Here is a 144,179-nt window from a genome sequence, read left to right on the forward strand (position 1 = left end):
GGCGCCCCTACATAAAAGTTAAAAAAAAAAAGGATGTATAGAGTAAAAGAAAGCAAGGGCCAGCAGCATTCTTGTTAGGGAGGTACTGGGTTTGAAACAGAGTTCAAGTTCTTCTTTAAGAGACATTCAGATCTGGGGTGCCTGTCTGGCTCAGTCAGTGGAGTGTGCAAATCTTGATCTTGGGGTTGCAAGTTTAAGCTCCACATTTGGTGTGGAGATTACTTAACAAATGAAATCTTTAAAAAAAAAAAAAAAAAAAGATGTATCCAGATTTGACTTACTGAAAGAAAGAGTAGCATAGCCATTTTTTATAGGAAAATTTTGTTAAATAGAAAATTTTTACTTTTTATTTCCTCCCACCCAAAAAGTACCCATTAAGTCCCCAAAGAATTTTTCTCAAAGTGGGGTTTGCCAAGCACCTGCACCAGAGTCATCTGAGGAACTCATTAAAGATCTAGACTCTTGGGCCCCAGAACTACCAAATTAGAATCTCAGGGGTTGGAGCGCGGCAATCAGCAATTTCAATAAACACCCAGGCATGTATGTCCCTGCATTCTCAAGTCTGAGAAGTTCTCCACGCAGGGAAGTATAAAGGAAAAGTAGAAGGGAGAATTCTTCTACCTGAACAACTCTGGCAGCAAAATCAGTCAGAGCAGCCATAGGGGCAGACAAGGCAGAATACCAAGGCAGCATTCCCAGAGACAACACCCAGCCCCACTTTCCAGACTCTGTCAAGGGTACGCCCACACTGAAAGCAGTTTCGCTTTGTGTGTGTATGTTTTAATCTTTTACAAAATTTGCAAAATTAAGTGAAAAAGAGCACCTGGAATGTAATCTTTTTCTATCCCCGGGATGCTAGCCTCCCCAGTGGCAGCCAAGGGGCCCTAACCTTTTCTTGAAGAAAAAAAATTCTAGAGATGTGACTGTTTCCCAAAACATAACATTAAAAATCTTTCATCACAGTTTCACAGAAGCATGAGAAAGAGAGCAAAGTGGTAAGGCTTCACCGTGTTTGTGAGCTGATTGCAGAAGTAAAGCTTGTATTTCTTTCATGTTTACACACATGGAAAGAAGGAGTATTATATTCTTAGTGTTCTGTAAGTAAAATAGTAAGAGATGAACATATGGTAAAAATATGTCAGGACAGGTAGTAAAATTAAAAATTTTCAGATCCTTTGACTTAATAGTTACTCTTCCAGAAATTTATCTTAGCAGAGTTAATGGACAAGTGCAAAAAGATATAAGACGAAGATGTAGGGCGCCTGGGCGGCTCAGTGGGTTGGGACCTCTGCCTTAGGCTCAGGTCATGATCCCAGTGTCCTGGGATTGAGCACCGCATCAGGCTCTCTGCTCAGCAGGGAGCCTGCTTCCCACCCCTCCCCCACCCCGACTGCCTCTCTGCCTACTTGTGATCTCTGTCTGTCAAATAAATAAATAAAATCTAAAAAAAACACACACAAGCACACACAAAACAAGGATGTATATCAAAGTGGTTTACGATAAAGAGAGATTGGAAACTTCTGATATGAAACACACCAACCATGATGCCAACAATGCCTTCATCCTCTTAACAGAACCCATCCTGCTCACGGTCTTTTGCTCTGATCTAGACTATTCCTTGAGCAAAGGGTGGTCACTGAATGGATCAGGAGTGGGGTCCTGAATCATAGGCTGGCCAATAACGTAGCTTAGCCTGACCCAAAAGTCCTGGCCCAGAGGGGTTGATACTAATTAATAAGGCCAATTAGACTTTCTCCTTTTACAATTTAAGAGAAAAATACAGTACTAGCAATCGGAATCGACATACACATTTGTCCTTATAAATAAATTATAAAGTTATATATTAAAACATCAGGCAATAAAATGATTACTTGAAAATATGCTTACTGTAAGTATAGAAGTTATTTTCATAGAAAATATTAACAACTCTGTTGTTTCATCCATTAATGTCTCAACCATTTATTTACCAGTTAAATTAGTTACAGTAGGTGGTCAACATATTCTTTCAATTGACAGCATGGGAAATAAGTGTTGAAAATAAGTCTTATATTCACCAAGTTAAATATCTTGGATTTTAAAGCTTGCTAGAACTGGCCTCTGTGGGATATGAATATTGGCTCTGTTACCAAAATCAGAGACTGGATTTCTAATGAATAGGTTTTCTTTACACAGGTAATACAGATTTTAAAGAAACCACATGGGCTCATTAAACTTTAATATAAATGTGAAATTACTACCCTGAAGTTCCATTAGCCACTTTGTTGATTTTTAAATAAATCATCTTGTCAAATAAAGCTCTATATAATATTTTCCTCGTGTACTCTAACCACTTTCTCCTGCATGGACAAGCGACAGGCAATCAGTATGTTTTACACATTTAAAAATAGATAAACTAAACATGGCATTACCATGATTTTAGGCAAAGGGAAAACAACCTGCCAATAACTGTTACAAAATTATTCAGTTGCAAACCATCATCCATAACTTCTAAGGAACCTCTAAGGCTCTCCATGAAATACATGCCGCAGGGTGGCCCATAATAATTCCCACAATCCTCTAGGACCCTACCAACCCCACGGCCGCTCAGATGTTCTATTGAGACCTGCACCTAATCTAGAAGATCTTCTGGTGTCACCTCTCCACTTTTGTCTCTTTGATGCCAACCATAACACCTGCTCCATTGATTCTCCACATGTCAAAATGTCAGAAATACACAACTACTGTGAATCAACTGTATCCAATTTCTGCCCTTCAGGATATAACCTCTCCATTCTTTAATTCTTATCAAAGCACAGTTTTGAGGGATGCTATTCATCAAACATTTCCTGGAGGACTGGAAGGCTGTTTGCTCCACTAGGCATGTTATATTTTCCCCTCCCAGACTTTTTCCTGGGATTAAGCCAAACCATCAGTGTTCATATTTAAAACAAGGAGAGTTCCCTTCCTTACCCGAATTTGGGATTATGCTCTTCATCTGTGTAATGGATGTTAGAAGAAAAAGCCACCTGTCCTTCACTGGTTAAGGATGACGTGGCATTTCCTTCATGAGGACCCATGAGAGGTATTTCCGTTGGGCCTCAGCTGCTTTACTTCTGTCTTACAAATACTAAAAAGGTTGTTATAACCACATTCCCCACCCCACCCCACCCCCAACTAGTTACAAGCTCAGAATCAGATTTGTAGACCACATCCGGTCACAGTCGTGTGTTACCTCTATACCTGGTTTGATTATATTTCTCACCTTAAATTTCTCATTGTTCTCATTTCATCCATGAGGCAAGGGAGGAGGGAGGGAGAGGGAGAGAGAAATTGGGAGTAAGAGAAAAAGAAACTGGAAGTTCTGGTTAACTCATGCCACTTCTCAGTTCCTGTCGCATGCAAATATAAGGGTAATGTCTACTCTATAATTACTAAGATGACTTTCAAGGTATTTGTACAAAGAGAGCCTCAGAGCTAAGAGAGAAGGCAAAAAGTTACGATTTCCATTCATCTTGTCCACGTGATTTAATCAGATGATTTGGTTAAACAGATATCCATTCCATTTACTTCAAGTCACTTAGAGGTAGAGGATTTAAGGACACCCTCAACTGGAACCAGAAAATCCTCAAGCTCCCAGGTAGCTTCATACCACCACCAAAGTTCTTCAGAACTTTGACTTACACATGACATCATTTCATTTAGCTCTTTTCATATCTCTACCTTTACATTGTCAAAAAGGAGACTCTCATGGGCTCAGAACATCTTTCTAAGTCAGGCTACTCTGGTCAGGCCATGCCTGGGAGTGACATACCTGGGTCATGAAACCAACTTTAACCTAACTTGCTGGAACAGAGGTTCTGGGCATTAAAACATGACTGCCTAGAAGAGCCTTTGGGCAAGACAACTTCTTTAGAGGAAAGGCAAACAACATCTAATATAGCATGAAATAATTAGATAAGAAGTCTCTCTCCCCTCTTAACATCTACTAAAATTGGGGCCAGCCTTTAAAGCTAGCATTATTTCCCAGATCTTTAGTGAAGGTTTGTCTGTCTATCTCAGCCTTTCCTAATCCCACAGTCATTGATATTCACCATATTATGTATTAGAATGTAATTTTATGATCTTAGATCATCTTCTGTATTGAAAGATCTGACCGGGCAGGAACTGCATCTTATCATGCCCATGTCCCCCACAGGGTTTGGTATGGTTCCTTTACGTGGTAGTCTCCGTATTTGTTCTTGACAGCACAGAAGTTGATACGGTCAACCTTCCTATTAACCCACTACATGAGCCAATAATCCTATCAGCAAGATCCTGAAACACACCAAAACCCCCGGGTTTTTGTAATACTTTCCTACTGCAGGTACTTCTCAAATATTTAGGGAGACTCTCGGGATTATTTTTTTTGAGATTTTTAAATTTATTTATTTTTGAGAGAAAGAGAGAGAGAACACAATGGTGGGAAGGGCAGAGGGAGAAGCAGACTCCCTGCTGAGCAGAGACCCTGTTGCAAGACTCGATCCTAGGACCCTGGGATCATGACCTAAGCTAAAGACAGACGCTTAACCGACTGAGCCCCTCAGAATTATTTTTAAATTGAATAAAAATCAACTAATCACAAGGAGGAAAGAAGTAAGTTTCCTGCTTCTTTCCTAGGCCCTTAATCCTCCTCCCACTGCCCTTTACTCCCTTACAGTGTCCAGCAAAATCTCTGGTGACTGCAAAGTCTAGACATGCCCTTTGCCTGTGTGTATAAAGGATGCCCTTTGGAGCCAATCGATGTGGCCACAGCCTGTTAGTCCTGACTGGGGCACTTCTGACTCTCACCAGGATGGATTTCCTGTCTGGCTGACACCCTTGGTATACAGATTCTTATCATTAGGTCAACACAGACAGGCTCCCTACGGGAAGGCCTTTTTCCTGGTCTTGCATTTCCTACCCATTCTTGCTTTGTCAGTTTGATAAGTGAAATATTTTTTAATCCACTCTGACGAGGTGCTAGCTAGTCAGAGTTCTCTATGGGCTGTCGAAGAGGTGGATATGGCCAAAAGTTATACTTCCAAGAAAAGTCTAGATTCAGCTCAAGTATGGGATAAGGTTTAGGTCTACTGTAGGGATCGTGAACTTGATGAGAGGCTATAGCTTAGACCTGTGTTCTTGGGCTCCAGTGTTCGCTCTCTTTCTGTGTGTCATTGAGTTTGAATGCTTTCGGATAGAGCACGCGCTCTTCCGTGTACCATGGTCCCAGCACTCCCAAGCACTGGCCCTGGCACACGCTTTCACACTCAGCAATTACTACCATTCACAGTGCCGGCTACGCTGGCTCTTCCTTGGCTCGGAAGACCCAGCCTGACTCCAAGGGCCCGCACAGAGTAGGCTCTGTGACAAGCCAGAGGAGGTCTGGGCATCTGCACCAGCTTTCTGACTCCATTGTAAAGAGAGCCAATCCTGCAGAATAACGGTTGGTGGGACCAAGAAGACAAGCAAAAGAATAAGCTTCTCTTCTCTCTGCTATGGACCTCTAAACAACAAGTCCTCTTAAAACACAATCACAACACCAGTGCCATACCTTAACTACTTATAACAATTCCTTAATATCATCAAATATGTAGTGTTCGCCTTTCCCTGGTTGTCTGATAAAGTCTTGCTTGGTGGCTTGTTTTAAAAGTGGGTATGACTGAATCAAGATCCACATCCTACACTTGGGTGTTTCTTTAAGCCTATAGGTACTCCTTTTTCTTTGCCATCTATTGGTGGGAAAAAACCTGTCATTTGGCCTGTGCAGGGGCCTATATTCTGATTTTGTTCGCTGTGTCCCAATAATGTGAATTTTCCATGTCCTGTGGCCTCCATTTTCTTTGATAATGGTAGTAAAATCTAGAGACTTGATCAGATTATGTGTGATTTGTTGACAAGAAGAGTTTATTGGGGGCGCCTGGATGGCTCAGTGGGTTAAAGCCTCTGCCTTCGGCTCAGGTCATGATCCCAGGGTCCTGGGATCGAGCCCCGCATCAGGCTCGCTGCTCAGCAGGGAGCCTGCTTCCTCCTTTCTCTCTCTGCCTGCCTCTCTGCCTTGTGATCTCTGTCTGTCAAATAAATAAATAAAATCTTAAAAAAAAAAAAGAAGAGTTTATTGGCCATATTGTATACTTCCTATTTATATCATCTGAGACACACAATGTCTGCTTGACTCTTTTTTTTTTTTTTTTAAGATGAAGATCAATCATGGTTTTTAGCCGATCGGGTGTTGTCAGCCTGATCCATCTATTATAATGTTCCCCACCAATTTTCAACAAATGCTTTCAGAGGCCATTGATGAGCATTGCCTGGATTTATTATTTCGGTAGAGGTTGCAATATCATTTACTCCTTCCTCATTTATTTGCTAGAATGTGTGTTTGGAAGAACTCTCCCTCATGGTCTATTGGTTACCCTGAGGTATAGGGTTATTTTTTTGCTTTTTGTTTTTCAGGGCAGGCAGGCTGTTCACCTTTTATCTACCAGTTTTCAGGATAATAAGCATCCCCCAAAGATGACCAAGAAATATTTTAGCTTTTAATCTTTGCGTCCTTATGAACATGGATTTTAACATATTTACTGTACCTCAATCTATTACAGAGTGTTTTTGCTCAAAATGTTCCACTTTCAGCATAAGGAGCTGCTTTGGTTCTTAGAGGTGAATGACCCACATTTGTATAAGCATTTACTTTCCCATATATCTAAGAGCTACTTTCCAGAACTTATAAAATGACTTGTTATGAATTAATTAAATCCAGTATTTATAGACCAAAATGTGTGTGCTATTGAGTGTAAGAGGACTCTGCGTTCCTCTATGAAGTCCACCAGTGGTGATGATGGTTGGAGTCAGCTTCAGCTGGGAGAAGGAACTTCCCTTCGGTGTGTCATTGGTATTGTACTGCTCACTGCTCATGGTTTTCAGGTGCCGCTGTTGTTGTGTGGCTGCTGTGACTTTTACTCTACGAGACTGAGGATGGGAAATAGCATTTCCCAACATTCCTGCTACCCGACAAGCAGCCGTCCTGGAAAAATGATCTGTGCTTCTTTCCAAACTGCTCATTAAAGGGGGAATAAATGAATAAACAAGAACAGCCACAACAATGATGACAAAAGGCTAGAAAAGATAAGGACACAGGACAGAAAGATGAGACTGATGCGGGAGGGAAGCCCCAGGTGACAAGCGCGTTCCAGGTGAGATGAGTGCAGGAGAATGAGAAATGACAGAAAATGACACATTTCCTAATGGTTGAACAAACTGAGAGAACCCTAGTGTGTCGTGTAATGTTTGAAGATGAACGAGTGATAAATAGGTATACGGAAAACTCAGCAAAGTTGTTTTGGTTTGTGTGTTTAGGTGCTAACTCTAGAAAAAAGTCATTAGAGAAAGGAAATCACAATATATTACCTGGCTCTGCGGTGAATAAAATTGATGTAGTCATAGTCATGTAAATCCTCTATAAATAACCAAAATTGTGAAATTGTGCTGTGAGAGAGAGAGAGAGAGACAGAGTGTGTGTGTGTGTGTGTGTGTGTGTGTGTGTAAGGGAGTTGAACTTTTGTCTTCCATAAGAAGCAGTCCTTAGATTAAAATATAAAACTCAGAAACTTCAGAAGTAGTATGAATTACCTTATTTAGAATTATGGAGGTAAATGTGGGACGAAACAGCTAAAAAAGTTGAAGGTGGTTGTTCCTGGGAAGTGGGAATCTAAAGTGAGGGGGTGGGGTGAGGGACTTTTATTTTCATTTCGATTTGACGTTTCAAATTATGTAACTATGTACATTTGTAAATTAAGATATTTTTCATTAAAAACTTGGCACACTTCAGGGGTACCTGGGTGGCTCAGTCGGTTGAGCATCTGACTTCGGCTCACGTCATGATCTCGGGGTCCTGGGATCAAGCCTCACATTGGCCTCCCTGCTCAGCAGAGTCAGCTTCTCCCTCTGCCCCTCCCTGCCCCCCTCATGCTCTCTCTCTCAAATACAGAAATCAAATCTTTAAAAAAAACTTGTCACATTTCTATTTCAAATAAGTCTACTACCAGAAAATTAATCTCTGTCATGATTTGGAATCCTCCTCTCCCTAGGGTCATTCAAGAGTCCCAGATGGTCTGGTGTATTCTTAAACACATGGGCAGGTCATCTGGTCTCTAGTGCACATAGTTTCCCATGCAATGTCCAAGCCCATAATGTCTTCGGTTCTTGGTCCAAACTTGGGCAGAAGAGTCTTTTACTGCTGCCTTCAAATCTTAGCATCTCCCTACACTTGGCATCAGGAACGGTCTTGTCACCTCCGGGGGACCTGTGTGGAGTGGGACTCCATTGTCCCGGCTCGTAGAACCTGAAAACATAGACATGGGCACTGGCTCCTTCTCCACTTTCTTCTTTCCTTTCCTTCTCTTCTTAATGAACTTTGGGAAACTCAGAGCCTGTTCCTCTTAACTCTAAGGGTGGGAGTAGGAAGGGGAGTCGTGGGCGGGGAGAATATCTGCCTTAGTCCCTCCCCCATAATCTTTGATTACAACAATTAACAATTTTGTAATCCTATGTAAAGTTCTGTGTACAGATAGCTTCAGGGCTAGATCTCACCGCCTCTCACTTGGTCCCTCCTCCACTTGTGCTCCAACCAACAAACTTCAGCTGCTAAAACTGAGAGGAGCCTATTGCTAGCAATTTTTTTTTTTTTACCTCAAGGTGTAACATTTGTAATACTATACTTTGGTTGTACTTGTGTAATCTGTGTATTGTTTCAATTTTTTGTAATTTTGTTTCTCTCCCATTATAAGCATCCAGTTCCTCTACTCCTCAAGGGAGTGTGATAAATGGGTCCTTTGCCTCATCAAGAGCCAGTTCTAAGGTAGCAATTTTCAAAGGGGCATATGCACATGGTGATCACTGGGGTGTGGGAAGATGATACTGAGACTTTTATTCATATGTCTGCTTTCTATTTTTGTATGTTTTCTAATGTACATAAAGGAAACTTCTAACAAAATTTATATTTTGGGGGTGATTCTCAAATGTTCTTTCCTTAATGAATTGTTGTTGTTTTAAGATTTTATTTATTTACTTTGAGGGAAAGAGTACAGAGGGGGAGGGAGATACACATCCCCACTGAGCAGGGAGCCTAATGTAGGGCTTGATCCTAGGACTCTGGGATCATGACCTGAGTCAAAGGCAAACGCTTAACCAACTGAGCCACCCAGGCACTCCTTCATTGATGAATTGTGCTAGGATATTTGATTGATCTAGGATATTTGAGAGTTATGCTCTAGGCCAACACTGTCCAACAGAAATGTAATGTGAACCACAAATGTGAGCCCCATATGTAACTAAGTATTCCACAGCCACAATTTTTTACATAAAAATATATTTATATATTTATATTATATTGTACTTAAATTATTATTTTATATTTAAATATATATAAAATATATATTTATATAAAATATATCTTAAAATATATTTTGTTTAACACATTATGTCCAAAATATTCTCATTTCAACATGACATAAATATAAAAATTATTAATAAAAATTTTTACACTTCTTTTCTTACTAAGTCTTTGAAATCTAGCATGTAGTCCACACTGACAGCTCATCTGAATTTGAACTAGCCTAATGCTCAGTAGTACTTGTGGCTCTAGACCATGGAACTCAAGGGCATCTGACCGGACTCTAGGAACTGCTTTTTAAGGTGGGGACCTCGTGTGGTTAAGACAGGAGTGCGCCTACTTCCTATCCGCAGCACACCCAAGGCAGTAAGGAGAACACTAGTTCATGGAGTATCAGCTCTGCACTTCAAGCGTGTTTCCATCCATGTTTCCATGTCATGTTCTAGCACCATGTTTGAGACAGAGACTATCAAACCATATGAGGTGAAGAGACAGAGACTTGGATCATGGCACTACTTAGAATCCCAGTCTTCTTCATCCAAAGCCCTGAATTCTTCTAAATTCTTCTAAATGGCACTCTGTTGTTCCTCTACAAGCTACAGAACTGATTCCACTCGCCATTGTGTAATGCTGTTACCTACTGAGAATGCTCTCAGAGAGCGAGGAGTGAGCAAAATACCGTAGGACCCCAGGGCAGTCAGGATGCCCTCCCCCGCCCCCTTAAAGAACAAAAACTGAAAATTATACCTCAGGGCATTCTCCTGCCCTCTTAGACTCTCCAACTGCTCACTGTCAGATTTCCTAGCGGAGGACTTTCCTGGCTGGGGCTCCTCTATGTGAAGTCAATCTGCAGTAGATTAATTAAACACTGGATTGATTTTCTATTCTCTGGGGTATTTCTAAAAGGGTTCTATTCTTGAGCCCCCCTTCTCTGAATTAGTAGAACATTTCCCTTTTGGAGATGTGATACTTGAAACTATCTCACCGTCCTCCCACCCACCCCTCCCCCATCATCACCCCCTCCCCATCAGTTGGCATAAAATCTGACTTCTTGCCTTTCCCCAAAGACGGTGGTGGCAAGAATAGGGGGAGGGAGTCCTGCTGGTTTTCAGGTCATGTTGATTTAACACTTCATGATTTATGCATCCTGTCTTGTCTTGCTTGTAGCTTTTCATTTTTGCATGTTGCTAAATACCTTGCAGGGGTGTTGTTCCTCTTAATTAGTTACTGTTTGCAAAGCACGTTACAGATGATACAGATGAAAGTGCAGTGTCAGTGCTAAAGATGAACACTGGGTATCCTCAAGCTGTCCTTTGTCTGCACGGGAATTTTTGTTGTAAGACAAACCATGAAAGATCGGCATTGGAAAAAGGCTCGAGTGTTCTCTCCTGAACGGTAGGTTCTATTAAAATACACATATTTGGGAGTCAAGAGCCACAAGAAACACAGGGCTATTTGCATTCACACATTTTTCTGACCCCGATGTAACAGTGCTCTCCCCACTTAGTCAAAGTGTTATGATGGTGGGGAGTGAGTGAGAAAACAACCTTTCTTGTGAATTGTGCTGCCTTAGTGGTAGACCCTCCACCTTCCTGATATGTACCAAGCAATAAGTCATTTTTGGGTTCAGTGAGTGGGTGACTAAAACAATGTAGCTACATCTGAGTGTCTGAGTAGGAAAAAAGATTCATTTAAAATTACAGCATATTAAATTAAGTGTTGAGTAATGTTTCGCTAAGAAAAATTTTTAAATACCAGTTTCATTTGCTTTTGTGAACACAGTCACTAAAACTGACTTTATCAAATTTCTAAATGTGTAAAGAATCCTCCTTATGAAGGTATTGATTTCAATGACCCATCATTGAACACAAATAAAAAATGTTTTCTTTTAGAAGATTGAGCGGCTTTCCATTCTTTATTATTTCTTAATCCTCAGCCTTGAAGCTAGATTAAATTTTAGAATAAGAAAACTGCGTGAGGGGGGTGCCTGGGTGGTTCAGTGGGTTAAAGCCTCTGCCTTTGGCTCAGGTCATGATCCCAGTGTCCTGGGATGGAGTCCCACATTGGGCTCTCTGCTCAGCGGGAAGCCTGCTTCTCCCTCTCCCACTCCCCCTGCTTGTGTTCCCTCTCTCACTGTCTCTCTCTCTGTCAAATAAATAAATAAAATCTTAAAAAAAAAAAAGACAAAAACTGCTTGAAATAGAACAGAGAAAGTTGTAGGCTTCTATTTTAACAGCAATGGTTTATGAAAAAATGTGATTTGGAGGGTACCTGTCATTTTTTTTAATAAACAAAAAATCATATGTAAACTTCCAGCCAAAAACTTTAGATTCCCCTCACATCCACAAAATGGCTGTTACCTGCAAGTTATTTACAGTAATGTGAATAAATATTTTTGCTGATCCAGATTTCGTGCTAAGACTGGCAAATTATCCTTCAGTTCCATTGCTTTTCAATGTAAGAAAATCTTAGATTTATTTTTAATAACCAAAATTCCTAAATGTTCCAACAAGATCCTCAGTCAATGTAAATTTACATAATTCATCTTCTTCCACTCAACTTGTTTTTCTATAATTAGTGCAGCTGTCACCAGGGAGCCACATTCTTGTGGGCAGGTAGCTATGGGTACAGCAGGCAGGCTTCAGTCAAACATTTCCTTTTAAACCATCCATCAGTTTTTTCCTTCATTCCCCATAAACCGAGTTCTTTAAAAAAAGAACTCATTCCCCACCTAGCAGATTCCCCTTTTCAAATTTTGGCTATTATTCCATAATTTACAAATCATTCTCCAGGTTCACTTAGCCAGAAGATACAAAGGAGTGTGTGAAGAATTTCTTGATCAGGTCAACTTCTAGCCTGCATAGATGGTATTTCTCTTTATAGCTGCCATATTTTTATCAAGACAGATCCTCATTTCCACATGTAGTTATAATGCTGGAAAAGCACAGGCAAACCACAATATAAGTACAATGACAAAGCAAGATCTAGAATAGCACAATAAATATCCAGCTTTACATCTTTCTAGCACATATAGTCTTTAAACTGTTCTTCTTTTTAGTTTTGGATAGAATCTTCCTCAGGAGGGCTATACAGTTAGCCCATTCTGTTGTCTATTCTGTCATTGCTTCATCTGTAATATTTATTTTAAGGGCTGAGTAGCCAATGCTTCAGTCTTCTAAAGCTTCACTATAAAAAGAATCCCCTGGAGTGCCTGGGTGGCTCAGTCGGTTAAGTGTCAGACTCTGGATTTCAGCTTCAGTCATGATCTCAGGACTGTGACATCAAGCCCCACGTCGGGGTCCGTGCTGAGTGTGGAGCCTGCCTGGGATTCTCTCTCTCCCTCTCCCTCTGCCTCCACCCCACCCCACACTCACTCCCTCTTTGTCTCTTTCTCTGTCTTAAAAAAATAAAAGAAATAAAATAGAGTAGCCGTGATGTTATTTAAAAAAAGTTTTCCCTTAAAATAATAAATGAAGGAAGGAAAAGCTAGTATTGATAGCATTTAGTGAGCGCTAAGTATGTGCTAGGTGCGGAGGAGTAAACGAAGAAGTATATATGAGCCACAACACTTAGGTCATAATAAGATACTCATTAAATCTAGATCAAGGGTTTCTAACTTAGGGAGGCAGGTAGCAGATCACTTACATTAAGAAAAAAAAAACAAAAAAAAACCTGGGTGACTGGTGGCTCAGTCCATTAAGTATCTGTCTTTGGCTCAGGTCATGATCTCCGGTTCCTGGGATCCAGCCCAGGGTGGGCTCTCTGCTCAGCAGGGCGTTTGCTCCTCCCTCTTCCTCTACCCCTCCCCCTGATTGTATTCCCTCTCTGTCAAATAAATAAATTAAATCTTAAAAAAAAAAATCCCACCATTACAAGGCTGTTGACATATGGGAAGAGACAAATGAGAATTCTTGCTGAGCATACTTTATGTCTATGTCTTCTGAACTGCTTGGGCCACAGAAGATTTCCAGTTAGGGAGCTCTTCACAGGAAGGAGGCAGGAGGCCCTTGGCCCTAGGCCCCCAACATAGACCCAATCTGCAGCTTGGGAGAGCAAAAAGCTGAGTGTGTTTGAGTGTGAAAGAGATAACTTCAAGAAGGCCAAACCAGCAACTGGCCTGGACGGAGGTCAGATGGAGATAAGGAGAACAAAGGAAGAGACCAAAGTGCCAAGCCTATGGGCGGCCTTGAAGGGCAGCGTCCTGGGCACGGGGCATCGGCACAAGGTCTAGGGCTGTTCTCTGCATTAGGCTGCTCTCAGCTGAGCCACGTGAGCCTTCCTTGAAGAAGGAAGTCCAAGGGGGACGTAAGAGCTGCAGTCCCCAGGAACCAAGAGGGGACTGTGCCAGTGACCCTCTGACTGTCAATTCAGGACTTCCCACCTAATCTGTCTCCATGTGAAACATACACTGATGTCCCTCTGAGGGTCAGTTCCAGGCCTCTCGTCCGACATGACTCAGTCTGAAAGAAATTCTGCTGCAGCATGGTGGAAGCAGCTGGCAGGCCACCAACATCTACTTGCCTCTTCTTCCTCGGCGTGCAACTGGCTGGGATTCTTCAGCCTCCCTGGTTTTAGGAAAGACCAAAGGACTGAGTTCTAGCTGAAGTGATGCGAGCCGAAGTGAGTCAGGCTCCTTCAGGGCCTGGGCCATAACACCTCCTATGAATGTACCTGCCTGTTTTTCCCCTTCCTGTGGTTGGAAGATGGCAGACCCGCCATCAGCCTGGGCCCCTGAATGTCAATGGGAAACAGAACCCCGTCCTTCCAGCTGCAGACCCAGAGCGTCTGTCGTGGACTGTTAAGAGAGGAAGAAATAAACTTCCCTTACCTTACAAGTCTACTGGTTGAAGCCGTGTAGCCTACCTTCAAGAAACACTCAGGGAGGCCTCAGATTCACGAAGGCCCCAAAAGGATAGTCCCAGAGAGGATGCCCCAGAACATTGCCTTTATATGTGTCATGTGTATGACCACCCATGCATACACATAGAGACTGTTTCCACAGTAACACTAGGTCTACTAGTTTGCTTGTCTGTCTTTATTTAGAACATAGAAGAACTTTCCCCATGTAGATCGTGTTAGAAATGGCAGTTAGGTCCTCACACCTAACACTTGCTTAACCTAAAAGACCAAAAGCACTAACTCAATACATTCCACCATCATTTATAACATCTCTGTCTGATGTCGGAAGGTGAAGAAAACAGGAAATTGAGAAGGGGAAATCAGACGTGGTTTCTGTTAAGCTCACATTAATAGAAAGGGCCTTGGTAAGATTACTTCAGGTTTTAAAAGGAGGCAGATACTCTTTGAAGGCCCAAAGGCCCAAGAACCATGCAAGCAGAGTATGAATCTTTTTTTTTTTTAAGATTTTATTTATTTATTTGACAGAGAGAGAGATCACAAGAGGCAGAGCAGCAGGCAGAGAGAGAGAGGGAAGCAGGCTCCCTGCTGAGTAAGAGCCCGATTTGGGGCTCCATCCCTGGACGCTGTGAGCATGACCTGAGCTGAAGGCAGGGGCTTAACTCACTGAGCCATCCAGGCGCCCACAGAGTATGAATCTTAATTGTAGACCTGGAGACGGAGCCACAGGACACTAATCCTCACGAGGCAAACTCTGATTTTTTAGTAAAAAGGAATTTAGAAGTCACCCAAAACAAAACAAAGCAAAACAAAAATAACAAAAGCAAGGAAATTGCAATTCTTTTCTGTCCCCCCAACCCCAAAATGCCTGTTTCCTTTACTCATCTTAGCAGCAGAGATGGGATGTGAGGTAAGAATAGTAGTTAACTTGGGCTGCCAGGTGGCCTCAGTCGGTTAAGCATCTGGCTTCGGCTCAGGTCCTGATCCTGGGGTCCTGGGATCAAGCCCTGCATCAGGCTCTCTGCTCAGTAGGGAGTCTGTTTCTCCCTCTCCCACTCCAACTGCTTGTGTTCCTGCTTCTGCTCTCTCTCTCTGTCAAATAAATAAAATCTCTAAGAACGAAAGAATAGCAGTTACTCACGTGATAATGGAGGTGGATTAAGGATGGAGGGTGGGAAATTAAGGGTGGACTCTGAGTGGGACATTCTCTGCTACCAGAGAGCACCCACAGGAGAACACTTCCAGGCCTGTGGCCAAGATCCTGCAGTCTTGTAAACTTCTAAGCATAAGGATTCTAAACTGGAGGTACAGGCCTCTCTTTTCATCCCCACATCCTAACCCTGTGAAATCCTGTTACAAGTAGCCTGGAGTATAGAACCAATTAAATATTCTTCTGGGTTCTGCAAATATGGACTTAGAAGAGCTGTGGAGATACACCCTCTCCACACCTTGGTCCACGGCCAAGCACCTGGGGTACTTCCAGGAGGCTGAATGCAAAGACAAAGAACGCAGCTTTGGGGAATCACTGAGCTGGAGAGAAAAAAAAGATGTTCTCTCCATCATCATTTCTTCTCCCCTGAGAATTTAAGCCTTCCTCTGTGGGTCAAGAAGAAGACGCAAAATGTCCTATTTACCTCAAAGTCATTCCAGCGGAGGTTCTTGCATCAGGGGGAAGAAAGGAGGCAGAATTAAGGTCCAAGTTTCCAGAACAATATCTCCCAGATTTGCCACCCACATGAGACTTGACTCTAAATAGCTTTGGAGTATTTCTGAGAGTCAGATCCATCCTCCAAGTATGAAATGTGCTGCCACTGAGCCTTTTCAATAGGATTCACCTGGCTAAGGCAATCGAGGCTGTCTATAAACTGAAATTCTCCTCTCCTAAATTCTTCCTACAAAGTGGAAAACTCATAAAACCAGTCTATGTTTTGCAGCCTCTACAGTATTTCAGGAGGCCCCTTTCCCCAGATTTCCATGTATTACCTGAGAAATTAAGGGTCTTGTCTAAAAGCTTCCATTTATATCAGTTCTGGGGAATCCCACAAAACCCCAGAATGATTCACCTTCTCAACCATAGCAAAAAGTTTCTTTAGCCTAGGTCAGCATTCAGTGTGTGGGTGAAGGCCTTTTCCTAGCTCCACTTTCCAGTCCCTATAAAAGCATAAAAACCATCGACGTGGTCTCTTCAAAGTCCTGGCTCCTTAGCCCCTACTCCTCTCTAGCAATGAAAGTTACTCTGATGATGTCCCCTCAGAGGGAAACCACCAGCCACTGGGAGCTTCCTCTTTCCAGTGATGTTTGTTCATTCACTCCTTTATTCATTCACTTAATAAATATTTCTGGAGGGTCTGTGTACCAAGCATTGCTCCAGGGGCTGGGACTATAGAGGTCAATGAAACTGACATGGCCCCTTTCCTCGTGGAGCCCCCAGATTGGTGGAAGTGACAGATGATAATAAAACAAGCCAACGAATGGGACCGCCTGGGGGGCTCAGTCGGTTAAGTGTCTCCCTTCAGCTCAGCTCATGATTTCTGTTCCGGGGAAGGAAGTAGCCCTTAGGGTAGAGAGAGCAATGTGCCAGGGGCCAAATCCTCCTTGGGTGAAATGGAATAAACAGGAGGGCGTTATCAGACAAGGAGGTCGAGCCACGTGGCATGGACCTGGAAGAAGTGGGACTTTCCTACTTGGGTGGAGGAGCCATAGTAGGCAGTGGCACAAAGGAACCAGAAGAGTGCTGGCCCCTGGGCTGGGAACCATCTGGAGAACAAGCAGTTTCTACTTCAGAGTGTGGAGGGAAAGCAATGACCCTAGGGGCGTCAGAAGGAGAAGGAGAGTGCCATGAATAGGTTGAGAGCTTTGATAATGTTCATTGAACCAGGAAGGAGGATCCCAGTGGGCATTGGAGAAATGCTACGAGGGTAGGGAAGAGGGATGGTTGAGTTTGGGAAGGGTGAAAACAGAGAAGGATGGGAAAGCAAGGATGAGGCAGGTTACCCCTCTGGAGTCACATGGTGGGTGGTCGGCACAGATCACCACATATGGGCTCCAAGAGAGCTAAAAGAACGAACCCTCGCAGTCACCTAGAGCATTAGTGAGAGGTGTGTTTCAGAGGGCACCTTGAGTTCCCAGAAATCAGCAGCCTCTTGGACTTCTTGATCTGAGGGTGTCTGAGTTGGGGGAGGAGGCCAGACACAGGATTCTTTCACTGGGCAGGCTCACACCCAGTGTCAGATATGGGAAGAGTTTCTTTTTTTTCCTCTTCTTTTTTAAAAGATTTTATGTATTTATTTGACAGAGAGAGATAGAGAGAGAAAGAGAGTACAAGCAGGGGGAGTAGGAGAGGGAGAAACAGGCTCCTTGCTAAGCAGGGAACCTGATGCAGGGCTCGATCCCAGGACTCTGGGATCATGACCTGAGGCGAAGGCAGAGGCTTAACCGACTGAGCCACCCAGGCGCTCCTGGGAACAGTTTCTGATGGACTACCACACAGCATTACTTGCTTGAAAGGAAGGGGTCCTGGCCTGTCTATAGAGTAGGAGGCTCAAACTCTGGAACGATGGGGTACAGCAGCACTCGAAAGGCTGGCCGACTTGAACTGACACAGTTGCAGAGAACGGACTGAGGTGTTAAACATACCCACAGAGATGGCCTTTGAGTCAGCAAGACAGAATTTGAAAAACCATGTGTTCGTTGTGTGTAATTTCTCAGAAGGAGACAGATTTTAGAGCAAACTTTGTATTTATATAAAATCTCTTGAGAAGCAGTAGGCACCAGAAACATAGGGAGTTTGCTTCCTAAATCTCCATTTTTAAAAAAGATCTGTTGAATGGTGAAAGTAGCCCATATTAATACAGGTTAGTGGTTCTCAAATTTTAAACCGAGACTTGTCTGAGATGCTAATCTCGGGTCCCACTCCAGAGACTTCAGTTTAGTAGGTCTGGGTGGGAGGCATTGCCAGAAGTTTCTTAGGATTGAATGCAAAATGTTTGGCATAGACCTGGCCCATGTCAGCTATTAAAATCAGTAAATAATATTCCTTTCTGGGTGGATTCAACATCGAGGAGCAAATTTCTTTGGGAAATTCAACTTCCTCTGGCATCAGTGAAAATCAAGCAAAAGTAAACACACACACACACACACACACACACACACACACACACAACCCAAAAAACTCCTGCCAAGCCTCATGATAAAGTACAAGCTTTCACCTGTATTTTAAAAAATGCAAAGGAATTCTTATACTTTTAAGAATACTGTGCAAGTGGACAGACATCATACTTCCCAGTTCCTCTTACTACTGAGTTACAATCTGCACATTACAAAGTGGTGTCTACAACACACCCAGTCTTAAAAAAGTTGTCGATGAAAAAGCCTGTGAAGGAGAAGGTGTGAGGTTGTTTAAAGAAACTTACGGCACATTGTACAAGCAGTTATTTTGGGCAATGAAGTAAATACCTGCCTAGAATTGAGGCACGGTGGAAATTCATTTTCAACAGGATTAACAAAAAAATGCCTTTTCTTGGGGCGCGTGGGTGACTCAGAGGGTTAAGCCTCTGCCTTCGACTCAGGTCATGATCTCAGGGTCCTGAAATCAAACCCCTCTTCAGGCTCTCTGCTCAGTGGGGAACCTGCTTTCCCCTCCCTCTCTCTGCCTGCCTCTCTGTTTACTAGTGATCTCTGTCAAATAAATAATCTTAAAAAAAAAAAAGCCTTTTCTTGGCAAATTGATGCTTTCAACCCCTTACCTCCAGTACAAAAGTATTTAGTGTTTTTGAAATAGAAACAGAGTCAAAATTTTTCTGAGATCATGTTTTTAATGGATAATCTGAGTGTTTGCAAACATTCATGGGTTAAATCTTTGAGGCCACGCCATATTTGATACCGAAAGTTCCACAACTGAAGAATCTTGGATTTTATTTTTGCTGAATTTCTCGGTGTTTAAATGGCCAAAAAAAACCTTGGTTGTATTTTCAGCTGAAAGTACCCTCTATAGAAGGGGAAAATGCCCAGGTAGCATGAGATGTGATATGACTAAATCCTTGCTTGAATTATTCCCCGGTGCCTGGCACATAGTAGGTCCTCACTTGTGTTGAATAAATATCAAAGTTCTGACACCCAGAAGGCAAAGCACTTTTGTGAAAACTTGCCAGACTCCTAGATAACATATCTGAGATTTCCTTCAGAAGAGCAGTTCAAATGTTGATTTCCAAAAGTTCTGTAAAATCGCCAAGACCCGTTGAGCACCTATGAAATCCTAGAATCTCTTGCTCACTGGCCTTCGGTGGACAGACGGCGTCTCCCAGAGGGCTGAGGTGACTCTGACCTTGATTACAGCAGCAGACTGGCCCCTGGTGGTGGTAAAGGAGATAGAATCACCATTGCAAGAGGCGGACATACTGCTCTGTGTTTCGGACCTCACTGCCTGCGGGAGAATGTTAATTTTTATTTTAATCGTAGGAAATATCCCCTACCTAAAGGAATAACATGCATACAGACTATTCCTTTGAAGTTACGCCAACTTTTCTGAACGAATTTATTCTTTAGATCACAAAAAATTTCTCATAATAAAATGTTTCTAAATCCTGCAGAATTGGCAGAGTGCTAGACACATTGTAATGCCTCCAATAAATAAAATTAAAAATTTAAACTTAAGGATTAATAGCAAAATGTGAAGTCTTTGCCACAGTGATTTAGATTTTCCTCATTGAAATATCGTTTCAAAATGGGTAAACTTTCGAACTGTTCACAAAGGCACATCCTTTCATGATCCTTAAGTTTAAAACCTGACTTTTAAATAAAAACCTAGAGTGCCTAGAAAGAAATGTTGCTTAGAGAGAAAATGTTCTGTAAAAGGCCATAAAATGTGAGTTAGAATAGTTTCTGTACTTAACTACCTTTACCTGATTTTCCCCTTTTTTACATTATGAATAACGTAAAAAATAACCAAGTATAACCACCCACATTGCAGACAGTTTATAACAGGTAAGTTTTAAATCTCATTTCGTGTCACTGCGTCTAGAAACTCAGCACTTACCTTTTATGGAAAAAAAATAACAGTATCTAATTTTTCAAGGATTTTGTTAGAGCTTTTCAACTGTCTCTCTTTTCTAACGGGCATTCCTATAGAATTAGAATTTGCTTCTGATCAGCTAAACTGTCAATGAAAAGCTAAAGTTCTTGGGGGCACCTGCATGGTTCAGTCAGTTTGGGTCTTTCACTCAGGTTGTGACCCCAGGATCATGGAATCTAGGATCATGGGATCGAGCCCCACCCCACATTGGGATCCCTGCTCAGTGGGGAGCCTACTTCTCCCTCTCCACCTGTCACTACCCCTGCTTGTGCTCTCCCTCTCTGTGATACATAAATAAAATCTTACCAAAAAAAAAAAAAAAAAAAAAAAAAAAGCTGAATCTCAACGCTCAAATCCAGCTGGCATGGGTTTTTTTTTTTTAACTTTCAGACATCCTATAAAAGATCAGGGGCACCTGGGTGGCTCAGTGGGTTAAAGCCTCTGCTTTCCGCTCAGGTCATGATCTCAGGGTCCTGGGATCGAGCCCCACGTCGGGCTCTCTGCTCCGTGGAGAGCCTGCTTCCTCTTCTCTCTCTGCCTGCCTCTCTGCCTAGTTGTGATTTCTGTCGAATAAAAAAAAAAAAAAAGATCAGGCCAAGCAATCACTTAACTCTTAGAAAAATTATAATTTCATTTTCTTCAGTAAAAACATTAATAGTAATGACAGTAAAAATAGTGTTAATGTCAGTAAGGCACAAATGGCTACATGAAGGTGGACTGACTACCAAAAATCACTCTCAAATTCTGAGCCGGGTTCATTTTCATCATAAATTTCAGAGATGAATTGTACAAAATCCAGTCTAAGCAGGAGCATCCAACAATTTTCTCTCCCACTCCCATTCATATTTCTGGGCACAAGAGCCAAAAACAATCGAATATAATATATGAAAGCATGTATGTACATACATAAATTTTTATTGTATATAAATGAATTCTTACTGTGTATATATGAATTCTGAAAGCTTTGTGGAATCTACCATAAATCTGAAAAACGTCTCGCATAAATTACATACGAATGTCAAGTAAAACTCAAGACAAGTTTCACTGGTGAAGATGATAAACTATTACAACCACATACTGTACATTTACTGCATTTATTTGGTTCCTCTCATCGGACTCTTTGTTGTAGACACAAACATCTTTTTCAGTGTCCACGCTCCATCTTGAATGTCAAGGCCAGAGATTCTTTTTTGGCACCGTGCATAGTAAATTACAGTATATTCTGGAACAATAAACTATGGATACAAAGTACACGGATCATCTGGGTTTTAACTGATCCTTCAAGTGCTAGGGCAGAGGAGGGTCAATCTAGGGAGATAGGCCATCAATATACAAATTGACTCACTGGTGGGTGTTGTCCAGAAACTAAGCTGTTGAATTTTAAAAACTGGGGATTGGCTTTACCTTTAGGGAAACTGCAGGAAGGCAGTCACTAAGGCAGTTGCCTTAGTGACTGCCTTCCTGCAGTTTCCCTAAAGCTGCAAAGCTCCTCTCTGAACTCTGTTTTGGGATTTTACTATCTCAAAGAAAACAAACTCATGATTTGACACTGGGGCTAGCTGGAGCAGAGCTTCGTTAATACCACCTGTAACTCCATTTTAAGCAAGAATTGAAATTAGGATAAAATAGTAAGACACAGGAGGTGCGGGGCTGGCTTAGTTGGTGGAGCATATGACTTGATCTCAGGGTTTAAGTTTGAGCTCCACGCTTAGTGTAGAGATTACTTTAAAATAAAATCTTCTGGGTTGCCTGGGTTGCTTAGTCATTAATCGTCTGCCTTTGGCTCAGGTCATGATCCCGGAGTCCTGGGATTGAGCCCCACATCGGGCTGCCTGCTCAGCGTAGAGACTGCTTCTCCCTCTCCCACTGCCCCTGCGTATGTTCTCTCTCCACATCTCTCTCTCTGTCAAATAAAGAAATAAAATCTTAAATAAAATAAAATCTTTAGGGCGCCTGGGTGGCTCAGTTGGTTAAGCAACTGCCTTCGGCCTAGGTCATGATCCTGGAGTCCCAGGATCGAGTCCCACATCGGGCTCCCCTGTTTGGCAGGGAGTCTGCTTCTCCCTCTGACCCTCCCCCTTCTCATGCTCTCTCTCTCTCTCAAATAAAATAAAATAAAATAAAATCTTTAAAAAAATAAAATAAAATAAGACACAGGAGATCAGTCTTTGGTCCTTTTAATATACATCCCCTCACTCTCTGACAAGTCCACTGAGGGAAAAAAAAGTAAAGGCACTTAAGATTTCATTCTCCTCGTGAAGGGAAGGCGACATTAAGCTATGATAAAGAGGTTTGCTAAGTGTGGGGCGCCAGTCTCACAGCTGTTATCTACAGGCACCAACTACAACCAAGAAAGGAGTTCTGGAACTTTAGATCACTGTGCAACATAATTTGGGAAAAACCTATTCGGAATCTGTTCAAATTTGCTTCAGTTTTAAAACTAGTTAAAATGCTCTACATTCAGCTCATTTCTTACTAATTTGTTTTCCAATAGCAGGGATACATAGAAGAGTGAGTTTAAAAATACACTGAACAATATTTTATGAATGAATGTCTGTGATTGTGGCATGAGTACTACCAGAATGCTAATTTAAGTAGAACAAAATTCCAAACTCTACAATTTCTACTTTCCTTCTTGAACAAATTCTGATGCACCCTGTTCTTACACAAATTTCTGAAATGCTACATATCACACCTGTTCCAGTCCTGATGAGTATTAAACATTTTATTTAAAGATTTTAAAGTAAAAAAAGGGTACACAAACACAGATTACATTATGATGACCAAGGCAGTATTCCACATGATAAAAATCAAAAGTTAAAAAGTAAATGTACAGGTACTAAACAAGCACAATACCTGATATGCAATTCGGGCTGCAGACACGTAAAATGATCTAACCATGGACATGCTTATGCAAAATAAATTTTTTCTTAGAACACCAAAATCCCATTCTGTCAGCTGCCTTATTCCCATTGAGTATTTTGAGAGAATCTCTATATAATATAAAAGGAACTGGCATGGCACTTAAACACTACAAAAAAACAATGCAATTAAAAACATATTTGTAATGCAGTTTTGTATAAAATATACATGGTAAATCTTATCTGTTAAAAAAAATTTTAAAACAAAAAACCACCCTGAATAATGGTTAAAACCTTATCACAGAAAAATGTTCATCATTTGTAACACTCCTGATAGAAAATAGATGGGATTTTTTTGGGGGGGGCGGATATCTAACCTGAGGAAGTCATTCGAAATTTATTTAAAATTGTAGATAAGATAGTAACTCACTGCCTACCCCTTTCTCAAAACTTATCATGAATATTCTAATATATAACTACAGGACATGAAAGAATAGCTCCAAGAAAGTGTTTCTCAAAATAAGGTTCAAAGACCCAACAGAATTGTAAGGTGGGCCCAGCAATGTGCATTTTAAACAATGTCCCATGTGACTGTTCCCCATTCTGAAATCTGAGAACTAATGCCCTAGGGAAACCGTACCACTTAAAAGCAAGATCATAAATACATTTCTGACATGTCAGAATTTCCTATGGGTTTATGGTTTGCAGTGAATATTGCTTCTTAAAACAAGTTTTAGGTATTAAGAAAAGATATATATCTGTTATATAAACATGGGAACGTATATAAACTTTTTCTTTTTGAGGTTTTCATTGCTTTCAGATTTAGTTATTTCAAGAAAAATGAGTATATGGCCAGAAACCTCAGAAAAATTACATTTCTAATAAAATGTAGCATCACAAAAAGAGATAATTTATTAAATGCCTATAAATTTTAAATCATTCTAATTTTAAGACTAGCTACCTTTCCCCCAAATTCAATTTTACCAAGACTGGACAACTGTGAGTAACTTAGATGATTATGGTTACTTTTTACATCCCTTTTCATTAAAAAAAATAAACAGATGCTATCACTGGCATCCCTTTAAATAATAAATTGCTAACCACTAATATTAATAAAAAATAATCTGAAGAACTCTACCTCTGAAATGTATTCCACTCTGATTACCTGTGTTACCTACTTAATACAAACTCACTTAAGGAGCTGAAACATGGTGCTTATATGTGCGTGTCCTTAATATTTATTCGTGTTTACTTTATTTTTTAAAATTTCACTGAAGACTCCATAAACAGGGTCCAAAAGTAGGGATGATGGGGCTTTGGTAAAGAAGTGAGTATGGTTAAGCCACTATTTGGAAGATAAATACTTTTCCTGTATACTACATTATAAGGAAAAATAGCATACATTCTGTCTCCACTGGATAATGGAATGTTTTTACAAGTCTGATAACGAGCACTTCCTTATTATCTAAATCAAATCACAAAAAATAACTGTGGGATTTGCTAAGAAAGAAATAAATCTCACCATTGCACTTTTCTGTATCTATTTTAAATTTCTATTTTTTTCCTTTCTATATGCTGAGACATGCTCCATTCAAAAGCATCCTGGCTCTTTGCGTGCCATTTATTAACTTTCCAGTTAGAAAGGGGTAAGCTCAGAAGTTAATGCCCCTATACTAAAGAAATCACTCTCATAAGTTTTTCAAAAACAGCTAATGATTGGAATCTGATGCTTAATAAAATGTGCCCATTTTTCTCCCTCAAGCAGAATGTGTATTCCCTAATTCAAAGCAAGAGTCATCTTTTATTACCAATTTAATAACTGCTGCCTTAAAAATCAATAATTATCCAAGGCAATTAATTATCCAAGGCAATAAAACTTACAGCTGAATTTTTAAACACAAACAACTCAGAAAGTAATGGGAAATATAATAAATTGCTTTTTTTTGAATCATTGTTTTATATCAAAATTAAACACTTCAAGGTGAGGTGAAGAATGAAAAAATTACGGAGGCTTATGATATAATCCCACCAGGTGTCTTAATGCTACGATACTCTGTTTAAAGGCGGTGGCAAGTAGTTTCTTTAAACAAAAGGACAACCTCATTACTCATCAGTAGGCTGCTGGATTACCAATATAGTTAAGTGTTGACACAACTGTCTGGAAACTAGTTTCATTTTCTTTTTCACAGTTAGATGTAATAAATTGACTCTCACAGCCAATAATAGAAGATATTGAGTGTTTTTTCGTAGGTGAAAAATACAAAATGGTTCATTGTATCCCAGGTGGTAACAAGTTTATTCATGCATTAAATGGCAACACAAGCAAAATGCATAGCTGGAAAATGAGGATCAGACACATTCTTCTGCAGACATCAAAAGAGGATTGATGTACTCAAAACCTTCGAATTCAGACTGATCAATCTTCCTCACGATGTCACTGTTGAAAGAAAAATACATTAATTTTCATAAACCAACTTTTTATTTAATTGGTAAAACAAAATTTTAAAAAGAAAAAATAAGGCTAATTTACATAAATTCTGGAGGGGAAATCTATTAAGTGTTTTAGATTAGTTCCAAAACATTTTCTAGAAGAACCAAGAGTACTGAAAATAAAAGAAGACTAACCATCCCATAAGCAAGTTTAGAACTAAAGGTGGTCCAAAATTGAAGGCTAGGAATAAAAGTCACAAACTGTCACAAGCCTAGTTAATTTTAACTTTTGACCTGAACAACATTCCTCTTTATAGGTGAACATACAGGCTGAATTAGCATTCAATTTAGTCATCACCTCAACAGGAAGGTGATGACAACAAGACCCAGAAAAAGTTAACCTTCTGGGTTAACCCAGAAGGGGGCCCTGGGTGGCTCAGCCATTAAGTGCCTGCCTTTGGTTCAGGTCATGATCCAGGGTCCTGGGATCCAGTACCGCATCGGGCTCCCTGCTCAGGGGGATGCCTGCTTCTCCCTCTTCCACTCCCTCTGCTTGTGTTCCCTCTCTCGCTGTCTGTCTGTCTCTCTCTCTCTGTCAAATAAATAAATAAAATCTTAAAGAAAAAAAAAAAAAGGCAAATATGGGCAGGTTCCCAGGAAAAAAAAAGAAAAGGCAATAGGGACAGGTACCCAGAAAGACACTGCAAGGAGGTAATGGGTCACAGGGTGTAGACACGCTAGCATTCTGCTACACTGGGTTTCTAATTTAATATGTAGTAAGAGCAGTACTATTGAGTATTTTAATACTTAAGTGCACACACCATACTGCAGAGCACGAAGTTACACAGGATACAGTCCCTTCCTTCAAGGAGGGAAGGAACATCCTACAACAAAAAGCTACAAGAGAAAGCAGTACGCTGAGTTTCATACAGTTCTAACTAACCACAGTTCTAAAATAAAGGGTGACTTCTGGTTGGAGAAATCAAAAACGCCAGCATCCACTACATAAACATATATGGAATCACGAAAGATGATGTTGGGTCTGAGAAAATGCAAGTAATTTATTCGAGTTGAAAGCACAGGAACAGAGGCATGTCAAATGACAGGTGATCTGAAAGGAAGGTAATGGCTAGGTCGAAGAAGCCAGTGAGGTTTACCCTGAGTTTCACCTTGATTCATCAAAGATCTGGCTGCGCCTGAACTAGCTCAGAAAGATGGAGAAGATTCCAATACGCAAAAATGAAGGATGCATACAGAGGAACAGCATGAACAAAGGTAAGAGCACACCATCAGGGAACGCAGAGTAACAGGAGACTGGTCAGAACAAAGAGCACAGAGAGAGAGACGGCCAGGGAGTCAGGCAGAAGGAGAGCGTGGGAGGCCATAACTGCTTGCCCAGGGGACAGATTTTATCTGCTAGGCAAGCAGGAGGTTCCTGGAGGCTTCCAACAAGGTGGTGACAGAACTGGGAGTGCTACTTTGTGAGATGGGCCGAATGGGTGGCAAAGCAAAGATGCCCATGAGGGCATCCACGGAGGAGGATGGGGTCATATTCTGGGTATGATCTGAAAGAGATACGAACTGGACTCACGGCAGTGGAACGAACATGAAGGATGTGACGCAAGTAGTGAAGTAAAGGAAGAACAGACAGGACTTACTTGGCCGCTGAATGTGTTAGTTTGTTCAGGAAAAGGAAGGGTCCACAATCATGGATATTTTGAATCTGAACGAATACGTGATGACATAATGAGCAGAAAAAGGTAAATAAAAATAAGGAACTGATTGAGAACAGAAAAAGAGACCATAAAGAATCATTACTCTTCTTTTCTTTCTTTTTAAATCTCTGTACCAACCTGGGGCTCGAAATCACAACCCCGAGCTCAAGAGTCACGTGCTCCACTGACTGACGCAGCCAGACATCTCAAGCATCGTTATGAAAATATTTAAGGGTTTGTGTTTGAGGTGCTTGTCTGGCGAATTAGGGGAGATGTTTAAATCAGCAGACAGAAATGCAGCTCAGGAGAGCCACTGGGCGGGGAGGTGAGCTGCTCCAGAACCACTGTTCTTTCATTCTTCACAGTGGCCTTGCGACACAGGCAGGAAGAGAACAAGCAGGCTCAGAGAAGTTATGACATTCAAACCCAGGTTACCCAGTTAGGAATAGGTGGTGTCAGGACAAATACCTGTCCTTTGATTGAATCTGGTGTTACTTCTAACACATGATGCTGTCAGATGTAATGATATTGGTACATCTCTCTCTCCTTCAGTAGACAGGAAGCTTTTTGGGAGACCGACCTACATCTTAATCGTCTTTGAATGGCTAATACTTAGCACAGTGCCTTTTGCTCAACACTGTTTGCCAATTTCGTTGGCAGTCACTGAAAGAGCTGGTGTCAATATTGTGGGGCTGGCTGAAATCCCCAGGCACAAACCGCACACAGCAAAGAGACGGCTGCTGTGAACTGAACTGTGGAACATCCCTGCCTCAAGGGGACAGGGAAAAAAGGGTGACGAATGGTCACAGAGATGCCAGAGAACCAGGATGGCTAGTGCCAAATGCTGTACAGATGTCAGGGGAGATTATGATGAATCAGACGAATCAGAATACGCTTTAAAAGTCAGAAATTAACAAGTCAATTCAACCTTCAGATGCTGGAGGAACAGGTTAAACTGCGAGGAGTTGAAGTGCCCAGAGTAAGAAAGAAAGCATAAGACAATCGATGTTGACTATTTTTTTTTTTAAAGATTTTATTTATTTACTTGACATACAGAGAGATCACAACTAGGCAGAGAGGCAGGCAGAGAGAGAGAGGAGGGAAGCGGGCTCTCTGCTTGCGGGGCTTGATCCCAGGACACTGAGATCATGACCTGAGCCGAAGGCAGAGGCTTTAGCCCACTGAGGCGCCCCCGATGTTGACTATTCTGAAGGAGTTTGAGAGAGATACTGCTTATTTATTTCCTCTTACCATGAGCATCTATTAATTATTTTGGGAAGAAAACGAAGTAAGAAAATGTGACGGTTCAAAGATGTGTTAAGATTCAAGGGAAAAACTAGGATTTCAGAGCATGTTGGTAAGTAGCAGAACAGCAGCCGGAAAGAGAAATTAAAGGAGGTGGAAGAACAGACATAACTGACAAAATGAAATCCTAGCAGAAACTAGGAAACAGACGTAGGGAAATGGGGCACCCCCTGCAAACGAGGGACATCCAAGCACAAGGTAGAAGGAAAAGGAGGTAAGAGAGCAATTGTGAGCCTCTCCATGGTCTGCTGAGAGATGAAAAGGGAGCAAGTTCACACCAGGAGGTCCCAGTCCTTGCAGTCAAGGTAAGGCAAGGCTGATCCACTATGGTGGGGGACGCGGGGGTAGGACTGAAGGCTTCTAAAATGTAGAGACAGTCTGGAACAGCTGTGTGAGGAATGTGAGAGGAATTGGAAGATGTGAGTAAAAATACTGCTGAGGAGGAAGGGCTTCCTCGCGATGAGAGAACAAATCTGTAATGACAGGTCAGTGATCAAAATACCCCCAAATTATTCTAAACCACACTTTTAAAAGATAAAAAACATGTAAGTTTTAACCATAAAAAACATGCCAGATCACTGTTGGCTGGACTTGGTAGGGTAATGTACTCTTTTAAAAAAAGCAATCTGGCAATACACATCAAGAGCTTGAAGCATGTGATCCCCTTGGACCTAATTCGTTTTCTAGGAGTCTATCTTAAGGGACCTACAGGGACTCAGACAAAAATGGCCGTCGGCACAGCGGGGCAGCCCAGGACAGCGGCAGGAGCACGGGCCTCGGGCAGACGTGGGTTTGCGTCCTGACGCCGCTGCCTGGCAACTGTGAAACTCTGCTTCACCTCTCTGAGCCTCAGTTTCCTCGTCTCTAAGACGAAGAGGACAGCAAGTAGATTTACAAGGCTGTTGTGAGAATTTGAGATAAGGCATGGAAGGCAAAGCAGAAGAGGGCGGCTGTTATAACTTAAAAGAGTGTCATAGATTCAAATACCCCATAACTGAGTGGCTAAATAAATCATACTATAATCTGATAATGAAGCACTAACAGTGAAACTTCCAAAGAACTTTAGAAATATTTCAGTCTATAGAATTACTTACTCATCATCTGGAGTGAGCTGGACAGGTTCATTAGTAAACTGAGAATCGAAGTTGTCCAAACCAAATTCCCCAGAAATATTTGGTTTAAAGGGAGGTACCACCTGCTTTTGCTCCATCTAGAAAAGACATATTAGATGACAGCTCAAGCCTACGTTCCCAGAAAAATTCCACCTCTACATCGCTCCTCTGCCCTCAGATGCCTCCTCGTCCTATCCCAGTGCGTTCTTAGCAATGGCTCTACAGTATTCACAAGGATGGAAATCATTTACAAAACTGAACACTGATGCAAGCCTTACTTTTACAACAACCTGGTCCATTTAGTTAATATTCCAAGTTGTTACTGTTTTAAAAGCTTTTTAAAAAGCACTTTAGAGAGTGGTTTTAAGTTATTGAAGCTGTAATACATTTTTTTTCAGCATTCTTTCAAGAAAATAAAATTTGGCCCAAGATAATAATGAAACCTAACATCGAAAACAATGAAAATTTACATACCATATCCCAATCAACATTTCGAAAGAATGGGTGTCCCTGAATATCAGCAAATCCTGTTTGTGGATGACAACCTAATCGTTCCTTTGGGTCCTATGGTGGGAAGAAATGTTTCAAGAAGTGAGTGGATATCATGCTTTAGAATAATCATCTTGTGACCTGGGTTTCATGTGTATTATATGATACTTCTATTTCTGAAATCAGTATGGTCTACCTCTCATTTCTATGTAATATAATACTAGACTGAATCTTGTGACAAGATTTCCTTGTGACTCTCTCTTCAGCTATCATGTGGTTCTAGTGGACATAGGTCTACTCCTTGCTGAAGAAAAAGGGAGGAAAGAGCACCAGAATCATTTGAGTGGTTTCCTGATATTTCTTTGGCATAGGTTAGAGTACTGTTCAAAATATACAGACACCAAACTTCACAAGTCTGTTCTTGGCTCATTTTAAAAGCCCTATGCCCGGGATGCCTGGGTGGGTCAGTGGGTTAAAGCCTCTACCTTCGGCTCAGGTCATGATCCCAGGGTCCTAGGATCAAGCCCCACATCGGGCTCTCTGCTCAGTGGGGAGCCTGTTTCTCCCTCTCTCTCTGCCTGCCTCTCTGCCTACTTGTGATCTCTGTCTGTCAAATAAATAAACAAATAATCTTAAAAAAAAAAAAAGCCCTATGCCCAATTATAGCAACAAACCAACATCTGTGTACAATAGTGACACAACCATTAGGTGAATCACAGGACTGAGAAGGGAATGCAGCTTATAAAAAGCCATGGCTTATTCATGACTGTGAATGAGGCCATGTTCCCATTCTCCTTTCCAATAAAAGACATTTTGTTTTGAATATTAAAACCTCTCACCTTCATTTTTCAGTGTGTCGACACTTAGATTTCCATTTTAAAATCTTTCTTCATATAAAGTACTCAGAAACCTCAACTTCTTATTTTATTAAAATTCGTCATTATCTTATCTACATGTACCTGAGAAGGTAAACACACATCAACCTACTTTCTAACCTACAATTTATTTAAAGTAAGATTTACAATTTGCCAAGATCGCTGTAACACGGTAAGAAGCATATCTGGGGTCTGTCCCAGGTTCCTGATGCGGAGCTCCTAAAACCCTTGTAATTTCCTGAGTCTCAGAAGTGTTGTTTTTCATAACAAATCCCTTTTGATTATACCTTATTTTATGCTAATAAGGTGACTCTTGGTGGGCCTGTCAGAGCTTCAGGATGGGATCTGGATGCCAGAGGAACAAACCGTGTGATTACCAGAGTTGTAACTTTCAGCCTCCTTTTCAGAGGGGCTGGAAATGGAGTTCGATCACCACTGGCCAATGATTTAATCAGTCATGCTGAATGTCACGGAACTGCCACAAAACCCTCTGAACCTTGGGCTTGGAGAGCTCCTGGGTTGGTGAACACCCATGTGCTGTGAGGGTGCTGCACCCCAACTCCACAGGGACAGAAGCTCCCGTGCTTTCAGGATCCTTCTGGACCTTGCCTTGTGTATCTTTTCATCTGGTTGTGCACTATATCCTTTATAACAAACTAGTGATGGTAAGGAAACTATTTCCCAGAGTTCTGTGAGCCATTCCAGCAAATTCTCAAACCTGAAGTGGGAGGGTTGTGGGAACCCCCAACTTTGCAGTCAAGTTACACAGAACTGTGGGTGCTCAGTACTTGTGATGGCCTCTGAAGTGAAGACAGTCTTGTGAGCCTGAGCCCTTAAACCCTGAATCTGATGTTAACTCTGGGCAGTTAGTGCCCCAAAAAATGAATTGTGGGACACCCAGTATGTCTGGAGAGCTGGAGAATTGGTTGTTGGTGTCGGGAAAAACCTACACATTTAGTGTTAGAAGTGTTGTGAGTAAAAAATGTTCAGAATCATAATCTTAGATCCTAAAACTCTTCTAACCTACCAACAACAACAAATAATTGAATGGTCTTCAGACTTTTAAAGACCAATGATAACACTTCATTTCTTCTGAATTCTATCTTGGGCTTCCGACATGATCATCTGTAGGGAATACTACTGCCAAGTGAGTAATAACCCAAAGAAAACTCAGTACCGGAGCTATGAATACCACTGAGGCTATCCCCAAAGACTGTAATTTTTCTCTAATTGTGTACATGATATATATCATTTACTTAAAAACACCATATGTAATATATCGCTGGGGGTGAATTACATTGCCAAAATGGAAAGGACAACTCATCTCACGATCTAATGCTGTCAAAGTACTCTTTGGTGAAGAGACAAATTCCAGACCTAACGGAAAAAAAATCACATACTCTGATGTTTTGGAACGTTACACTGCCTGAACCTCTACTTACAGTTTCATTTACATACAGATAAACCACTAAAGATTGTTATATACGATTTATACCTTGTTGAGAAAACTCTTCAGGACACCTGCAGCTTTTACGGATAGAGAACGCGGTATGCGTATTTGCTTTTCCAAAATAACTAGAAAGACAAAATTATGGCATTACATATTTAACTTTTACATAGCTTCAATCTTTACATTTTTATTACAAGGAACATAAGGCACTTTAGCAGAAAAAATAAGGCATGACATATATTACTTCGATATATGCTTGTTTGTATCCAGTTTGAGTCTTCGTATTTCCAATCGCAGGCCTGTTTTTTTCACCTTTTGATTCTCTTACATTCTTGGTACCCTACTTTATCTCCATATTGTTCTTGGACTTATGGACTCCCCCTCGGGGTGCATGTGAAAAGACTATCCTCTCTAGCCACAGGATTCCCTCCTCCACTCTCTATGATACACAATCTAAAGTTTTATTTTTGAGTGTGACAGAGTAGTCGGCAAATGGACTGAAGGTAGAGGTGGGAAGATGTATCTTTTAAAAAAATTGAAGACTCACATTATTAAGAAGTACACTGTCCAAATTATTTTCCTCTTTCTTACTCAAAGTAAAAATGTGAGCCATCCTCATTCATGCTCTAGAATAGGTTATTCACGGAGAATCTCTATAAAATACTGTAAATTACCTTGGAAGAGATAATCCTCTGTGTTTTGATCAGGGTTATCAGAGCTTCCAACAATATCAAATGGAGATCTTCCTGCCATCATCTCAAACATTAGTACTCCGAGGGCCCACCAGTCGACACTGAAACCTTCAAAAAAGAAATTCTTTGAAGTAACAAATGATCTCTTTTGCATTCCCAAAAGTCAGTAACTTGAGATTCATTCTATTATATAATGAAAAAATAAACATAATGAAAAACTAAACTTTAAATGCATTGTAACCATCATGGGAGGCAATGACGATTATTGGAATAATTCAGTTATCAAAAAGGGGAGGTACCAAAAAGATAGCTTTAAAAATATAATATTGGAAGGACACCTGGGTGGCTCATTCATTTAAGTGCCTGGCTCTTGGTTTCAGCTCAGGTAACAATGTCAAGGTCATGGGTTTGATCCCTGTGTCAGGTACCAGCTCAGGGCAATCTGCTTGGGATTCTTTCCCTCTTCCTCTCCCTGTGCCTCTGCCCCTCCCCGTACCTGCATAGGCTCTCTCTATCACTCTCCCTAAAATAAGTAAATAAAATCTTTAAAAACAAATAAATATACAATATTGGAAATGAAACAAAAGTTTCTTTTCTCAAGTATGCCTGTAATTTCAGACTCATGATCTGTTTCTAACATGTTGTTTTTGAGGATATCATTAAATTGTACTTGAGAATAACTTTCCTTGGTCTGAAACCTGATCTTTTGCTAGCTGATTAAAGATCCTTGAAGGACCTTGGAATCAGATTATGAGCAGCTGTCAGAAGTACCCATCCTCCTTTACATCTGCTGAAATCAGAGGGTCAGAACCCAAGAAGTCAAATGTATGCTTAAGATAAATATATCCTCTGGTTCCTGTCCAGCAGTCAATCTTTCCCTCATTTTTTAGATTCCTGGAGGAAACATCCCAGGAAATAGAAACAATCTTCTAGGGGTTCGTGACTCTGGAGTCACATGGCTAAAATTTAAATCCCTACTCTGCCACTTTCTAGCTGTAGGACCTTGGGCAAGTTATTTAAACTTTCTCTAAAAATGGAAATTTACCAGTGCTTACCTCCTAGGATTATTAACAGGCTTAATTAATATGTATAAACTGCTTGTATTAGTACCTAATACTTTTAGTGTTGCCCTTAATAAAATATTATTCAAATCTGTACCTTCAAATACTGGTAAGGTCTCACTGTCTCTGATTTCATAGTTTAGGGTTTCATGTAGGTTTTAAGGGGATCAAGAAAGTTTATATTAATAAGATTAGTGTTTAAATACTATAGTGTAATATAATGCAATTGGTACCACATTTAACCACCCATCTAGCACACAGCTAAAATGCCACCTATGTATTTATTACCATAATCTTCTCCTCTTAAAATTTCAGGAGCAATGTAATTGGGAGTACCACAAAAAGTGCTGGTTGTATCTCCTGGCCGTAATCCTTCCTTTTATAAAAAAAAAAAAGAAAAGAAAAGAAAAGAAATGATATAGTAAGACAGGAAATTATCTTCTAAATTCATCTCTTTTATTTCATCATCATATAAACTCAGCATCTATGGTAATATATAAAGCTTAAATAAAATACCACTAGCATAGTTGTCCATATTATTAAAACCACAGGTTGCCATTAAGTAGCTTAAAGAAAACCTGTCCTCATTAGCTATTGGTACAGTTCAGTTAAGATAAAAATTACATTTGAGGGACGCCTGGGTGGCTCAGTCATTAAGCGTCTGCCTTGGGCTCGGGTCATGATCCCAGGGTCCTGGGACTGACCCCACATTAGGCTGAACTGATAATATAATTTGCAATCATGATATGTGATTTTAACACATCTGTATCAGAAAATGATAAATAATACAGACAAAAAAAAATCTAGTAAGCAGAAAAAGATTTAGATAAAATCCAGAGCTAAATGTAATAGAAAGTATGTGTAATCTATGTGCATGTGAGGAGAGAGGGAGGAGGGAAAGAGGGTGTGACAGACAGAGATGCCTTGCATACAAACAAGAAATTACATATATCCTCTTTTTTTTTTTTTAAAGATTTTATTTATTTATTTGACAGAGAGATGGAGAGAGAGAGAGAGAGAACACAAGTAGGCAGAGCAGCAGAGGGAAAGGAAGAAGCAGGCTCTCCACTGAGCAGGAAGCCTGATGCGGGGCTTGATCCCAGGACCTGGGATCATGACCCAAGCCAAGGCAGTCGCTTAACCAACTGAGCCACCCAGGTGCCCCTGTATATTCTTTTTTAAGTACATGTGGGATACTGATCAAATACTAAGTCACAAAGGAAACCTCAATATATTTTCAAAGAACCTGTATCATTTAGACCATTTGCTGGCCACAGCAATTAAATAAGAAATCAACAATAAAAAGATAGTTTAAAAACAAGCTAGGGGCACCTGGGTGGCTCAGTGGGTTAAAGACTCTGCCTTCAGCTCAGGTCATGATTCCAGAGTCCTGGGATTGAGCCACGCATAGGGCTCTCTACTCACTGGGGAGCCTGCTTCCCTCCCTCTCTCTCTGCCTGCCTCTCTGCCTACTTGTGATCTCTCTCTGTCAAATAAATAAAATCTTTAAAAAAATAAAAACAGGCTAAATAATACTAAATATACAATTAAGCAAGCAAGAGAAAGACAACTCATTTTTGTGAGTTTCATTGTTTAAGTAATGCATGCCCATTATAGTAACTTAAAAAATACGTAAAAGTGAACAAAATAAGGGTGTAATGCTACATAACACGACAACACATATAGAATTAGACAATGCTATACTTTAGAACTTTATTTAATGTTATATTATAAACATTTTACATGGTCATGAACTTCTGGTAAACATTTTAATGACTTCACAATGCTCTGTTCTGTGGTCATGCCATAATTTCCCTAATCATTGTTGTTACCAGTGGCCACTTAGATTATTTATAATATTTATCACAAACTACAATAAAAAACTCGGTCACAAACTTTTCCTCATAGACCAAAATATGTACTCAGAATATCGCAGAGGCAGAAGTACTAGACAGAAGAGTGTGGCTGTACATCTTTAAAAATCCTGATATATCGCCACCAACTGTTTTCCACAAGATTGTAACAATGCATACACTCACCAATGATATAGGAGAATACCCGTTACTTTAAACTCTTGTAAGTAGACTATTATAAAAACCAGTATCTGGCATGCAAAAATTAAGTCTCATTGTTATTTTAATATGTACACTTTATAACAAGGTTAGCATCCCTCATGGTTTTGTTGTTGACTTTTATGTGATTGTCATTTTTCTTTTGAAATAAGACAAAAATCCACTGGGGAAAAAGTGATGGAGAGGGGTGTCTGGTGGTTCAATTGGTTCAGCATCTGCCTTCAGCTTATGTCATGATCCCAGAGTCCTGGGACTGAGCTGCGTTGGGCTACCTGCTTGGCAGAGGATCTGCTTCTCCTTCTCCCTCTACCCATCCCCCATCTCATGCTCTCTCTCTAATAAATCAACCAAATCTTAAAAAAAAAAAAAGTGACAGAGATGAAAAAGGTATCACAAATCTCAGTGATGGGTACATAGGGGTTTGCCTATTAAATCTCTACTTGTTTATGATTAAAGATTTGTGTGATAGAAAAATTTAAGGAAACAAATTTGAATATAAGAAAAGATAAATGCCTGAGTTTTGTACCTAAAAGCAAAAGTACTTTAGGTAAAGATTTTCTTTTCTAGTGTTGCTGAACAGATAATAAGGTCAAATCTTCAATACTATTAGAGTGTCTTACTTAATGTTAACATTTAAATAATCTCCAAGCTCTGGAGGCATTTCCCTCAGGTGAATGGGGGAGTGTAATTCACACATTTACATGCTTGTTGCCATATTACTGTGTGAGGATAATTCTGTCCCAGCGACTTTTAACAAGGAGAGTAGCTCCCTACACATTTTGTGGAAAAACAGTGGACCCTTAAATGAAACACTGTTACGGAAAGAATAAAGTTCCAAGAAATAAAGGACATGTCCTGAGAGTAACTGAAATTCTTATTTTGTTCTACCATACTTCATGTCAGATATTTACACCTTAAATATAAAAAAATGACAGATTTCCTGATAAAATCCTGAATGCATCATCAAAAGTTACAATTAAATAGCAAAATAGCAAAAACTGGAGGGTGACATGTAAGTAGTTATGTTAAAGTCATGGGATTGCAGACAATTTTTATTTCCAAATTTTCTTCTGTAGTATCACAACATTCAAGATAAAAAGCTTACAGACAATAAAAAGAAATTGACTCTTATTATAGCACATATAACACTCACAGAAAATATGGAATTTTGTAAATGGTTAGAAAATACGTATCTATATCCTTGTGCTAAAATCCCAAAAAGCACCCCAAAGTAGCAGTCATTTCCTCAATTTTAAATATTGTTATTTTACCAAAAGAATTTTGTGAGCTGCTGAGACCCTCTGATTAACTAGAAATTTCCCTCACCTTACACATGCCGTAGTCAGTGAGTTTAATGTGTCCTTCTGAGTCCAGCAATACATTGTCCAATTTCAAATCTCTATAAATTATCCCTCGTTCATGAAGATAATTTAATGCTAGACTGATTTCTGCAGAGTAAAATCTAAAATGAAAAATAACTCATTTGATTCAAATTTTTAAATTGTTTTAAGTTTCTAGAAGTCCTACTCCCATCTGCAAATGAAAACACCAAAATCATGTCAAAAGATTTTTTTCTCCCAATGTTTTTAGAAATAATACCAAAACACAAATTGAAGTACTACTTTAAAATATCTGAGCCCAAAACACAATTATAAAAGTTCCAGCCTATGGGGCACCTGGGTGGCTCAGTGGGTTAAAGCCTCTGCCTTCAGCTCAGGTCATGATCCCAGGACTCTGGGATCAAGCCCCACATTGGGCTCTCTGCTCGGCGGGGAGCCTGCTTCCTCCTCTCTCTCTGCCTGCTGTTCTGCCTACTTGTGATCTCTCTCTGTCAAATAAATAAATAAAATCTTAAAAAAAAAAAAAGTTCCAGCCTACATTAAAGTCATAAACTTTTTAATTTGCAAGTCTCGACATAAGCTCTTTTTTTTTTTTTTTTTACAGTAAAAACTACCTCCCCCAAGTCCAACTGAACAAATAAGGAATAAATACAAGCTATGGTCACAATCAGAAATAGCATTTGTGGCTTTGCTATGAAGGGTGATCATTTAATAAAGACTAAATACAGGAAACGAACATACAGGAAATTAACAAAACCAAACACAGTTTGGCCCAAGATTAGATTAATACAATTTCTACCTTCTTACAAAATTGAAGGATATTATCTCCTTGTGGTAAGAAATAATCAATGTCCTAGCAAGATTTTCACTGAACAAGTATTTATAAAAATAAAATCTTTAACCTTCATCACATGCATATGCAGACTCCTATGCTTCATTTTGGCCTTACTTTTATGGACCACTAAAGGGTGAGGATTATTCCTAATTCTAAGTACAAAACAAAACATGGCACAGATGAATTAAACTTATCCAGGCCATGATCCTTCCCCACCTAATTCCTCCAACATATAAGCAATTTATAATCTTAAATAATAATATCAAATTAAAGACACAAAATTAATAAACAATATTTAATGATCTCTTATTTATCAATAGGTATGTGATCAGAGGGAAAAAAAAAAAGGCCAAAGGCAGAACAATTCAGAAATTATAATTATAGGAAGAGTTACATAACAGCTTAAAAGAAATTGTTTTATTATTCTCAAGTATATACAAATAATAATCAATGAAAAACTGTCAGAGAGCACTGCAAACCTTAGATGAGTAAGTGTTTATAAATTCATTCAATTGTGGATATTGAATAGACAAAGTATTTTAAAATAACTGGGTTTAGAAAACTAAAGGCTCCCCCTTTAACACTGTTTATACTTTTCAACTGCTTATATTAATATGTATGTTAACATTACATATAATTTATATATTATAATGTAAACTAACTTGTAGCTTAGTCCCTACATGAGTTACAAAAAACTAACAACATCAAAATACATGATTTATCTACTCTTTTCAATCAGTGGCACACAAAAAGTCCCATAGCATTCCCTCCCCACAACATTCCCCACCTTGCCACCCCCTCCCACCAGCTCCACCTCCAGCAAAAATCTAACACAAACAGTACACATCTACCTGGCATGTTCTTCAGGAAGTTTTCTTTGTCGCTGCATATGAAACATTAGATCTCCTCCATTTACGTACTCTATGACAAAGAACAATCTAAAACAGAGAAGAGATAAGAAGCAGAACAAATGAACATAGGGCAGGGGGAAGAGAGGCAAACCAAGAAACGGACTCTTAACTCTATAGAACAAACTGATGGTTACTAGAGGGGAGGTGGGCAGAGGCAGAGGTGGTGGGGATTGAGGGTACTCTCAAGGAGCAACAGGTGTTGTATGAAAGTATTACTACACTATACTGTACACCTGAAACTAATATTACACTGTATGTTAACAAACTGGAATTTAAATAAAAACTTGGAGAGAAAAAAGTTTTGTTTTTTTTTTTTTAAGATTCTTTATTTATTTCTTTGACAGAGAGATAGAGAGCACAAGTAGGCAGAGCAGCAGGCAGATCCCAGAGAAGCAGACTCCCTGCTGAACAGGGAGCCCGACTTAGGGTCGATCCTAGGACCTGGGGCCATGACCCGAGCCGAAGGCAGACACTTAACCGACTGAGCCACCCAGGAGCCCCAAAAGTATTTTTTAATTTAAAAAAAAAAAAAAAAGAAAGAAAGAAAATAAATAAGAAATAATCAGCAGGGATTAAATCTAGGAACTTTACATGTCAGCAGGCTTAAAAAAATAAACAACAGCAGAGAGCACATGAAACCAAGATTCAAAATAAGGCAGTGTCATTTTGCATCTTAAACACTACAAAGACCAGTTACAACACAGAGAGCATTCTATAGATTCACCCTTAACAAACACTCCAGGAATTTGGTGGAAACAAAGGGTAGTTGGAGTAGAAAGCTATTTAATCACAGAAGATACAAGAAAATAAACCAGCACAGTTGTGTCAACTCCTTCTTCTATTGGAAAATAGTACCACCAGTAATCCAGAGTTTTTCACTCTCACCCCAAGTTTAGCATTTGCAAGGTAAATCATTTTCATCTGTTACTTAACGTAAAGAAGTTAGGATTTCTCCCTCTAGCTAAATTCTAGGAAACTTTAAGAACTAAAACGAGACTCTTAAGAGATATTTATGACCTGGCCTTTTTTTTTTTTTTTGCCTAAAGCGGGTAATTTCCTAATGCCAAATGCTGATCCAGTGTTAAAATGGTATCACTGATCGGCCTCTGAGTAGTAGGAAATTTTAAGCATAGTACTGTTGTGTCCATCTCCATGTCTTCCACTTCCAGTTTACAGCAGAAAGCAGTTCTCATTGTGTAAAGCCCAGTAATCATCCCATTATCTTTTAAACTTACCTGCTTTCTGTCTGAAAGCAAGAATGCAGCCCAACAAGAAAAGGATGATTGGATGCCTGTTCAAAAACATGCTTCTCTGTCTGTACCCAATCAATATCCTATTTCAAAATATGAAAGAAATCTATGTCAAACTGAATTATAATTAAAACTATGATAAATTTGTTCTTAGTAATTCAATTATCATAAATGTAATTAGTAACTAGGCCAAATATCAAAAGCACTGATTATCATGAAACAAGAGCCTACATGCAAAGAGAAAACACCACCAATAAATCTTTCAATATTATGGTCTATGAAAACTTTTACAAAGTTCCACTACTTTCCCTTGATAATAATATGGTTTAATTTTGATTTTTTAAAAATCTAGTAATCATCACATTATATTAAATCTATCTTATGTAATCTGTCTGAAGCATTTATTTAGAATAGACTGAAATTTAAGACACAAACATTGAGGTTTTCTCCGAAATAGTACACTTAATCCAATTTAACAGTTCAGAAATAATAAATCATTGTACTTACCTCATCATCATTGACCAGCTCTTTTTTCACAACTTTCATTGCATAAATACGATCTGTTTTTTTTAATCGCACCAATAGTACTTTGGCATAACTTCCTCTGCCTATTACCCGAAGCAAATCAAAGTCCTGAAGACCTAAACTGGATGAAGCTTTGCCACTTTCCCTGGTATTCATTGCCTGTCAAGAACATTCACATCAAAGAGTTATGCCTGGAGAAATTTTGCGTAATACGTTATATTTATAACACCTGGTTATACCTAAGATGATTTTAAAATATCTTCTAAGTTCTTAATAATTCTTTTCTTACATCATTCCAAATGATATAATCTAACTACACAGGACGTAGGATCAATTCATGAATTGAGGTCAGAGGGACAGTCACAAGAAGTTGAAATCTGAGAAGTGTTAAAGGGTATCTTAAGATCTGATAAAATTTGGGTCTGGAGGCAATGAAGATACATGAATTTTAAAAATGACACTAACTTTGATGACCTGGAGATTGGAGGTACTACTGACAGAAAAAAAAAGTGTGCACACAGGATAAGATTGACAGAGTTATTGAGATAATAGGCTTGGTTTTTCATCCTGAAGATACAAGCTACAATGGGATATCAAGATTAAAGAGTCTACTGGAAGCTTGATATATGACATCTGAACTAATGGGACGACAGAGACACTTTTAGAAGCTATAGACAGAAAACAAGCATGAGACAGCTTAACAAGTGGAAAATATTTTTTTCTACACAGTACCAAGGCTCCTTTGGAATAACAAAATTAGCCTTATAATTCATTTACAGCTAGAAACTTAGGCTTCTGGTAATTCATAGAGAAGACTGGAAGATAATCTTTTTTTAACATACATGCAAAATCCTCTGCATGCAATCAACAGATGTACCCATAAAAATTACGTATGAATTTTCTCAAGTGAATAAAATCAAGAAAAGCAAAGAGCAAATTTTAAGAAAAACAAGTACAAATCAGAAAAAAAAAAGTATTATGAAAACTGAAGGAAAGTGATATTTCAAGAGAAGGGTCGTTTACAAAAATCTAGAAATAAAAATCTGATGTGGTAATAAGGATAAAGAGGAGTGAAAGAAATCAGATTAGAGCAGATTAAGAAAGCACAGAATGTTAAGAAGATAAGGCAATCTACAGACTTTAAATGTGGTTAACTGGAAACTGTAAAAGAGAATGACATGGAACAAAAGCACAACACTTTCATAGAATCAATAACAAGGCAGAAGCAGAAACCAGTGGTATATCACCATCAAAGGATCTAAATACTCTGCTTATCAACAAAAATAGCCTTCAAAATAAAAGGGAAATAAAAACATTTTCAGACAAACACAAACTAAAGAAGTCCATCACTAGTAGCCTCTCACTAAAGGAAATACTGAGTTCTTCAAGAAGAAAGAGAATCTCATACGGAAGGACAGACATACAGGAAGGAATGCAGAACAAAAAGAATAAAATGTGGATAAACCTAATAAAGACTATTTTAAAACACTAGTACAGGGGCGCCTGGGTGGCTCAGTAGGTTAGACATTTGCCTTCAGCTCAGGTCATGATCCTAACCAAAAGACAGCTGTAGCTAAACCAATATAAGACAAAGTAATTGTAGCCTTCTGTGGTAGGCTGACTTCTGAGATGTCCCCCAATGATTCCCACCAGCTAGTATTCATGCCTTTGTGTTATCCCCTCCCCTTGAGTATGGGCTGGATATAATGACTTGCTTGTAATTAAAAAAATAATGCAAAAGCAATAGGATGTCACTTCTGAGATTAGGTACAAAAGACTGAGTTCTGTTCTGCTAGCATTCATGCTCTCTGGATCTTAGGCTTACTTGTCCGATGAAATAAAGTAAGCTACTTTGTTATAAACTGTCTTACAGAGAGGCCCATGTGGCAAGGACCGAATCCTATCAACAATCAGGTAAGTATGGAAGCAACGTCTTCCCCAGTCAAGCTTTGAGGTAATAACAGTCCTTGCTAGCACCTTGATTGTAGCCTATATGTGATTCTGAGGCAAAGGACCCAGATAAGTCATGTTTGGATACCTGACCCATAGAAACTATGACATAATAAATCTTGCTGTTTTAAGTCACTAAATTTGGGATTATTTGTTACATAGCAATTACCTAACATAAGAATTTTAAGGTAAAAAGCAGTACTAACAACAGAAAGGGATATATCATGATGAAAAAGTGTTAATCCAATAGAAGTATTATGATTCTAAATTTGTATGTATTCAATAACATGGCCTCAAAATATATAAAGCAAAAGCTAACAAAACAAACAAGGAACAGACATATCCACAATGTAACCTTGTGGTTGAGAAAGAACAGTCAGTGAGGCAATAGAAATGGAATAACATTGTTAATAATCTTGACCTAAATGACCTGTACAGAACACCATACTCAATAACTACAAAACATACTGTATTAGGAAATATGTATGGAACATATACCAATGTATATGTAACTTAGCCTTCAAGCAAATTTCAAAACAATTCAAAGGACAGAGATCACACACAACACATTTTCTGATTTATAGAGGAATTAAGTTAGAAGCTAAAAAATTCCCCCCCCCATTTTTTTTCCAAATATGTAAAAACCAGTATACTTGAAAATAATGCTCTGACCAAAGAAGAAATCATAATAGAGATTAAGATATATTTTAAAGTGAGGGCACCTGGGTAGCTCAGTGGGTTAAGCCTCTGCCTTCAGCTCAGGTCACGGTCCCAGGGTTCTGGGATCGAGCCCCGCATCGGGCTCTTACTCAGCAGGGAGCCTGCTTCCCTCCACCCATCCTTGCTTGCATCTCTGCCTACTTGTGATCTCTGTCTGTCAAATAAATAAATAAAAAATCTTAAAAATATATATATCTATATTTTAAAGTGAATGACAAAAAAGCATAAAGAGATAGGGGAGAAACCAATGCACTATAATAGTAAATAAGCATTCAAAAGAGAAGAGCCAAACGTTAATTCTCTGAAAAGACTAATAAATTGATACCCCCTGGCAAGAATGATGAAGAAAAAGGGAATGGACAACAAATTTTATCAGGAATAAAAAAGGATGTCATTTCATATTCTCAGAAATGGGCAACTTCATGTCAATAAATCTGAGAATTTAGGCTCAACAAATTCCCAAGAATAACACAAACAAGACAAAATAGAGATATCTAAATTGTCCCAGATCTATTCAGACATAAACTAGAATTAAAATCCTTCCCACACTGGGGTGCCAGGGTGGCTCAGTGGGTTAAAGCCTCTGCCTTTGGCTCAGGTCATGATCTCAGGGTCCTGGGATCAAGCCCCGCATTGGGCTCTCTGCTCAGCGGGGACCCTGCTTCTCCCTCTCTCTGCCTGCCTCTCTGCCCACTTGTGATCTCTGTCAAATAAATAAATAAAATCTTAAGAAAAAAAAAACCTTCCGACAAAGAAAACTCCAAACCCAGAGTGCTTTTCTGATGAACTTTTTCAAATACATAAGAAATAATGCAGTCTTACAGGAATTCTTCCTAGGAATACAAAAAATTCCAAAATCATTTTATGACACCAAAACTTGACAATCTAATTTAAAACAGGGAAATTACAGGTCAATGACTCCCATTAATATTTAGAAATAAAAATAAAATAAAATAAAAATAAAAAACAAAACCTAAACTAAATATTGGCAAATCAGATCCACCAATATATAAAAGAATTAAATATCATGACACGTGGAGTTTATTCCAGAAATGAAAAATGGATTTAACAATTGAAAATTAATGAAGTTTACATAGGATCAACTCCACAAATGTCATAAAATGTTTTTGACAAAATTCACTATCTTGTCATGATAAAGAGAAAAATCTTAGCAGACTAGAAACAGAGACAAACTCCCTCATTTTGATAAGGGATAGCTATAAAATAAAAACCTAGAGCAAACATCAAACTTATTGATGAAATACTAGATTTCCTCGAGATATAGAATAAGAGATATAGAATAAGAGATATAGAATAAGATATAGAATAAGAGATATAGAATAGAATATAAGAATAGCTGGTCACCACTTTTTTTCAACATCATTTTGGTCATCTGTAGAGGTCCTTGCTAATTCAATAAGGTAAGAAAGCTACAAGTCTGTAAGATTTGAAAAGAAAGGAATGACACTATTACTCATTGATAAGATGATCACACATATTGAAAATATAAAGGTATCTATAATTAACCTATCAGAACTAAGAGGTAAACTTAGCAAAGCGTCAGGATACAAGGCAATTTAGGAAAAAACCTTATTTCTAGATAACAGTATTAAACAGAAATACTGTTGTTATTTTGTGTTAATAATAAATAAATTAATAATAATAAATAAAATTTTAAAAATAAATAAAATTTTAAAAATAAATAAACAGGGGTGCCTGGGTGGCTCAGCGGGTTAAGCCTCTGCCTTCAGCTCAGGTCATGATCTCAGGGTCCTGGGATCGAGCCCTGCATCAGGCTCTTTGCTCAGCAGGGAGCCTGCTTCCCCCGCTTCTCTCTCTGCTTGCCTCTCTGCCTACTTGTGATCTCTGTCTGTCAAATAAATGAATAAAATCTTAAAAATAAATAAATAAATAAAATAAAATAATAGCATTTACATCCAATACCTATAGTTCAAGGACTCCGAAAACTATAAAACATTGACAGACTTTAAACACCTAAATAAGTGAAGGAATATATCATGCTCATAGTTTGAAGATTTCATATTGTAAAGATGTCACTTTTTCTGAAAGTGTATTGATTGGTTTGGTTTATTTGCTTGATTTTTGTGGAAACCAGCAAGCTGATTCTAAAATTTACATGGAAATGCAAAAAGCCAGGAAAAGTAGCCAAGATGATCCCCAGACAGCAAAGCAGACGAATTTTACTAATAGACTTATTATAAAGCTATAGTGACCATGAAGCACAATACCCACTAATAATAAAACGACAAAAAATAAGAGCGAATCCAGAATTAGATCATGTCATGAGCATATAACTGATGAAGAGATAGCTTTGCAGAGTAACGGGGGAAGGTTTAGCCTTTTCAATATTTTCAATAGCGTTGGGAAAAACAGATTTCAAAAGGCCACCCAAAACGCCTGGGTGGCTCAGTGGGTTAAGCCTCTGTCTTTGGCTCAGGGCAAGATCTCAGAGTCCTGGGATCGAGCCCCGCATCGGGCTCTCTGCGTGCCTGCCTCCCCCGCCAACCCCCGCCTGCCTCTCTGCCTACTTGTAATCTCTCTCTCTCTGTCAAATTAAAAAAAAAAAAAAAAAAAAAAAGGCCCAAAAGCAGTACCAAAAAGGAAAAGGTGAATGTATTTCACTACCTTAAAAATCAAGAATATCTATTCATCAAAAGATGCCATTAACAGAGTGAAAATACTAGCCATAGAGTGGGAGAATATATTTTCAATATATAACCGATAAAAGGCTAATAATGTCAAGAAATTACAAAGAACTCCTATAAATCAACACAGCAAAGACCACTCATTTAAAAAAAAAAGACACCTAACTAAAGATACTACCCAAATGGCCAATAAATATATGAAAAGTTGTGCAAGGAAATGCACATTAAAAAACTATAATGAGCTACCACTACACATTCAACAGATTCACTAAAATTAAAAGGACCATACAAAGTGCTGACAAAGATTTGTGAAGCAATCAAACTCACACGTTACTGGTGAAAGTATAAAACGATAAAAGCACTTTGCAAAACTGTTTGGAATTATCTACTAAAGTTCAGTTAAATGTGACTCAGGAATTCCACTCTTAATTATATACCTAACAGAAACCTTTATATATGTGTGCCAAACTACACTTATAAGAGTGTTCATAACAGTATATCGTACCAATCCCAATTGGGGGGAATCAATAGTAGAACAGATAAATTGAACATAAATGAAATACTACTACATGAAACATGACAGAATCTCATAAACACAATACTGAGCGAAAGAAGCCAGACACAGAAAAATACATACTGTATGAATCCATTCGTATAAAGTATGGGGAAAAAGCAACACTAATCTCTGATATTAAGACAACGGTCACTTATACTGAGGAGGGGGTGTTAGTGACTAGAAGAAAGTACATGAGCTTCTGGAATATTAGTAGATCCTATTTCTTGGTCAGGGTGATCATTACACAGTATATGAAAACTCATTTAGCTATAAAGTCATGATTTGCATACTTCACTGTATGATAAGAAGTCTTAAAAAGTGGCGCCAGAGAGGCTCCGTCATTAAGCGTCTGCCTTCGGCTCAGGTCATGATCCCGAGGTCCTGGGATCAAGCCCGCATCGGGCTCTCTGTGCATCAGGAAGCCTGCTTCTCCCTCTGCCTCTGCTGCTCCCCGACTTGTGTTCTCTCTTTGTCTGTGTCTCTCTCTTGGTAAAATAAATAAATAAAATCTTAAAAAACAAAACAAAACAAAAACCCCAAAAAACCTCTTAAAAAAAAAAAAGATGTGCAATAGACTGTTACTTATAAGAAAAAATCTTAAAAAAATATTAAAACTCTTGAGGAGGGGCACCTGGGTGGCTCAGTAGGTTAAACCTCTGCCTTCAGCTCAGGTCATGATCTCAGGGTCCTGAGATCGAGCCCCACATCTGGGCTCTCTGCTCAGCGGGGAGCCTACTTCCCGCACAACACCCCCCCACCCCCGCCACCCGTCTCTGCCTGCCTCTCTGCCTACTTGTGATCTCTCTGTCTCTCTGTTAAATAAATCAATAAAATATTAAAAAAATGAAATAAAACTCTTGAGGATACAAGCAAATGAGTCTTTGGTAAACAAACAAACCAATAAATACCAATAAACAGAAACTCCAAAAAGAACAAAAAGCTGTAAAAGCGTCAAGGATTGAAAAGAAATAAATATTAGCAATTCATGGTATTAGAAGAATAGAGAATTCATTCCTTATTATTAGGAATTTCCTCCTTTGAATGATTCATTCAACCTGTGAACAAAATATGGAAGATGTAGTTGTGGTTGCAGAACAGATCGTAAACGTTAACAACCTTGGCAATGTAAAAATAAATATGCACATAAAAGAGGAAAACTGGACGAAAGAGAAGGAATGGCTAAAGGAGAGTCAAGGTTATTGACTTACATAGAACAAAAAACTAAGATATGAGATTAAATATGTAATCAACAGATGTATTTCAAGATAATGCAGGAGCAAAGGAAGTAGGTAGACAGAACAACACCGGCCATACACTGATAACTGTTTTATCTGGGTAATGGATACAGGGGCTTTGTTATACTACCCTGTTTACCTTTAATTACATTTTCCATGGTAAAAAGTTAGGGCTTTTTTAAAGGTAAGGGAGAGTGAAACATAATGCACCTATCAAACACTGGAAAGAGAAGGGAAAAGGGGGAGGTACTGTGAACTAAACCTTTATGGCCTAAAATATATAAAGTTGGAAAACTGAAAAACTGAGTTATAAGTATTATAGGCACAACTAGAAATGATTAAAAAGAGTTGCCTCTCAGAAGTCAAAGTGGGAGTGGAAGGTGTGAGGCATGATAAATCTTTTTTACTGTAAGTTTTTCAAAAAAATTATCATTTTAATTAAAAACCTATTGCTTTAAAAGCTGATAAGATGTTTAATAGAAAAAATAGTAGCAGTCAAGATGCTCAATCATTTATACTTTAAATAAACAATTAGCCCATAAAATGGTAGGATTTATAATGTGTCTTATCAATACTACCAAGTATTCTAAACATCATTCCTAATTATACTTTACAGGTTCTGCTATCTTAAAAAGAAATAAGTTATCCCTGTATGCTATTGAATTTTATTTTCTCCTGTTAAAAAAAGAACATATCTCATAATATTTAATTTAAACGAAATGATTAGATTAAATCAGAATAAAACTCTGGCATCATTAAACATCATTTCTGCATTTTTACCATTATGATTTAAAAATCTAAGCAAGTTAATTGTCATTTTTTTTTTAACTGTCGAGTCTTATTAAAAAGCTGATGATGTAACGTACAATAAAACTAATTATCTTACCTCCTTTTCTTCACCAACTTGGTCCAAACTCTCATGACTTGAAGGATTATATGGAATTACTGAAAACCCAATCCCAAACATGGGGAAAAAAAAGAAAAAGGAGAAAACATAGCACCCATTAACTGAGTTTGACTTAAAATGTTGTCATGATTTGATTTAAGTTTTTATTTTCGAATAAGTTTGCATTATTTAAAATTGAGTATCTGTCCAACTAGTAATAAGCTATATGTATTTATGACTTAAATCCTAATCTTTAATGAGAGTGGAGAGCGAGAAACAACTGCAACCAAGTACTGATTTTAACAAATATTTTTGGCATTTTAAAAATATTACTCTTTGGGGCACCTGGGTGGCTCAGTGGGTTAAGGCCTCTGCCTTCGGCTCAGGTCATGATCTCAGGGTCCTGGGATCGAGCCCCCCATCTGGCTCTCTGCTCAGCAGGGAGCCTGCTTCCCTTCCTCTCTCTCTGCCTGCTTCTCTGCCTACTTGTGATCTCTGTCTGTCAAATAAATAAATAAAATCTTAAAAAAAAAATTTCTCTTCTTCACAAATTAATCAGTCCCTTCTATAAGGGTGACTCCATAAACTTTATTCAGTTATTTCAGTATGACTAAGGCACAGAGTAAGGGGGTGTTTGGTTTTTAATCTTCACTTCTTTCATACTTAAAATGTTCCTAACTACCATATGACATAGGTCAAGTAAAGAACTGACAAAGATTGAACTCTCGGTTCCTATTCCTTAAAGCTACTTCAGGCCACAAAAAAAAAAAAAAAAAAAGGTGCCCATGTTTCATATAACCAGCTTCTTGTATGAACAAGAAAGTACATTCTGTCCTTCCAGAAAAACCCCCTCACCTTCCCTTTCTTGATTCATCCAAGATCAGTATGCTCTGCCCAATTAATTGCTCTCTAAATTTCACAGATATATATTTAAGGTTCTGTAAGAGCACATAATCTTTTTTGAATTTTCTATACTGTATCTTTTACATAATTTCTACTTCTGATAATAAAGCTTTTAATAAAAACAGATCACCTGAAGAATCAACATGACCCACAAAAACAGTATGCGTTTTCATTATTGAAAAAGCTAGGTTGCTCAATTTAAAAAAAAGTCTCAGAAGAAATTGATCTGAATCAGAGAAAAGAGTCCTTTATTGTAGTTTACATAGTTGTCTTCTTAAAATGCCAAAGGTATATGTTAAATATTGTGACTGAGAGTATCACTGCAAAATGGGGCTAACTTTTATTTGGGAAGAACATAACTGGTTTCAAGCTTAAGTTAAAGAGTCACCTAAAGAAGTCTTTAAATGATACTTGCTGATTAATGACAGTTCCTGCCAGTGTCATTCTTACCTGTCTGTGCATGGTCTGAATGCATGGATGACTGGTCCATGGGCATCATTGGTTCCTACAAACATTTCCAAAGACACAGTAACTTAGCAGGTTCTTTCTAAATCCCAGCAACACTATAAATTCAGAAACATTATTTTGACGAGACACAGCATATTAAAATTTAAACTTGAAAGAACAGAACTTAATAAATGAAAACTGCACTACTATGTTTAATTATATGAAACCATGCAATATTCCTGTGAATGAGATAACACTAGTCACATTTCACAGATAACAGAAGAAACAGAAAACTAACTTCAGACCATCAATTAGAAATCAAATTGAACTTCTATCTACTTTGATTTGTGTCTCTTCTATACTACTCTTCCTTTGAGCTCCACACATTTACTTTACATCACTGGCAAAGGGAGCCTCTCTAGTCCCTAAGTTCCTTAGTTGAGTCCGAAGATGAGTCTAGAAATCTAAAATTTTGTGGGTTTCCCATTTTTCTGAAGATTCTCAAAGGTGCCAGTGACCCAAATGAGGAAAAGCAATACATTCTAGAAACTGACTTAAGAAACTCACTGCCCATAACCTCAGGAAAAATGTTAATTCAAACCCAAATGTTCTAATTCATTAATCTTGGACCCAGGTTTAACAAATACCAACAAGAAAGGGTAAAGTTGAGAAGGAGCATTAGTTAACACAATTTTAATTTTTTTAAAAGATTTTATTTTTAAGTAATGTCTACACCCAACATGGGCCTCAAAAATCACAACTCTGAGATCAAGAGTCACACATTCTCGGGGCACCTGGGTGGCTCAGTGGGTTTAAGCATCTCCCTTCGGCTCAGGTCATGATCTCAGAGTCTTGGGATGGAGCCCCGCATCGGGTTCCTTGCTCAGTGAGGAGCCTGCTTCTCCCTCTCCCTCTGCTGCTTCTGCCTGTTCATGTTCACTCTCTCAAATAAATAAATAAAATCTTTAAAAAAACAAAAAAAAAGAGTCACACGTTCTACCGACTGCACCAGTCAGGCACCCCTTACACAGTTATAATTTTAAGGCTGTCTGGATAGGCTCCTGGATTTTACAATGCATTTAATGATTATCAATAATCACTAATCCTTTCCCTCTTTCCTTCTACATTTATAAATTTACACAGGTCATTCCATCACCTAAGAATACTCAAGAATATCACAGGAGCCTAAATAAATTATGTTCACAATTTTTGGCCTTTTTTTTTTCCCTTAAGATGCGATTTTCACTTCCCTAATGATAAACTCACTCCTGAACTCATATGAACTAGCTAAATACTTCTAATACCAAAGAGCCACCAATGTGGAACTCAGCGCAGGCCTCAATCTCACAATCCTGAGATCATGACCTTAGCTAAAATCAAGAGTCAGTTGCTTAACTGACTGAGCCACCCAGGGGCCCCTGCATCCAGATCTTTTTAAAAATGCATATCCTTTAAGCCAATAATTTACTTCTGGATTCTTAAGGAAATAATAAGATTTATTTACCAGAAACTTCCTATGGTTTTCTTTACAGGAAAATGTAGAAAACAAATCAAATGTAAAATCATGAGGAACAGGTTAAGTAAATTATGACATAGATATGTAACCAAATCTAGAACCTAAATTATCTAGATCCTAAATTGAAGAGGATCTAGATAGATACGGAAAGGTGACCAAAATATATAGTTAAGTGAAAAAAAGGAGTTAGAGAATAGTATATATATGATCTCACTTTTGCTAAAAAGTATGTAAAAGAATGAGACTCAAACATTAAGCACATTCTGATAAACACTCCACCTTCTATGAAGCAGTCTCAAAAACAGTCTACAAAAACCAAAAATGAAAAGCCAGGGGGCTGCCTGGGTGGTTCAGTTGGTTAAGTGTCTGCCTTCAGCTCAGGTCATAATCCCGGGGTCCTGGGATAGAGTCCTGCATCAGGCTCCCTTGCTCAGCGGGGATCCTGCTTCTCCCTCTGCCTGCTCTACCCCCTCCCCCCCAACCCCACTTATGCTCTCTCTCTGGCAAATAAATGAAATTTTAAAAAAGAAAAAGAAAAAGAAAAAGAAAAGCCAGAATCTAATTAAACTTCTAGATCCAACTATAATACACAGAAAATAAAAAGGACAGGAGAACATTTTAAACATAACCATAGAGAAGCAAAGAGAAAAATACTGCAACACTTTAAATGACAACATAATTTCTTCTACATTTAAATTTTCAGGTGGGGGAGAGAGAGATGGAAGAATCAGTAAGTTGAGAAAATATCTACGACATGTATTAGTCAAGTGCAAATATGAATTTCATTTAGATACTGATTCAGAATGAAAACTGAAAATTTTCACATTTATGAGGCAACTGGAATGTTGAACATTGCCTAGGTGAATATTTGATATAAGGAATTTGCTTTTTCATTTTTAAAGAGTCCTTATCTTTTAGATTTGTTTCAAAATAACATAGGATAAAAGCAGGTTACACGGGTCGGGGTGCAGCTGAACTAAGACTGGTCATGAGCTGGTACCTACTGAAGTTGGGTGACTGGTATATGGAAGTTTATTATACTGTTATAGTGACTCTTAAAAATATTTAAAAGTTTTCCATATAAAAAATTTTCCATATAGAAATTTCCTATATGGAAAAATTTTAACTACGCATATAAATTTGTAAAGAAAAAGTTCTGGAAAGGTATACACCAGAAGACAATTACCTTTAAACAGTAGATTTCATGGGGGATTTTTATGTAATTTTTCTTTATTTATCTATATTCCCTTTTGTCCTATAATGAACATGTTGTAACTGCATGTTTAAGATAGAAAGTGAAAATAAAAATTTTAAATTCAAAATCTCCCCAGTAATCACACACATTTTTTTATTTTTATTTTTTAAGATTATATTTATTTATTTGACAGACAGAGATCACAAGTAGGAGGAGAGGCAGGCAGAGAGAGGGGGAAGCAGGCTCCCTGCTGAGCAGAGAGCCCAATGCGGGGCTCGATCCCAGGACCCTGAGATCATGACCTGAGCGGAAGGCAGAGGCTTTAACCCACTGAGCCACCCAGGCGCCCCAATCACACACTTTAAATAGCAAACATGAAGCCTCTGATTCTTCTTTCCTGATCTCTGTTTAGTGTAGATGCTAAAACAATGGGAGCTACAAACTAATAAGTTTATCTTAAGGAAGAAAAAAAAAGTCTCTTAAATAGTTCTCCCTACCTCTACCTAATTTAACCTAATGATTCTGTAGCAGATTAAATCAAGAAGATAGCTACAGGGCGCCTGGGTGGCTCAGTGGGTTGGGCCACTGCCTTCAGCTCAGGTCGTGATCTCGGGGTCCTGGGATCGAGTCCCGCGTCGGGCTCTCTGCTCGGCGGGGAGCCTGCTTCCCTCTCTCTCTCTCTTTCTGCCTGCCTCTCTGCCAACTTGTGATCTCTCTCTGCCAAATAAATAAATAAAATCTTAAAAAAAAAAAAAAAAAAAGAAGTTAGCTACATACCATAAACAAATTTCTAATAACAATTCCAAAACCCACAATATGTCAACTGGACTGTAAAGTTACATTCTGTAACAACAGTGCTCAACTGTGATTCCTTACCACCCGTGTATTATAGCCCTCCATCCTAGCAGTGTTACTGAAAATGTCCTATTAAAAAAAGACAGTTGTGTCTTACCGGTTGCAAAGAATGCCGCCCACATTCGATGGTGACAAGTTTGTGGCACTTCTTATGAACCAGGAGTTTGCAGTTGATGCACTTATACCCCTGACGTCCAAGTCCCCATATTCGGTCAGTACAGATGGCACAGTGGGCACGCTGGAAAGAGTAATTCGACAGCAATTTATTAGCAAATAAAAAGCCATAATCATTTGCCAAAATAGTGGAAATAAGGGGCAGCTGGGTGGCTTAGTCAGTTAAGTGTCTGACTCTTGATCGGGCTCAGGGCATGATCTCAGGGTGGTGGGATGGACCCCTGTCTGGGCTCTGCACTGGCTGTGGAACCTGCCTTGGGATTCTCTCTCTCCAACTCCCTGTGCCCCTTCCCACCCGCACTCGCTCACTCGCTCTCTCTCCAAAAAAGAAAAAAAAAGTGAAAATGAATGGCTTTCTTCTCTAACTCAATTCCCTTCATCAAACGTAACTTTTCTGAAGCTATGATGGTCACAGAAAAATAAACAGAAAACGTTATTTGCAAGAGTGAAATTCGCAACCATGTTGTTTTCTGTTATAAGTTTAAGAATTTTTATTCTTCACATAAACTCAGAGTACTGAAAATAGTAAAAGTGAATTAAACTTGAAAAGCATTCAGCAGAAAAAGCTAAGGAAGGACTCCCAAGCAAACATAAACCTTCCAGATTGTTCAGAGGTCAAACCAAAGCCCTGCCCTCTCGAAGAGCAATTCCTAAAGTGACTTGTTCATTTCAAAGCTCAGTTAGTATCAGTGCTGCTGGGAAAAGGATTCGGGGAACCTCAGGTCACAGCTTTTAGTTACATGAATGAATGCAGAACATGGCACTGGTTTTACAATGGAAATGGGGCCCATATTTTTGTAGTTATCAAGAGTAGTTAAACACAAGGACTTCTGGAAATAGACTTCTTTCAAACCTTGGTTCTGCCACTTACTAGCTGTGTCATCTCGGGCGAGTTACTTAACCGCCCCACACCTCAGCTTTTTCATCTATAAAATAGAAATATATAGTACCTAACTCACAAGGCTGTTGTAAAGATTAAATGGGTCAACAGATGTCAAGCATTTGGAAAAGCACCTGGTACTTAGTAAAAGCTAGATAAATGGTTTGCAATTATTATTTCTGAAACAGTGAAAGTTAAAATCACATTAAAAGGTTTGCAAAATAAACTTTGCTTATTTCTGGTTATCTAGAATTATAGTAAAAAAGCCAACTTTCTTTCAGCTAAGGTAACTATACAATTCAATCAGAGATATTTTTAAGAGTGAAAGGAGATGCTATTAAAAATTACCTCAAGATAACAGGGATACTGCCCCAGGCAAAACGGGAATGTGTCACCCTACTGACTCCTTTAAAAGGGAAAAGAAGACTACCTTTCTTTCACAGCAGGGAGAAAAAAACCAGGTATCTCACGTTATTAACATTCTACAAACTAAGGTTTACCCTGTTGAAACGCTTGGCTTGGAAAGTGTGGCCATTTGCACAATAAAGCTTTCTCCAGCGCCGGGCACCTCTGCGATAGATAGATTCTAAAGAGAGATAAAACGTTAAAAAAAAAGGAAAAAGAGCAAGTGTGAATAAAAGTCTTATAATTAAGTCTGTGACCTTCTTTCATGATATTCACTTTAAGAAACAAATACTTTTTTTTTTTAAGAAAAAAAATTCTGATAAAAACCTGAAAGTGAAGAAATAAAATAGATTCACCAAGGGATTAATGAAAACAAAGCCTATGGAGCAAAAGTGTATTAAAAATTACTATTAACTTTTCTGTCTTTTAATTCCCCCCCCCCCAAGTTTTGCACACTTGGGTTGCTCAGTCGGGTAAGCGTCTGCCTTCACCTCAGGTCATGACCTCAGGGTCTTGGGATCAAACCCTGCATGGGCTTCTCCCTCTGCCCCTCAGTGCCACCCCCACCCCCTCTCACTCTCTTGTGCTCTCTCTTACAAGAATAAAATAAATAAAATCTTTTAAAAAAAAGATTTTCCGGGGCACTTGGTGGCTCAGTGGGTTAAAGCCTCTGCCTTTGGCTCAGGTCATGATCCCAGGGTCCTAGGATCAAGCCCTGCATCGCATCGGGCTCTCTGCTCAGCGGGGAGCCTGCTTCCCCTCCTCTCTCTCTGCCTGCCCCTCTGCCTGCTTGTGATCTCTGTCTGTCAAATAAATAAATAAAATCTTTTAAAAAAATTTTCCCCACTTTTAATTTTGAACAATTTTAAGCCCACAGAAAAGTTAAAAGCCTAGAACAATAAATAGTTAATCCTTCATGCAGACTTACCAATACCTAACATTATGCTGCATTTGCTTTCCTCTCTTTTTGTCTGCATCCTTTAAAAGTAAGTTGCAGACATAACATTTCACCCTTAAATACCTAAGTATCTGCTTACTGCCTTAGATTAAGGGCGTTTCCCCTAATGCTATTTAACCCTAACACCATTACCATGCCTTAGAAAATCAACATTAATTCAATTTCACCTAATAGCTCATAGGCAAATTGCCCTATTTGCCCTCAAAGTATCTTTTATAGCTTTCTCTTTCTCTCCAGGATCCAAGCAAGATTCAAACATTGCCTTTGGTTGCTATACCTTTTTTGTCTCTTGAATGTAGGCTGAAACAGTCATGCTGCCATATTTGCTGTTTTTTCTTTGTGATGTTGATTTAAAAAAAAAAAAAGAGTCCAGGCAGTTGTCTTATATTATGTCCTACATTCTGCATTTGTCTGCTTCCTCATTAGAATCAGTATCAAATACTTTTGGCAAAAATAATATACAGGTGATATATATTGCTTGTGGTATCACATTAAGAGATACACAAATGTCGGGTACCTGGGTGGCTCAGTGGGCTAAGCCTCTGCCTTCGGCTCAGGTCATGATCCCATGTCCTGGGATCAAGCCCCACACTGGGCTCTCTGCTCAGCAGAGAGCCTACTTCCCTCTCTCTTTGCCTGCCTCTCTGACTACTTGTGATCTCTCTCCCTCTCTGTCAAATAAATAAGTAAAATCTAAAAAAAAAAAAAGAGAGAGATACACAAATGTCAGATTGTTGACTCCCAGTTCAATCACTCTGTTAAAGGCAGTGACTGTTTGTTCTCTTCACTGTAAAAGTACATTTTACTTTTCATAGATGCTCTAAAGGGGACACTCTGCAACCACAAGAGTATTATCTTCCCCACTAATTTTTTTTTTTTTAAAGAGGGGGGAGAGGGGCAGAGGGAGAGGAAGAGAGAGAATCTTAAGCAGGCTTCATACCCAGCACTGAGCCAAAGTGGGGCTGATCTCATAACCCTCACATCATGACCTGAGCTGGAAATCAAGAGTCAGAGGCTTAACCAACTGAGCCACCCAGGTGCCCCTCCCCATTAATCTTTAATCCAAAGGTTTTTATATTAATACATTTTCTAAACAAACTAAGAGCTTCCATAAGACCAAATCTAGTTGACCTGTGTAATTTTGGTTAAGTCAATCACTATTATACATATTACCTATTAGTCATTAATATTAACATTCCACGGTGATAGTTAATAGTGTAGAAAGATTCCATTAGGTTTCTAAACTCATATTTTAAAGCCGATGTAGCACTGGATTTACCATTTAAAATTAAGATAGAAAAAACTAGTTGAAATGCTCTAAATTAGAAATCTTAAGATAGCATAATACAGAACCTTAAATACAGATACTTTTTTTTTTTAAAGATTTTATTTATTTATTTGATAGAGAGAGATCACAAGTAGACAGGCAGGCAGAGAGAGAGAGAGAGGGAAGCAGGCTCGCTGCCGAGCAGAGAGCCCGATGCGGGACTCGATCCCAGGACCCTGAGATCATGACCTGAGCCGAAGGCAGCGGCTTAACCCACTGAGCCACCTATTTTTACTTATTTATTCTGATAGGAGTAACCAAAGCAGAAAGCTTTTTTTAATTATATCTTAACCTAGGGGCACCTGGGTGGCTCAGTCTTTGATCCATTCATCATTGGAACTCTGGGAAAATAATATTCTCTGAATCCAGACCTACATTTTTCACTATTGCTTTAGGGTTCTACCTACTTCCTTAAATTTCCCCATCTTCCTAAATAGTACATTCAACTCTCTATATAAACATTCATGTCTCTTTTATTTTTCTTCGCCAAGTTGCAGGAAGAGTCACAGAACTGGGGCGCCTGGGTGGCTCAGTCAGTTAAGCATCTGCCTTCAGCTCAGGTCATGATCCCAGGGTCCTGGAATGGAGCCCCATGTCAGGCTCCCTGCTCAGTCAGGAGGCTGCTTCTCCTTCTTCCACTGCCCCTCCCCCCTGCTTGTGTGCTCACCCTCTCCCTTTCTCTCTCAAATAAATAAATAAAATCTTCAAAAAAAAGTCACAGAACTTAAAGTTTAAAACTATTTCATTTAATTCAAAGGAAAATACTTATCACTATTCTTATAAAGTCATGCATATGTACAGAAGCCACAAATGAAAATGAGTAATATCCACAACTAATAAGCTATACAGAATATCAAAAGCAGTAACTTATGACCATAAATAAGTTTACATATTTAAGTTCCATCAGACCAGATAGTTGTTTGCTCTTTCAGTTCTTTTTACTAATGGTAACTATCAGCCTAGACATTCAAAAGAAAATCCCTAACAATTTCTAACTACACATGCTCAAGTACTTAGAAAGGAAGCATCATGTTACTTTCAAATGTTACACTAAAAAAATGAAAATAAACAAGCATGTTTCTTATGTATATACATGTATATCTATGTGTGAACACATACAGATGCAGAAATAAAGCAAACGCAGAAAATGTTAATAATTGGTCAATGAAGGCAAAGGATATCTTTGTGTCTTTGTTTTCAATGTTGTTTCAACTTCTCCATAGGTTTGAAAATTTCCAAAATTAAAAACCAGGAAGAAACATGACTTAAAATTCACTTAATTTTCCTCTCAAATGTACAACAGATACTCATGTCAGTAACTTGTAATTAAAAACTGCCCGATTTTCATCTGGCAAAAGTAGAAAATTTAGGCAGTTGCTAAGATAGCCTAAATTAGACTGAAGACTGGAAAAGAAATGAAATGGACTAAAAGTTCTAGTTCTGATTTCCTTTCACTTGTGCCTTTATGCCATAAATAACTCTACATTCAAAGATATGAAGTAAATACACACTCACTGTCTTCTCCTGGACATGGCATTCCAGGACGTTCTGGTACACAAGGGAAGACTAAAAGAAAAGAAACTAAAATTAATACAGAAAATTGAAAACATACAAATTACATAGAATTTTAAATTCTAAATCAAAAAAATTGACCCAAATTTCAACCTGACCCTCTCTTGACACAAGATATTTAGCATACGGTCAGTAATATTTTTTCAAGGGATTGGTTTATTAAGTCTATATGAAAAAAGTTTTCATAAAAAAGTTAACAGCCAAAATCAAATGTATTAGAAACTCAAATTATTCACGCTAGTCCCTATTATGTTACTGATTTTTTTGCCCTTAGAAAAATCATTAACTATTTCCTTAAATCTTTGTTGTACTGTCAAGTTTGCTAAAATGAAGAACTAAAACTGAATTAGAAAAATGTATACAGGGACACCTGGGTGGTTCAGCCGGTTAAGTGGCTGCCTCCTTCGGCTTAGGTCATGATCCCAGTGTCCTGGGATTGAGTCCCAGGTCAGGCTCCTTTCTTGGCAGGGAGCCTGCTTCTCCCTCTGCCTCTGCCTGCCACTCTGCCTGCCTATGCTCTCTCTCTCTCTCTCTCTGACAAATAAATAAATAAAATCTTAAAAAAAGAAAAGTGTATACAAATATGAACACAAACCATTACAGTTCTTAAAAGATGTATACTGAATTTAGGAAAAAATTTATAGCACTAAGATTACCCAAATCCAAAAAATACACTTTTTAATCTTAGAAACTACAAATTTATAAACATGTTAATTCAGGCCATTTTCATAAAGAGACAGAAAATAAAGACAGTATATTTATGAACTAGTCAACTATTTGTAGTCTGTGATGTACAAAAGGACATGGCTTAGAAAAACACAAAGTTTGAGAAGTATGGGTCCTCATATATTCTTAAAAGTTGAAATATAAGCTAACTTCAGTTGTGCTATGGTATAAAAATAACAAAAGCTTAAAACAAACTGTTTAATACCACTGATCAATCACTTCTTTCAACATTCATTGCAGTTTTATTCTAGAAAGAAATGACTCCAAAAATGGATGACTTCTGAAGTTCTGCTAGGACCTCAACCAATTAGATTACAGATCCCTTAGGAGTCACTATGTCAAACTCTGAAGGTAGAAAATATTAAGCTACTGATTTTTAAAAGACACTGTAAAGAAAAGTGCAAGGGAATAATAACAAGGTGTTGACTCACTATACTTACGGGCGACTTATATTTGTTCAAGTTTTAAAGAGTTCTCTAGGTTTGGCCTCCTAAAAATATTACATGAGATATTGCCAATGAATTGCCGTGAAATGTGATATATTAAGCGGGTTTTACAGAACATAAAAAATTTGGGGGTAGCATGGTAGAATGAAAAGAACAGAGACTTGGAAGCGGAATACCTAGATTCTTTTTTTTTTTTTTTTAATTTTATTTTATTTATTTGACAGTGAGAGAGAGAGATCACAAGTAGGCAGAGAGGCAGGCAGAGAGAGAGGAGGAAGCAGGCTCCCTGCGGAGCAGAGAGCCCAATGCGGGGCTCGATCCCAGGGCCCTGAGATCATGACCTGAGCCGAAGGCAGCGGCTTAATCCACTGAGCCACCCAGGCGCCCCGAATACCTAGATTCTATACCCTGGTCTACAATGCACCATTACGTGATGGCTGAGTTTCATCTCTTCTCTACCACTAGCCAGCCTGTGGGCCTGCAAATGTTTAACGCAGTAATCTCTATAACTATGTAAACAGTTTCACTGTTAACCCTCAAATAAAAGAAAGGACATTTCAGACACCTTCTCTTCGGAGATCATTATTTGCATACATTACAAAACTGCAAGGGAATGACTAAGGAGAATCCTACTAGGCACCCAATTTTAAACTCTCCCTTAAACTTTGACTTGAAACACTTGGGAGAAGATCAGTTTAATATCCACGAAGGCATACCCAAATAACAAATTTTCCAAGAGTATAAGATGATTGATTTTACTTTCTCTAGCATTTGAGAAACTACTGAATGTGAAGAGTCACATAGCAATGAGGGTAGAAATTAAGAAAATGACATCGGGATTATGTTTTAAAATGTCAAGAATATAGGGTTATTTAAAAAAAAAATCGGAGCTCTAGGAGAGTAAGAAATGAGTACTTCTTTACCATGAATCAGGAGTTCAGAATCCTTGTTTAGCTCATAAAGCCTAAAGGCTTCTTCTAACTCCAACTGAGATGATACTGTACACGGGTCTCCTAAAAAATATAAAAAGTAAAGCAAAGCTCACCTTTTAACCCTCTAAAATGTAATGTTTAATAAACAATTTTCATTACATAAAATCTTGAGCAAAAACAATTGCCATTATATAAAATCTTGAGAAAAACAATTTTATACACACACACACACACACACACACACAGATAGAGAAGTATTTGGCAAGGACAAATTTTAGATATTTAGACAATTCTGTTTTCTAAAGTGGGTAACATAATTCCATTTTTATTTCTATAAAATATTACATGAGGCTCATCAATACCCAATTTGATACATACAAAAACCATTTAATTCTCAATAACATAGATATTCATAATACAGCAAACGGAATCTACCCTGACCACATCTGGACTGTTACTACGAGATGACTAATGGCCAGGGACAAGCTTTCTGTTACCTTCCTCTTTAAAGGAGGAAGTGAAAGTGGTTTCACTGCCATAATGTCATCATTCTGTCAAATTTTTCCTTCACCTGAGAGTCTTTCCTCACCCAAGAGGCTCACAAGGAAGAAGCACAGCTACTAGAGTACTCGGGACCTCAGAGGGCCCTGCTTGAGCTCTTTCAAATGTGAATGCGTAGTTTTAGGAAACTTACCCACAGAAAGGTTAAGGGAGAAACACCTCCCTAATCAACCAGCCAAAGAACTGAGTCATCCCTGGCCAACAGTGAGATGGCACGTCTCCCCAGATGATGGCATTCCTCAATGAAAAAGTCATTTTGATCATAGCTGGAGCCTGAGCTGGGTCCTCCTCACGGCAATGCTTTTGCACATTCCTGTGGTTACACCAAATGTGACCACACACAAGATGCCACCAACCTTATCCAAACCTCAATCACTCTCAGCAGAGAACTATGTCTAGTACTCAAGAGAGAAAACTGAAGCCATCTCCTGTCCTCCAGTCTCAAAGAAATGAGTACCTCTGCACCTTTCTCCAACTTGGAGACTCCCTTAAGGAACCTCTTCCTTTTATCTTCTCTCGGCCTTATCCCATTAGTCCCCTTCAGTTCTGTTTGCAATTTTTCTTTCCTTCCACCTGCTCTTCTCAAAGGCATGTTTGAGTCTCCCTCTCAGCAATCTCCCTCACAATCAGATTCCATTCTCTTCATTCAGTAGCCACAAAAGCAAACTGAAGACTGAAACTGGAGGGGGTGGCTGAGAAGAAGGGGAAGAAGGATAGGGCCTTTGGCTTTTGACTTCATACTTTTCTTTTGTAATTTTAATCAGAGGTTTATAATCCTTTAGATTTATTAGAAATAGCTTTTCTTAATATCAAGAGTGATTCCACCTTGCTTTCTCCATGTTCCCATCCTCTCAAAAACTCTGCTAACCGATTTTAGTCCATACGGTCTACTAAAAGTGCTATATCCATGGTCATTCTTTTTTTTTTTTTTTTTTTTAAGATTTTATTTATTTATTTGACAGAGAGAGATCACAAGTAGACAGAGAGGCAGGCAGAGAGAGAGAGGGAAGCAGGCTCCCTGCTGAGCAGAGAGCCCGATGCGGGACTCGATCCCAGGACCCTGAGACCATGACCTGAGCCGAAGGCAGCGGCTTAACCCACTGAGCCACCCAGGCGCCCCTATATCCATGGTCATGAAGAGATCTGCTAAATCCCCTTTTCTGTCTTTACTCTAATGGACCTCTCTATAGCATCTAATAAAGTTGCCCACTGACTATTTACAGAAACTCGGCATCAAGGTTTCTTTTTTTTTGAACTTATTTTATTTAAATTCAATTAGTTAACATATAGTATATCATCAGTTTCAGATACAGAGTTCAGTAATTCATCAGCTGCATATAACACCCAGTGTTCATTATATTACATGCTTTCCTTAATGCCTGTCACCCAGTTACCCCATCCCTCCACCAACATGCCTCTAGGTTTCTAAACGCCTTTCTCCTGGTTTACTAACTCTTTTTAACTTTTCATTTTGAAAATTTTTTTTCTTTTCAATTCCTTTCCTTTCATTTTCTTCCTCTCCCCCCCCCCCACTTTCTTTCTTTCTTTTTTTAAGTAGGCTCCACTCCCAGCCTGGAGGCCAATGCAGGACTTGTACTCATAACCTTGAGATCAAGATCTGAGCTTATATCAGGAGTCAGACACTTAAACAACTGAGCCACTTAAGTGCCCCTCATTTTGGAAATTTTCAAACATTTTACCAAATCTAGGTTCCCCCTACATATCCACTCACTTCTACAGTATCATTCTGCATAAATCTCTTTAACTTAAGATTAAAATTCCTTAATATGATCACAATACCATTATAAACCTATAAAGACTAAGAAAAATTCACTTTATATAAAATATCCAAATGTAACCATGTGCAAAAGAATGGCAATGATTTCTTGGATTTGACACCAAAACCACAGGCAAGGAAAAAAAAAAAAAAAAAGAACATTTCTCCAAAGAAGATGTATAAGTAGCCAATGAGCACATGAAAAGATGTTCAACATCATTAATCATTAAGAAAGTGAAAATCAATGAGATACTGCCTCCTTGTGATGAGACTACACAAAAAGGGAGAGAGAACCAACTACGCCAGCATCCCAGTGAGCCTCCACATGACTCCAGACCCAGCTGCCCTCTGACTGCCACTGCATGAGAGACCTCTCGTGAGACCAGCAGAGCGAGTCAACTCACAGAAGTGTGAGAGATTATAAAATAAAGTGGCGGGGTTTTTGTTAAAGCTACTACACTCTGAGGTGAGTTGTTATGGAACCAACACCTTACAACCATCTTTCAAGTTGAATCTTGAAATTCTGTGAAACTTTACAAGACCCAGGACAAATGCCACCTCTTCTGAACAGCCCTACCTAAGGACGTAATATTTCACATTTTATGAAAAGCCCAAGGATAACTTAATTTTTAATAATGGTTTTTTTGAGATATAATTCACAAAGCATTCAATTTACCCATTTGAAGTGTACAATTGCTGTCAGTATGTTTGCAGAGCTATCAACTATCAATAGAATCCGTTTTAGAACATTTTTATTATTTCCTCCTCAAAAAAGCCCCTTGCCCATAGTGGTCATTCTCTGCTTCCCCCAACCTCTCCTCCTATTGCCAGACCTAGGCAACCACTAATCTATTTTCAGCATCTATAGACTTGGCTTTTCTGGACATTTCACATAGATGGAATCATACAATATGTGGTCCTTCATGTCCCTCTTTTCTCCCTGAGCATGTTTTCAAAGTTGGTCCATGTTGTAGCATGTATCAGTATGTCAGTCTTTTTTATTAGTGAATAAGACAGCAAATATTCTTTAAGTATTTGTGTATTTGAATAACTTCTCATGATGATTTCCTACAAGTAGGACTGATTAAAGTGTGCCCATTTGGGGCACATGGGTGGCTCAGTTGGTTAGCTGACCTCTCAGTTTCAGCTCCAGTCATGATCTCGGGGTCGTAAGATCAAGCCATGTGACGGACTCCGCACAGCGTGGAGTCTACTTAAGATTCTCTCCCTATCCTTCTGCATCCCCCTGACCCTCTCCCTGCTTGTGCTCTTTCTTTCTCTAAAACAAATCTTTAAAAAATAAAATAAAGTGCCCCCATTTAAAATTTTGACAATTATTCCAAAATTTAGAATGACAGGAACTCCAAAAGGTTATCATATACACAACAGTGTATCTTTCCTAACTCCCTATAAGTAATTATTAAATTTTAATTATCTTCTAATCTGGTAGTGAAAATGTCTTATCTTCAAATCTTTGGATTTTTTAAATATTAGTAATTTTTTAGCTTTTTTGGTCATTTATGAATTAGCTATCTACATTTCTTTTTTTTTTTTAAAGATTTTATTTATTCATTTGACAGAGAGAGAGAGATCACAAGTAGGCAGAGAGGCAGGCAGAGAGAGAGGAGGAAGCAGGCTCCCTGCGGAGCAGAGAGCCCGATGCGGGGCTCGATCCCGGACCCCGAGATCATGACCTGAGCCAAAGGCAGCGGCTTAATCCACCAAGCCACCCAGGCGCCCTCTACATTTCTTTAAGTAGATTTTTCATCTATTTTTTTAACCTAATTATTCTATATTAGAGATACCAACTCTCCGGAAATGTTACAAGTATTTTCTGTCAGCTGTTATTACTCTTATATCTGTGATTATGGTGTTTTTCAACATAAAAATTAGAGTAATTCTTCCCTCTTTACATCCTTTTTCAGAATTTTCCTGTTTATTTTTCCAAATGGAATTGTCAGTTTTTTAAAAATCTTATTAGAATTTGGGGGGGCGGTCATGGTCTTTATAGATTGATCTGCAGGGAGTTCTCATTTTACACAATACTTCTTCCTAAACCCATTCATTTAAAGTTTTGCTCATGGAATCCAGTTGTTTTTGTTTCAGTTTTCTTTACATGGGTTCTTCACATTCCTTTAAAGTTTACCCCTAGATTTTTTTAAAAATCATGTTGTTACTACGGATGGAATCTTTTCTTCTGATTTATTTTCTGACTGAGTATAATCTACATAAAAGAAAGATTGGTTCTCTCATACATCCAGTCTTTAACTTGGTGTTATTAATACCTTAAAGATGCTGGGAAAAAAACAGTGAGTCAAAATGATTCAACCAGGTTACATAGATACACCATTTTTGGATCAACACTCAATACACTGATAATAACAAGTACTGGTGAGGATCAATCCATATTTACTGCTGGTGGGAATGTAAAATGGTGCTGCCACTTTGACAAACAGTCCAGTAGTTCCTTAAAAGGTTAAACATAGTTATCATATGACCCAGCAATTCTTCTCCTATATATCCAGAGAAATGAAAACATATGGGCACACAAAAAGTTGTATCTAAATGTTCATAGTGGTAGTACTCATAACAGCCAAAAAATGGAAATAACCCAAATGTCCGTTAATTGAACAAGTACTGATATGACACGTCTCGATTAGGCAAATCTATAGAAACATAAAGTTGGGGGCCCCCGGGTGGCTCAGTTGGTTAAGCAACTGCCTTCGGCTTAGGTCATGATCCTGGAGTCCTGGGATCAAATCCCACATCAGGCTCCCTGCTCAGTGGGGAGTCTCCTTCTCCCTCTGACCTCTACCTTCTCATGCTCTCTCTCTCTTTCTCAAATAAATAAAATCTTAAAAAAAGAAAAAAAGAAAGAAAGATAGATAGATAGATGAAGTTGATTAGTGGTTACCTAGGTCTACGGGCTGCAGTGGGTAAAGAACATAGGGGGAAATAGGTACTGAATGCTAATGAGCATGGGATTTATTTTCTGGGTGATGAAATATTTTAAAATTGATTGTGGTGACGGTTGTGTAATTCTGTGAATATACTAAAAACTCCTTTAAATAATAAATTATATCGCAATGAAGCTGTTTTAGAAAAAATGTTTACATAATGCAGCATTTTTATAAATATGAGTCTGACAGCAAAGTAACATTCTAGTCCAAAAGCAAAGTCTGTCTTAGTTTGCCTCAAAGAAATAAAGTAATTTATTCACAGATCCACTTTCTCAGTTACCCAAATTTCTCCCATTTGCCACATTTATGAAAGTGAAAGTCAATTTAATTATTTGATATAGGTTAAAAAAAACTTGTTTCTACAGTAGATTTAAGTATAGGCCAAAAATAAAAAAGCAACATAAAAAGTAATGAAAATTTCACATATCAGTAAGTGTGTAAATTCTTCCAGTTAAACAAGCCAACTGACTAAATTAATTCTAAATAATGAAATATTCAAAGACTAGAAATAGATTGAGCCTAAAATTTAATTAACACTTCATTTCCAATTTTCCAGGTGAGGAAACTGAATCCACGCTGGCAAATACATTTAAACTTAGCTCAGGTTGTTTTTTGTTTTTTTTTTTAAAGATTTTATTTATTTATTTGACGGAGAGAGAGATCACAAGCAGGCAGAGAGGCAGGCAGAGAGAGAGGAGGAAGCAGGCTCCCTGTGGAGCAGAGAGCCTGATGCGGGGCTCGATCCCAGGACCCTGAGATCATGACCTGAGCCGAAGGCAGCGGCTTAATCCACTGAGCCACCCAGGCGCCCCGCTCAGGTTGTTTTTAAACAATGAGAACATAGGTGTGGTAAAGAACTTAGGGGAAATAGGTAGTGAATGCTAATGAGCATGGGAGATATATATATATATATAGATATAGATATAGATATAGATATAGATATAGATATATATAAACACCGATATTCTCATTGTTTAAAAACATATATATATATATAATATATATATGTCTGTGCACACATATCTATTCTGTCTCTCTGCAGAGGCCTATTACTTATATTGTGAGGATAATGGGAAAACTGAAGATCATATATTAAAGTGACTCATGGTACACGTGGTCCATTATACATGTGGCTTTTATTATTGTGCTTTGACTAAATGCCATGAATGGAATTAAATATTGTTAAAAGTATCATTACAACCATATTTAAAAAAATCAATCTTTCCCTTCTGCTAGACACTGTCTTTTTGCCAGACTAGTACCTGCTTGCTGTTGGCTGAAACCTAGACTGGGTGAAGCACCTGTATTCAGTTTTACCTAGAGACTGATACTTTTGAATAATCACAAGTGTGAAAAGAGGAGTTAATTACTGACATTACGTATACTCAAATCTATTTTGTTTTTATCTGTGGTTCAAGTATTACCTTTTTGCGCCAACTGTTTCATGCCTGATAAAGCAGGACACGTAACTCAGAAGTAAAACATTCCATGAAGAGTCATCGTGAAACAAAGATAGGAAGAAAAGCTATTTCTCAAAGCCCCCTCTATTATTAAAGTCCAAATTCACCTCCTGAAACAGACATACAGCCAGAGTGAGATCTGCTATGGTCAATGAATTTCAAGGTAATAAAATGTGTGTATTATAACCAGCAGATCAAGTCTTTCTTTCAATGCATCTACATTTTCTTTCACCTACGAAAAGAAAGAAGAAAATTAGGGCACTGGACCTCAGGTGTTTGATAAATATGCAAGATTCAGTTATTTATGAGATAACCTGACAAGATGCAGAACTTAAAACACATATATAGGGACACCTGGGTGGCTCAGTGGGTTAAACCCCTGCCTTCGGCTCAGGTCATAATCTCAGGGTCCTGGGATCGAGCTTAGCATCGGGCTCTCTGCTCAGCGGGGAGCCTGCTTCCCTCTCTCTCTCTGCCTGCCTCTCTGCCTACTTGTGATCTCTCTCTCTGTCAAATAAATAAATAAAATCTTTAAAAAAAAAATGAAACACATATATAACTCTAGTTATATTAGGCATTTCGGCACATGACTCAGTTCAGTGCTCCACACTTAAGAGAATCAACGCAGCCTACAACCAAAGTTGGAAACCGTTAACATTTGCCTGAGGTAGTATCACCATAGTCCTCTCCCCGATGCCTGAGTCTGCTGTAGATTTACAAACTCCCCGTTCCCACCGAACCTTCCTATTGCCATCCCCTCTCTGGAAACTGGGTTCAGAACACTACATACTACTTGTGAAAGCTCCTGCACTCCCTGCTCTGAAGGGCTGCATTGCTTAAAATACAGATTTGCAAAAAGTTTCCAAGAATGCTAGAGAGTTTAAATGGCCATCCTTCCAATATTAGGCCCAACTACAAAAGCAGTAGACTGCTGGCTTCTGGTTTGCTTTTCTAGAAGGTGGAAATCAGTGGTTACAGAAGCATATGCTATCCTATCAAGCTGCCCATCCTCAACTTCCACTTCTGGAGATGATGAGGTAATAGGAACTGGATTCAACCCTCCACCTGAAACGCAAGAAAACTACACAAAACAAGTGAAAAAAAATAATCCAGGAGACTGGAAATAAGCAACAAAGGATCAACTGTTTCCAAGTAACTTAAATGCATCCCTAAACAAAACTCAGAAATATTCATAAAAATACAAATATATCCATTGCCAATGCCACAATATCCAGGATCCAGTAAAATAGACCCAGGCACATGAAGAAGGACGAAAATACGAACCATGCCAGGAGAAACATCGAGCAATTGGAACAGACCCTGAACGATGAAAGAATTTGTGGGAATGGATATTAAAAGTTATTATAATTATATCCAATATGCTCACGAAGCTGTAGGTATTGGGCATGTCAAGTAAAAATGGAAGATAAAGGTCCAAATTGAACTATACTAGATGGGATTAATGGCAGAAGAAAAGACTGGTGAACTTAGACAGGCAGCAATAAAACTATCGAAAATGAAAAGCAGAAAAACAGACTGGGGGAAAAAAAAGGAACAGAGCATTAGTGAGCTTTATGACACCTCAGGAGACCTAACATACCTGTAATTGGAGTCCCTAAAGGAGGGGTCTGGTGACAGAAAAAAAATTGTTTGAAGAGATAATGGCCAAAATTTTTCCAATTATAGAGAGAAAAATCTTAAAAGCAGCCAAAGAGATATATTACATAGAGAAGAACAAAGGTCACTGACTGCAGATTTGCATCAGAGACAATGCAAGCTAGAAGACAGCATACAGAATGCAAAAATAATTAAATTAAATTTAAAAAATTATTTGCCCAGCAAAATTATCTTTCAAAAACAAAGGTGACCTAGAGAACAGGAAGCCAGAAACCTATTTCACAGAGAAATTTACAGGGACAGAAAGACAAATTCATAGAGACAGAAAGTCTAAGAAAAGCATGCGAGGAAGAAGACTGGAGGAGAGGAAAATGCGGAGTTTTTTTTTTTTTTTTTAATTTAAATTCAATTAGGGGAAATATTACTTAATAGGTATAGTTTGTTTGGGATGACAAAAGATGCTAGAATAGGGGCACCTGGGTGGCTCAGTGGGTGAAGCTTCTGCCTTCGCTCAGGTCAGGATCCCAGAGTTCTGGGATCGAGTCTCACATCAGGCTCTCTGCTCGGTGGGGGGCCTGCTTCGCCCCCTCCCCCTCTGCCTTCCTGTCTGCCTACTGTGATCTTTCTCTCTCTCTCTGTCAAATAAATAGATAAAATCTTTAAAAAAAAAAAAAAAGATGCTAGAATATGGTAAGGGGGGGGATGGCTGCATAAAATTATAAATATGCTTAATGTCCCTGAATTGTACACTTAACAAAAGTTAAAATTTTATGTTAGGTATATTTGACCACAATAAAAAAAGAATTTTAAAAAAGAAGTACACTAGTTCTCTAGGCACATGAACAGACCTCAAGACATATGTCCAGTAGAAAAAGGGGAAGTTTCAAAATATGTGCTAGTATCATTTATATGAATTTAAAAGCACATGAAAACACTGCATTTTGTTATTTATATAGAATAGTGACAGAAAACAGATTAGTAGTTCCCTGGAGATGGAGGGATGTGAGTGAGAAACAGTCTGGATTATAAACTTTTCCTACTTTTCCTTTTCCTACGATAGGAGTTACCCCTTAAAATGCAACTGGAGGTGGGGATGCCAACGAAGAGACCTTCCCACCTCCAGAGCACAAGCTGGAGTTTGGGATCTCTGGTGACCAGTCAGGATCTTATGGCCCCTCTTGTCTCACCTCTCAACTCATCATCCTACCACTGCAAGGGATTTTTTCCAGGTGGGCCCCAGTCTGATCCCCTTGCCTTTCAGGCATCTACACGGCCTGCTGCATAAATGGCAGTAGCCAGAGTTTACAGACAGAATGCCTGGAGCACAGAGTTGGGGCAGAGGCCAGAACTGAGGGAAGGGCTTGAGGACTTCTCTAAGTCAGCCAGTTATCTTCAGCGTGGGGTACTCTATCCTTGGGAGTGCAGAAGACTTTCCAGGGATGACCGGATGACAGAGTTTTTAAAAGGTCTCAATTTGCATATCCTCAACTTCCATATAAATTCTTTTCTAAAAATCATCAGCCCAAGAAGGGGATACCCCATTCTTTGTAGTACCCTACCTCATCTCCTTTTCAAATATTTTTTTTCCTATTTTTTTTTTAAGAAGGATAGATACCAGGGTACCTGGGTGGCTTAAGTCAGTTAAGTGTCTCCCTTTGGCTCGGGTCATGATCCCAGGATCCTGGGGTGGAGCCCTGCATTGGGCTGCTTGATCAGCGGGGAGCCTGTTTCTCCCTCTCCCCTCTGCCTGCTTCTCTGCCTACTTGTGATCTTTCTCTCTCTCTCTGTCAAATAAATAAATAAAATCTTAAAGAAAAAGAATAAATAAGAAAGGATATATACCTACCAGATGATCCAGCCATTTCACTTCTAGTTATTTGTCCATGAGAAAAGAAAATCTGTATCTATACAAAGACTCATATGTGACTGCCATAGAGCTTTTATTTGTGATAGCCCCAAAATGCAAACAGCCTCAATGGCCATCAACAGAGGAACAGTTCAAAGACTGTGGTACATCCGCATAATGGAATACCACTCACTCAGCAATCAAAAGTGAACTATTGATACACACAACACACATATCAATAATTTTTCCCAGTGAAAGAAACCAAACTAGCCTGCCCCACAAAAATGAGTACAAACTGTGTGATTCCATGACTACAAAACTCTAGAAAATGTAAACTAATCTACAGTGACAGAAAACAAATCACTAGTTACTTGGCATGGAGGGGTAGGCGTGAGGAACTGCAAAGCACACTGAAACACTTGGGGTAATGGATATGCTCTCTATCTTGCTTGTGATGATGGTTTCCTGGGGGTCGAAACTCATCAAATTGCATGTACACTTTTAATATGTGTACTATATTGTGTCAATTATACCTCCTTCATTTTTATTTATTTAAGATTTTAAAGCAGGGGGAACAGCAGAGGGAGAGGGACAAGCAGACTCCCCACTGAGCTGGGAGCTCAACATGGGGCTCCATCCCTGGACTCTGGGATCATAACCCGAGCCAAAGGCAGATGCTTAACTGACTGAGGTGTGCCTAGGTGGCCTTTTAAATATAAATAATAGTAAAATAATAATTTACATGTGTTATTGGTGAAAAGTATAACAAAAGGTGGAATATTTTGGAGGTCAATTTGGTACCACCTATTTTCAAGGACACATTCCATTTCAAGGAATTCACCCTATAAATAATATAGTGCAGGTGTCCCAAAAAAAAGTATGTACAAAGATAGTCTCTGCACTAATACTTTTTATACACTACAAAATAATCCAAATATCCATCAAAGGGGGATTGGTTAAGTTATGGTACAACCATGTTATATAAACATTATATAAACCATGTTATATAATTCTACATACATGGATATGGAAAGATAATCCACAAGATGTTAAGTGAAAAGGCGGGTTAAATAACAGCCTGTACGATATTTGGCTAGTTGTAAGAAAGGAAAAAACTGTTACCCAATCCCTTCTAGTTGTATATTCACCAAAAAAGACATCATTAATTTGTTTATAGGAAAGATCTGAGGATCTGAGGATCCTCAGAGATACTTTTTCCTTCAAACAAATTAATATTTTTGTTAAAAAGCAAGCACCAGGGACGCCTGAGTGGCTCAGTGGGTTAAAGCCTCTGCCTTCGGCTCAGGTCATGATCCCAGGGTCCTGGGATCGAGCCCTGCATCGGGCTCTCTGCTCCGCGGGGAGCCTGCTTCCTCCTCTCTCTCTGCCTGCCTCTCTGCCTAGTTGTGATTTCTCTCTGTCAAATAAATAAAATATTAAAAAAAAAAAGCAAGCACCACTCTTAATAAAAACTTAACTAAGAAATAAAATCCCAAAGGTTAGTTTCTAATAAAAGAGAAGTGACAGAATAGAAGCAGTTAAATATAAACCTGGTAATCAGACTCTGAATAAATTAGAAACTGATGGAATTAGAAATTTAGAAAATACTTAATATTAGATTGTGAATATATAAAGCATATCCTTATGGAAAAACAGTCACAATTTAAGTTTGATGAACTAAAAAGTCATTTATCATTCTCTGTCCCATACTCTCTCCTCACATGGAAAGGGAGGTATAATTGTTACAAAATTACTATTCATTCTAAAATGTTTAGTTAGATTAAGCAAACCAGTTTTTCCACAGACACATCAAAACAAATCAGTAAAACTGGTTTTGAACAACAAGGAAAAAGAATGGCTGTCACAGATCTACTTTAAGAAATGAAGTAAGCTTGTGATCATTATTTGCTCTAACAGAAAAAATCCCACAGTTAAAAGCTCAGCTTCTAGACAGTGTTGCTCATAAACCAGAGAAATCATAATCCTATGTCCCACTGATTCTGAAGAGAGTTTTTTCTCTAGATAAGCACCCCCCATGCCTACCTGGCTAAAAATAAAGGTAACAAAATTACAACTGAAAAATAATTGCAAGGAACTTAAAAATAATTACTTACTGGCTCTATATACCTAAAATTAAGAAGAGACCGGTATCAAAATTAACCAGGGTAACAAGGATCACATGGGAATCAGCAGACTTAAATAGAAAGTTTAACCTTTTACTTGAATGAGGCTATAGTTTTATAGTTCTCCCCAGAAAATTAGGACACTTAATAGCTATTTAAAGACAAAGAACTTTGAATTGCGTTATAAAAGGATAAGACTATTTCACCAGAGAATTAATTTAATTTACTATGTGAATCTGTTAATTAAAATATGCTATAATGTTAAGAAAAAATAGAATAAACCACAACTCCCAGCACTTAAATCTTCAATAATATACATAAAACTACAGGATAGCCTTGCTTTTAGCCTCTTCTACAACTCATAAATGTTTCTCGAGCACACTATTATTGAGCACTGCTCGAGGCACTGGAGCTCCACGGCAAAGACAAGATCTCTGTTCTCATGGAGCTTACATTCTACCATAAAATAAGATTCAAAGTGAATAGGAGTGAAAGGCTTCTTGGAGGACAGGACATTTGAGTAACCTGAATGACAGGAAAGAGATAGCCATATAACAATGTGGGAACAGAGCTTCCCAGGTAAAGACAATACAAAGTATAAGAGTACTATAAAATTTTGTTTCATTTTATTTTATTTTATTTTAGAGAGGGTGAGAGAGATAGGGGGACGGGGAGAGGGAGAGAGAGAATCTTAAGCAGGCTCCATGCCCGACCTGGGACTTGATCTCACAACCCCAAGATCATGACCTGAGATGAAATTAAGAGTTGGATACTTAACTGCGCCACCCACACACCCCAAATACTATAACAATTTTTAATGGATTCTCTCTAACTCAATTTAATAAAATGCATTATCCATGATTCCTATGTGCACTAGAGTTTGAAAACCACCAATTGAAAAAAAATCCCAAATGGGAAATAAATGGCATGAAATGATCAGGACAGGATTAAAATGAGAATAACACTGGGGCGCCTGGCTTGCTCAGTTGGTAGAGCGTAAGACTCCTGATCTCAGGGTTGTGAGCTCAAGCCCCATATTAGGCATGGAGTTTACTTTAAAAAAAAAAGAAAATGAGAATAACATTAGTTCATGATAAGAATCAATTTATTGATGCTAACTATATTGTATATACTGTGCTAAATTATATAGTCTCATATTCAGGCTGAAGATACACTGTGAGATATCCACACCATTTAGAATTAACAATATTTAAACTAGCCTTGTGGTAAAAAATGGATGAATAGATAGAGACAGACTTGTCCTTAAATAATACAGAATTTAAAATACCAAGCTAGTATTTCCCTTACTAGACTTCAAAAAATGTTAAGACTAATAATATCTGAGGTTAGTGAGGGTAAGAGCAAAGGGATGCTCTCATTCAATGTAACTGTGCGATAAATTGGTTTAAACTGGTTTTGATAGCGAATTGTCCCTAGCTACCAAAATTTATGATGTGCATATTCTATGTATTTGCTACACAAAGTCCCATACAAATGCACAAAATTTCATATAAAGATGTTCATCATGTATTGCTTATAGTAGCCAAAAAAACCCAAACAACCCTGGAAGTAGTCCAAACATCCACCAATAAGGGATTAAATAAATCATGAAATACCTACAATGATGTGGTATATTATACAGCACTTAAAAAAGTGCTATAGGGGCACCTGGCTGATCAGTGGAGCATGTGACTCTTGATTTTGGGGTTGTGAGTTCAAGCCCCACTTTGGGTGTAAAGATTACTTTAAAAAAATAAAATTCTTTTAAAAAAAAGGTAATGGTGTAATTTCATTCACGCTGAAATGAAAAATGTCCAATTCACAATGTAAAAGGAAAATATCATTTAATGATTTATATGACTGAATTCTTTTTGTATTAAAAAGTATACTTATAAATAATGTACAGAAACAAATATATTTGTATATACAGAGAAAATATATACTAGCTGTTACTGTGGTTTTTCTCTCGCAGCTGGGACTGATGAGGAAGGAAAGAAGAGAAAGGGCAAACAGAAGACTTCTTTCAAAATTTTAAAACATTTGTTCTACCTTTTTCCCCAAACAGCAAACATGGATTACTTTAGAGAAACTTTTAAAAATGTCTTTAAAGGGGTGCCTCGCTGGCTCAGTTGGGAGGAACATGTGATTCTTGATCTTGGGGTCATGAGTTCTATCCGCACATTAGGCACAGAGATCAGATAAATAAAACGTTTTTTTAAAATGTGTTTAAAAAGTAAAAATAGGTTTTGAGTTTATGTACAGCTTAGATCTAGGATAATATCTTTCCAGGGCTCTTCCTATTAGGAAACCTAGAAATGGCCCCAAATATTGAGCTACATATTGTAACGACTTTCCTTAAAAAGAAATTTCATTCTCATTACAATTAATAGAGGGACATAATACAAAGCTAGTATATTTAGGGTATTTTTAAGCTATACTTCCGTGACATTCTATCATGTAAAATAAAGTCCAATGTGGTTTGCAAAGCCTTCCAGGGTTGAGTCAACCCTAAGCCTTCCAGGATTGAGTCAACTCTAAGCTTCTACAAGTTTAATATTCATGCGACTTACCTGTAGTTCCTGTTAAAATATAGATTCAGATCCAGGAGTCTGTGATGGACCTTTTCTAAAAGTTCTGCAGACCGCACTCAGGAGCAAGGATCTAGTCCTGACGCCACACCATTCTGCACACGTTAATTTAGTGAATCACTGCTCTTCCACACACACCAGGTTCTTCAAACCTCAGTCCTTTTTCTATCTTATTCTTTGTCAAAAATGGTTTTCCCCTCACCTCCGCCACTTCAAAAACTTTTATGCTGTTACTATTTTAGTCTAAATGTCACAAGTATTTCGGGCACATGGAGATGCTACTTCTTTTGCATTCCAAGACCCCTACGCATTTATGTTCAACTCACCACATTTGTTATTTACATGTCCATCTCCCAATGAGACGTTGACTTTAAGAGCAGAAAATATCTATCTTTAGTACATAGATATTCAATAAATGTTTTCTGAGTCCAAGTCATTAAGGTATCAATGCCACCATCTTTGAAACCATAGTGTCACAATCACTTTTATTCTGTAACATTTTCTTTGAAGGAATATTCAGCAAAAAATACTGCCAAATTATTGACGGTAATCTCTAAAGTATAAAACAACATTCATATTCAAAATTAAAGCAAAATATAAAACTATTTGATGTTTATGTTAATGGGGGAAGACAATCACATTAATTTCTCATTATTTTGGAGTAAAAAGGACAAAACAAAGACTGTTCCCTTTGGTGATATTCTTTTAAGTACCTGGAGCAAAATAAAGATAGCATCAAATTTCTAATTTACCTAATAGTCCTAATTAATTAGGACTTTTACTGTATTTTAAAAATAAATGACAAAATAGTATCTTAGATCAAATGCTTACACACATAGCCCTCTCTTTATCACTCACCTTCCTCATCTATCCATTTCATGGTGAAAAGCTGTTCATTGTCAAAGGAACACATATCTCGAACCTCACTGCAAAGGCCCTCAAAGGAGATTGAAGGTTCAAAATGTGTTATCATGATATCCCTGAAAAAGAAAAAGAGTTTTAAGTTTGAAGATAACTGAAACTAATGATGCTTTACATACTACTGAATGCCTGGCAATCTGAAGGACGTCAGATATTTTGTGAGTGTATCACTGCATTGCTGCCGGTAGATGATCTCTGTAAAGTAAAAAAAAAGAAGAAAAAAGAAAAACCCATATCAATAATTTTAAAAATAAAAAGAATAGAATGTTACCTAAATTGAATTTAAATGAAAAATTTAAAAATTTAAAAATAAAAAATAAAAATAGTGGATTTGTGAGAAACTTTAATTCAATCTCCCTCCTCCTTCAGGAAGCCCACCCTAACTGCTCTGACGGTCGTCCCACTTTGCTTTAATAATAGTTTTCAGGAGCACACTCTTCTGTGAGGCACTGCACTACACAGATGAACAGCTCAGTTATTGATTAGTTTCTGCCTTATGTATAATTGAAATCTGTTCTAATCGCTGACTCCAGATCTCCCCTCCCTAAGAAGCCTACCTTTCGTCTAAGAGATGGCTCTTCAATAACTGGACAAAGATCTGTCATGTCCTCTTCCTCAGCCCTCACTTCCACAGATTAACCATCCATGAGACTGTCATCCATTCTTTGTATGGCATGATTTTTAGACTTCACACCTTCATTTTCACCTTTTCCCAAAGAACTCCCATTTGCCCCAATTGGTTTTATAATATGACTAATGTTTTAAGGTAGATACCCAGAAAACATAGGAATAGACATAAATGTGTATTTATGTTTGTTTTAGTGTTAGATAAGCAACAGTATTCAAATAAATTTACCCAGCAGCTACTCACTGTGAAGCCTGAAATCGCAACAAGAGGCCTGGGGTTTCCTCCAAGGAGCCAGAAGAAGGCTCTCTTAGTTTCTTAGTAGAGAGCCAATACTCTTAGAGCCAGAAGAAGGCTCTCTTAGTTTCTTAGTAGAGAGCCAATACTCTATCTAAAATTAATAATTTAAAAATAAAAACAGGGAACAAGTAAAATCCAAATGGGGGCACCTGGGTGGCTCAGTGAGTTAAGTGTCTGATCCCAGGGTCCTAGGATTGAGTCCCCCAAGGGGCTCCCTGCTGAGCAGGGAGTCTGCTTCTCCCTCTCCCTCTGCCCCTTTTCCCATTTGTTCTTTCTCTCTAATAAATAAATAAAATCTTAAAAAAAAAATAACCCAAATAAAAGATGGGCAAAGGACTTGAACCGACATTTCTCCAAAATGATATACAAATAGCCGACAAGCTTATGAAAAGACGTTCAGCATAGCTAAATATTAGGGAGATACAAATCAAAACCATAATGAAATATCATCTCACACCCATTAGGATAACTACTATCAAAAAAAACCAAAACAAAACAGAAATAACAAGTGTCGACAAAGATGTGGAGAAACAGAAGCTCTGTGCACTGTTGGTGGGAATGTAAAATGGTGCTGCAGTATAGGAAACAGTATGGAGGGTCCTCAAAAAATTAAAAACAGAATTTCCATTTGATCCTGTAATTCCACTTCTGGGTACAGGTCCAAAAGAACAGGACATAGGGACTCCAACAGGTATTTGTACACCCATGTTCACAGTAGCATTACTTTCAATAGCCAAAAGATGGAAACAACCCGAGTGTCCACTAAAAGAGGAATGGATAAACAAAATTTGATCTATAAACACAAAGGAATATTATTCAGCCTTCAAGGAAATTATGGGACACCGGGCTGCAGCAGTCAGCGGAGCATGAGGCTCTTGATCTTAGGGTCCCAAGTTAGAGCCCCATATTGGGTTTAGAGATTACTTGAATGAATGAATGAATGAATGAATGAACGAACAAACGAACGAATATAAGGACATTCTGACACATGGGTGAACCTTGAAGACATTATGTTAAGCGAAATGGGCCAGTCACTAAAAGACGAACGAATGAATGAATGAATGAATATAAGGACATTCTGACACATGGGTGAACCTTAAAGACATTATGTTAAGTGAAATGGGCCAGGCACAAAAAAGACAAATACTGTATGAATCCATTCAACTGGAAGAGTGGTTCCCAGGGGTTGGGGGTGTGTGGAAATGGGGAGTTGTTCAACAGGTACAGTTTCAGTTTTACAAAATGAAAAAGTTCTAGAGATTGGTTACACAACAATGTGAAAATAGTTAACACTACTGAACTGTACACTTAAAAATGGTTAAGATGTAAATTAAGTGTTGTTTTTTTTTTAAAGATTTTATTTATTTGACAGATAGAGATCACAAGTAGGGAGAGAGGCAGGCAGAGAGAGAGAGAGAGAGAGAGGAGGAAGCAGGCTCCCTGCTGAGCAGAGAGCCCGATGCGGGGCTCGATCCCAGTAAGTGTTTTTTTTTAACCACAATTAAAAAGAAAAGCAGAAGAAGGTACGTTATTTAAGTTACAAACATAACAATTAGAAGAACTAAAAACCAGGAGAGACAGTGACAAAGAAGTACTAAATTCCTCATCCTTCATATTGAGCAATGGATATAATAAAACAAAACAAAATTTTCAAAATTTTTATTTTTATTTATTTTTTTGAGAGAGCAAGCATTAGAGTGGGAAAGAGACAGGAAAGGGAGAGATTTGTAAGCAGGTTCCATACCCAGCATGGAGGCCAACGCTGGTTTATCCAGGACCCTGAGATCATGACCTGAGCTAAAATCAAGAGTCATATGCCTAACCGACTGATTCACCCAGGCACCTCAAAATAAAACCAAAATTTTAAAAGTAGTTAACTCTGGGTAGTGGAACCGGGGATTGGGGAGAGATCAGAGATGGAAAGAAGATGTACTTTGTACTTAGACCCTTCTGATAATCATTAATTTCTCTACCATATAAAGGTATGATTTTATTATAAAATTTGCTTTCTAGTAAAAAATATAAACAAAATATTTTAAAAATTTAAAATGACTTTTATTAATAAAATTGTTTTAAATATTTTAAAATTTTATTTTTAAAATAGAAAATAGTTCCTTCTTCTAACAACATTATTAAGAGATATTCTAACCTTAAAGCAACTTTGGGGGGGGTTATTCAATTTTATTTATCTTTTTATATTATCTTTTCTCTTCCAAGCTTTTATTTAAATTCAAGTTAGTTAACATATAGTGTAGTATTGGTTTCAGGAGTAGAACTTAGGGTTTCATCACTTACATACAACACCTCATGCTCATCACAAGCACCCTCCTTAATACACATCACCCACTTCGCCCATCCCCCCCCACCTCCCCAGCAATTTTTCTTTCAAAATACCCTCAAGGTCATTAGTATAAGGGAATAAAAGTTGAAAGAATGTATTTTAGGGTTAAATAAGTAAAGGCTCGGGGCACCTGGGTGGCTCAGTGGGTTAAAGCCTCTGCCTCTGGCTCAGGTCATGATCCCAGGGTCCTGGAATCAAGCCCCACATCGGGCTCTCTGCTCAGCAGGGAGCCTGCTTCCTCCTCTCTCTCTCTCTCTCTCTGCCTGCCTCTTTGCCTACTTGTGATGGCTGTCTGTCAAATAAATAAATAAAACCTTTAAAAAAAAAAACAAGTAAAGGCTCCTGTAGACGTTCTCTGGCAAAGAACAAGTATGGCATTGTGTTTTTTGAAGGCAAGGGAAAAAAACTAGTATCAGATATCATCAAAATGTGACTTCCTTACTAAGGTCCACATGAACTTAAAATTAACACATACGTAAGCATGTCTGTAAACAATAGGGATTTTTAAGAAATCTTATTTTGCAAGAACTAAAAAATATTTATCAGAATATTTTTAAAATAATCCTTAAAAAACATAAGTACAAACATCCTAAAGAGGCTCAGTGAAGGAGTCATGCTTTATCAACTGCCACTCCTTAAGTTCCAGGAACTAAAACATTTAAGGGAGCTTTATATAAACACTTCTCTAAGTAATTGAAAAAGCACCATGTTCATACCCTCTACAAACACCAGATCCTTATTATAGCACTAAAGCTAAAAATGAGCTACAAAATAAAGATATTACTTTCTAAAGGTATAAAACAAATTATGCATCAAAGATTTTTTTTTTTCTGGTTTTAACTTCAGTGTTAGCATAAATTATCTTACCACTGGTCTTTGACAGAATATAGTCTGCTTCACCACAAAAATTCCCAAAATGGCAAATTTAGATATAGTTTTAGCTGAATTTTTAAAAAAGAAAAAAAAAAGGCAATTTTAATTTTGCTACTGGGCTTCAGAAGACAAACTGCTTTAAGCATTCATTATGTTCCTATGTTCTAAAATATAGAATCTGAAGTTTTTCCGTAGGACTAATTGCTTTTAAAAATAAACCTGAAAAAAGAACCACCAGTTCAGTCCTTCTGCTATCTCAAAATAAGCTTTTCTCCAAAATTAAATGTAGTATAAAGAGAAAAAAAATCTTATTTGTAATCACTGATATAATAGATTTAGGCAGAATTATCTATGGATGGTAAAGTCACTGGGTTAAAAGTTCTGAGGAAAGAGAATATTCATACAGTCTCATAGTACTACTCCTCAAATTAATTTATTCATAAAAAGTCATAAAGCAACTACCATTTTTTAATGATCATGATGATAGATAGGGCCCCGAGTGGTGCAGTTGGTTTAGTGTCCAACTCTTACTTTCAGCTCAGGTCACAATCTCAGGGTCACGGTCTCAGGGTGATGAGACTGAGGTGACCCCCACTGCTCCCAGGCTCTGAGCTCAGGGAGGAATCTGCTGGAATTTCCCTTTCCCTCTATCTCTGCCCCTCCCTGTGCTTGCTCACTCTCTCTGGGCTCTCTCACTCTCTCTCAAGTGAATTAAAAATCTTAAAAAAAAAAAAAGAAAACTGGCTTAAAAAGAACTGTGAAATATGACTTTGACAATAAAGCAAAAAAGTGATTTTAAAAAGCCCTGTCCATACAATAAAAGGGAAAAAAAAAATTCCCTGAAGGGTTAAGGCTCAGCTTTGTGCTGTGGCTTACTAAGCCTCAACGTTACCATCCATACAATGAAGATAATAGTATCTGCCTCTGGATATTGCCATGAAGATTAAATAAAAATGATGGGAAAACACTCATCATAGTTCTTGGAACAACTGGATACATTTTAAAGATTAGTTTCTATGCTTTTTAGCATTCCTCATAGAGCGGGGAAAGGAGACTGAGCATCTTTGGAGATAATTTGAGATTTTTCTAACTATTGATAATACTTCATTAAGGTAAAAGATCACTGCTGGGGTGCCGAGGTGACTTAGTCAGTCAAGCGTCCAACTATTGATTTTGGCTCAGATCATGATCTCAGAGTGGTGAGATGCAGTCTTACATTAAGCTGGGCATGGATCCTGCTTGAGATTTTCTCTCCCTCTCTCTCCCTCTACCCCTCCCCGCTCCCTCTTTCCTTCTCTTTAAAAAAAAAAAAAAAGATAAAAGATCTTGCTAAAATTCAACACTGTCTAAAAAACCTAGCCAAATAGTTAAGATAAGAAAAATAAGTGAGATATGTAGTAAAAAAAAAATAAGTGAGATATATATTAAAGAGGCAAAATTGTTATTTGCAGATGACATTATCTAGCTACAAATTCCAAGATAGTTAACTAAGAAATTATTAGAATTAAGGTGACCAGTTAAACTTAAATATTCAAAAACAGATGATATATCATAAGCCTCTGAAAACAAAATATTCCATTCACAAAAAGAACAAAATTATAAAACATTTCAAAATAAATTTAACAGGAAATGTGTAAACTCTAAGGGATAGAAACCTTAGTGAAAAAAAAAAATCAGTAAATAGGTATTATACCTCATAGTTAAAAGGCAAAGCTCTATATTATAAAACTATCAGTTCTCACATTAACCTATAAATTCAAAGCAATTCCAAATCAAAATACCAGTAAGAGTTTTTCTTTCCTGGGGACACCTGGGTGGCTCAGTCTCTTATGCATCTGACTCTTTCAGGTCAGGTCATGATCTCATGGTCCTACAATCGAGTCCTGCATCAGCCCCACGCACAAATGGGAGTCTGCTTGTCCCTCTCCCTCTGCTCTTCCCCCTGCTCACTCTTCCTCTCTGGAATAAATAAATAAAATCTTTAAAAAAAAAACAAAAAATAAAGTAAAATAAAAAAATAAAAGATTTTTTTCTGGAACCTAGAAAAACTTTCAAAAATTAATCTGGAAGAGAAAATAAATATACAAACAGCCCAGAAAATGTGGAAATAGAATATTAATGAAATGACTTTTCCATAGCATATATCAAAACTAACTACAATAATTAAACCAATGGTGGTATGTGCAAAAATATATTTCTTCCCAAAATCAATGAAAAAGGGACGCCTGGGTGGCTCAAGTTGGTTGAGTGCCTGTCTGCCTTCAGCTGAGGTCATGATCACATGGACCTGGGATAGAGTCCTGCATCTGATTGCCTACTCAGCAGAGAGTCTAATTCTCCCTCTCTCTCTTTCTCTGCCTCTCCCTCTGCTCGTGTTCACTCTCTCTCTCTCAAATAAATAAAATCTTTTTAAAAAATCAATGAAACAGAATAGAAAGTACTTACATTCATCTGAGAAATTTAGTATGGAACAAAGTTGTCCTTCAGCCCAGTGGTTAAAGAACCTATTCAGTAACAATATTAGAATACACTTTTTAAAAAATTAAGTCGTATCAGTACAGCACAAACAACTAAACCCCCAAATATCAGATTGATTGAAAAGAGAATCACTTGAAAAGCTGCATAATTAATATACAAAAAATATTTTTAGATGGGAAATACACATACCTAAGAGAACCCAGAAGCCAAAAAGGGGGGGGGGGGAGGGAGAAAACAGATGGATTTGATTAAATTAAAGTGAAAAACTCCAGACATACAGATTAAGAGAAATGCTGGCAACTTTCTTAACAGACAAAATGTCAATGTCCCTTCAAATAAATTAATTTTAAAAAGACAGAATCCAAGAGAAAAACTGGGCAAAAGACATGAATAAACAAGCTGCAGAACTACAAATGATCAGTAATGTATAAAAAGATAGCTATAAAAAAATGTTAGCATTTGTTGCCTATTGGGAAAATTTTTATTTATTTATTTTCTTAAGATTTCATTTATCTGAGAGAGGGGGAGAGGGAGAGAGAGCGCTCACGCTCGCACAAGCCGGGGGAGGAGCAGAGGGAGAGTGAGAAGCAGACTCCCAGCTGAGCAGGGAGCCCAATGGAGGGCTTGATCCCAGGACCCTGGGATCCTGACCTGAGCCGAAGGCAGACACTGAACTGACTGAGCCACCCAGGCGCCCCTACTGGGAAAAACTCTAAAGACCAATAATGTGCAGTTGAGAACACAAGGAAAATACTTCATTTGTACACTGTTGTTTGGAACGTAAATTGGTAGGTGTTTGGAAGACAATTATCAAGTTTTAAAATAGGCAAATTTTGGGCCACATTTGCAAGAATATATATTAAATAAAAAGGGTGTTCCTTCAGCATAATTTGAAATACTGATTTAATGAAGGTAATTTTTTATGCTCATCAATCAGGAAAAAGATTAAATTATGGTATAACAATACTACAGAACACTATACATCGATTATAAGTAAGCAGTTTGCTCTCTATATGTGTATGTCTCTAGTTATCCCTGCCTACCTTCACATGGAAAGATGATCATCAATGAAAACAAATCAAGTTGCAGAAACATGTGTAGAAATACAAATCTCTTTATTTGAAACATAAAAGGGTTTGTGTGCACACAATATCTATACCTAAAGACATATTAATATGATGCAGAATATCCCAACTATTAACAATGGATACCATTAGGAAGTTGGGGTGAGAGGGTAGAAGGGGAACTTTCCACTTTAGGTGTGTCTGTATGTTTAAATTTAGTTTTAGTCCTTTGCCTTTGTCATCTACATTTGGTAACTGGTCGCATTTTTGTTACTATCATCATTCTCAGCGACATTCTTACATAGGTAAGCTGCCAGGTACAGGGCTTGGGACATACAGCAGGCACACAATAAATGACACTTCAGTCAATTCTAGGCATTTCCACCTAGAAGCCTGCAAAGCATGAAGAACTCAAAATTCGGTTACTTGTTCCACATAATGAATTACCTCCTCTCACTAATCTCTTCCTCCTTTATGCCCTAGTCTCTCCCAAATAAGAAACCTATTGTCAGAATCCCTCTTTCCCCCACAGGCAATCAATGTGTAATTCATATTGATTCTACCCCTAAAATCACGGTTCAATCCATATCCTCTTCTCCCCCTCTGATTCTCTCAGCGGGACTACTTCCAAAGCCTCCAAATTAGTCTTCATCCACTGCTAATTCATCACCCATACTGGTTCTAAGAGTGAGCCTTCTAAGATGAAAATCTAAGCGTGAATCTCTCTTACTTAAAACCCTCACCAAATGAAAAAAAAAGGCTGAAGCCCAAAGTATGATATTCGAGAATCTTCATGAGTAGTGCCTGTGAACCTCTTCTTAGCCTCACTTCTTATCAGTGCCCACTTCACACTTTATGTCCTAATAAGGAATGACTATGGGACTAACAACTAAACTGATCTGAATTCCCCAAACATACCACGCAGTTGTGCAATGCCTGGAATGACCCTCACCCCACATCTTCATCAACCAGGCAAATCTATTTACCCTTTAAAAGCCTCAAACACTTCATCCTCTAGAAGGTTTCCCAAACCCCTCCCCAATATCCATCCCTGCAAGGACCTTACACATAAACACATACACACTCCTTTATTAACTCTTCTATGTCTGTCCTCCTAAAAGTTCCTCAGTCCCTTGAGGGCAGAGCCTTAGATTAGCCACCTCTGCTCCCTCTGTCAACCCTAGCAACATGTGCCTTCCTTAGAGTAGGCAGCAGGTAGTCAACAATATTTATTAAAGTGAGTTTAAACACACTTTAGGTCATACGTGAAATCCTAAGCAAGACTGGAATTTTAAAAATTCAGGTTTTCATTATGCTCATTTCAACAATTAAAAAAAAAAACCCCAAACACTCAAGTTACCTTAACAAGAGGGTTGGGAGTTGTACTAGAAAGCTCTCATGGACCTCCAGGAAGAATTTTTTCGCAGAAAGCTGCCTCCTCCTCTGCTTTCTCAGACCTGACGTTTGTACCTGGTTGGTGCTGGCCTCACTAGCCTCTCCCTTAACTCTGCAGCTCCAGTCTTAACTGCTACCAAGCAATTTATCTCTGTATTATCTGATTCAAATTTCTGAGAGAGTTATTTGGTTTTTGGCACCAGGCCACCAAGTCATTTCTCCTTCTCTGATAAAGCTGTGAGGAGTTGTCCTGTGGTTAGGTGCCATGCCAGAAGCTCCAGGACTAATAACTAACATTCCCCCAACTCCCAACTCAATATACGCTTTGTATTTCCTTAGAACATTCTAGAGATATGCCTTATATTGCTAAAATTATTTTGCAATACTTTTAAAAACAAGTCTTGCCAAGACTTGTTCACAGAAAAATCCTGCATACTTCTTCACTGAACCAGCTATGCAATCCAAATATACAAGGAGTTAATCTCCTATTTGTAGATGTGCACAAAAAGGATACTCTAGAATGTTATAACCGTTCAATGGCAGTGGGTTTAAAAAGCATTTTTACAACCTTTCTGCAAAATTTCCCATACATTTATCATGTAAAATGAAATGAGTAGTCCAGGCATTTCCTTGTTAAACTCTATCCCATAATATCAAGTACCTTTAATATAAGGATAAGCACATACAATAGCAATTTATCACTAACCAACAAAACCTGTTTCTCTTCCTCCTAACACTACTAGGTAATGATTGAAGAAGGAAGGCCACTCACTGACAAACTCCCATGTCAAAGAAAGAAGGGTGTATAGGCTGTGACACAGTCAGATTTTTTTTTTTGAAGACTGATTTATTTATTTTTGAGAAAAGCTTGAGTGCGTGCTGGGGGAGGGGCAGAGGGACAGGAAGAGAGACTATCAAGCAGACTCCCTACTGAGCAAGGAGCCCCACACTGGGCTCAATCTCATCACCCCAAGATCACGACCTGAGCCAAAATCAAGAGTCATACAACTGACCAACTGAGCAACCCAGGCACCCCAAACCAGTTGGATTCTCAATGCTATTAATCTGCTGCTTAAAAACTAGAAAAAATCTAATTAAATCTGTTACATCTAGAGGGATGTCACATTTGCACCAAGAACAAATTTAACTGAATGAGAGAACACTATACACGTCTTTGAAAGGCAAAGGCAATTGATTCACTAAAAAATTCTGGCTATTCCAAGATTCAATGTTCATTGGAAAGAAATACTGTTACAAGGGGATAGGAGAAAACTTTCCGATAATGGCCTTTCATAAGATCTGAAAGAATAGAAACTTTTTCAAATGCACATTGTCCTTACATTTCTTGATATAAAGGAAGAATTTTCTATTTTAAAATCAGGTAGGTGTTCTAGTTAGCCTACCTGTTTATTAGCTATCCTCACTGGTGACTCATTTTAGTTTCATCTGTAGTAATGAGCAGCTGACTATGTGATATCAAAACCACCAGTTTAGACTATTGTTAATAAACATATAATCTTAACAGATCTAATTTCAGGGGACAGAAATTGGTACAATTTAGAGAGTGCTGATGTTGTCTTTAAATTAGGCTTGAAATGAAGGCACTGTTAGAAAGCTTCCAATGAATAAAAAGCAATAAAGGGCAAGGGATTGATTCTTTCATTCTTTAACAAAAATTCATAGATTTTATTTATTTTTTTTAAGACTTTATTTATTTGACAGACAGAGAGAGACACAGCAAGAGAGGGAACACAAGCAGGGGAGTGGGAGAGGGAGAAGCAGGCTTCCTGCTAGGCAGGGAGCCCGATGCTGGGCTGAATCCCAGGACCCTGGAATCATGACTAAGCCGAAGCCAGATGCTCAACGACTGAGCCACCCAGGTGCCCAAATTCATAGATTTTAAAAAACAAATGTTAACTTGAATGTTTTGGAGAAATTTTAGTCAGGCACTAAAAGGGTTATATGTTCTTTTTTATTCTCTTTTATAGAAATAATTGTAGCAATAAGCCAAGACAATATGACACCTACATTCCTGAAATATAACAGACTTTGATTTCTTTCCAGAGGAGAAGTTTATGGTAATTTTAATTTACTAACTAGGCCTATTTATATTTGTCAAACCAGTAGAAATGGAGGGAGAGGCTAAATTTCTTCCTCTTCATAGTTAAAATCATTGGAAACTATTTAAATTTAACAAGGCAAGAATTTATATTGTTTAAAGTCATAAATGTAAACAAGAGAACTGAAAATAATCGTTTAACAATCAAAAATTGAGAAGCACCAACCAGGAAAAGGGCAAGCAAAAGGCAGTGTTCGGCCCATTTCTACTCTTTGAGAGGACGGGATTAAAAGGTACTATCTAAAGTTGAATCATGAAACAGCAGTATAACTTTTAAAGTAATAAAGTCAACCACCAGCAGAACAGAAATAAACTGTTAACAGTATACCTCTGGAAGTTGGGACAATGGGATGAAAGAGGCTTATTTTATATCTCTGTACAATTTGCACATTCCTACCATTTGAGTATATTCATTTAATCCAGTTTTTTTTTAATGTCAATAATGAGACACCTTAAAAAAAAACAAAACACCTACTACATATTTCATTCTCTAGGCCTAATAAATCATGGACTATCAACTTTGTAAAATGGAAAGTGAGGTGACTCTCTGGGTGGCTCAGTCGGTTGTGTCTGCCTTCAGCTCAGGTCAAGTGTCTGCCTTCAGCTCAGGTCGTGGTCCCAGGATCCTGGGATTGAGTCCCAAGTCCTGCTCCCAGCTCAGTGGGGACCCTCCTTCTCCCTCTCCCTCTTCTGTTCCCCCTGCTTGTGCTCTCTCACTCTCTGTCAAATAAATAAAATCTTATTTAAGAAAAAAGCCTATATGACCAATCACTATTCTAGGGAAAAAAAAAAAAAGTAAGTAAAGTGAAATACCTCATCTATCAAGTTAAAGGTAAGATAAAGGAAGCAAAAACTTTTCCCCCCACATTGCAAAGTTCATAGCTGACCATATTCAAGTCAAAACAGCTCTTGGGACCACTACAAACTTATAAAAAACAGGCACACATTCTAGGTATTGTTTTAAAATGAAGACCTCCTTGATCAATTTAAGCAAAAACACTGATACTGTCCAAAATAATTCTTGTAAACTACAGCTGAATACAGTCAACCTAATAAACAAGAGGTCAGAGGCTACATGGCAGCAAGAGAACTAGTAAGTCATTATATCAAACCAATAACACTTAGGGCTTCCATTTCCTTTGAAATCAAAACAAGAGAGGCATGTGTTGTTTTTTTTTTTAAGTTTGCTATCTTCACTGATCCCCTCCGGAATGTAAAAGTATGCATTGCAGTTTCAACCTCCTAGTGCTTGAGTTTTTTTTAAGCAATTTACTTCTGCTTGGACAAACAGTCAGACAGGCCAAAGCCACTGGGTTTTCTGTTAACCCTTAACTTCAAATCTTCAAGTTCACACTAACATTTCACCTCTCTAAAGCTATTAAATATAATTATCTCGTATTTCAAACCACAACTGAATTCAAGAGAAGGTGGATATGTCTGTCAGGCCACTGATTATAGACTATGATTTAATACAACAATGTTAGGACTGGGTTATTACTGGTAGTAAGCACAGGAGTTGTAACTTTGGTAATAATATGCGTAAAGATCACAGATTTTAAAACTATGCCTTGGTTCATCCTCTTCTCTCCTTGCAGTATCTCCCCCCATCAAATGGTCCCTGAAGCAACACTGACAAAGAAGCATTCACCGTTCTAATTTACACATATACAGCCTAATCTCGGCGAGACATAAGTACCTAATGCACATCCCTAAAAATCATCAACTTTACTCTTAACTCCTATGTCTAATACACAGGCAGCCTGACCATAGTCCGGATACACTTTGTGAACTGTTCTACGCGAGGAAGGTAAACCTGACTTAGAGAACCAGAGGCTTTAGGCCTGCTGGTAATTCAAAGAACCAGCAAACTAAAAGCAGTTCTGTCTTTCAAGCCTAGAGCAAACTTAGTTCACTGAGGCATCACTCGGAATCAACTCGCAACCCCAAACACATTCAGACTTCATGACGTAAAGCCCTTGTAAATTTCTTAGTAAGCGAGTCTCTCTCGAACCCACCAGGTGGACCTGCTCTATTCCAAGACTCCTCCCTCGGACCCTAGTCTGGACCATCAGCCGCGCGACTCCCGGGCGCCCTGAAACACACCTTGGGGTGCCCCAACGCAGCGCCCCATGCTCCTCCCCCGAGCACTTGGTCACCCATCCTGAGTCCCTAGAGGCTCCCGCCCGGACCCATTTGCCCACATCTCCAGCCCCTCACCCTCTCCGCCTCCAGTCCAAGGGGAGCGGGCCTTTTCCCTCCCCTCCCACCCCCACCCCTACTCTGAGACACTCACCCGCGATAGTAGGCTTTCACCCGGACCTGGTGGGAATGGTCCCCGCTGCCGCCGCCTGCGATCGGGTGAGACATGGTACTGCTGTCCCTCTGGGTCGGCATCTCCTTACTCCCCCGCCTCAACGCGGGAGGCCGAGGGTGCGGGGCGCGCCCCGGGCGCCGCGGGGGGACTCCGCTGCCCGAGCCTCTTCCAGAGGCGCGGCTGCCGCTTGCTTACCTGTCTACTCCGCCCGCGGCGCGGACCCAAGGGTCGCCTCGCCGGGGCAGCCGGAACCGCGCGGCTCCTCCCGCCGCCCGGGCCCAGCACGCCTCCCCGCTCCGGTCCCTCCCACCTCGCTTGCTCCAAAGGCCCACATTCCGGGGGAGGGCGGGCGCAACCATCGATCCATCTCAAGGAGTCTCACCTCCCGGCTGCACCATTCTTACGGGGGCTAGGAAAAGGAGGAGAGAGGATGGGAGACGCAGCCTGTCACATCAAACGGGCCGGAAGGGAGACCTTCTTGGAAGCTGTGACTGAGAGAATGCCAAAGTTCTTCCTACAAAGCCCCCTTCCTGCAGGGAAAACACTAGGTGACAAGGCGGCAGCTTCTCACCCCGGTTTCCCAACTTGGTTGCGTCCGCGGTCAGCAGACTTGGGACTGGAATAGATTAGCCCTGCCGGGTTTCTGGGATTTGGAGTCCGGATGGGATTCTGGGACTGGAGGTTCTTTACGTAGGAAACCATCCTCCCCTTCTCTCGAACTGAGTCTGTCTCCGGCTTGCACGCCGCCGCGAAGGTTCGGCTTGAAATCCTGAATCCACCTTGGGCATCTGAGGTCACTGGAAATGATTGGGCTTCGTCACGGTCTACAGTTTGTCGCCTGATGAATTCTCCCTTCCAATTGCATAAATCATCTCAATTATACAGTGCCTTTTTGGGAAACAAGACTTTGGTAACCGGCTCAGCACAAGCGTTTTTATGGAAAGAATTTAATAACATATGTAACAAATGTAATAACGTAATAAAGGAGGAAACTCAACCGGAAGGTATGATGAAAGACCGACATTTCTTCCTTTGCCTCCCGCATACCTAGGCCCTTGTATAGTGCCATCGCAGGGCACAGGTGCATATTATTTACCCAATCCATCCATCGGCATTGTTTTCTTTTTTTTTTTTCCTATCACTGCCTAGCTAAAGATTACAGTATAACGGATCCGACCTTGTAGTCTAGTCTCTGACCTTCCACTGATCTTGGCTCTGTCACATACCGCAGTTACAGGTAGGAATCCAGCTCCTGCCTCAGTCCTGGCACCAACACATACTAAAAAGGCTGGAATAATCAAGGAAATAACTTTCTCTATTACGATCAATAGGGTTGGAGGATTGACTCATCAGTTACATCTGACACAGTCTGGCACGATGTCCTTCAATTGCTACAAACTTGGATTATACACACTTTTTAAAAAAGATTTTATTTATTTATTTGACGGAGAGAGAAGCAAAAGCAGGGGGAGCCGCAGAGGCAGAAGGAGAAGCAGGCTCTCTGCTGAGCAGGGAGCCGGAGGGGAGCTGAATCCTAGGACCCTAGGATCATGACCTAAGCTGAAGGCAGGCCCCTAACCAGCTGAGCTCCTTGGTTGGTTGGTTGGATGGTTGGCTGGATGGTTAACCAACCAACCCAGGTGCCCCTGGATTATAAATTCTAAATAAAAATTCCTGTGGAAAGACTTGGTATCAGAGGGTTGAGAATTGGGGACCTGTATCAACATGTTAAATATGAATCAATTAGCTATGAAGTATAAACTATTTCTGAAGTGAGTGTGAAATTTTAATTGGATTAATAGAAAATTTAGTATGCTTGTGACAAAAGGAAATTTATGTTATATGGGAAATGAGAATTTAGAAAGGTATGGCATGAAGAGCTTTTTGTTTTGGATTCGTATAAGTTTGAAAAATCCATCATTGGCCTGATCATGCTCTGAAGGTAATTACTATTTTCAGAGGAGGCTTATTGCCTTTTTATCATCAATAAGAATCTATAGTAAATATGTGTTTCCATGTCTTGGCCATTGTAAATAATGCTTCATGGGGTGCAATATCTTTTCAAGGTAGTGTTTGTTTTCTTTGGCTAAATAACCAGAACTGAGATTGCGGCATCTTATCATATTGCTATTTTTTATTTTTTTAGGAACCACCATTCTGTTATCCATAGTGGCTACATCAATTTACATTCCCATCTTAATTTCATTTTTTGATTATTCATTGCCAGTGTGTAGAAGACTAATTTTGCATATATCCTGTGTCCTACAAGCCTGCTGAACTCATTTATTAGTTCTGATAGTGTTTTGGTGAGTCCCTTAGAATTTCCTGTACACCAGAATATGTCATTTTAGAATACAAATTGATTTACCTCTTTCCAATTTGGATGCCTTCTAATTCTTTTTCTTGCTTGAATACCTTTGCTAGAACTTCTAGTACTATGTTGAATAAAGAGGAGCATGTGAACATTTTTGTCTTATTCTCAATCTTATGTGGCTAGTTTTCAGTCTTACACATCAGATGTGATTACTCTAGATTTTTTTTTCCTTTTTTTGCAGATACCCTTTGTCAGGTTGAGGAACTTCTACTCCTAGTTTGTTGACTTTACTTCTTTCTTTGGTTTTAAAGTGAGCTCTGTGCCCACCATGGGGTTTGCACTCAAGACACGGAAATCAAGAGTCCCACACTCCACCTACTGAGGCAGACAGACGTTAGACTATTTTTATTTTGAAAGAGTGCTGGCGTTTGTTTAGTGCCTTTTCTCTCTCTATTGAGATAACCCTGTTTTTCCTTTATTCTATTGATATGGTATGTCACATTAATTGATTTTTGGATGTAGGCGAACCTTGCATTCCTAGGACAAATCCCAACTGGTTGTGACCCACCATCCTTTTTGTGTGTTGCTCCATTCAGTTTGCTAGTATTTTGTTGAGGAATTCTGAATCTGCACTCATAATCCTTGCTTCCTGTCAGCTAAGTCCAACATCCGCATCCTCTCAAAGGCAGTTTCTGCGTGCATGGGGCTCAGTTGCATGTTTGTATGTCTCACTGTTTTTTTGTTATAAGCTGTAGGCTTCCGTTGTAGCAACTCTGGAGACTGATCAGACTGGCTCCAAGGTTTGTTGTCATTGTTGTTCACTTCTTTATTTGTTGAGTGACTTAGCCAGACGAGTTGAGGGGAGTTTATTTCTTCCAGAATGTGCAGGCTCTGATGTCTCCCCAGGGCTTTGGTGCATCTCCCCAGGCTGACACCCGGACTCCTTCTCCCTCCCCTGGGGGATGATAGTGGTTTTAGTCAGGTTCTCTGACTCTCTTCCTTATCTCCCTATCCAGCCTTTGGCTGGTTTGCCTCCATTGATACTACTCCTAGCTGTTAGTCTCCACTAATTGGCAAATGATTGCCCCAGTGCTTCTAACAATGCCCTGGGCCATAAACGGCTCCATGCTCTGATGAATGGTTATATTTTTATTTATAATTTTCATGAGTTACGGTTGTTTCAGTGGGGAGAGTATATATAGGGAGCTCCTCATGTTTCCATTCTGTAAGTGCTCTGACATTAGTTTTTAAAGTTAATGTGATGAAATTATAACAGATGTAAGGCACAAAGAGTTATGCTTACAGGATGATAGGTCAAAGAAATTATGTTATATTACGTTATAACAAAAGAAAATCCTGAAAACTATCTAGCCATTTCTTTAAAGGAAAAAGGACTCTGTAAAAGGGTTTGAAAGGAACCTGGCATCACATTAATCATATCTTTAGGAAAATGCCACTTCCTTTCTATGGATTGAGCTGCTTTTTTTTTTTTTTAAAGATTTTATTTATTTATTTGACAGAGAGAGAGATCCCAAGTAGGCAGAGAGGCAGGCAGAGAGAGAGGAGGAAGCAGGCCCCCTGCGGAGCAGAGAGCCCGATGCGGGGCTTAATCCCAGGACCCTGAGATCATGACCTGAGCGGAAGGCAGCGGCTTAATCCACTGAGCCACCCAGGCACCCCTATGGATTGAGCTGCTCTTAACAAGAATAATCAGAAGAAGTTGACCTTTATATTCAGTCTTATTGAGCCTCACCTGTGTGTCTTGCAATCAGGATCAGATACGAAAACTTGTTTGCCATCTTGTTGATGGCAAAATACTGCTACGGTATTTCTGATGCCTCTTCCTCAGTTGAGAATCAAATGGTAGAAAGTGTAAACTCAATGGTAGACACTGTGACCAAATCTCCTACAGCCATTTTCCTTCTGTCGGTGCTTGCTAATGGTGCTTACTGATACAGTTAGCTTCGGGTAAGCCTTCTGCCCTTAACGTAGCATTCTTCAGTGAGCACGGGATACACTGAGCATGGGATAATGTCATTAAAGGGAGAAAAAAAAAGGGTTTAAACTGTAAGTCCTGATCATTTGCAGGAGAGGTGGGGCAGGGGGAGACTTTGTGACCTGCAGAAATAAACACTGAGCACTGGGCTGAATTAACCTGCCTTTGACTCACTGTAGTAACTTTAATAGGGAAAATTAATTAATGCGCAAATCCACAGGCTTAAGAGATTTAAAATATTTTGGCCAACGTTTTCCTATTTTGTGACCACAAAAGTACTTGTCCCAATGTGGAGCAAAAAATATCCTGCTTGGAAAATGGCGAATGAGATAATGAATGGTAGACATGGGTCTTATGAGATCGTGTCTTACTATCATACTGTTGTAGCTCACCTTCAAGAACAGAAGCCACGACTAAAACTCCTGACTGGAGTCCTGACAGCGGAGGTTAGAGAGAGAGTTTAGTTTTTGTTGTGTTAATTAACCTTGCTGATTTAAATGGAGAATACCGGGACGCCTGGGTGGCTCAGTTGGTTGGGCAGCTGCCTTCGGCTCAGGTCAAGATCCCACCGTCCTGGGATCGAGTCCCACATCGGGCTCCTTGCTCAGCAGGGAGCCTGCTTCTCCCTCTGCCTGCCACTCTGTCTGCCTGTGCTCCCTCTCTCCCTCTCTCTCTCTCTGACAAATAAATAAATAAAATCTTTTAAAAAATAAATGGAGAATACCCCCATGCCTTTCTTCCCCCTTCTTCTTTGCCCTCTCACTGCCACATTGACAAGGCCTACTTTATCTCCACATTATCTGGGTACTCCCTTCACTCCAGGCTCACAAACTTATTCCCATTATGTTCCCCAATCTCACTCCTACACTACAGATAATGACAGAGCAGTTTTGGCCTTAACTTATTTAAAATGTCCTCACTTTAGGGCACCTGGCTGGCTTAGTCAGTAGAGCATGCAACCGTTGATCTTGGGATTGTGAGTTCAAGTTGAGTGTAGAGATTACTTAAAAATAAAATCTTTAGGGGCACCTGGGTGACTCAGTGGGTTAAGCCGCTGCCTTCGGCTCAGGTCATGATCTCAGGGTCCTGGGATCGAGTCCCAGATCCGGCTCTCTGCTCAGCAGGGAGCCTGCTTCCCTCTCTCTCTCTCTGTCTGCCTCTCTGCCTACTTGTGATCTCTCTCTGTCAAATAAATAAATAAAATCCTTAAGAAAATAAAATAAAATCTTTAGGGGCACCTGGGTGGCTCAGTGGGTTAAGCCTTGGCCTTTGGCTCAGGTCATGATCTCAGGGTCTTGGGATCAAGCCCCGCATAGGGCGCTCTGCTCAGCAGGGAGCCTGCTTCTCTCTCTGCCTGCTTCTCTGCCTACTTGTGATTTCCCTCTCTGTCAAATAAATAAATAAAATCTAAAAAAATAAAAAATAAAAAATAAAATCTTTAAAAAGTAAAATAAAATGATAATAAATAAATAAAATATATTTTTAAAAAATATACTTTATTTATTTGAGAGAGAGAGAGCACTGGGAGGGGGAGGTATAGAAGGACAGGGAGCTGGATGCAGTACTTGATCCCATGACCCTGGGGTCATGGCCTGAGCCAAAGGCATATGCTTAACCGACTGAACCAACCAGGCACCCAAAATGTCCTCCCTTTGAACTTAAAATAATTTTAAGATTCGTATCATACGTTGCCTGACAATCACAGAAAAGGAAGCTCATTTATTTATGCCAATGACAACATATTCCTGTCTTTGTATCTATAGTACCCTCTGCTTAGTCTGAAATGCCCTTCCAAACTCAGTCCCTACCAGTCCTGGCCAACTGCCACTGTCTTTCTCTAGGAACCATTTACACACTGGCCTCTGCTCCACTAGACCGTTAGGTACCCATTCCCTTAATTCTTCCTCTTTGTACTCATGCTCTGCATTCTGTTTTATATATCAAATATAGCCCGTCTTGTACAGTATCATAGTTAATTTTCTTGCTGACACGTTTGTAAGGCTGGAACTGTAATTGGTTCATCACTGTGTCCCCTGTAACCAGCCCAGATCAGGTTCTCAATAATGTCTGTTGACGCTGAGCAGTACCACTTTGCTTCTTGTTTCTTATCTGTAGGACGAGGATAAGACTGTTTAATTTGATAAGGATGTCTCGAGGCTGGATTAATTATTTAATTCTTAAAATGTAAAGGAGCACTATGTTAATGCAAAAACACAAGAAACAAGAGGTTTGCTTTATGAGCCACCAATGGAGAGCTCCATTAAGTGGAGGAGTCGGTGATGCAAAAAATTATAAAACGTTTACTTAATGAAAGTTGCTGAATACTCAAAGAGGTCTAAGAAATCACAGCATAATTAAATCCTATAAGGTTAATTGGTGTCAGGCACTACCGGCTCCTTTTTTTTTTTTTTTTAAGATTTTATTTATTTATCAGAGAGAGATCACAAGTAGGCAGAGAGGCAGGCAGAGAGAGTGAGAGGGAAGCAGGCTCCCTTCAGAACAGAGAGCCTGACGTGGGACTCGATCCCAGGACCCTGAGATCATGACCTGAGCCGAAGGCAGCGGCTTAAACCACTGAGCCACCCAGGCACCCCCACTACTGTCTCCTTTTAAAGAAAGGTATAATCCAGGTGGAATGTTAGGACATATACCAATAAAGAGGGGGGAAATATGCAAAATAGCAAGCTGTGTGCCAATCCCTGGTAAGGAATAATTGCAACAGCTCGTGAATACTACCTTGTCTTCTTTGGGAACCAGAAGAATCCCCTGGTGTCTGGCTAGATTGGAAGGCACAAAGCTGACTAGTAAAACAACACGTTGAAAGAGCCTCCATCAATACAAGAAACTTCATTTAGAAGTATCATTGTCTAATGATGTTTGCATACCCAGGATACTGTCACTAACTGCAATCAACCATTAAATGTTAGTTCCCCTCCGATTTGAAAAAGCAAACCTGTTCTTGATGCTGGCACAGTCAACTGAAAATGTAAATTTTATCTAATAAATTCTCGAGGCTGCAGGCACTCAGTCACCCCAGCACTGGCCTTTTCAGTGACCCAATTCTTTCTCCTAGCCTCTGGAGTCAACCCCTCTCCCCTGCCGCAGACGGCATACTCATTCTCCCTACAACCTTCCCACCTACTTCCTATTGGACTCAAATACTTTCATATTGAATTTCTGCTGACCTTGAATTAAACTATATTCTATTTTGGGCCACAGAGAAATCAGAGGAAAAAGCAGGGCTCCTAGTCTATAATGATTTCTGGCTGCTTAATCACACATACAATGTCAATGGGAGCAGCACTCCAGAGATAAAGCTGCAGGTTAGTTCATTGGCACACTGGGCTTATCATCCTTCAACTTGAGCAGGAGATCTTTCACTGAATCAGTATGGCTTCTTCTTCCAGATAATAACAAATTATGCATCAGTCTATAATTAAATCAGCAAAGGGCTCCAGACATGGGAGACTTTGCAAAGGTGCTATCTTCATGAGGTGCCTCAAGAGTTGGAATCTTACCTTGTAAATTCTTTTGGCATTTAGAAAATTCTAGGTATTCAACATATATGAAATTGTTTAATTTGATATTTAAATAATTTTATGTTGGTTCATGTCCACTTAAATACTAAGATTAATCTTAGTGAAAGAGGAAGGAAGCTGCAACAGCAAACCAGCAGAGCGAGTCTTTATTTGCTGTTTGCCTTAAGCTGTTAGAGCTGTGACCTGAAAAGTTAGTCGGCTTGCTGAGCAGTCTGTTTACTCAAGTCAAACACAGCTTTTAAGGAAATGACTCTGATTTTACCTAATCTTTCAACCCAAATCATGGGTTCATAGAGTTTCCTAGCTAGAATTTAATTTATATCATCTAATTCAGTTTTCTGAAACTTTTTTTTAAATTCTATTTTCCTTTTTTTAAGATTTCTATTTATTCGTCAGAGGGAGAGAGCATGCACAAACAGCGGGAGCAGGAGGCAGAGGGAGAAGTAGGCTTCCTGCTGAGCAAGGAGCCTGATGCAGGACTCCATCCCAGGACCTTAGGATCATGACCTGAGCCAAAGGCAGAGGCTTAACCAACTGGGCCACACAGGCATTCCTGAAACTTTAATATGCATACAGATTAAGTGGAGATTTTATTACAGTGCAGATTCTGATTTTAAAAGGTATAGAATGGGACCCAGATTCTGCATTTCAGACCAGGCTTTGTGGGATACTTATGCTCCTGGTCCAATGGTGAGTTTGAGGAGAAAAAGTCAGGGGCTCATTTTACAAATGAAGTCCAGAGAAGTGAAATGACAGTGATTTTTATCATTGCTTCAAAGCTTTTCATTCATCAACATAATTTTAAAATACCATGAATTTGAAACAGGGAAACTGATTTCTGGCAGATGAAGAAAAAAATTAACATCCCCAAATTCTTAGATTCATATTTTTATTTGTTTGTTTTCCATGATCTAACCACATATGTAAATCCTGTCTGGATTTGTTGTAATTAGAGAATCACTTTAACCCACACATAGTTTGTTCTCATCACAATCAATTAATAGGCTCACTGTATTCCCATGGATAAATGACAGTATACTGAGTATCATCTCCTGACATACTCATTCTTTCTCATTTAGCAACCTTTTATATTTAGTCTTTTTTTTTTTCAAAGATTTTATTTATTTATTCACAAGAGACAGAGAGAGAGGCAGAGGCAGAAGGGGGAAGCAGGCCCCCCGCAGAGCCTGGGATCATGACCTGAGCCAAAGGCAGACGCTAACCCACTGAGCCACCCAGGCGCCCCAAGAAATATTTAAATATATTTATGCACTAATTACTGAGCCTCCATTTCTCCATTCCACCAGGAAAGCAAGTAGAAAGGCACTAGAAAATCCCAAATGAGAGAAGGTGCTTTTCTCTTAGACCCTGTCATCCTGAGCATCTAAGCTGCGTTATTATCTGTGAAAGGGGGAAAACAGAATGACACTTAGGCCAACTAGCTTCTTATTTTAAACATGATATATTTAAAAACACAAATATTATCAAGAAACATGTACCACATGTCCCCTGGATACAAGGCTCTACATTTCATACAATAACACATAAAATCCAGTTTTTGCCCCTAAAGCTAGTTGGAGCAGTCTACTTAGGAGGGTCACACATAAACCCGTGATTAGCAACAATTCAAGATTATATAACAATCGAAAGCAATAGGGCAGTGCAGAAGAAATTGCTAATCTCGTGGAAAAGCAATTCTGATCCATAGAAATTCAGAAAAAGGAGTAATTATGTACAGCGAGGGTGGAGGAATTTTGTTTTCAATCTCTGATAGCAGTTATCTCAGAAGATAAGTGTGGTATAAAACAGAAGCAGTTGTCTTTCATCTGGAAGGGACTTTATCAAGGACTAACTGAAAAATGCTTTATCAAGGACTTACTGAAAAAATCCTTTGTTAGCTTGTAATAGAATGTAATTTCCCAGAGACTGGAGTCCCTAGGCAAATTTACATGAGATAGGCCAAAAGTTGCTAAGCAGCATTTCAAGGTCTGCTTTTTCTTACAGGAAAATGAAGTCCATGATCTCCAAGACCAATTCCAGTCTAGAATTGTAGGATTCTGGGAACTCTTGGACCCTTTTGGGTTTGAAAAAAAATCACTGGACTGTGAACTTTCTTTTTTTTTTTTTTTTTAAAGATTTATTTATTTATTTATTTGACAGAGATCACAAGTAGGCAGAGAGGCAGGCAGAGAGAGAGAGAGGGAAGCAGGCTCGCCGCTGAGCAGAGAGCCCGATGCGGGACTCAATCCCAGGACCCTGAGATCATGACCTGAGCCGAAGGCAGTGGCTTAACCCACTGAGCCACCCAGGCGCCCCTGAACTTTCTTTATGTATAAATTTTCCCCAGCATCCAGCAAAGTCTATGGCACTTGGTATTTGTTGGTTGACACTAGGAATCTCCAACCAGCTTTTTTCTTTTTTTTTTTTTTTTAAGATTTTATTTACTTATTTGACAGAGAGAGACCACAAGTAGACAGAGAGGCAGGCAGAGAGAGAGAGAGAGGGAAGCAGGCTCCCTGCTGAGCAGAGAGCCCGATGCGGGACTCGATCCCAGGACCCTGAGATCATGACCTGAGCCGAAGGCAGCGGCTTAACCCACTGAGTCACCCAGGTGCCCCCAACCAGCTTTTTTCATTCGTTGATTCATTGTTGAGGGTTTACTATATCACAGTCCCATGCCGGACATGGAAGTAGGAATACAAAAAAGCTTGCCCCAAGTTCACAGTAGTAGATATGTGTCAAATTTATTTAAAAACCTGTGGTAAGGGGGATTCCTGGGTGGTTCAGGCCATGATCTCGGGATCCTGGGGTTGAGACCCACATCAGGCTCCTTGCTCAGCTGAGAGTCTGTTTCTCCTTCTTCCACTGTCCCTCCTCCTCCCACTTGTGTTCTCTCTCTGTCTCTCAAATAAAATCTTAAAAAAAAAAATGTGGTAAAAACCAAGCATAATTAAATATGGAAAATAATTGTTGTTGTTTTGGTTTGTAGCAAATGATGCCCATGCACAAAAAATGAAGTTGGACCCCTACCCAAACCATTTACAAAAATTAATTCAAAATGGATTAAAGATCGGGGGGCCTGGGTGGCTCAGTTGGTTAAGCAACTGCCTTCAGCTCAGATCATGAGCTTGGAGTCCCTGGATCGAGTCCCACATCGGGATCCCTGCCTGGTGGGGAGACTGCTTCTCCCTCTGACCCCTCCCCTCTCATGCTCTCTCTCTCTCTCTCTCAAATAAATAAAATCTTAAAAAAAAAAGGATTAAAGATCTAAATGTAAGAGCTAAAATTATAAAACCCTTAGAAGAAAACATAGTAAATCTTTATGACCTAAGATTAGGCAATGGTTTCTTAGATTAACACCAGAAATAGAAATAACAAAAGAAAATAATAAATTGAACTTCATATAAAATTAAAAACCCAGGGGTGCCTGGGTGGCTCAGTGGGTTGAGCCTCTGCCTTTGGCTCAGGTCATGATCTCAGACCTCTGAGATTGAGCCCCGCCATTGGGCTCTCTGCTCAGTGGGGAGCGTGCTTCCTACTCTCTCTCTCTGCCTGCCTCTCTACCTACCTGTGATCTCTCTCTCTGTCAAATAAATAAAGTCGTTAAAAAAAATTAAAAACACTGATTTTCTTTCCTTTTTTAGAGCACACAAGGGATGAGATTGGTGGGAGGGGAGCAGGCTGAGGGAGAGGGGGTGAGAGAATCTTAAGCAGGCTTCATGCCCAGAGAAAATCCTGATGTGGAGCTCGATCTCACAACCCTGAGATCATGACCTAAACCAAAATCAAGAGTCGGAGGCTTAACTGACTGAGCCACTCAGGTGCCCCGCAAAATACTGGTATTTCAAAGGACACCATCAAGAAAGTGAAAAATCATTCCACAGAACGTGAGAATATATTTGCAAATCATATACCTGATAAGGTACAAGTATTCAGATATACAAGTAACTCTTAGAACTAAACCATAAGAAGACTCAATTTCTTTGTGGGCAAAGAATTTGAATAAATATTTCCCTGAAGACAACATATGATGACCAATAAAAACATGAAAAAACAGTTAGTCCTCAGGGAAGTGCGGCTCTAAATCACAATGAGATTCTACTTCACACCCTCTAGTTTGACTATAATCAAACAGTGAATAATAACAAGTGTTGGCAAAGAGGGGCCGAAGCTGGAACCCTCATACACGGCTGGTGGGAATCTAAGGGCTGTAGCTGCTTTGGAAACAGTCTAATTGTTCCTTAAAATGTAAAACAGAGAGTATGACCCAGTAACCACACTCCCAGTTATATATAACCGAGAATCAAAGATGTATGCCTGCACAAAAACTAGTACATGGACGTGTACTATTCATATATTTTTTATTCATAAAAAGTATGTAAAGGTTAAAAAAAAAAGGAAGTGTTATTCATGATACCTAAAAAGTGAAATTAAACCAAATGTCTATCGGTTGAAGAATGGATAAACAAAACGTGGTGTTTCCATAAATTAGGATTCTGTTTATCTATGAAAAGGAATGAGGTTCTGAAAGATATTACAATGTGAGTGAGCCTTGAAAACATTAAGTAAAAGAAGCCAGACACAAAAAGTCACACACTGTGTGATTTCATTTATTTTATTTTATTTTTTAAAGATTTTACTTATTTATTTGACAGAGAGAGAGAGAGATCACAAGTAGGCAGAGAGACAGGCAGAGAGAGAGGGAGAAACAGGCTCTCTGCTGAGCAGAGAGCCCAACGCAGGGCTCGATCTGAGGACCCTGAGATCATGACCTGAGCCAAAAGCAGAGGCTTAATCCACTGAGCCACCCAGGCACCCCTTATTTTATTTTATTTTTTAAGGATTTATTTATTTGAGAGAGCGGGGGTGGGGGAGTAATGTGTGAGTAGGGGGAGGGGCAGAGGGAGAGAATCCTCAAGTAGACTCCAGGATGAGCAGGGAACCTGATGCAGGGCTTGATCACAAGACCCTGAGATCATGACTCGAGCCAAAATCAAGTCTGCCACAGGCACCTCTGTATGATTCCACTTAAAGTAAATGTCCACAATAGGCAAATCCAAAGAAACAAAAAGCAGATTAGTGGTTGCCAGAGGTTGCAGAGAAGGTGTAATGAAGAATGATTGTTTAATGATCATGGAGTTTCTTTTAGAGTGATGAAAATGCTCTTAAATTAGATAGTGGTGATAGTTATACAACATGATTATACATTGAGTTGTACACTTTATTTTAATTATTTTATTTTTTCAAGTGAACTCTACCCCCAACATGGGGCTTGAACTCATGACCTTGAGATCCAAGAGTCCCATGCTCTACCAACAGAGCTTGCCAGGGGCCCCATGAGTTGTAACTTTAAACGGATGGATTTTATATCATGTAAATTTTATCTCAAAAATATAAGTACTCAGAGAGGAGTATAAACAGAGTACTATGCAGCTAACTACATCTGAGAGAGGCTGTGTAGGCCAAAGGAAGAAAATGATCAGAATCTGAAGGATAATGCCAGATGACAACAGTGGCTGGAGAGAGTCAGCCATATTGAAAAGGCCAGGACATGCATCTTGGAGCTGGACTTTGGCTCCAAAGCTAGTACTGCCATATGCTAGCAGAGTCAGCTTGAACAAGGTTACTTAATGCTGCTAAAATGAATACCCTCGTCAGCAAAAGGGTAGGAACTTATTTCATGGATTTGCTGTGGAAATTAGATGGGATATTATATGCAGGGCACTTGGTAAGTACTCAATAAGCATAGCCTTCTCTTTCTCACCTCAACCTCTTATTGGTATTTTAGATGGAATTAATGTTGAGAATAAAGTCAGAGCAGGGTAAAGGCCTTGCTTGTGTCTGAATGGCAGGAAGTTCAATGAAGCTTAAGTATAAAGGGAGTTGGAAGCAGAGCAAGGCATTTTAGAGTCAGAAAATAGAGACTCTGTAAGTCAAAGAAGGAGCTTTGAACTTGGTCCTATGATTGAGATATTAATCTGCAGACGTTTTAGAGAAGAATGTGAAAATGTTGGTTCTTTAGATTAGAGCAAAGGGTGGGTGGCCGAGAGTAGGTAAGAATGGTCGTTCTGGGGGCGCCTGGGTGGCTCAATCGGTTAAGCGGCTGTCTTGGGCTTGGGTCATGGTCCCGCAGGGAGCCTGCTTGTCCCTCTGCCTCTGCCTGCCACTCTGCCTACCTGTGCTCTCTCAGTCTCTCTGACAAATAAATGAATAAAACCTTTTTAAAAAAAAAAGGTCGCTCTGGGAACTTAGGAGAGGATGTAGGCTTTTAACTTCATTAAGTGTAAACCAAATGTCTGGTTATTAGAGACACTTGATGTGGCCTGTTTGCTGATGAATTGTTAATAATTATTTGATGTCAGATTTTCTTTTTTCTTTTTTAGAAGTTACACATTCTTTTTTTTTAATTTTTTTATTTATTTCTTATTTTTTTATAAACATATAATGTATTTTTATCCCCAGGGGTACAGGTCCGTGAATCGCCAGGTTTACACACTTCACAGCACTCTCCATAGCACATACCCTCCCCCATGTCCATAACCCCCCTCCCCCTCTTCCAACCCCCCCTCCCCCCAGCAACCCTCAGTTTGTTTTGTGAGATTGAGTCACTTATGGTTTATCTCCCTCCCAATCCCATCTTGTTTCATTTATTCTTCTATTATCCCCCTAACCCCCCATGTTGCATCTCCACGTCCTCATATCAGGGAGATCATATGATAGTTGTCTTTCTCTGACTGACTTTTTTTTTTTTTAAATCTTTTTTTTTTTAATTTTTAAGATTTTTATTTATTTATTTGACAGAGAGAGATGACAAGTAGGCAGAGAGGCAGGCTGAGCGAGAGGAGGAAGCAGGCTCCCGGCCAAGCAGAGAGCCTGATGCGGGACTCGATCCCAGGACCCTGAGATCATGACCTGAGCTGAAGGCAGAGGCCTAACCCACTGAGCCACCCAGGCGCCCTCTCTGACTGACTTATTTCACTAAGCATGATATCCTCTAGTTCCATCCACGTCCTCGCAAATGGCAAGATTTCATTTCTTTTGATGGCTACATAGTATTCCATTGTGTATATATACCACATCTTCTTTATCCATTCATCTGTTGATGGACATTTAGGTTCTTTCCATAGTTTGGCTATTGTAGACATTGCTGCTATAAACATTCGGGTGCACGTGCCCCTTTGGATCACTAAGTTTGTATCTTTAGGGTAAATACCCAGTAGTGCAATTGCTGGGTCATAGGGTAGATCTATTTTCAACATTTTGAGGAACCTCCATGCTGTTTTCCAGAGTGGTTGCACCAGCTTGCATTCCCACCAACAGTGGAGGAGGGTTCCCCTTTCTCCTAATCCTCGCCAGCATCTGTCATTTCCTGACTTGTTAATTTTAGCCATTCTGACTGGTGTGAGGCGATATCTCATTGTGGTTTTGATTTGTATTTCCCTGATGCGGAGTGACGTGGAGCACTTTTTCATGTGTCTGTTGGCCATCTGGATGTCTTCTTTGCAGAAATGTGTGTTCATGTCCTCTGCCCATTTCTTGATTGGATTGTTTGTTCTTTGGGTGTTGAGTTTGCTAAGTTCCTTATAGATTTTGGATACTAGCCCTTTATCTGATGTGTCGTTTGCAAATATCTTCTCCCATTCTGTCAGTTGTCTTTTGGTTTTGTTAACTGTTTCCTTTGCTGTGCAAAAGCTTTTGATCTTGATGAAATCCCAATAGTTCATTTTTGCCCTTGCTTCCCTTACCTTTGCCGTTGTTCCTAGGAAGATGTTGCTGCAGCTGAGGTCGAAGAGGTTGCTGCCTGTGTTCTCCTCAAGGATTTTGATGGATTCCTTTCTTACATTGAGGTCCTTCATCCATTTTGAGTCTATTTTCGTGTGTGGTGTAAGGAATTGGTCCAATTTCATTTTTCTGCATTTGGACATTCTTTCCTGCTTTGTCAAAGATTAGTTGACCATAGAGTTGAGGGTCTATTTCTGCGCTCTCTATTCTGTTCCATTGATCTATGTGTCTGTTTTTGTGCCAGTACCATGCTGTCTTGATGATGACAGTTTTGTAATAGAGCTTGAAGTCCGGAATTGTGATGCCACCAACTTTGGCTTTCTTTTTCAATATTCCTTTGGCTATTCAAGGTCTTTTCTGGTTCCATATAAATTTTAGGATTATTTGTTCCATTTCTTTGAAAAAAATGGATGGGATTTTGATAGGGATTGCATTAAATGTGTAGATTGCTTTAGGTAGCATAGACATTTTCACAATATTTATTCTTCCAATCCAGGAGCATGGAACATTTTTCCATTTCTTTGTGTCTTCCTCAATTTCTTTCATGAGTACTTTATAGTTTTCCGCATATAGATTCTTAGCCTCTTTGGTTAGGTTTATTCCTAGGTATCTTATAGTTTTGGGTGCAGTTGTAAATGGGATTGACTCCTTAATTTCTCTTTCTTCTGTCTTGTTGTTGGTGTAGAGAAATGCAACTGATTTCTGTGCATTGATTTTATATCCTGACACTTTACTGAATTCCTGTACAAGTTCTAGCAGTTTTGGAGTGGAGTCTTTTGGGTTTTCCACATATAGTATCATATCATCTGCGAAGAGTGATAGTTTGACTTCTTCTTTGCCAATTTGGATGCCTTTCATTTCTTTTTGTTGTCTGATTGCTGGGGCTAAGACTTCTAGTACTATGTTTAATAGCAGTGGTGATAATGGACATCCCTGCCATGTTCCTGACCTTAATGGAAAAGCTTTCAGTTTTTCTCCATTGAGAATGATATTTGCGGTGGGTTTTTCATAGATGGCTTTGATAATATTGAGGTATGTGCCCTCTATCCCTACACTTTGAAGAGTTTTGATCAGGAAGGGATGCTGTACTTTGTCAAATGCTTTTTCAGCATCTATGGAGAGTATCATATGGTTCTTGTTCTTTCTTTTATTAATGTGTTGTATCACATTGATTGATTTGCTGATGTTGAACCCACATTCCTTTTTTTTTTAAGATTTTTATTTATTTGAGAGAGAGAGAGCGAGAGAGAACATGAGAGGGTAGAAGGTCAGAGGGAGAAGCAGACTCCCCAAGAGTTGGGATCCCGATGTGGGATTCCATCCCGGGACTCTGGGATCATGACCTGAGCTGAAGGCAGTCGCCTAACCAACTGAGCCACCCAGGCATCCAGATTTTCTTTTTTTAAAAAATATCTATTTCAGAGAGACAGTGCAAGCATGGGGTGGGGGAGGCAGAGTGAGAGGGAGAGGGGAAACTGACTCCCCGCTGATCAGGTCTGATGATGTGAGCCCGATTTCCCCGATGACAGGGAGATTATGACCTGACCTGAAAACCAAGAGTCCAGTGGCTTAACCAACTAAGTCACCCAGGTGCCCCTTGATGACAGATTTTCTATATTTTAATTGTTCATTTCAGTTAAATATTTTGATGGAACCAAACATTAGATGATTCCAGCAAAAAAGATGTTTACTGTGGGAAGCTACAATCCCCAGCCTGAGCACTCCATGGCAAAATTGAAAGACTTGGCTCTATTTTTGACTCAAGCAGGTTATGTAACATGTTGTGAGTTTATTTCCCTTTCAGAGACTAGAGGATGACAACTTTAGCCCGACTGACTTCAAAAATATTATGAAAATAAATAAACATTGCAAAGCTCTTTGAAGTTCATTGATGGAAAGTACCCTTCAAATCTGAAATTTACTATATAAATAGACAGTGAATTATTATTCTTTTCCTGAATCAATTTTTAGTGTTCCCTACTCTAATCTTGCCCTTGAATATTTCTACAATTACGACGACAACAAAAAAACCCTCTGAAAAAGTTCCTGCTGCATATTTTGGTAAGAGTAAATTCTAAACACGTGTGTGTGGTACACTACAGTTACTAAACACTTTTACAAATACAATCACATGTACATTAATGATGTCTTGCAACAAACTCATCTGGTAGAGATTACTGTTATGATTACTGTTATCTGTGCTTTACTGTTGACAAACTTGGTATGCAGAGAGGTTAAATGAATTGCCTAAGAGCACCCAGACCACTGTTTAGACTTAAGCAGCTAGGATCTGCCTATCTTCCTGCCTATCTTCCTGCATTGAACTGGACAAAGACTCTTACAGACAGACAGACAGACACACAAATATTTAATTTCCTACAAAATGTTCCATACCTCTTATGAAGAATAGACTGCTTCTGGGCTCTTACATACTATATTGAGGTAGAGGTCATTTATTTGTAGATTAAATAGTATAGTATTGGCTAAGAGAAATTTATCCGCTTTTAAAAGTTTTAACTTATTTCCACAGAACTATCTCAAATAAATAACCCAACCATACTCAAAGTAATATGTCAATATTACACAAATTATTTGAATAAACTATATGTATTAAATCACCATAACAGAAATTATTCTGAAATCAATATGTATCATACTATGCTTTGCATAAATATGTAAGTGTATTTAAAATACCACATAGTAATCATGGTTTATAGTTAATCTGAAGACTTTGATCAGGGAATGAATTTCATAACACCTAAGTTGGAAATGCATTAATCAGGCTTTTTATTTTGTGTGTTTTGTGAGGCTTTGCCATCTTGGTGGCCTTAGTGACAGAGGAGCCCTCCCAGGGCTAGCGAATTCCTAGAGATAGAAGATGACACTCCTGTGACCGTGCCTTTCATATGCAAACAAACCCTCCCCAAGTCTATATCCCCAATCACCTCTTTTTTTTTTTTTTTAAAGATTTTATTTATTTATTTGACAGACAGAGATCACAAGTAGGCAGAGAGGCAGGCAAGGAGAGAGAGGAGGAAGCAGGCTGTCCGCAGAGCAGAGAGTCTGATGCGGGGCTCGATCCCAGGACACTGGGATCATGACCTGAGCCGAAGGCAGAGGCTTTAACCCACTGAGCCATCCAGGCGCCCCCCCAATCACCTCTTTTATTACACTCATATTCAAGCCACTATTTCCCCTGCTCTAAACTACTCCAGGCCCAGGCACTGGACAAATAGAGATCACCATTATCGACAAGAGCCTACTAAAATTATTCTAACCATCCAATCCCAAATTTGCTCAAACTTTCTTGTACTGCCTTGTCCATTCCTTCCTGCAGAAACCACAATACATGCTCTGGGCCTTGCTTTCTCTTTCTCTCTCTCTGCCTCCTAACTGGCTGGTACTTCCCCATGTGGCCCTGCATAGTGTGACATGTCCCCTCCCAGTGGAAGCTGTAATAATAAACTCCTTTCAAAGGCAGTTGTCCCTAGGTCTGTCATTTTACCATACCCAATTAAAACAAACCTCAGGTACAAATCAGGGACAACTATGGTATTGCTCCTGAACTAAGACTAAATAAAGAAATGGAAAAAAAAAAAAGAGGCAATGCTCTATCCATCATGTATAGGAAATGAAAGATCAAATATACTTATTTTGGTGCATTACTTGTATGTTTATTTACTCTTCCAACATGTATTTATTGAGAGCTTACTATGTGCCTGGCACCGTGTTAGGCACTGCATATCCAGTAAGGAATAAAACAGGTTTAGGCCCTGTTCTTGTGAGAGAGAAAAGATAGGCAAGGAAACAGGTGAACAAACACGATTACAAGCTGTGGTACAAGCTGCAAGAGACAAAGAGATTGTGTAGTTACAGAGAGTAATGGTGGGGAGAATTTATTAATTCATCAGGAAAAATCTATCCAGGTAAATAGCATTTATGCAATGAATTAAAGGGAAACCAGGAACTAGATTTGAAAAGTGTGAGAAAGAATATTCTAGGGTTGTGTGGAAGCTCAGTGCAGCATGTTTGAGGAACTGCAAGGAAATGAGGCACATGGACATGGAAACATACTGTTATTTGCAAAAAGTGGCAGAGGGGCATGTATAGTCTAACACTGTTCTTTTTTCTTTATTTTTTTTAATTTTTATTAACATATAATATTTGCCTCAGGGGTACAGGTCTGTGAATCGCCACGTTTACACACTTCACAGCACTCACCACAGCACATACCCTCCCCAACGTCCATAACCCAATCACCCTATCCCTCCCCACCCCCAGCAACCCTCAGTTTGTTTCTTGAGATTAAGAGTCTCTTACCGTTTGTCTCCCACCCGATCCCATCTTGTTTCATTTTTTTCCCTTCCCTTCTCACCATGACCCCCCCTGCTTTTCAAATTCCTCCTATCAGTGAGATCATATGAGAATTGTCTTTCTCTGATTGACTTTTCGCTTAACATAATACCCTCCAGTTCCATCCATGTCCCAACACCATTTCTGATAAAATATATATATGTATGTATATATATACACACACACTATGTTAAGTCCATAGAAAATCAATAAGAATATATGATAGGCTGTTAATAATGATTATTTGGGGGCTCAGAAAACATGGATTTATAGTGGACTTTTACTTTCGACTTCATATGTATTTCTGCATTATTTAAATTTTTACACAATTTTGTATTCCAGATTTACTGAAGATAAATATCAAAATTAAATTTTGCACCCTTGGGTGCTTCTGCCACATAACTTTTCCGCAACTTTTCATCCCTGCTTACAAACTTTGCTTGTCCCCTATTATGTATTTTGTTCTGCCTCCTGTTAGCATTTTTTGTAATTATGAAAGCCTTAGCTATCATAAATAGGACATTACAATTAAGAGTTAATATGAGGTGGCTCAGTCGGATAAGTGTCTGCCTTCAGCTCAGGTCATGGTCCCAGGGTCCTGGGATCGAGTCCTGCATTGGGCTCCCTGTTTCTCCCTCCTTCCCTTCTCCCTCTGCCTGCTGCTCCCCCTGCCTGTGCTCTCTCTCTCTCTCTCTTTGTCTCCCTCTGTCAAATAAATAAATAAAATCTTTTTTAAAGAAAGGTTTAATATGATGAATGCCTGTGTGGTTCAGTCAGGTAAGCACCTGCCTTCGGCTTGGGTCATGATCCTTGGGGCCTGGGATCAAGTCCTGATGGGAACCCTTGCTCAGTGGAGAGTCTGCTTCTCCTTCTGCCTGCTGCTTCCCCAGCTTGTCCTCTCTCTCTGACAAATAAATAAATACATAAAATATTTTAAAAAATTTTAAAAAGGATTTAATATGAAACCAGTATGATACTATTTAATACATTAGGAACATACAGGCAAAAATCTATTCTTAATACCGACACTAAATAATTTAAATACAGCTTATGCAAGTTTAAAAAATGTATAATGCAAACTAACTTTCAAAAGTAAGGACTACCTCATAATTTTTAAAAATGCATAACCTTTGGAAATAGGATAGGAAGACTATGTTCCTTTACTTTAAAAATAATAATAGTATGTGGCAAAATAACAAAAAACATGAGCAATCATAACAGCTATGCTTAGTGAGAATTTATCACGCTGCACCATTTATATACATTATTTCCTTTTTATTTAACTTTTTTTTTGTTTTTTTTTTAAGATTTTATTTATTTATTTGACAGACAGAGATTACAAGTAGGCAGAGAGGCAGGCAGAGAGAGGAGGAAGCAGGCTCCCTGCTGAGCAGAGAGCCCGATGCGGGGCTCCATCCCAGGACCCTGGGATCATGACCTGAGCGGAAGGCTGAGGCTTTAACCCACTGAGCCAGCCAGGCGCCCCTAACTTTTCTGTTTTAAAAGATTTTATTTTCAGGGTGCCTCGGTGGCTCATCGTTGAGCATCTGCCTTTGGTTCAGATCATGATCCCAGGATCCTGGGATTGAGCCCCACATTGGGCTCCCTGCTCAGTGGGGAGTCTGCTTCTCCCTTTCCCACTCCCCCTGCTTATGTTCCTTCTCTCGCTGTGTCTCTCTCTGTCAAATAAATAAATAAAATCTTAAAAGAAAAAGATTTTATTTTCAAGTACTCTCTACACACAGTGTGGGGCTGACCTCACAACCGTGAGATCAAGAGTTACCTGCTCCACTGACTGAGCCTCAGCCGGAAGCTTCCCCCATTTTTATTTAACTTCTACAATAACATTGTGGTAAATATCCCTGTTTTTCAGATTAGGAAATCTATAATTAGAGATGGTAAGTAATTTCATTCATTCAATGGATATTTATTGAGCACATGATGTTTTAAGAACTAGGAATACAGCAGGGAACGAAACAATAAAACGTGGAGTTTACAGCCTGCAAGTTGAGGGGTGTCATAAACAAACAAATATGTATACAACATAATGTCTGATGCAGTTAAGTGTTAGGAAGGATAAAGGAAAGACAGTGGTGGGAAGGCATTCTCAGCTGCAGAAGGAGGAAGTGCAAAGGAGGAAAAGCAAAACAAGGAGGCTAGTGTAGTTGGAGCAGAAGAGAGAAGGAAAACTCTGTGCTCTGTTCCTCCCTTCTTTCTTTTTTTTTAAGGATTTATTTATTTTAGAGAGAGTGCAGGGGAGAGGGGCATAGGGAGAGGAAGAGAGACAGTCTTAAGCAGACTCTTTGCGAAGTGCGAAGACTGATGCAGGGCTTGAGCTCACAATCCCAAGAGCAGGACCCTGAGCCTAAAAACCAAGAGTGGGAAGCTTAACCAACTGCACCCCCCAGGTGACCCTCTGGGCTTTTTCTAAGGGTGATGGGAAGCCATCAGAGGAATTGAACAGGACAGCGACACGATCTGATTTAAAGTTTTAAAAGCCAACTTACTATGTGGAAAATAAACTGTAGAGGAACAAGACTAGAAGTTGGGTGATGTGTCAGGAGCCTATGGAAGGTGTCCAGGGAAGAGATGATGGTGGCTGGGCCTAGGCAGGTAACAGTGGAGGTGGTGAGAAGAGTCGAACTCAGTTTGTATCTGGATGATTTCATGCATGTTCGTGGTGATGCAGCCAGGGATGAGGTTATGTGTTGAAGGTGGAGCTCACACAGCTTGTGAGTGGCGGACCCATTATTCCAATCTAAATTTGTCTGCTTCCACAGCCATGCTTCTAGCGACAATTCTATGCACCACAGTGCTAAACGACAAAAGCATAAAGGCAGAATGGAAAGTACATAGTCTTTTTACATGTTTATTGAGCACCTCTATGCCTAAAGTAAGCTTAGTGGCACAACACAAGACAACTCTGGATGGGGAGGATGGGAGATCAAGGTTCAAACTCTGCTTTTGCCCTGGATTTTTCATCAGCTTGGTCACATGTCTAATGTCCTTTCTAGCTTTCATGCTCTGTGTTTCCACTATTCAGTACCTGGGGAGGTACAGCCAACTGTGTGTGGTGCTGCCCACAGGTGTACCAGGGAAGATAACACGGATTAGCATATGATTAGCATACTGATGACTGTGAGAGCAGAGAAGAGGATGTAGGACTAGAGACTGTCTTTTCAGTTTCAACATTATTTGGCTTAGCAAAAATATTTGGTTTTAGGAGATTAATTTCAAAGAAAAGAGAAAGCAGGTCTATACATTGTTGTCATTTTAATTTTCAGGATGTACTAGAATTTTAAGCCTCATTCATCCAAACAGTCAAGCCTTTATTCCTTTAACAAGCATTTAAAACCATTGAGTATTACGCATACTTAATAACATTTATTGAGCATATTTATGTGAAGGGAGATCATGAGAAAAAGTTAAAAAATAAACAAGAGGACTTTTTTAGACTTTACATTTGGCCTTTTAAGACTTCACAGCAATCTCTCTCTTTTTTTTAAGCTTTTATTTATTTATTTATTTGAGAGAGAGAGAGAGAGCACGCACAAGCACGGTAAGGGACAGAGGGAGAGGCAGACTCCCCACCAAGCCTGACATGGGGCTTGATCCTGGGACTCTGGGATCATGACCTGAGCTGAAGGTAGAGGCTTAACCGACTGAGCCACCCAGGAACACCAAGACTTCACAATAATTGTATCAGGTATTGTTACCCCCTTCTTTTCCATATTATAAAACTCAAATCAGTGTGTGTGCTGTTATTAACTACCCTGAAAGTGTCCAGCATGGGAGGTAGGGGGCCATCAGTGATCTAGAATAGAGGTCCCAAACTCTGTCTGTAAAGGGCCACACAGTGAGCAGATCCTTACATTGTCGTCAGCCCTACCTCTTATAGCAAAGAACCCGGCACAGATGGCAAAACATAAATGAATGGTCAGGGCTGTATTCCAGTAAGACCCTAATTAATGGAAAATGAAATTTAAATTTCACATGATTTTCATTTGTCACTAAATACTTTTCTTCTTTTGATCCCCCCTACCCCCACAATCATTAGAAATGGAAAAATAATTCTCCTCTTGAGAGTTATACCAAAACAAGGGGCAGACTGGATTTGGACCATGGGCTTGAGTTGGTGAATTTGGGCTGCTATGACAAATACCACACCACAAATACCACAAATAGCCACCACTGGGTGGCTCAAAGGACAAACGACCCTTTCTTACAGTTCTAGAGGCTGCGAAGTTGAAGATCGAGATGCTGGCCAATGTGGTGTCTGGCGAGAACCTTATTCCTGGTTTGCAGATGACTGTCTTGTTGCCTTATCCTCACATGGGAGTGAGAGAGAGAATTTCCCTCTCTTGTCTCCTTTTCTAGGGGCACAAATTCCATTATGAAGACTCTATCCTGATGACCCAATCACCTCCCTAATTTAGAGAAGGCTCTGAATACCATCACATTGGGGGATTAGGGCTTCAATATATGAAGTTGGGGGCGGGGGAGACACATTCACTCCATTGCAGTTTATGAGGGGAGCCCTGGCATCCTGAAGAGTTCTGCAGAGTTCTTCTCTGCAGTCCAGACCTTACAGTGGGAAACGCAGCCACTGACCTGGGGAACTAAATGCAACAGAAGTAATTGGATCCTAAGTGGGCAGGGGCCAAGTGGCAGCACATAACTGCGAAAGGCTCAGCGGGCATGGTCACCATGATGGACAGCAGAGTCAAAGCCGCAGTCAGAACAGTCTGACTTGCACAGACCTACGTCATTAGCTAGCTCATCATGGCATTCCTAGAAGGGAAATAGGAAGCTTACTAAATTCTTACTTGAACTGGATCAGTAGAGAAGTTCTTGGTTAAGTAAGTAAAAGTTTAACCTGTATCTTAAGAAAAGAGTCATAGCGCCTCAATCAGTTCTCAGACTCCAGCCAGTTTACAGATCCCAGAAACCCCTAAATGAAGGGGAGGTCACATACCCCAGAGGAAGGATGCCGGGATACCCAAAAATTTATAGTTAATCTTTCTCTAACCTTTCCTGAAGGGACCTACAACCTTCCACTAGGGTAACTGTGCACTGGGGTAAAGGAAATAATCAGGCCCTTTGGGGACTGCAGGACAATGGCTCTGAACTAACATTGATTCCAGGAGACCCAAATGTCACTGTGGCCCATTAGCCAGAGGAGGGGCCTACAGAGGTCAGGTTATTGGTGGAATTTGGTCTCAGGGCTATCTAACCATGGCCCAGTTGGTTTCCAACTCTATCCTGTGGTTCTTTCTTCAGTTCTGGAACACATACTTGGAATAGATATACTTAGCCAGCCAGCAGAATCCCCACATTGTTTCCCTGACCTGTGGAGTGAGGGCTATTATGGTGGAAAAGGGCAAGTGGGAGACCTGAAACTGCTTCTACCTAGTAAAATAGTAAGCCAAAAATCAATAGCCCTTTCCTGGAGGATAGCAGAGATGACTGCTACCACATACTTATTTGACTCCCCCAGTTGGCCTGTCCAGAAGACAGAGATTCCTGGAGAATGACAGTGGACTATGATGAGCTTAGCCACGTGGTGACACCAGTTGCAGCTGTTGAACCAGATGTGGTTTTCTTGCTTGAGCAAATTGACACACATCCTGCTGCACAACCATCGATCTGGCAAATGCTTTTCTTTCTTGATCTCTATTAGTAAAGACCACCAAAACCAGTTTGCTTTTGGCTGGCAAAGCCATCAGTACACCTTCACTGTCCTACCTTGGGGGTACATCAACTCTACAGCCCTACGTCATAATTTAGCTCCCAGAGATCTTGACCGCTTTTCCTTTCTACAAGGTGTCAACATTGGTTGGTTACATGGATGACATTATGCTGATAGGATTTAGTAAGCAAGGAGTAGCAACTACTCTAGACTTGTTTGGAAGGCATTTCCATGTAACAAGGTGGGAAATAAATCCAAAAAGACTTTGTCACCTCAGGGACATTTCTAGGGGTCCACTGCTATGGGGCATGTCAAGATATCCCTTCTAAAGGGAAGAATGAATTGTTGCTTTTGGCTTCCTACAAACAAAAATGAGGCACGATGCCTAGTGGGCCTCTTGGATTTTGGAGGCAACATATTCCTCATTTGGGTGTTTTACTCCATCCCATTTACTAAGTGACCTAAAAAGCTGCTACTTTTGTAGGGGGTCCAGAACAAGAGATGGCTCGGTGACAGGTCCAAGCTGCTGTGCAAGCTGCCTTGCCACTTGGGCGTTATAATGATGCTTGAAGTATATGTTGTAGATAGGGATGCTGTTTGGAGCTTTTGATAGGTCCCTATAGGTAAATCATTGCGCAGGTCCTTAGAATTTTGGGGAAAAAAGCCCTACCATCCTCTGCATATAACTATTTTTTTTTTTTTAAACCAGCTCTTGGCCTGCTACTGGGCCTCAGTAGGGACTCAATGGGTCACGCAGTTACCATGAGACCTGAGCCACCTATCATAAACTGAGTGTTATTTGAGATACCAAGCCATAAAGTTGGGGGTACATAGCAGCATTCCATCACCAAATGGAAAGGGCCCAGCAGGCCGTGAAAGCACAAGTTACATCAAGAAGTGGTCCAAATGTCTATAGTCCCCATGTCTGCTACCCTATAAGGATTGAGCAAGGAGGCAGCTGTCTGCAAAACTAAGATGAGGGTTCTCACTAGATACTGAATCTGCTGGCACCTTGATCTTGGACTTCCCAGCCTCCAGAACTGTGAGAAATAACTGTTTAGTGTTTAAGCCACCCAGTCGATGGTATTTGTTATAAGTGGCCCCAAAGACGAAGGCAGAAATAGTAGTCTGCCAACCCCTGATCTAGAGTCTAAACTGGCTCTGTCCAATAGAGTTTTCTGTAATAATGGAAATGTTCTATATCTGCACAGCACAATATAGTTGCCACTATATGCCACATATGGCACAATATGCCACATGTGGCTATTGAGCACTTGATGTGTGACTCATGCAACAAAGGAACTAAAATTTTAATCTAGCCCTTTCTACCACTCCTGTAGCCCTTACCCTTTCTCTTAGGATTCATACAGTTTCTCAGTTAGTTGCCTTGTATCCGTTTTCCTTTTCTTCCAATCCATTCTTCACAAAGCTAGAGGGTTCTTTCTTTCTTTCTTTCTTTCTTTTTAAGAGAGTTTTTTCTAAAATCAAAGAGAATCCTAGAACTTCTCCAAGGTAATGGTTCCTGGAAACTTTAGAAAGAAGTTCAACCTTCTAGCATGCCATATACATCCTTTCCTTAGGAAATCATAAAGAAGTAAAACACTGGGGTACCCTGGGCGGCTCAGTCGTTAAGTGTCTGCCTTCAGCTTAGTCATGATCCCGGCCTGGGATTGAACCCCACATCAGGCTCCCTGCTCAGCGGAAGCCTGCTTCTCCCTCTCCCACTCCCCCTGCTTGTGTTCCTTCTCTCTCTATCAAATAAAAAAAAAAAAAAGAAGAAGAAGTAAAACACTGTTCTCTGGTCAGGTAAGTGATGATAAATTTCTTAAGAGTAGTCCCTTATCATACTTTCCCTGTTCTAACATATCCCACAGTGGCTTGCTGAATGCTGCTGTGATGGAAACAACAGCAACAACAACAGCAGAAACTTGGCTTTGGAGATGGAAAGCTTAAATTAGAATCCTGTGTCTGGGTTTAGACACCGTGGGTATCTAATCACCTCACTGTATTTCTGTGCTAAATGGGAGTGATGGTAATATACCACAGGGTTGTTGTGAAAGAGCAAAAGTTTGTGAAAATCCTCTGCACTTAGTAAAAGGCTGTAGAAATGGTTGATGTTATAATAACTATCGAGTTTGGAAATGTTTCTAAAAAGCAATACTGGTCTAACATACATCTGGAATTTAAAAGCCAATCTTCACCAGGTGACAATATAGACATAGGCCTTAGATGTTCAAGGAAAAGAGGGAAGAAAGGAACAATTTTGCCCCATTTATTCCAAATACTCCTTGGAATTATGCATTTTTTTTTTCCCTAGAATTATGCATTTTTGATCTTTAGGTGTAAGACTATGCTTTCTTGGGGCACCTGGGTGGCTCAGTGGTTTAAGCCTCTGCCTTCGGCTCAGGTCATGATCTCAGGGTCCTGGGATCGAGCCCCGCATCAGGTTCTCTGCTCAGTGGGGAGCCTGTTTCTCCCTCTCTCTCTGCCTGCCTCTCTGCCTACTTGTGACCTCTCTCTCTGTCAAATAAATAAATAAAATATTTGGAAAAAAAAAAAAGACCGTGCTTTCTTTACCTTTGTTTCTCTAAAAGAAATTTCAGCAATACCAATGGACAGTTGATTCTTTTTTTTTTTTTTTTTTTTTTTTTTTTTTAAAGATTTATTTATTTGACAGATAGAGATCACAAGTAGGCAGAGGGGCAGGCAGAGAGAGAGAGAGAGGAGGAAGCAGGCTCCCCGCTAAGCAGAGAGCCCGATGCAGGGCTCGATCCCAGGACCCTGGGACCATGACCTGAGCCGAAGGCAGAGGCTTTAAACCGCTGAGCCACCCAGGTGCCCTTGGACAGTTGATTCTTGAGAGTCAAATGACAATGACATCATATGAGCAGGTCAGAAAAGAAAGAAAAACTGATGATATCTTATTTTTAAGTATCTACAGGGACTTTTCAAAGGGGACTTTCTCAGGGAGTTCTCCTAGGAGTAGTAGGAAAGGCACTGCTCTCAGAGAGGAAAATAAGGTAAAGAAACCACATTTTCAGGGGTGCCTGGCTGGTTTAGTCGGTATAGTGTGCAACTCTTGATCCAGGGGTTATAAATTTGAGTCTCACATTAGGTGTGGAGAGATTACTTAAAAAATAAAGTCTTTTAACAAAAGAAAATTAAAAAAAACCCCATGTTCTCAGAGGTGAGGGGGGAGCGTAAACTGACAATTTAGTTTACATTGGAAGTGTTCTTTTCCCTACCCTAGGGAGAGCCTGAAACACAAGATTTCCGAGATTAAGTATACTTTTCATTAGACCACATGACACTTCATGATGGATTTATATCAGTTTATTTCTCAGGTCTTGAAATTAATGCAGTTCTACCATCTGAAGAAATACCAAAAGAAGACATTATTTGTGATCAGTACATTTTTTTTTTTCCTGTTAAGTGTAGTAAAGATTATTCTGTGAACTTAAGGTTTCCAAAGCACTTAACGGATCTGTTTCAGAACACTTAGATTACAGGGATATTTCTACAAAACTCTCCCCAGTCTCTAATTTAGGACTTCCTGGAAGACAGGGACTTTTTAATACTCCTCTTTGTCTCATTCTGCCTCAGAGGACTTAGCATATATACTGAACAGTAAAACGTACTAGCAAATTTATCTCTCGTATTCAAGTTTGCAATCCCTACCAAGTGCGCAGTAAATTCATGTTGTAGACATGAACGATACTCATAGGGTAATCAAGGTGATTCCTTAACCTTACCAGCGACTGGAACACTATCTTTGAGCCTGAGAGAGGAACTGCTGGTTTGGACCCACAGTTCCACTGAGCCCCAGTTAGCAAGCCCTGCACCACCACAGTATTTCCTTTCCCACTGAACTCCAAGCATCCAGTCTTCTTGCATTTTCTTTCATCTCACTCTCTGCAATTTACATAGGCTTTTGTATATTTGAGATGTTCTTTAAATATGTAATTTAACAGTCTAAACACAACTTTTCTCGGTTACAGATCCCTTCTCGAGAGTGAGACCTTAGGCGATAGAAAGCGAGCGGTGGACGGGAGAAAAGGAAACCTGGTCACTTCCCAAAGCGAGCAAGGCCTCAGGTGGGAGTGGGGATTGGAAGCCGAGGACGCCACGTGACCTTGGGGGCCCCCGGGCTGAGTCGACCCCGCCCCTCCGCTGGCCGCCGGGAGGCGCATGCGCAGCCCGTGTTAGTGATGGAGGAGAGAAGATGGCGGAAGCGGAGTGAGTGACTTGCTGGTGACTGATGTCGTAACCGGGGGGCGAGTGGGGCAGCGACATGTCCCCTAAGGGGAAAGCTCAAGGCTTTCTGGCGGGCAGTGCAGGGAAAGGGAGACCCAAGAGCTACCTTATCCTTGGGGATTCCGCTTGGCCCATATCGGGGGGCGGAGGCCAACTGTACGGGTCTGGTTCCCTCCAGGCGGGAGCGCCCCTTCCGCGATCTGATCCCAAATCGGCCGGGCCCTGCGCGCAGAGTCACCCTAGGGACCCCGATCGCTGGGGTCTTCCGGGAGCTGAGTCCTGGAGGGCTCCTCAGGCGCTGTCATCCCTGCAAGTGGGCCCCGAGGGCAGCCTTGTCACGGATGCCCGCGCCGGGGCCCCGCGGAGGCTGGGGAGGGTTGGGTGGGCACTGCCAGGCCTCCTTCGCGCTCCCCTCCTTCCCGCCCCGGCGTCACCCCACTGCTTCTCGGTAGGAGAACCTGAGACGAGGCTGCTCACCGCCCTCCCCTGGGAGGCGTGGAGAAGGTGTCCCAGCGCGGGCCTTGGAGCGGAGGGTGGTGGGGGGAAATGTTCCTGCGGGTCTGGCTAGGCAGAAAACACCCCAGAAGAAAGACCTTATTTCCCTTGGGTCTCTGGCTGCAGTGTTGATGCCACCTTAGAGGGCCATATTCTTGGTGGCGGTGTGGTGTGATGGTATCCTTCGCTAGCTACTCAAACTTAAGTGTTTCCTGGGTAGGCCTCTTGGGCACCAGGACTGCCAGCTGTATTTTGCAGACAGTACTACGCACAGACGGTGGAGTTAGCAAAATTGTTCTTTTGTGCCAGGTCTCCAAATGCAGTACAATGGTTTGGCCAGTTCTACTCATTGATGTTTAGACTTGTGCCTAGAATTTGGATTATCTGTGACCATTTTTGTTTTGTTACTGAACAAACCTACCATGAGGTCTGAGTTTGACCACATGATTGCATAGAATACCACTCTAAAAGGACCAGAATTTAAGTTGGCTTTTTGCATATTACTGCTACGTTTTGTAAGTGTTATGAAGCCAGTAATTTGGTAAAAAGTTTACCTTATCTACCACTAAATCTGAATGATGTTGAACAGTTACCATGTGATGCTGTGATTTGATGATTGGAAGGCAGTTTGAAAAACTATAAAAAAAAACAAACAAACCCCAGAGAAGCATAAAGATGTGTGACTCATTTACTAATCAGAAAAGTGAAGTCAGCTGTTTTCCTCCACTGTTTTCGTTTCACTTATTAAATTGAATTTTCTTTTTAGTTTTAATTCCTTGAGGAGCATATAAATACTATTTACATAAATGATGTAAAGAACAAAGAATATTTGTACATAAAAGGACACCATATGGGAATAGCGTATGCATGCATAGTTAGTGCCAATTCCTTTGTCTTTTCATGAAGTAGAAAGTGTTCTTGTTAACATTCTTGTCAATGATGCTGATGTGATGTGTGTCAAATTTTGTTTCTCAGAAGAAAAGAGGGGTTAAGAAAGGCAGATAAGACTATTGTATTCACAGGTGTGCTTTTCACCATTCTGGTGCATTTCTAACTCTACAAAAACTATTGTAGTTCTACTTTCTAACAATATTGAGGGCTTCAGAATTGACTTAAAATACAATGTTGTTTGATTGAATTAAAGTATAGATTCAAGGTGAAGTGGAAGTTTATATCACAATAGTGAAGTGAGTTTGCAGTATTGGAGGGGAAGAAATCAGAAAGTCTGGTATAAAAATGTACTTTATGAACTTTATTGTTCAGATGTGGGGAAAATGACATAATTGTGCTGTTTTCAGAATTTGGAGCAATTCTTTGTGAAAAGACACTTTTGTAGGGAAGTGGGAAAATTGTTGTCAGGTGCTTCTCTGATTTCCCAGAGTAATCTGCTAATAAGTGTAACCAGAGTTATTAGATGTAGTAAGGACAATGTTATAGACTAATAAGGGAAAAGCCAGTGTGAGTTAATAAAAAATTACTATTTTTACCTTTTTTTTTAAAGATTTTATTTATTTGGCAGAGAGAAAGATCACAAGTAGGAAGAGAAGCAGACAGAAAGAGGTGGGAGGAAGCAGGCTCCCCGCTGAGCAGAGAGCCCGATGTGGGGCTCGATCCCAGGACCCTGGAATCATGACCTGAGCCAAAGGCAGAGGCTTAACCCACTGAGCCACCCAGGCACCCCAATTAACCTTTTTTTTTTTTTTTTAATGTAAGTTTTATGCCAGTGTTGGGCTTAAACTCAAGAGGACTTTGAGGTCAAGAGTCACATGCCCTACTCACTAAGCCAGCCAGGTGTCCCTTGGAGCCCCACGTTAGATATGGAGATTACTTAAAAAATAAAATCTTAAAAAAATTTTTTTTAAATTATTTAATAAGAGAACATGTTTTTAAAGCAGAGTGCATATGGTAACCAGAAATAACCTAATTAACACAAGTCCTTAGGCATCCTGTTTTAATATATAGATAAGAATTACTTCAATTTGTGATTGGTATGGGCAAAAGAACGTAAAAAAATACTTTAAAGTACTCTGATGCTGCTTAAGCATTTGTTTTTTAGGTAGTTTAGTGTTCTCTTATAAACCTGTTCTCATTTCACTTATCTTTTAATAATGGAAAGATAAACTTTAGGCCAGGATTTATTTAAGTTGCATATCCTGAATCATTTGAGTGCAGATTTAGTAGGTATTAACTATCAAATATGCTACATATTTGCGAAGTACTTTTCCTTTCTAAGTGGTTATGGTGACTGTGTGCGATGTATGCCATTTTGGGAGGGTCTTAAAAATTTAGATTGTTGCTGATTATTTCTTTGAATAATTAAATATTCTTTAAAGCCCATGAAATAATGCTTTTGCCAATGCAAATCCTTTGTGTTATCTGACAGATTCAAGGACCACAGTACAGCTATGGATAGTGAACCAAACCCTGGCACATCTTCTGTGTCGACAACAACCAGCAGCACGACCACCACCACCATCACCACTTCCTCCTCTCGAATGCAGCAACCACAGATCTCTGTCTACAGTGGCTCGGACCGACATGCCGTACAGGTATTTCGGTTCGAATGCGTGGTAGACTGAGACTTAGGATGTCATTACTTTTCTCTTAAGCCAGATGAAGCTATTGTTTCACATCCTCAGATGAGTCACATGATATTCTTTAAATGAGTACAGTTAGGATTGTTAATGTTTGAAACAATCAAAAAGTTATTTAATAATCCTATTGAGAGGGCTTATGTTTATCAGCAGGTGGCCTATAAAACCATATGTCAGGAAAATTATAACTGAAAGGACTCTAGGTGCTGCTGCAATGTGGAGAAACTCAACCTACAGCCTTGATATGCAAAGTGGCTCTAGGTTTTTCTGGGTTCTTTGTATTTGAACCCAAAATAAAGACTTAGGAAGCTCTATTGAGGTCTGTAGATGTGTTAAGAGGTTCATTTAAAACTCAAGTGGTCTAAGAACCTAAGTAGGAGGATCCATTTAAAGCTCCTAGGGGTAAAAGGGGAAGGGAATATTTAACTAGGAAAAGTTTTAGGTCTTCACTTGGTTGAGAAAATTAATCTTTATAATAATGGATGTTGAGACAATATGGTATTGCATAAAAAGGGCATGGGCATTACAGTCTGATATGCTCTTTGAATTCCATCTTCTTAATCATTAATACCTATGTAGTGTTGGATGAGGGGCGTGATCTCTTTGCACATCAGGAAACTGTGAAATGAGGATAAGACCACCTAGTTCCTTAGTTACGATGAGGATTTAAAAAAAAAAAAGATTTTGAGAGAGATTTTAAGAGAGAGAGTGCTGGAGAGTGTGAGTGCATGAGCTCAAGCAAGGGGAGGGGCTAAGGGAAAGGGAAGGAGAGAGAATCCTAAGCAGACTCCCAGCGGCATATTGAGCTGGTTGTGGGGGCTCAGTCTCACAACCCTGAAATCATGATCTGAGCTGAAACCAAGAATCAGAGCCTTCATTGACTGAGCCACCCAGGCACCCCAGTTATGAGGATTAAAGGAAGCATAGAACTGTGTGGGGCACAATATATATGCCCAGTCAATAATAATATCTAGTATTTATTGAACAGTTGCTATCTGCCAAGCGTTTGATGAGCGCTTTACGTGGATTATCTCTCTTGATCCTCGGCACACCTCTGTGAAATAGATATTATTTCCATTTTATAGGTGGTAAGACCGATGTTTTAAATGGGCTAAATAACTTTTCCTAAATTCACATAGCTAGTAGATTGTCTGGTTTTAGAGTTGTGCCTTTAACCACTCTGAGTTTTTTGTTGTTGTTGTTGTACCTGATCTCCATAATTTCATTCTACTCTGAAATAACTTAGTTGTTTGCAAGATATTCCTCTCTCCACTCCATTGCTATTTCACTGTTCTGTTGTTTTGGATTCTGAAGTTACCATGGGGTGGAGTCAAAATTGTTGGAGACTGAGTCAGTTCAGCAAAAGTTCAAACAGGAATGAGGAATGTGTTATTAATGTTCTTCACCTTTCTTTGAGGCAAAGGACACAGGAATGTGATATTTTACTGTGTCATTTTGATCTCTAGTTTCTACCTAAGCTGGATGTGTTAATAAAAAATAAAGTGTTAACTGGAAATGTGTAGATATACATGTATCTCACAAATAGCACTAACACTGGTTCTTATGAAGTTGCGTGTAATTGTTTCCCCCAAAATGTAATCAAATCAATATTTATTGAATTACCTAAGGAATTCTTTAATACCTTCCAGCATTTGTTTTCATTCCTGTGACTACTCTTTGCCCTTTTCATTTCTTTAGAGAAATAATTTAAGAACAGTGTATTTTATCTTTTAACTTGTATTTAACGAGTCCTTCTTCCATGAGTCTGTGGTTTGAATGGAAATGAAAGACTATGTTGATGATAAAAGAAATGACTACACTCTGACAAAAATGTGTCAAATAGATTACTCATTTCTTATTTCAATTTGATTTTAGTTTTGTTATGTAATTTAAAGAACATATATAGATTTACCTGACCAAAAAGACATACTGTTGTAATTCTCTATCACTTAATGTTGGTCTATAGTCTTCTGCTACTAAGGTTCAAACTCCTACATTGATTTTGTGACAAGAGTCTGTAGCAGGTTTAGCAGTCTATAGTTGGAGAGATGAGATATGTATACATGAAAGTAAACACAAGGAAATATATTTTCTTGGAATTTAAATAAAGAGATTCATTGCTTTATGGCGCATGGTGTCCTGACAGACCTCAAGCTGTAGGATTATGGCTCTGTTCCTCCCTTAGCTCTGAAAACTCTGTGGTTGATGCTGAGGTTAGGGTTCTGTGCTGTTTAAGAGTCACTGTGGGCATGATGTGACTTTGGGACATGGTTGCAGAGGACTGGCATAGTCTGAGTTACAGGTTTGGACAGATAAAGGATTTTTCTCTGTTTTTTAGAATATTTGACTTTCCTACATTTATCTATTTATGCATTTTCAGGCTCAGATTTTATATTTCATTAACAAATACAGTAACACTTTTTCAGGAATTTTTTTAGTTAAAATAGTTTATTCTATGTTGAAAGGAATCTGACATTTAAAAGACATTTAAAAAGTAATTAATAATTTAAAACATGAAACATCCTTATAATTTTTTGTGATTATTAATATAATACTACTCAGATTTTTTTCAGACATTTAAAGAAAAATATACACGAGAAGGTAAAAATCACCTTAAATCTAGTTGTCTCCCGGGAGTCTTTTAATGTTTTTCTGAATATTCTTTTAAATATTTTAATATAAAAATGGTATCTTAATACACCATTTAGTAATCTGCTTTTTTCACCTAATAATATATTGGGAATTTTTGTGTTGTTGATAAGTGTAGATATGTTTGTATTCAATACACAGTAGCTCCGAAGTACATGTGGCTGTTTATATTAAACTTTAGTAAAATCAAAAACTAATTTTCTTAGTTGCATTAGCTACATTGGTGATTACTCAGGAGACGCGTGGCTAGTGGCTGCTGTACTGGGCAGAATGGATCTACAGGGCTATTTTTATTTTATTTTATTTTTTTGAGAGAGTGAGAGTTGGGGAGGGGAGAGGGAATCTTAAGCAGGCTCAATGCCCAGTGCAGAGTCCGACATGATGCTCAATCTCTAGACCCTGAGATCATGTATGACCTGAGCCAAAATCAAGAGTTAGACCCTCAACCGACTGAGCCACCCAGGCACCTCTGTGTTACTATTTGTAACTACTGCAGGGTTGTGCATATTCCTCTCTACACCCAAGCCCAGAATTCTATTAAGCTTTATCCAAAATAGTTATACCGGTTTCCATACTTACTAACACTGTGAGAGTATCTTTTTTCCCATTTAGTGGTAGTATTCTTTTAAATCTTTATTCATCTGAAAGTTGGAGAATAGTATCTTGGTTTTGTTTTGTTTTTTTTTTTTAAAGATTTTATTTATTTATTTGACAGAGAGAGATCACAAGTAGAGCAGCTGGCGGGGTTGGGGGGGTGGGCGGGGAAGTAGGCTCTCCACTGAGCAGAGAGCCCGATGTGGGACTTGATCCCAAAACCCTGAGATCATGACCCGAGCTGAAGGCAGACGCTTAACCCACTGAGCCACCCAGGCACCCTGAATAGTATCTTGTTTTAATTTATAAATTTTGACTACTGATGAGATTGAAGATCTTTTCAAGTGCTCATTTGGCTCTTCTGTTCTTTGGTGAATTGTTTCTTCTGGGTGGTTTTAATTTGTATAGATTAGTGCATCTCAGTGATGTGTAACTAGGAGAGAACTGTGTTAATAAACTTGACATTAAATATTAAAGCAGTGAAATTCTCAACTGCCTGTTCTTTCATACTTTATTTTGTGGTTCAGATGAACGTTAAGATCCATGTTTGACCTTGGTTCAATTGGCTGCCCGCAGGTGATTCAGCAGGCCTTGCACCGGCCGCCCAGCTCCGCCGCTCAGTACCTGCAGCAGATGTACGCCGCTCAGCAGCAGCACTTGATGCTGCACACAGCCGCGTTGCAGCAGCAGCACTTGAGCAGCTCCCAGCTGCAGAGCCTCGCTGCTGTTCAGGTGAGACTTCCATAAATGGAGAGTTCATGAGGCCAACGTCGAGGAAAAGTTGACATTCTTTGCGGATAATCACTGAAAACAAATATGTTGGGAGTTATTTCAGAATCCTTAAATATCCTCTGATTATTTTTTCTTAAAGAAATTAATAGGTGGCCAAATAGAAGTTAATGAAACAAATATGGCTATGTCTTATATGGTACTCTGTCGCTAGCTTTTGTCCCACTGCTTTTTATTTGCACTGCAGAAATTCAGTGCGAAGTGTCAGGAATGTGTGTATAAAATTCTAGGTACAACAGTGAATACTTCAGGTTACATGAATTGTATTTACATTTCAGTGATAATTTTTTTAATGTAATTTACATTCACTAAAAAATTGAACTGCATAAAATTATAAGAGGTAAAGTAGAAGTGTTCCTTTTCTAGACTCACTGCTGTTTTTCATTCTTCAGAGGTGGCCACTGTTTAATATGTATCACTCCAGAAATTTCCTATCTAAAATAGTATCCATGAAGCTTTCTCATACCCACACATACTTTTCCTACTGATAACAGGATAATTTTATGATTAAATACTTGCTTTAAAAAAGATTTTTGTTAGTCTCTTTATTTAAATAAAACTACATGTGAGATTTAATCTTAAATCTTCTTACTAAAGTAGGATCTTAGTGGACTAAACCTGAAAAATAGTTATTTCTGTTAGAAACACATCCCCAGCTGTTGCTTCTTCTTCATAGTGTACTTTTAAATAACCTCGTGTTCATGATACAAGTTAGGAAACTGAAACCCACTGGCACTTCACGTAGCTACAATTTCTTTTTCATAATGTTGTTATGGGTGGTTTCACTTCAAAGAAGACAGAGAGCTGATGAGTAAAACTGACAATGAGTGCAGCTATTAAAATAAGATTAGCCTTTGGGTCCTCAGTTTTCATCATTCAGCTTTTTCTTTTCCTCTTAATCTGTTTGGCCAAAGCTTCATTTATGTTGGCTATGAAATGGATTGGTTTATAACACAGACGTTTTAACTTTTATCATGGTTTTGTGGTATGCTGGTACTAAAAGCTTTTAACTTTAGATTCTTATAGATCTGTATAAGATCTTTATAGATCTTATTATTTTAGGCAAGTTTGTCCAGTGGAAGACCATCTACATCCCCAACAGGAAGTGTCACACAACAGTCAAGTATGTCCCAGACATCTGTAAGTGCCCTAATTTTTTTCCTGGATTTAAAAATTTTAATTACTGTTTTCTAAAAGTGAACTGTTACTGTTTACAAAGTTGCTATTGCATTTTGTTGATTGCTTCTTAAGTAATAAGTGCCAAGAAATAGAAGTGGTAAGTTTCAAGAATCCAGAACTAATATTAAGCTTCTGAAAATCTGAGTCTTAAAAAAAATGTTTTTGTATTATTTCTTATACATGTTTTACCATTGATTTTGTTCAGATCTTACGTGATTCAAAATGTTTGCAGTTTTCAGTGTGTATTGAAAACCTGAAATATACAGTGCAAGGGGTATTAGGTCACGCATTTACTGTGATTTACTATAATATACTAAAGAATGTTAACCCTTGACGCATAAATGTTTCTAGGTTTTTCTGGGCACCTCACATTTTAGAAATTAATACTTTTCAGCTTATGCTTACTTATCTTGACCAAATTTACAAGTATCTATTCAAGATAATGTAATTTATTTTGAGAAAGGAGTAAATCTGCTTGGCTGTATTACACATAAATACTGGGAAATTGTATAAAGTTTTCCAGTTGAAAGAAATTTTCAGGCATGATTATACTTAACTTTTTATTTTGATATAATTTAAGTTGGAAAAATAATAAACATTTCTGTATATTCTTTACTCAGATTCACCAGTTGTTAGCATTTGGCTCATTGCTTTACCATTCATTCTTTTTCTCTGCATATACACATATAGACATATCTTTTTCTGAACCATTTGCAGGTAAGTTGAGACATGTTCCTTTATTTCTGAATACTTTGATATGTATTTCCCAGAAAGAAAGTTGTTCTCTTACAGAGCGACATGAAAATAATCAGATTCAGGAAATTTAGCATTGATAGTGTAGTCCATATTCACATTTCATCAGTTCCAGATTTCTCTGCATCATCACTGTAGCTATAGAGCAGTGGGGGCACTGCTGTGGGGGGACTATGCTGTGCGTTATAGGATACTTAGCAGCCTGCCTAGCTTCTAGCCACTGGATACTAGTAGGCTATGGCCTTCCTCCTTGCCACAGTGTGACAACCAAAAATATCTCTAGACCCTGCCATATGTTTCCTGGAGGGCAAAACTGCTTCTGGTTGAGATCCATTAAGTTAACCTAATCATATCCTTACCAGCTATTTTTTCCTGATCCAGGAGGATAATATTTTGATACCTTATAAAGTTGACTCCAATAGAGTTTAGTTTGTAGATTGCTAAGAAATTGAAGATGAACTTGTACTGTATTTCTTTGTCTAGGGGTTTGGTCTTTCCTGACTTGATACCTATATCTATATGATCTATCAATCTATCTATCTATCTATACACACACACACATACACACACACACACGGTTATTTTTCTGGATATTGATCTGACTTTATTTTTTTTTTATAGGGCCAGAGAAAGGCAGGGCAGGGGCAGGGGAGAGGGAGAGAGAGACTCTTAAGTCTCTTAAGAGAGACTCTTAAGCAGGTTCCATGCCCAGTGCCAAGCCTGTTGTGGGGCACAATCTCACAACCCTGAGATCATGACCTGAGCCGAAATCAAGAGTTGGACGCTTAACCGACTAGGCCATGACATTTTTAATTAAAAAATTCTGTTCTTTTTTAGCATGGAAGTATCCAGGAACATGTAAAATTAGGTAATAAATTATGACTTGAAAATGTTAGGCTGAAGAAAATAAAAAATTCAGTAGTATAATCTAGCCCTAAGCATTAATAACTGTAATTATGATTATTGATGTCATGTCTTTCTTTAATACATTGGTAGTTAAGGCAGTCATTCATAAACATTGGTGGTCTGGTTAAAAAATTATAGATAGTTTTTTTATTCTATGAAATACTGGAATAACATTAGGGTATATGTGGATAAAGAGGTGTTTTTTAATTTTTCAAATTATTAAAAGGTATCCTTTTAAACTGTTTTTCTCTCATTATGATTTTATGTATGTGACTTTCACAGAAATTATAATTCCAGTGATTGTGTTTATTTTTTATGATGTTGTTAGTGCTGCTTGTCATAAACCAGGCAGCCTCATATGATAAAGTATGCCAGAATCTGTGACTGGTTGGTGGAGGAAAAGAAATAAGCAGGGAGAACAGATGTCCAGGAAAAAAAAAGGAGTAATGCATTACATTTGCTTCATTTTTGATCCCAGCTGAATAATAGCTTAAGGGAGTTGACTAGCTCCCTTAGTAGATTGTAGCAATCTACAACTAGTAGACATAATCCAAATTATGATACCAGGGTAGCTTAGTGAATGTGGGTCAGTCTCCAAAAGCGGGGCAGAACCTTGTAGCAGAAATCTCTAGGTAATGATACTAATGACCCATGTTAGGGGGCAGTCTAGTAATTTTCAGTTTTGGTTATTTCAAGGTAGGGTTCCAGATTAATAGTGAAAGCCCGTGGGGAAGGGTCCAGCTTTTAGTATAATAAAGGACCGGATCGTAGGTTGTCAAGTTTTTAGCCAGATTAACTTGGGTTTAAAGTAGGAGTGGGATCCCAGTAGGGAAATGGAATATTATTAAAGAGTGGATTAGGACCTGGGGAAACTGGAGAAGTCTATTGTTAATTGAATATATAGGTAAATAGTGGATGCAAGCATCCTCTTCTTCCTTCATTAAAACAGAAAGACTAATTCTAGACACTGATCAGTATGTGAGAGTGGTGGTTTTATGATTGTTTGGCTCTAAAACTAGTTGGGACTGAGGGTTTAGTTTGTTGTCTCTGTACTTTAAGTGAACAGGACTTAGATTTGGTTAAATTTGATTTGTCAAAATGAACCCTAACCAGTTAAAGCATCAACAAACTTAAAAAAAAAACACAAAATGGTTGAAAATATATTTGTACCTTATAGGTTAACCAGCTTTTATTTGTGACATAACAAGGGCTCTTCTATAGTGGTGAGATAAACAATTCACAAAAGACCTGCACTGGTAATTTTCAAAAGAAAGACTATTTCTGGGTTTTAAACGTGAAAACGTATTTGCCATATTAGTAATAAAGAAATGTATATTAAAATAATAGTGACATCTCTCAAATTAGAAAACAAAAACATTGAGCCAATACCCATTGTTGGCAAAGATGTGAGAAAGTAGATACATTAGTTTACTATCAATGGGAATGTATTTGGTACAGCTTTTCTGGAGGATTATTTGACATTGTGTATGAAAATTTAAATTGTGCATTCCCTTTCACTTATCACTATTATTTTTAGTGATGTCATTTACTAAAAATGATAGATAATTATGACAGATAATCATGTAAAAATGACATAATTATGCAAATATGCATGGCTTATAATGATGAAGAATTATAAACAGTATAAATAAGTGCCCATTAATCAAAGATTAACTTATAGTTAACTCATACAGAGGAATACTGCAGCTAACAAAAAATGCTGTATATATGTATACAGAGAGACTTAGATTTTCATTAGATATTAAGTGAAAAAAGCAAAAATGTGTAGTATGATCTCATTAAGTTATTTCTTTAGGTTATTCTGTTTTTCAGTTCTAAAATTTCCATTTGGTTCTTACTTATATCTCTGTTTGCTGAGAGATTTTGCTTTTTCATTCAAGTGCGCTCAAGTTGCTTATTCAAAGCATTTTTATAATGACTGCTTTAAAATCTGTCCAAATTATCGTATCTCTTTCATCTTGGTGTTGGCATCCACTTGTTGTCTTTTTTATTCCGCTTTGGTCTTTCTGGTTCTTGGTATGAGTGATTTTTGATTGAAACCTCAACATTTTGAGTATTTGAGACTATGGATTGTTTTAAACTTTGCATTTTGGCTCCTGACTTCTGAAAGGGAATGTTGCCAACTCCTTAATACCGTCTGAGGGTAGACTGACACCTGAGAGGGTGCTTCTCAAAATTCCTGAGTCAGGGGAGAGTTCTGGCTCCTCATTAGACCTCCATGGATGCGTCCCTGGCTGGAGGAGTTGTGGGAAGGGAATAAGAATGCCATCTTATGGCTCCCCGCTTGGTCTCCACTGATACCTTAGGGATGGGGTGGGTTTGTGGAGGTAGTCTATTCCTGCATGGCTGGGATAAAAGTCCTGGCTCTCTACCGCGGCTTCTCTGATGCTTATCCATTGGAGGGATTATGGCAATTGAGGTGCCTTGTTAAAACCTGGTGTAGGTGGAAGTCTTTGCTGGTGTGGCTGGGGCCACATTGTTTTCTGTGGTGTTTGGCTGGAGTAGAGCAACTATCCAAGTTTTCTATGTTGCTAGGGAGTTTCTTTCTTGTTCATTTGGCTAGAAAGAGCAGGCTTCTTTTGGGGCGCTTTTTGGTTTGCCCCCGTTTGTGTTTCTGGGTTACACACTGTTTTAGCTCCAAGTTTGGCTTATATAAGAGAAAAGGAAAACCAGGGAGCCCACAACCACATGGTCCTGTGTGTTCTGAGGTCCCTAGCCAGTCTGCTTTTTTCTACCTTTCAGGACCTTCTTATGCTTATTGTATATGTTACATCCAGGGTTTTTAGTTGTATTTAGGGGCAGGAATAGGGAAAAGTACGTCTGTTCTATAGGGGCAGGAATAGGGAAAAGTATGTTTGTTCCATCTTTCTGGAAACAATTCCTGTCATTTAACTTACTTTTAAAAAAATTATATATCTGCTTGATAACTCAAGAAGAATATCTGTAATACATAACAAATTGTTAATCAGTGTTTTTTTCTGAGGAAGTGGATTGAAGAGCTTCATTTTGTTAATTTTAAAAAAATATTTATTTGAGAGAGAGAGAGAGAGAGAGAGAGAGTGCGCTATAGAGAGGACGAGTCGGGGAGAGGGAGAGAAGCTGGCTCCCTGCTCAGCCGGGAGCCCAACGCAAGGCTCCATCCCAGGGTCCTGGAATCATGACTGAACCTAAGGCATACGCTCAACTGCCTGAGCCATGCAGGTGCCCCTATTTTGTTAATTGTTATATTGCCTAAATAAAACACGAATATGCTTTTGTTGTCTAAGGTACAGACACTACAAATGTGTAGAGTAAAAGGGACATCCCTTCTCAATAGTCCCTTTTGGTGTGAAAAAGTAATGTGTAAAGATTTCTTATTACTGTGTGTTTCTATACATAAATGTAAATAGATAGGTCTGTGATTAATTTTATTTGTTTTAATGTAAGTGAAGTGCTATCATTCTCTATATACTTTTGCTCATTGAGCATTTTCAGCTGGAAAGGATTATGTAGCTGAAAATTGCAATTACGAGTCTCTAAGTGACTGGAGGGCTATTTGCATCTCATTCCCTTTATCTTTTCTTTGTTGTTTTTTGGTCTTGGAATCTACATTAATCCCAGATGTTTTGACTTTAATTCACTGTACTATTTAGTCAAAAGTTTGTATTAGTTTATAATAGCTTTCTAGTTATGGTGCCAGACAAGATGAGCTTTTGAAGCCTGGTTAGTTTTATGATTTTTTTCATTCATATATTTACTCATTCATACAACAAATATTTATTGAAATATCATACAACAAATATTTATTGAGCATTTAATATGTGTCAAAACCCTTTAGGTACGGGAACACAGCAACACAACAGACTCTGTTCTTATGGAGCTAGGGATAGACAGATGGTAAACTGCTGGTATATAATATGTCAGATGGTAAGTGCTATAAAGAAGAATAAAGCAAGAAAGGGGAATAGGATGAGGGAATTTGCTATTTTAACTAGGGTGGTCAGGGAGGGCACTGCTAATAAAGATGGTATTTGAAGGAGGGTTAGGGAGGCAAGCATGCTCAAGGAACAGAAAGGAGTATTGTGGCTGGAGTAGAATGAGAGAGTGGTAGTGTGGTTAGAGATGACATTAGAGAGGTAATTGTAGTCCAGTCATAAGGAGATTATAAAACTCTTACTCAAATTGGGAAGCTATTGGAAAGCTATTTCAGTAGGGAAGCCACATGATCTCAGGTTTTTGTTGTTGTTGTTGTTTTTAAGATTTTATTTATTTATTTAACAGAGAGAGACACACAGAGAGAGAGGGAACACTAGTAGGGGGAGTGGGAGAGGGAGAAGCAGACTCCCCACTGAGCAGGGAGCCGGATGTGGGGCTTGATCCCAGGACCCTGAGATCATGACCTGAGCTGAAGGCAGACGCTTAACCGACTGAGCCACCCAGGTGCCCCGTTGTTTTGTTTTTTAATTCTAATTTTTTTTTTTTTAAGATTTTATTTATTTGACAGACAGAGATCATAAGTAGGCAGACAGGCCAGCAGAGAGAGAGGGGGAAGCAGGCTCCCTGTTGAGCAGAGAGCCCGGTGTGGGACTTGATCCCAGGACCCTGAGACCTTGACCTGAGCCGAAGGCAGAGGTCCAACACACTGAGCCTCCCAGGTGCCCGGATCTCAGGTTTTAACTTAGTGTTAGGTTGTGAGGGGTGAAGATAGAAGCAGGGAGACCAGTTAAATGATTCTTGTAGTAATCCAAGAAAGATTGGGAGTTTGCACCATGATGGTGACAGTAGATACGGTGAGAAGTAGTTGGCCAGATTCTAGATAATTTTTTTCACCAATATTTTTTTATTGAAATTTGTATATGTCTTAAAAGTAGAGCTAATAGGGTGTGCTGATGGATTGAATTAAAGATGTGAGGAAAGGTGAAGAGTGAAGAGTCAAGGTGAAGTAAAGGTGAAGAGTCAAGGATAACTGTAGTATTTCCGCCTGAACATTTAGAAGGATCTGACAAAGCAGGTGTTGAGAAGAAAATCAAGAGTTCAGTTTGGACATTCTGACTTTATGGTGGATGTTGAGTAAACATTGGATATATGAGTTTGGACTTCATATGGAGGTCTGGTGATTAGTGATGTCTTGTGCATCTCATTGGAAATTCAAGTCATAAGAAAGAGTACATGATGATTTCACTACCAATTCTGGGTTATCATGAAAGATGGGTAGAACGGAGTCGGTGAAGGACATGGATTCTAGTCCTCATTCTATGACTGACTGACTGGTGGTGTGCTTAGAGCAAGTCGTTTAGCCTCCTTAGTGATTTATACCCCATTTTTCTTCTGTGTAAAAATCAGTTGTCTAATTAAATGGTTTTCATTACTCTTTCCACCTAGATAACTCTGGGTCTGGATCAAGGTATACACTGAATTGCATCTCCCCAAAGTTCATGTATTGAAGCCCTCATGTGACTATATTAGAAATTTTGCTGTTATGAGTAAACCTGCATTGGAGTTCTGTTACATATTTTTGTATATATATCTAGTTACTTGTTTTTTAAAAATTTCTAAAGAGTACACTTATTGAGTCAGTGAGATGGTTTTCTAGATCAAGAACCTTAAAAATGTTTACTTTTCTCTAAAAATGTCTAAGTCAGATCAATCACATATCAAATGAACCCGTTACAAGTTTTTTTCTGAGAGAAGATTACTTGGTTATAACCAGTCATTCCCAGTGGTCTATTGCTAATGTTCTCATCCTATTACCTATTTTAGGAGGCACTTGAATCAAGGATTTTTTAGATTTTTATTTATTTATTTATTTGACAGAGAGAGAGAGATCACAAGTAGGCAGAGAGGCAGGCAGAGAGAGGGGAGGAAGCAGGCTCCCCGCGGAGCAGAGAGCCCGATGCGGGGCTCGATCCCAGACCCCGAGATCACGACCCGAGCCGAAGGCAGCGGCTCAATCCACTGAGCCACCCAGGCGCCCCTGAATCAAGGATTTTTAAAAATGTAATTTCTTTTTTTTTTTTTTTTTTTTTTTTTTTTTTTTTTTTTTAAAAGATTTTATTTATTTATTTGACAGAGAGAGATCACAAGTAGATAGAGAGGCAGGCAGAGAGAGAGAGAGAGAAAGAGAGAGAGAGAGAGGGAAGCAGGCTCCCCGCTGAGCAGAGAGCCCGATGTGGGACTCGATCCCAGGACCCCGAGATCATGACCCGAGCCGAAGGCAGCGGCCCAACCCACTGAGCCACCCAGGCGCCCTAAAAAGTGATTGAGTTTAGAAATCTATTCCAAAACTTAATACTACCTTAAAGTAAAACTGTAGCCTGAATATTTGTATGGTCATGAGCAGCTTTAGTGCATTCTTGTGAAATATTCCAATAGTACAGAAAAAGTGAAAAAGTGTTAAGTCCCCTTCAACCCTCTTGAAGTCCTCTTCAGTCCTTCTGACTTCTCAGTTTGCTGGTTATCCCTCCATATCTTTACCTATGTATTATGGACATATATAGCATAAAGAAATGTGTGTGTATGTGTTAACATGCTTTTTTTTTTAATACACTGGAAACACAATATTCTGCATTTTGTTTTTTACACCCAACAGTCTTCAGCTCTTTCTGTATTAGCACACAAAGGTCAATCTCTCTCACTCAAGCTGTTGCATAGTGTTGCATGGTATGGATGCACTTTATTTTACATAACCATCCCCGTTGCTGAATGCTGTATTTCCAGTATTTTAATTGTTTCAGCATTGCAACTTTTTTAAGATGTCAAAATCTGAAAGCAAATGGGAAGTTATAAGGTTTCTTGTTTTGCTGTTGTGTGTGGGTTTTTTTTTTTTTTTTAAGATTTTATTTATTTCTCAGAGGGAGAGAGAGAGGGAAAGCACAGTAGAGGGAACAGCAGGCAGAGGGAGAAGTAGGCTACCCACTGAGCAAGGAGTCTGATGTGGGACTTGATCCCAGCACCCTGGGATCATGACCTGAGCCCAAGACAGATGCCTAACTGACTGAGCCACCCAGGAGTCCCTGCTGTTGTGTTTATACCGTGTATTGCAAATGGTGGAAATAATGGTTTTCTATAATAAGTAGGATTCACTTTTTATTTCATATTAATAGTGAGAAAGTATAGTCTCTTAAAGGAAATCCTTCATGGGTAGATATTATTTGAAAGTTTAACATAGCATTTTATATTTCTAGATACTTAAATTACTCATATACAAATCCCCACTGAATAATGAGGCAAGAAAATGTATACACTGCTTTAAAGTGGTAAAAACAGGGGCGCCTGGGTAGTGCAGTGGGTTAAAGCCTCTGCCTCGGCTCAGGTCAGGATCCCAGGGTCCTGGGATCGAGCCCCGCATCAGGCTGTCTGCTCCACGGAGAGCCTGTTTCCTCCTCTCTCTCTGCCTGCCTCTCTGCTTACTTGTGATCTCTGTCTGTCAAATAAGTAAATAAAATCTTTAAAAAAAAAAAAGGTGGTAAAAACAATGTACTAAAGTAAACATTAAAAAAAAGGAAAATAGCATTTCTTCTCTGATTCTGAAGTTAATACCTACACAGAAAAGACAAAGAAGATTAAAAAAAATAAACATTATCCTAACTTAGACCCCTAGTAGGCATTATTCACCTTTACAATTTGGTGCTTATTCTTCCAGAGTGGTATGTCTATGCCTGTATATCTATATGAGATTTGATAATATACAGTTTTATGAGTATGCATTATTGTGTGTATATACATTTGCTTTTCTCTCAACATGTTTTTCATGTATGATACGTGTGTATACATGAACACATATTTATATAATTACGTAAATGGGATTGTACAGGATATGTTATTCCATAGTTTTTTTCATTCAGCAGTGGGTTATAAAGATATTTTCATGTCGTTGAATTATACAGGTTTACATTATCCTTTTAATGTCTGTGTACTATGTTTCTGTAGATATACCTGATTGATTTTGATCAGTCAAATGGCAGCAATGGTTTTCAAATGAGCTTTGGTTCTAGGGAGTACTCTGAGCCAAAAACCCTACATAATACATAACCTCGTGCTGGAGGGACAGCAAGATGTGATTGTGAGTTAAACAGCTTTTCTTTGTAGGCATGGTTTTCTCTGGTGACTCTTGGAATTAGTGCTTCCAACTGGGAAGAGAGCTTCCAGTAATAAGGGCTCAAAGGGTGAGTTCCTTCAGGGAGTGTGGGGTTTCAGGTATGAAGTGACAGGATTGGCCAACGCTTTAAAGTGAAAAGGAGTTAGGAATGTTGGGATGGAATTGACAGAGAATATAATGCAAATGATTTGAGGCCTTTTGCTCAGGTCAGCAGAGCAAAGCAGAAAGTAGAGGAGAGCTTTATCAGTTGTGGAATAGAAGGGAAGGTTTTTTTGTTTTTGTTTTTGTTTTAAATTTAGGCCAGTTGTGGAGGTGGACTTCTTGCAGAGATATAATTGCCTTCATGGGTTGGGCATTTGTGAGTTAGACTCTGCCTGAAATGTTACTTGTTATGTGGAACTTAAAATAAACATGATACTGGTTTTTTGATCTCACAACTTAGACAAATGGAAATGCAGGTGGTTAGGAAGTTACTATTTGGTTTTCTTACTTCCTTTTTTCTTTTTTAAGAAAAAGAAAAGCATTCTGTTCATACTGTGTGTTCTGCTTCCTTAAAGAGCACTCTCAGGCATTTTAGCTACTAGCCAGTCATTTTTTAGAAAGATTTTTGTTGTGTTTCTGTTTAAAGACTGTGTGGTCTATCCTGACTACGGTTCATTCCTTCTTTCTCTCCCTTCCTTCTCTTTTCCTTCCACTGTCTGGAAAAAAGTGCCATGGCACTATTATTGCAGTGACCCAAATTTACAAGCTATCAGGGTGTAGGAAACCACTCTGAATGCCAAAATGCATGAGTCAGAAAACCTGGGTCCAGTTTTACCCTGCTAAGTGACTGAATCTTTTTAGTAAGGCTTTATCCAAAATGTGCATTCATAGACCTGTAGGAAAATAGTGAGTTTTTGGAGGGCTTACAAATAACTTATTATGTAGCATATCAAAAATAGAGCTAAACTAATATCACCACATTTTCTCTGCATTTTTACTCTGTTTCGTTAGGGATGCTACTAAAAATTGTTTTTTTTTCTTCATTCACACTGATACTCTTTATGATGAGCTTATATATTACATTGAAACTATGAATTATGTCTTAAAATAACATGGTATTCATTAACTTAATAAACGTATTGAATGAAAGTACTTTTGTAGATATTGGGTATATGAAGATGAATAGTTCATAATCCCTACCCTTATAGAAATTATTGTTTAGAAGGGTGAGATAGAAGTATATGAATGATAACAAGCAAAAAGGAAGGGAAATAGTTCTGTGGGATGTAGGGATGCCTGAAAAGCTTATTAGAGCGGATGCTTTTCGAAAGAGGGTTGTTCACTAAGTACAGATGGGTTGGGACCTGAGACTAAGGGGATGCCCAGAGCAGTCCAGAGCATTGTTACTAGGACCACAGAGGTGTGGGACATTATGACATTACAAATAACTTCATATAGCTAATCTGAAAGGTGTGTATGGAGGAGTGGGAGGAGTGATGCTAGAATGTTATCCACATTTTTAAATGTTAATTAATTAAATCAGGGAAAGATTGGCAAGTAGAAGGAAACAAGATTACAGGCAGGGAAGTCAGTTTGCGGCTGTTGAAGTAATCTAGCTGGAAGTGCCATATGCCCAGACTCTCAAACTAAGTGATTAAAATGAAAACAAAGAAAGTAAAGGTGTATTAACAGTAAAATGTGACTGGCTTTGTATGTGTGGTAAAGGAGAAGGAAGAATCAGGATGACTTCCAGATATCTGTTATGTAGGATTTTAGTAGATGCCAGTGACTATTCGAGGAGAAGTTGGCTTAAGAAGGAATGAGTTTGGTGTTTGAACATGTTGAATATGAGTTGATAAGAGATATCCAGAAAGATGTGTTCTGTACGTATGTGGATCTGTAGCTCAGAATGAGTTTATAATTAAAGATTCAGAATCATCAGGTTTGAGTTTTTTGCAACTGTGGGAGCGTAGGAGTTAAAGAAGAAAAATGCTGGAGGTGAACATTTTGAGGTTGGGCCCGAAAGAGCTGGTAAGAAGTTTGAGAGGGAATGGTCTGGAAAGATCCATTGAATTTGTCAGATGGGTGGCGTTGGTGATTTTTGCTGATGTGACGTTAGTGGTGTGCTAGGAGCAAAAAGCATATTGCAGAATAATTCTATGTATTGTATTTGTTGCCTTTATGCACTGAATTACAGATTAAGTATAATGTATTTTATTAAAATTAATAATACTTTAAAGATACAGATAAGTTTTAGAGAATTAATTAACCAACTCGTGTACCCCCTAATAGTTTTTTCAGTTTTTAAAAAACTTTCAAATTTTTGAATAATTACAGGCTCATAGGAAGTTATGTAAAACCAGCACAGAGAGGTCCTCCAGTATGGCCTTCACTTAGCCTCCTCCAGGCACTTGTTCAGTTTACCAGATGTCTTACTTGTTCAGTTTACCAAATGTCCTGGACTGGTTTAAATGCTAATGTTTTGGGATGGGTTATGAAATTGTAGGTAGTATAGATTTGGATTGTGTACCCCCCACATGGTGCAAGCCTGGGGTTTTGATTCTCATAGGAGCCTTTCTCCTTCCATTGGGGGCAAGGCAGATGGCAGGCTTCCTTGCTGGTTCTTAGAGCGTGTGATTGGAGCTTTTCCTGTTCTCTTCTCATATACTGAGTACCCCTTTTAAAGATCTTGGCTCAAAATAGGGGTTTCACCTCTAGCTCTTTCCTGAAATAAACTCAAAATCAGGTCTTCTATCTTTAGATCAGCGTCCCCTGAGATTGCCTTGGTGCTGGGTGTCAGGTAGAGTTTCTTCCTTTCTGGAACCTGGGAACTCCCCCCCCCCCCTTTTTAGGAGTTCAGTTATGTTCTGGTATTTCATGTTGCTTTGGCATTTCAGTGAGTATATTTGGGCACATGGATGTATTAGGCTAGTCTACCTTGTTGCTTGAATCAAAAGCCTAAAAAACTATTTTATAACTTCTTATTCCTTAAATTGATTCTTTGTTCACAAAAAGTACTTGAGATCAGGTTATATTACTTATTAAAATTTATTTTTAAAATGGATAATGCATAAAAATTTTAAAAGACCCAAATAGAAAAAGGAAGCACAAAAAAAAAGAAAAAAAGGGTAATATATGCATGTGGTATGAAATTGGAAAAATAAAAAAGGGTATACATGTCTCCCTTTGCCCTTTACTTTCTTGTGAAGTTTGCCTTCAGAGATAAGACCCATTTATAAGGTTCTCATGTATCCTAAAGGTAGACCCTGAACTGGTTTTCTTTTTTCTAACAGCAGTTATAACTTTACAGTAGGGCTTATAATTTAATTTTGTAACCAGAATTCAGGATTTTTCCGTCTGTTTGACAAGTAGCAATTGTATTTTCTTTTTTGAGAGCTTTTGAGAGAGAACATTATACTAATTATATGTTACATGTATGTTTATATATATGTGAATGGATTATCTGTGTTTTAATTTTTGTTTGCCTGAGAAATCCCTCAAAATGTGACAGAATCTGACAAAATAGTATAAACTGTTGATTCAGATGTTTTAAGTTAGTATGTGGAATATTAAAATAGTAGAATATTAACCCTAATTTTTGATAGGTAGTGGAAATGATATTTTAAGATAGTGAAATCTTAGTGAATGAAACACCTTGAGGATATCCTTAAAAATTATCCTAATTACTACTGAGTACATACTGTTGTTTGCATATGTGCAAATAATTGCCCAAAGAAGTGAGGGAGGCTGTCATAGATGAAGCCCTCTCTTTTAGGTTCCTTAGCCATAGTTTATACCATTGATTGCCTAACTGCAGCTTGGTGAAATTCACTGGCATGGAAGCAAGAAATGGAAGCCTATGACCTAATATGTTTTCTTCCTTAGATCAACCTCTCCACTTCTCCTACACCTGCACAGTTAATAAGCCGTTCCCAGGCTTCCAGTTCTACCAGCGGCAGTATTACCCAACAGACTATGTTACTAGGGAGTACCTCCCCTACCCTAACGGCAAGCCAAGCTCAAATGTATCTCCGAGCTCAAATGGTAAGATATGAGCTACCAAATTTTTTCAGTGTTTAAGGACTTGAGAGAGATCGAAATGTTTCTTGATTTGATGCAATAAGAGGCATTTTTAATACTTAAGAAATGTTTAACAAATTTTTTTATATGTGTGTGCTTAGCTCTTACACATTTACGTCATGAAAAATTCTACTTTTAATTGGTAGGGCTTCTTGGTGTATCAAATAGCAACATTGGGAAGCTAACAGATTCTGTAACATGGAGTGACTGTTTTTTTAATACCGAATTTTATGGATTTCAAACTTTTTCACATCTTAACATCTCTGAAATTGAGGTGCATTTATAATTGATGGCATCTTACAGTTAAAATTAATGTTTGCAGTGATACATAGATATATATATATATGAAAAATCATTGTATATCTTTGACAACTTAAATTTGATGAAATAGTTAGCAATGTTAAAAAGTTGTGGTTAACTGTAAGTTAGAATTTATACCATGGGATCTTCTTAAATCTGGATTGGAGTTCCTGGTAATTTACCAGATAACTTTTAGCTTTGGTTATTCCCATCTTAAACTTAACAAAATATTTGTGTTCTTATGTTCACTTTGATCTTTTGTTAATACAGGAATGTTAATTTGGCTCTTCTGTATTTGAGTACCTACTGATTTCCTAGTTTACCTGTTGAGCTTCTTTAAAGCGTTGGTTAGCATTTACTTTGATGTCTGGTCTAGTATGTATTATATTCTTTTTTGTCCAGTGAACTAAATATATATCTGGATCCCCAGTTCTCCACTAAAATTACAAAGAAAGTTTTGCACCCACCTTTTATTTATAGATTATTCAGTGGACATTACCATACTTCGGGGTTTTTTTCCCCTAAGAGATCTTATTTAATTAATAATGTGCTTTTAAAATTAGGCTGAATCATTTGAAGTGACTACTTTTGACCTCTTTATAAAACTTACAGTTTCTTATGGTTCAAGCTAAATAGAACAAACATCTTCTCTTTTTTTTTAGTACTTTTAGTTGTTTGTTCTGGCATTTACCTTCTTGTGAAAGTTATACTTCGTTGTTTAATTCACTTAAATTTAGTATTATAAAGAACTGAAATTTAAAAGATCCTATAGTCAGTAATTTTAATTTAAACAGGAACAGTTTGAGGACCTGAATAACTCCTAATGCAATTTTAAAAGAGTATTTATACATTGTGTGAAACGACTATCATAATATACTAAGTTGGAT

General features: G+C 39.0%; 2 protein-coding genes across 11 annotated transcripts in view; one reads left to right on the forward strand and one right to left on the reverse strand.

The window, feature by feature from the left end:
- Positions 1-23,022: 23,022 nt before the first annotated feature.
- On the reverse strand, positions 23,023-91,211 carry PRKCI (protein kinase C iota). 2 transcript variants are annotated; one of them, XM_046003156.1, is made up of 18 exons: positions 90,926-91,211; positions 77,375-77,496; positions 61,576-61,665; positions 59,424-59,474; positions 55,719-55,804; positions 54,262-54,402; positions 50,602-50,656; positions 49,249-49,307; positions 41,218-41,394; positions 40,696-40,793; positions 39,401-39,487; positions 37,701-37,836; positions 34,591-34,678; positions 33,224-33,349; positions 32,595-32,674; positions 30,210-30,299; positions 29,718-29,833; positions 23,023-25,610 (listed from the first exon to the last, which is right to left on the reverse strand). In XM_046003156.1, the coding sequence occupies exons 1-18, from the start codon at positions 91,024-91,026 to the stop codon at positions 25,523-25,525; spliced, it is 1,791 nt and encodes a 596-aa protein (XP_045859112.1). In that variant the 5' UTR covers positions 91,027-91,211; the 3' UTR covers positions 23,023-25,522. The 2 variants fall into 2 exon arrangements, with proteins under 2 accessions (XP_045859112.1, XP_045859113.1); XM_046003157.1 differs by lacking the exon at positions 90,926-91,211 and adding an exon at positions 84,022-84,041.
- Positions 91,212-120,746: 29,535 nt separating this feature from the next.
- The window catches only part of PHC3 (polyhomeotic homolog 3), a 77,865-nt gene continuing 54,432 nt past the window's right edge, over positions 120,747-144,179 (forward strand). For 7 of the 9 annotated variants that reach the window (XR_006818111.1, XR_006818112.1, XM_046003863.1 and 4 more), the window contains exons 1-5: positions 120,747-120,855; positions 123,752-123,917; positions 127,782-127,937; positions 129,057-129,134; positions 142,798-142,956. Coding sequence is in view for 7 of the 9 variants with exons in the window: in XM_046003863.1 (XP_045859819.1) it covers positions 120,842-120,855; positions 123,752-123,917; positions 127,782-127,937; positions 129,057-129,134; positions 142,798-142,956 (573 nt within the window). In the remaining 2 variants the exon portion in view is untranslated. The remainder of the gene's footprint in view (positions 120,856-123,751; positions 123,918-127,781; positions 127,938-129,056; positions 129,135-142,797; positions 142,957-144,179) is intronic. The other 2 variants (XM_046003865.1, XM_046003866.1) reach the window with 1 other exon arrangement.

The sequence above is a fragment of the Meles meles genome, chromosome 4, assembly GCF_922984935.1.
Source record: "Meles meles chromosome 4, mMelMel3.1 paternal haplotype, whole genome shotgun sequence".
NCBI lineage: Eukaryota > Metazoa > Chordata > Mammalia > Carnivora > Mustelidae > Meles > Meles meles.

What these genes read in the sequence shown, in the direction of transcription:
- PRKCI (XM_046003156.1), bottom strand. Translation starts at nt 91,026, where the DNA reads ATGCCGACCCAGAGGGACAGCAGTACCATGTCTCACCCGATCGCAGGC. An exon ending in GAAATGGATAGATGAGGAAG is followed by an intron (nt 61,666 to 77,374) that starts GTGAGTGATAAA and finishes TATATTTTTTAG; the next exon opens with GAGACCCGTGTACAGTATCA. An exon ending in CAGCTCACTCCAGATGATGA is followed by an intron (nt 25,611 to 29,717) that starts GTAAGTAATTCT and finishes TTCTTTCAACAG; the next exon opens with TGACATCGTGAGGAAGATTG.